A 123,686-nucleotide genomic window follows, 5' to 3' on the forward strand; every position below is an offset into this window, starting at 1 on the left:
TTATTGTTTCACAGAGACATTTCTTAGGTATGCGTTCTCCTTCTTACCACATCACATTTTCACTGAGGACTGACAAAGATGCCCTAGGACACCACTAACACTCCAACTACGCCTCTCCCCCAGAGCTCTACCCTTTTAGATACTCTTGATTTAACAACTCATGTCTTCAAAGAGCATGTAATATTTAAGCAAACAGAAACACAGGCTTCACAAGGCTCCTCAAGAAAAAAAAAATAACTAGCTTAATACACATTTAGAACTAAAAGTAACAATAAATGTCTATATATTATTTTATGTCTTGATTTTCTCAACATTTCTGCAGGTTTTGCAGGGTTTAAATAAGAGCTCTTTCAAACCCTATTCAAGAACCCTATATCCTCCTGTATATGGCTTCTCTTTTCCATCATAAAGTATCTGCGTTTGGGTCTATTCTTTCTGAGACTACAGTTTCTTTCTCCTTCAGCTGTCCCTGCATATTCCAACTTTGCTCTAGCTAATAGTCATTTATTTTCACTATTCCCTTGAACAATCGTAACCAGTTTCACCAGGTGTTTTTTCTTCTGCAATTTTGTTTTTCAGTAACCTGCCCCCTGTCTTTACAGCAGGGCAGTAGCCATCTGCGTGTGCAGTGGCACTTCACTTGGATATACGGACAACCACTTTTAACAGGCCTTAACCCCAGCAGGATCTAGTAATGCGTATTTTCACAACTAGTAGAGACACGGTATGTTTTCACACATAACAGAGTTCATATGCTGACACCAAGACACCTCTTGGCCAAACCAAATACCACTGCACTGACTCACAAGCCAGAGGTGGATTTCTAGTATTGAGACCATAGGCAGATCCACACGCCTGTAAGCTCATGTCCTAGGTATGCTTCTGTATGTACAGGTGAGGCAGGACCACCAGCATGGCAGGATGCGTGTCCTCCCAGAGGGCTCCTTTGAGCCAGGGGTCCTGCCAGGGTGCACAGCCTGGGCAGGGGTGCCCTGTTCACCACTCCAGCCCAGGACACTCAGCACCACCAGCAGCCAAGAAGATGCCACCAGGCACGGATGTTTGAGACACCTGTTGAGGAGGTGTTCAGCAGGGGCCACCTGACTGACAGCCAGCATGGGGGACAACACAAGGCTTGTCGCAGCCAAGCCACTGATGGGCAGCAGCCTGTTCCAGCATATCACGTATTCCCACTCTTTTTTAAAAAAAGTATTGAGGATTTATGTCTGCAAGCCCTGGTTTTTGCAATGCTGTCATTTAACTTACACCTCTGTTTTTCGTGATTCCCAGAAAGTTCTTCCTTGTACCTCTCTGGCCTTCTTCTCTTTCCCCCTCTGCATGTCTCTGACCCAGCAGGTTGATTCTCACCCTGTGCCCACTCCCACAGCACTTGGCCTCCCCGCTCTGCTCCCGGGCCATCCACCCACTCCTGCCTCTGGTTTGCATGCTCCCTCGTGCTGTTTGCCAACACCTCCACCTCCCGGACACAGCACACACGGCACATAAAAAAACCCACATTTTTTTTCCCTGCCTATAAACGTTATCGACATCTTCTGGTTTATCCATCAGCTTCAGGGAACTTTAGGCTGTGAGCTGAAGGCTTTTGGACAGAAGGCAGGACCTGTGGATTAAACTTTTAAGGGTTTTCACAAGGCTGCTGAAATAGCAGAGCCAGCATTTCTCTTAATAGGCTTATGCTTGCAATGCAGAGGTCCTCATCTGCACTGGGAACACTTTGCAAATCTGGAAATAAATTAAAAAAAAAAAAAAAGAAAAAAAACACTTTGATTTCTGGCCAGTGAAATTCTGAAATTTTCATTTGCCAGCAGACACACTCCTCTGTGCTCCCATCCTTCCATCTCTTTCCAGTTAAAGATTATTGAAGCTCGTTACTTCAAAGAAACCCAACATGCAGCCGAGCATTGCTGAGACTCATTCAACACATGACGATGGCAGAAATGAACTAGAAATAGGCAAGGCCAGTAGTTACAGTCTCCCTTCTCCTCACCTCTCCAGTCTCATCACTCTGAGATGCTTGATCTGCATCCCTCTCCCTACGCCATTCCTCCTCCACTCCACCTCCCTTCACATCCGTTGATTTCTGACTTTTTTTTGTCCTGCCTCAGTGCTGAACTAAGGACCAAAACCATGTGTTGGGATGTCTCAAAACCAGGGAGTTTGACACATGGCTGTAAAAAAGCTGCTAGCTCACAATACACACATTTCCAACCTTCTGCCTCAATATTCCCATTAGTTTCAACTGGATATTTTAGTCCTCTGTGTTATTCTGTAGCATGTCTGTTAACTGTTAAACACGTTTTGTGTGTCATCCAGGATGTTGCTCCACTTCACCTGTGAGTGAAGTAATCCCTGTGCAGAGACCCTACTGGTACGCTGGAGGTGGGGTGAAACCAATTGGGTGTCAGGCATTTCACTGAGGACAAATACCAAAACTCACCAACACAGAGGACTTCCCAGTTTCATGACCATTACTTGTAAATATTGAGCAACCTAGAGCATGCATGAAGAAACAGCCATATAATGGCTCCACAAGAAAGATAAGGCTTAGGTAGCAGCATGGTGATGTTGACACCTTGTCCAAAAAAGCGGAGGCATCAAGGGAGGGAGGCTATTTCCCAGTAAACACTGCCACACACAGGAGCACCAAGAACTGGTTATTCAAAGCAATGAAAGCACTCAGGCAACTCCTGAGGCACGACTTCTTTGCCTCAGTCTTCACTGGCAAGAGCTCTAGCGGCATGGCCCAAGTCACGGGAGGCAAAGGCAGGGACTGGGAGAATGAAAAACGCCCACTGTAGGAGAAGATCAGGTTCGAGACCACCTAAAGAACCTGAAGGTGGACAAGTCCATGGGACCTGATGAGGTGCATCCGCAGGTCCTGAGGGAACTGGCAGATGAAGTTGCTAAGCCACTATCCATCATTTTTCAGAAGTCGTGGCAATCTGGTGAAGTTCCCAATGACTGGAAAAGGGGAAAAATAGCCCCCATCTTTAAAAAGGGGAAAAAAGAAGACCTGGGGAACTACAGGCCAGTCAGTCTCACCTCTGTGCCTGGCAAGATCATGGAGCAGATCCTCCTGGTGACTATGCTAAGGCACATAGAAAATAAGGAGGTGATTGGTGACAGCCAACATGGCTTCACTAAGGGCAAATCCTGCCTGACTAATTTGGTGGCCTTCTATGATGAGGTTACAGCATTGATGGATAGGGGAAGAGCAACTGACATCATCTACCTGGACTTATCCAAAGCATTTGACACTGTCCCACATGACATCCTTATTTCTAAACTGGAAAGACGTGGTTTTGATGGATGGACCACTCGGTGGATAAGGAATTGGCTGGACGGTTGCACTCAAAGAGTTGTGGTCAAAGGTTCAATGGCCACGTGGAGGCCAGTGATGAGTGGCGTTCCTCAGGGGTCAGTACTGGGACCAGTGCTATTTAACATCTTTGTTGGCGACATGGACAGTGGGATCGAGGGCACCCTCAGCAAGTTTGCAGATGACAGCAAGTTGTGTGGTGTTGTGGACACGCTGGAGGGAAGGGATGCCATCCAGAGGGACCTTGACAGGCTGGAGAGATGGGCCTGTGAGAACCTCATGAAGCTCAACAACGCCAAGTGCAAGGTCCTGCACGTGGGTCGGGGCAATCCGTGCACAAGTACAGGCTGGGCAGAGAATGGATTGAGAGCAGCCCTGAGGAAAAGGACTTGGGAGTGCTGGTCGATGAGAAGCTTGACATGAGCCGGCAATGTGCGCTGGCAGCCCAGAAAGCCAACCGTATCCTGGGCTGCATCAAAAGGAGCGTGGCCAGCAGGTCGAGGGAGGTGATTCTGCCCCTCTACTCAGCTCTCGTGAGACCCCACCTGGAATGCTGCGTTCAGCTCTGGAGTCCCCAACACAAGAAGGACTTGGAGCTACTGGAACGAGTCCAGAGGAGGGCCACGAAGATGATCCGAGGGCTGAAGCACCTCTTCTATGAAGACAGGCTGAGAGAGTTGGGGCTGTTCAGCCTGGAGAAGAGAAGGCTACGGGATGATCTTATCGCAGCCTTCCAGTACCTAAAGGGGGCCTACAGGAAAGCTGGAGAAGGACTTTTTACAAGGACGTGTAGTGATAGGACAAGAAGCAATGGATTTAAACTGAAAGAGGGCAGATTTAGGTTAGATATAAGAAAGAAATTCTTTACATTGAGAGTGGTGAGGCACTGGAACAGGTTGCCCAGAGAAGTTGTGGATGCCCCATCCCTGGAGGTGTTCAAGGCCAGGTTGGATGAGGCTTTGGGCAACCTGGTGTAGTGGAGGATTTCCCTGCCCATGGCAGGGGGATTGGAACTAGATGATCTTTGAGGTCCCTTCCAACCCTAACCATTCTATGATTCTATGATTCTATATGCCAAGGTTTCTGGCTCATCCACTAAATCACGAGGCTGCTGGGGGCGGACTCCATTTCAGTTGATAGGTCTTAAACAAAAAATCTGATCCCTATAATCCATGTAATTAGAAATTCCAGGAAACACCAGCCTGCAAGGAAAAAAAGAAAATACTCAGTGAAGGATGTGCAGGCAATGGCCCTGAGAAAAACTTGAAGACTGCCTGTTTTGGTGGAAGCGCTTACAGGCTCGGAGCCGTCAGCAGGGAAATCCTCTCCTGCTGCTTGATCATGATGGTGGTCAGGAAAAGGCTTCGCACATAACAATACAGGACAATATAAAATAGACAGGCTTGCATAAAAACCAACACAATTCCACAATTCACCTCTACTTCTATTGGAAATAAGTTGCAAGGCTGTATATACTGACCAACTTCCTCAGATGAAAAGGGGTAACATAACACAGCGCCAACAATTTCTGCTACCTATTCCATCTGATTCCTGCCAGCAGTGTCCTTCAAAAGTGAAAGTTACTGGTATAGATCATTTTATTAGTGAGAACAGCTGCAGTATAATTCTGATGCCACGTGGTACAAGAAATCCACATTTTCAGGGCAGCGGGATCTCTTAATCCTGCTGAGCCCTAACGGAGCCCTACTCCACAGTACAGTGTATGAAACTATTGTAAGGCAGGCTGCATGTATCACGGCCAAGTTTTAAGGACAAACATGCTTCCTTTAAAGCACAGTAGAAGGAATGTAGAAAACCCGAGGACGGGTTGGAAAAGCAAGTCACAACAACATAAGAGGGAAATCCCTCTGCAGGACACATGCACCCTGTTGTATCGCTTCCAAAGGTCAGTTTCACTCCCAGCCTGTTGGCCCGCCCCCGGGCGATCCCCAGGTTCCCTCCCCGGTGCAACACGACGCCGCGTACAAAGAACCGCAGCTCACTCAGTGGGGGAAAACGGTTCTCCATGAAACACCACCGTGCAACGCCACAAAGCTGCTTCTTTTCACAGAATCACAGAATGTCGGGGATTGGAAGGGACCTCAAAGGATCATCTAGCCCAATCTCCCTGCCGGAGCAGGACCACGTAGATCAGATCACACAAGAACGCGTCCAGGTGGGTTTTGAACATCTCCAGAGAAGGAGACTCCACAACCTCTCTGGGCAGCCTGATCCAGTGTTCTGTTACCCTTACTGGGAAGAAGTTCTTCCTCATGTTTAAGCGGAACCTCCTATGTTCCAGCTTACATCCATTTCCCCTTGTCCCCTTATATGCATTATTTCCTCTTTTCGCATGGGACACGCAGGACAGGCACTACACGGGACCCACAGGGGACAGGCGCCACTCGGCGCCACTCGCCGCCGCGCACCGACCCCGCCAAACCCCGGCCCGGCCGACCGCAGCCCAGCGGAACCTCCGCCCCGAGGGGACAGCGACCGGCCCGCCGTCACCGCGCCGCTCCGGCGCTTCCGCCGCCCGCGGAGGTGACGTGCCCCGCTCCCCGCCGGGGCGCCTGCGCACTGCGCCCGGCATACCTCCCCTCCCCTCCCGTGCCCGTTCGGCGGCGGCGGCGGCCGGTTGCGGAGGATGAGGTGGCCTCGCAGCGGCGGAGGCGGGTCGCGCCTCAGCTGAGCGCTCGCACCCCTTCCCTTCCCTTCCTTCCCTCAGCGTGGGGGCGCACCCGCTGCCCCGCCCCGGCATGGAGGAGAAGTACAGCGGGCAGGCCTTGGCCGCCGGCGGCGTGCTGGGGCCCGTGGATGTGCCCAGTGCCCGGTAACGTCAGCGGGGGCGGGGAGCGGCCGCTCCGCTCCGTGAGGGGGGCGTCCCCGTCGCCGTCCCTTCCTTTGGGGAGCGGCGGGAATCGCCCTTCAGCCTTCAGGGGCGGTGGGAGCCGGCGGCCTCCTCCGTGCGAGGCGCAAGGCCGCCGGGGAGGAGGCGGGATCGGTGGCGGGGCGCGGATGGCGGTGGCGTGGCGGGTGGGTCGCAGGTCCAAACTGCTCTCTCTCCTTTTGCAGGCTGACTCGGTATATCGTGCTGCTGTGCTTCACCAAGTTTTTGAAAGCCGTGGGGCTATTCGAATCTTATGATCTTCTGAAAGCGGTCCACCTCGTGCAGTTTATCTTTATAGTGCAGCTGGGGTAAGTGTGCAGGGGGTGAAGCCTTGTCCACCGTCATTACAGTATGCTTTGTTTACAGTGTTACTTTGTCCATGTCAAGCTTGTACCCTGCATAGTGTCATTGAAGATAATTCGAAACGGAGAAGGCATAGCAGTGGATCCAGGAAATACTCTGTTCTTAGAGATGTGTTTCCTTCATATCTCTGCTCACTATAATTTCAGAGTCACGGAATATGTTGAGTTGGAAGGGACCCATAAGGATCATTGAGTCTTAACTCCCTGCTCCTTGCAGGACTACATAAAACAAAATCATATGACTGAGAGCATTGTCCAAGAGCACCTTGGACTCTGAGAGGCTTGGTGCCATGACCGCTTCCCTGGGGAGCCTTTTCCAGTGACAGGCCACCCTCTCTGTGAAAACATGTTTCCTAGTGCCCAATCTGAACTTCCCCTGATGCAGCTTCATTCCATTTACTCATGTCCTATCCCTGGTCACCAGAGAGAGGAGATAGCACCTCCCTCTCCGCTGCCCACCTTGAGGAAGTTGTAGGCTGCAGTGAGGTCACCCCTCAGCCTTCCTTCTCCAAGCTGAGCAAACCAAGTGACCTCAGCTGCTCCTCCTAAATCTTTCCGTTGAGACCTTTCACCATGTTGGTCACCCTCCTCTGCACACACTCTGTTTGATGTCCTTCCTATATTGAGGCACTCAAAACAGCACACAGTACTCAAGGTGGGACCACACCAGTGCAGTTTAGGGTGGGACAGTCATCTCCCTCGACCAGCTGGCTATCCTGTGCTTGATGCACCTCAGGACACCGTTGGCCCTTTTGGCTAACAGGGCACACTGTTGACTCATACTCAACTTGCCGTCAGCCCGAATCATAGAATCATTTAGGTTGGAAGAGACCTTGAAGATAATCAAGTTCAACCGTTAACCTAACACTGCCATATTGCCACTAAACTCTGTCCCTAAGCGCCACATGTACACATCTTTTAAATACCTCCAGAGATGATGACTCAACCACTTCCTTGTGCAGCCTGTTGCAGTTTTTGACAACCCTTTCATTGAATAAATTTTTTCCTAACATCCCATCTAAACCTCCTTTGGTGCAACTTGAGGCCATTTCCTCTTGTCCTATCACTTGTTACTTGGGAGAAGAGACTGACACCCACCTCACTACAACCTCCTTTCAGGTAGTCATAGAGAGCGATAGGGTCTCCCCTCAGCCTCCTTTTCTCCAGGCTAAACAACCCCAGTTCCCTCAGCCGCTCCTTATAAGACTTGTGCTCTAAACCTTTGACCAGCTTCGTTGCCCTCCTTTGGACATGCTCCGGCACCTCAGTGTCTTTCTTGTAGTGAGGGGCCCAGAAATGAACACACTGTTCAAGGTGCAGCCTCACCAGTGCTGAGCAGAAGGGGACATTACTTCCCCAGGTCTCTTTCTGCAGGGCTGCTCACCAGCTTCTCATCCCCCAATTTGTATGTATAACCAGGGCTACCCCATCCCAGATGGAGAATCCAGCACTTGCTCTTGTTAGATTTCCTGTGGTTGGAGATTACCTAGCTCTTTAGTCTATCTACATCTCCCTGTAAGGCCTCTCTACCCTCAAGAAACTTGAGTGGTTTTGCTACTTCGAAACTGATCATTTTGTGACAGTACTGATCGTAAGAAACTTGGGTATGTCCAGATTTTCTTAAGAAGGGTGTAGAAGACAAGCTTTCTTCCTTATGGTTTGAATTCTGTAATTCTTGTGAGCTTCAACTGCCATTTTTCCCTGTTTCGAGAGCTGAAGTAGAAACTGATTGCGAGTAGACAGAAACAACCTGTGCAGACACAATCCTGCTCCATGTTTACCTGATACTATGTGGAAGAGCATTTCTGTCATAAACTTGGCAGAGTTGGAACATTTGGAACCTCATCTTTTTTTCCTTCTATTTCAGATTTGTTTACATTTCTGGGCTTCTCATTTACATGTTCCTAAGCACCATAGTCTTTTTCAACCCATCACTTGATCCTGATTGAACAAGATGCATGCTGTTTCTTACCATTTCTAACAAGCTTGTGTATTCAGTATTCCATGTGCAAATAAGTATTTTGCTGTATGTATCTTGCTAATAAAAGATATAGTAATATTTCTTCTCAAAACTTCTGAAATCAGTTATTTTGATTTTTGTAAATCACAAGTAGACTTTTTGTTAGCCATTCCGTTAAGAATTTAAAGTTGACCAGAACTGAAGTTCACTTGTCATCACCTTTGTGCTGATATCTGATACATGTAATGTAAAAGGGAAAATAAAACCAGATAGTGTGGTCAATGTGGCCTTTCAATGGAAAATGTAGAGGAAGCTGTTTCATAAACTAAACCTGATATGAGAGACCTAGTTATTTAAAGCTGGTTTGAATAAAAAGCTGACTGCTAATACACTAATAGAGAAAACTTTCTCCTTTTAACAGGTCTGCATTTTTTATGGTTTTGTTTCAAAAACCATTTTCTTCCGGAAAAGTGATAACCAAGCGTCAGGTGAGTTCACATATGTAATAGTGATTCGCATCTTTGTGATATTCTTGACAACGTGGCTCTTGCCAAAAGCGAGAGCGGAACAAAGGTTACTCCACATGGAAGATGTGACTGCAATTTACGGAAGTGCATAACTAGCTTTGTGTCCAGGGCAATGTAAAAAACGATCAATGTTTTTGGCATTTCTCAGCTCCTTTTAAGAATATCATGAAAAGATTGGTCCTTGGCTCCATACAGGCATCTAGTTTGAGGATCAGATTTTCAAAAAGAGCTTGGTCTACTTGGCTGACTTCGACAGTCTATAAGGGCAATGTCTGGGCTGCCACAATGTCGAAGCGCTCCAGTCTTGGCCCTCACACCAAGAGTGCTTTCTGTGTGGCGTGGTGTGATGAGGGGCTAGTCTAACTGCTCTTCAGACCTGTGTTGAGTTCACAGTATCCCGAGAAGTTAAGATTAGGGCCAAGTTGGAACCTGCTGTTTTGTAAGAAAGAAATTTTCTTTACCTGCACCATATTCATCTTGGTTATATGTAATTGTATGCACAAAAACTTAGTCCAGGCATTGTTATCAGTGTATGTGCTATGTAGGGAGACTCTGAAGGATAGCCTCAGAAGTGTTCCATTTGTCAGCTGCTTTCCTGATAAGACACATATGACAGAATTTTAAAGTGTGAACAGGAATAAATCGCATCTTTGATTTATGTTCAGAAAAATCTGTCCATTTATGGTTTCACTATTGATAAAAATATTAAAATTCTGGATTTTAAAGATGTGATGTTTGTCATAGGTGCTTTGTGTTGTTTAATATATTTCCAAAATTAATCTTTTCTTCAAAAACTTGCATTTAAAGTTAATAATGTATTGACTTGCTGAATTATAACCTGCTTCCTGAAGAAAGAGTTTAACACATGCATAAATATTTGTAGGCTTAACCTCTTAGGGTCTTTATCTTGGATGTTTTATCTAGTTCTGTATATTTTTGTCAGGTATACATAATAGATTACAAAATGAACACTATTTTTAACAGGTAAATGGACTTGATTTTTTTTCAGCCTGTTTTCAGGCTTTTTGTTAAACAGATCTCAGCCTATACTGTAGAATCTAGTACTGTGGTAGAAAATAAATAAGTAATTCTGGTTCCATAATATGTCCAAACAAACCTCAGTTGTCTGATAAAGTAGGTAAGAAGATAATCATACTGTAAATGTTGCAGAACTTGCTGAGCATATGTTTTCCCCTATATTTCTATAGCTACTGTACTAAAGAATGCTGGTAATGGGATGTTTATTGTGAAATTGTGGAGAAAACGATACTGAAATATCTTTCTTTTGTAGTGGATCAAAATTTTTAAGCATGCTGTTGTGGGATGTATCATTTCACTCTTATGGTTTTTTGGCCTTACTCTTTGTGGACCACTGAGGTAAATACATATTTAAAGAATATTTTCTCTTTTTAAGATAATTTTTGTGTCTTGCTTGTTGTTTTTTTGTTTTCTGTCTGTCAGCCTGTCTTGCTTGTTGTTTTTTTGTTTTCTGTCTGTCAGCCCATGATGCTAGCCTCTTCTTTTAATTTTTGAAATTTTAAATGAGTCTTTATGCTTTTTCCTGTGACCTCTTTTGTGCTTGGGAAAAACTATGTATAATTTTCTGTAGAACTTGTAATTTTCTTCATTCATTCTTTGACAAGATGCCAGTGAAATTCTTAATAGTGCTTAAACTATGGATGTGAGTGATACAGCAAGACCACTGACTGTTTTACTTTTACTGTAGCTTTCATCGTTTCCCTGATTTCATTTGTGTAACCCCACTTGTCTATTTAGCTGTTTGAAGTCCGTGGCTTGACAGCGGGTGACAGCAGCTTGTATTGCTGTGCCAGGTGACTAGAATCAATGCTTGCATTTGCTGCAGGGCACTGCTTTATCTGGTCATATGCCTCTGCTGTGTTGGAATTGGGTAGCATTAGTGCATATACTCCAGGTAAAATTACTTGTGCTTTTTGTTAGGAGTGCTGAACAACTGCAAAAGAGTAGCACTAGACTTCCAAAAATGAAGGTTGATGTATTAGAAAGCATCTTCCATTACAGAGAGGAAGGTAAAACCTTCAATGATACATTTTATGAAGTTGAAGTTTTATCCTCTGCACAGGAGAGGCATACCTGAGACTAATAGGATTTCTTTAAGAAATACTGTAGTACCTTTCTAGATGTTAGCAGTCTTCCCAAACAGAACCAGTAACATGGGCCCCAGGAGCTTGTATTGCTATGCAGAGAATGGCAGAAGCATTTAGTAAACTTGACAGTATTTGTTAGTTTCATGTTCTGCTCTGGAAAGCTGTCAGTACAGCTCATTAATCAACCTTTGCTACCTGAAGGAGATAGTGTGCAAGTTAGAATTTCTTATTTCCAGCAATTACAAGGTTCCGAGGCTGCATAAACTACTAGACCATTAACACCTCAATAAACAGGATGCAATAGAACAGAACAGGACCTCTTTTTTCTGGGAGCCAGAAACTTTGGTTTAGAGGAGGTATTGTAATGGCAGTAATAATTCCATCTCAAGCAAGTTATTATTTTGTGTTACTAGAAGAAAGTACAATTTAAAGTTACCTATAAATAAATAATTTTATTCTGTTCCTTAGGTTAGGAAGTTGTTTTGTGTTATGTCTAGGTGTCTGCAGCTGGATCTGTTGCTAGCGAAGGCAAATAGATTTGCATTTATGCTTTTGAATTGTTTAAACCTGCTGTTGAAATCACAGGATAAATCTTTAACTGCTGTGTCATTGAATTTTGGCTGAAATAATATTTGTATGTGTTTATTTCACTTTTTTATAGGACATTGTTGCTGTTTGAGCACAGTGATGTGGTTGTGCTATCACTCCTTAGTGTCTTGTTCACAAGCTCAGGTGGAGGACCTGCAAAGGTATTTAAAAATTGATTTTACCACATGTAAAAGTACTGAATGCTGTAAATTCAAGTAGTTCTTTACCCGCAACAAACAGTGTTTCAGACTTATGTTCATAGAAACTGTCCTTTTTTCAGTTTAATTAGTGGTGAAGTAATAAGATGTACTACTTGAAATAATAAATGCAACATTGAGAGAAACAGTAGGTGAAGCTGTTGGAGGTCCGTAGCACATGTCTGAAAAGTTTTTGTGTTTGTAGACAGAAAGGAACCTTGAGAATGATTTTTGCACTTCAGCATTCTTTGTAATGGGATTTTGGGTTCAAACTGACAAAAGGACATACGTACATGTAGTGGTCCTGGCCTTTAGGCTTGGAAGTCCAGCAGTACAGTCTCCAGATCCCTGCCTAGCCTTGTCTATGTCTGTAGCTTTCCACATACTTTGTTTTTTCTGCCAAAAATTTCTCGAAGTACTTTAATGTCTGCATGAGCCTATGTGTGCTGAATAGTTGGGCCTAGTCTTTCACTTTGATTAAGTTCCATATTTGAAACATCCTTTGTCTGAGTCCCAGGACACACAATTTTGCAAGGTGTTCTATAACTGTGCCTAATCAGCCCTAAATGGAATGAGCTCATCCCAGCACCCAGCAGTCTTGGCCACTTTCCTTCAAAAACAGGGATAGTTGTGGGAAGATAGCTTATGATGTCGTATACCTGAGGCTAGAGTATTACTGTGTAAGAGAAAGTCTGGCTTTTGCCTCAGGCTGGGAGTTTTGAAATTCCTGTCTCATAACTGCTGCTGGAGTCCTCTATATACTGTTAGTCTGGCTTTAGAGTCAGTAGCAGCACAGGCATCGGCTCTGACACTCTACCCCTACCCGCCTCAAATTGAGATGCTTAGAGCATCCAGCATGAAGCTCTTCACCTAGAAGGCAACATTTTTTCTCCAGCCTCCACCAAGATGGTAAATGTGAAGCTTCAGAGACATCCTTTGTCAATTTGTATCTTAGTGGACCATGCTTGGCGGTGAAGCTGCATGTCTAAGGCAGCAGAAACGATGGAGCGATATCCCTGTCCTCTGAATATTTCAGGTTTACAGAGTGAACTGTGGCAAAGAGAACTTGGCTGACTTTCCGAAACAAGAACGTGATAGCTGTATTTGGCTTCAGAAGATGAATTGTAATAGTAGTTTTTAGCTGTAGAGCTTAGTGTTTTGCCAAGATGATGAATACTAAAATTGCAGTGGTTTAAGTCAAAGTGGTGAAAGCTCTGGGAGCTGGTATTTCATAGTTACCTCTGTCCCTTCCTCATGAAAGCACTGCAGAGCTCTGCTTTCTCAGAGCCTTTGGACAGTGTTCTAGCCTTCGCCTCCCATAAGACAAAATACTACAATTTGTCCACTAGATCTTGTTTATAGCTCTTTAATGCTACAAAATATTAAATCATCAGGCTTAAGTAGCTCTGCATTCTGGCAGGCAGAAACAAACCGTGAAGAAGGAAGCAATCACGCTCAAAGTTTGTTCATACGATACAGCCTTCTGGCTTGTTATGGTGGTGAATTGCCCTGAGTTACATGGTAAATCTGAAAAATGGAAAAAATATGAAATTCTATAGTCAAGATGTTTTTTTCCCATCATGTTTTTCTTACTGAACTAAAATATGTTTACACTGATGTGGGAGGGGGCTGATCTCCTGGATTTTTTTACATTAATCTGTTGCAGAGTATTATAAAAATATTTGGGTTTTTTGGTTTTGTTTTTTTTACAGACAAGAGGTGCTGCATTTTTCATAATAGCTGTCATCTGCTTACTACTTTTTGATAATGATGACCTCATGGCTAAAATAGCAGAACATCGTATCCTTTCTTGCTGTGTGTAAGAGCAAGTGCCTGTTGTTGCTGGAGCAGAGAGAATGTGAAGTTGAATGCACTGAATTAAATATGCTTGCATTATTTGTATAAGAATCTACTTTTCAGAAATATTAGAGCATAGGATTTTACTTTTACATCTAAATACTGTTATTTACAGCCGAATGCATGACGTTGCTTACTTTGTTGATAACTTAGAACACAGCTGTAGACCTTAAGTTGTAGCTGAAGGCTCCCTACCCATCTACACATATCAGACCACTTAGGATTGATCAGCTCTCACTTTTTTTAGAAATTCTAGACATAATGGCTGTAAGTGTGTGCAGTAAATGGTTGGCAGGCTGGCTGGCAGTCTTTTTGATATATCCAGAAAGATTGTTTTGTGCTTTGCAAATGTGGGAATCTCTGTGCATCTGCTAAGCTGAAAAGTGGTGTGAAATAGCCTGCAGTAACTCCAACAACAGTGGACTTTAAACTGCAAATGGAAGCTAGCTAACATGCTTTCAAAGCTGCTGTGTTGATTGGAAGTGACTCTGAAGTAAGTTTTCAACAGGTCTTATCATAGTGAGTTGTACTGACAAAAAGTGGCACATCTAAGGATGGGCAGTCAAAACAAAATGAAAGTAAGTGTTCTCAAAGAAGGATAAAAACGTGGAATTGTGGATGCAGATGGTATATTCAGGAATAGTATTAATTAATCCACTGAATTTTCAGTAAGTAAAATCATTGCTAAAGTGCCCTCTTAGTAGTTTTTCCAAAAGCTATCATTATTTTAATCATTGCTGGATTGGGCTTGTCAATTACTCTTTGTTTTCTAAAGTTTAAATATTTAGAAACTGGAAAGATACAGATCATATTTTAAACACTTCACTGTTTTAGTGCTTTTAGTGAAAATCAGCCTGATTTTTAATGCTGTTGAGTTTATTTTTCAAAGTCTGATTGCTGAAATGAACGTTAAGTCCTGTATCATGACTACTGTGTCATATGTATATATGCTGTGCAGTATATACTGTGCAGTCCCTGAACAGTGACCATGTTCTCACGTTTTACAATAGTCTCTTTTTTTTTCCCAAAATATTTTTAACTATTTATTTTCTGTGGAAATATTTTCATCTTTCCTAAGTTTTAAGGATCTGAGGAACCTTAAAGCTCAATTTTGCTTACTTATGCTTCCTCTGATCTTCTGCTACATCTGCCTGTTCTTTGGTTTAAAAAAAATTCATCAAATGAAACCCTTCCTTAATTTTTATTTTATTTAGCTGAGGGGCATCATGACAGTGCTCTTACCCACGTTCTGTATACAATCATTGCTTTCCTGGGTGTTGCAGATCACAAGGTAAAGGACTTGTATTTTAGTAGGTTAATATTTATTTAAGTTTTGTAGGTAAGAATTCCATCAGCACAGACCTAATCTGAGCCTAAATCAAAATAAAAAAGTTCAACATCCCTACCTCATGTTGGAACTGAACTAGTACTGTAAGTTTTACATCATGATTGAGTACTAGCAGCTTCAATACAGCAAGCCAAACCATACGATATTCAGCTTGTGTAGCTGATAAAAGACTTGGCTCTTATGCATGACCTAAAAGGTCTCATTAAATTATCATACAGTGCTCCATGTCATCAGTGTTCTGGATGTTCATAATGCTTTGCATACAATGCATTTCTTGATTCACTTTTGGCGTCTGTGTTGTGTTGTTGCTTCTTTCTTTCCCCAGTCTTTCCTTTACATTAGACACTTGTATTCGCAGACAGAAGTTCTGCTACTTCTCGGTAGTATAGTCCCATTATGAATAACTGGGTATCAAAATCTTACTGCATGGGATTGACCTGGCTGATTGAGTTGTTCCGTTAGCTTATTCTTGTTGCTAAAGTAGCTGCACTGAGGACTAGAACAGGGAAAAAAAAAGAGGAGCAGCTGAGAAAGTATTAATATAAAAATAAATCAAATGTTAGAGAGACCAGTTAACTGTGCACAAAGCAAGCGTGATCTAAGGGAGATAAGACGCTCTGTGTTGTGTATCTTGTGATTCATTTATAGAACAGTTTTGAAATAAAATATTGTGAAGAAATACGGTACGGTGCCATTAAAGGTAAGTGAATGAAAAGGTTATGAAAGGATTAGAAGCCAAGGTGACATAACGCTTTTGGGGTTTACCTATACATTTAACACTTTTTTAATAATGGAAGATAGGAAACCGAGTTTTGTGTGATTTTTCCTTTTCATAGGATGCTGTTTGCTACTGATTTACTGATGTTGTTTGCCAGTTAACACTATTGAGAGTTTTAAAATGCAAATCATATTAGCCTGTTGTGAATGAATGGTGCTGAAGTATAACCATGTATGCTGTATTACTGTTTTTTAACTAGAGTAACAATGAGAGGAAGTACCCTGCCTTTGGCTTTTGTTGATAAGGAAAGCATATTAATCTTTTTTCATGTAAGTGTCACTTTGTTTGGAGGGAGGTATTTGGCTCTCAAGAAATGTTAATGGGATCCCTCTATGTTTGCAGGGAGGAGTGCTGCTTCTCGTACTGGCATTGTGCTGCAAAGTTGGTTTTCACATGGCTTCCCGAAAACTATCTGTAGATGTAGGTGGAGCCAAGCGTCTTCAAGCTTTGTCTCATCTTGTTTCTGTCCTTTTGTTGTGCCCATGGGTCATTGTTCTCTCTCTGACAACAGAGGTAAGATAGGAAGAACAAAAATGAATCATTTTTGTGGAATGCTTCTGCTTGTGAAGTGTAATTTAAAGCTTTCCTTGCCATCTTTATTTTTCTAGTAAGCTCTGTTTGAAATATTGTCTGTATAATTTGATTTATATCTGCATAATACCTTAATTTCCTCTATTGTGTGATAACTTTATTTCATCTTTCTAGCTCAGATATTGTATCTTGGGTTCATGTACTAACATTGTACAAGTATTAATGACAGTATAAATACAGGACTCTTACTTCTGAGGAGTAGATTATTGTAATTTAAAGACATGTTCGTTATGCCTGCATGATGAGGGAGAGTAGGCCAAACATGGTGTTGCATATGGCATTGCTTTTAAACACATGAAACTATTTAAAAGAAGGTACTGTAGTCCATATTAGCTATGTCTGTCTTTCTATAGCTGGAATGTTGGTTTTATATGATAAATTGAAACTATGAAAGTATTTATGTTTTGATGGATTGCTGAAAACATTTGTCATAAAAGTGAACTAGATTTAATGCTGTGTATACCATCACATGTAATGCTGAAGAATCCTGTTTGAAATGTATTTTTTGTTGCAGAGTAAAGTAGAGTCTTGGTCTTCTCTCATCATGCCTTTCGTAACAGTCATCTTTTTTGTTGTGATCCTGGATTTCTACGTGGAGTCCATATGCTCTGTCAAGATGGAAGCTTCCACGTGTGCTCGATATGGATCCTTTCTTATTTTCATTAGTGCACTGCTTTTCGGCAACTTTTGGACACATCCGATAACAGACCAGCTTCGCGCTATGAACAAGCCACCACACCATGAAAGCACAGAGCACGTTCTTTCTGGAGGGGTGGTAGTGAGTGCTGTCTTCTTCATTTTATGTACGTATTCTTATTTATCTTTTAATAAGTGTGTTGTCTGTGTGTCGGAAGCCAATCAGAAGACAGATGTGTGCAGAATTCTTTTGGATGAGGTTTTATGGATTCTTTTGAATAAAAAGAGCCTGTAAGTTTTTGCTCTTTTACTGTCTGTCTACGAAAAAAAAGAATGTAATAGACCTGTTCCGTGGTGGAAGTGATGATCTAATCATGCATAGTCATGAAATCTAATGATAAACCTCAAGATGAAGTTGACAATAACTTTGCTGCCTGAAAATTTCATGAAGCTTTGATTGTTGATAGAACACATTATAAAATAGCTGTGAAGCTTAGAAACAGCAACAAAAACTTCAATACTTTCCTTGCAGCTGCCAATATCCTGTCCTCCCCCTCCAGGAAAGGGCAGAAGGGTACCCTTATTGGCTATTCCCCTGAAGGCACTCCTCTCTATAACTTCATGGGTGATGCATTACAGCAGAGCTCTCAGTCATTACCCCGGTTTATTAAGGAGTCCCTGAAACAAATCCTTGAGGAGTATGATTCTAGGCAGATCTTCTATTTCTTGTGCCTAAATCTGGTAAGTGCATTTTTTTTTCAAACTGAATCACAGTAGTATATACATAGTAGAGTAACAAGAGTTCTTCTTTAAAAGGTTCCCATGATTGATTGTTTTTAAAGTGACCCTTGATAGAGTAGTTTCATTAGATGGAATGTTAAAATAGAAGATTCTTATGGTAATCTTACAGTAAGTGGCTTTCTTGGCCAGAGGCAGGTCGGACTTGGATCCAGGAAAGCTTCTTGCAGCTCCTTACAGGGGCTATCTCTGTAGCCCCTCCTCCACTACCAAAACCCCGCCACATAGATCCAACACGGGCAATTATCCAAGAAAGTAAGGGGAGAAACTTGAAGAGTCCATGAGAACCTGAAGGAGTTCCATGGTGGTATATGAAAGACGGGAAATAAAGTTTATCAGCAGATCAATTAATAATAGTAAAACCTACAGGGAAAATGTATGTTCCTTCGTGTACCCTTCTCAAAACTAATTCACAAGATTTAAACAGTCAGCTACTTGGTGAAGAAAATTTTTACAGATGTATAGACAGCATTGCTTTTACACTAATAATAGATCAGATCAGAGTTGTTACATTATTTAAAGACAAAATGCTTAAAACTTGGTCTGCACAATGTTATTTTAAAATTCTAAATGAAAACTTAAGTCTGTTGTTTTCTTAGGTCTAAGGCTTTTGGGAAGGTAGGTTCAAAAATGCCTCTTCATAGGCTTGGAATGTATCCCTTATTTTTGTTGCGTTGGAGAAGAAAGTTGTCCTGAAATACTTAGAACAATGCCTTTGAAAATTGTCAAGTGTCCTATGAAAAGAGTTTCCTGCTAGCTACCGAGAAATTAAATTAATTTAATTTAATATTAAATTAGTATACTCTATTATTATATAATACATTAAATTAATTAAATTACAAATTAATGATCATGTGAAAATTCAAACTCTTTTGTTTTAGGCTTTCACTTTTGTGGAGCTTTTTTATGGAGTATGGACCAATAGCCTTGGTCTTATTTCTGATGGATTTCACATGCTTTTTGATTGTTCTGCATTAGTAATGGGGCTTTTTGCAGCTCTGATGACAAGATGGAAAGCAACTCGCATATTTTCCTATGGGTATGTATATTAGGTTCTTTAAGGACTATCTGAAAATTATTCTACCTGCTTCTTTTCAAGAAGCCCTGCTCTAAAGGTATGTTTGGGATGTTTTCATGGTGCATGGTTCTGTGGGTTTTTTGCTGTGTCTCTTCTGTTCCATTTGTGTTCATGCTGTTCCCCTCTTAGCCCTGTGAAAATGTGTCTGAACTGTAATTTTCATTTATCTCCACAAATAACTTTATCACTGTTAATATTCTTTAGAAATTGCCTCATTCCATGTGTGTGTGTATGTCAGACAAAAATATGTGTTGAAAGTCAGTGTTTATATGAGGATTTCAATTCTGCTGACATAATCAAAATTCGTATGGTTAAATGGCATAGCAGTTTAGCAGTTTGAAGCCCAGAATGTGCAGTATATATAAAAACTTACATTATTATAGCTCTACACTACTGATATTTGGACAGTTGCAAACTAGCTACCTCTTGGTCAGAAGTGAAAAAAAAAACAAAAATTAAGGCATGATCTCGTGGCACTGTGGAAAAAATCAAAGCAATCTTAACGCTGTCTTAAAAGTATTATAATTTAATTTATTATAACTTTGAAATTTGTTCAGAATACCCATTCTTCACTCTCAAAATTACATACTTTTGCTTTCAGGTATGGACGTGTAGAAATTCTCTCTGGGTTTATTAATGGCCTGTTTCTGATGGTAATTGCTTTCTTTGTCTTCATGGAATCAGTGGCCAGACTGGTGGATCCTCCAGATATAGATACAAATATGCTAACTGTAAGTTTTGTCATTCTGTTTGAATGTTGTTTGGCAGTTAATGGCTCATTTATGTTCTACTTAATTAAAAAAAAAAAAGAGGCTAAAGTTACATACTCAAGAAATCTAAACTATGCCTTGACTTTTTAACATATTCTAATTTTAAAATCCAAACTACATCTAGTTTCAAAATACGAAAATTTAGAGAGGTGAATATAATTTAATTATAACAGTTAAATTGAATTTTTTTCTAAGATGTTACAGCTCTGATATTTTTAGATATTTTTATATTTTTATTTTTTCTACAATAAAAGATGCTAAGGAAATAATCCATACAAGACTAAACTTGGTTCTGCTGTTATGTGTACCAATGTCAATTATTATAGAAAAGATTTTGTATTGGTCTCTGAGAAACCTCAAAAATCTGCCAGAATTCATAACATTATGTGGAGTGCATTACTATGGCATAAACAATCATGAAGCTCAGCATAGCTTATCGTAACTACACCTGTGTCTCTCTACCTTCCACAGCCTCTTCAGGGGCTCCTCACTGAAATTTTCAAGCTTCCATCACTTTCTTTCAAATGCAGTAGTTCATTTTTTTTCAAACTATGTTTATTTCATTATGGAATTCTGCAAATCGAAGCCTTCATTTATTACATTTATGGCTTCACTTGTTTTCTCACACACACACACATTTGTGCTCTCCTGCTCTTTTAAGTAACAGAGAAAGATTTTTATGTAGGCACAATTATAAATGTGCATTGCTGGAATCAAGGCCTGTTTTTTTAGTCTTCAATATTTTCTCCATATTCACTACTGATTTTGTTTCTTGGGGCGGAAGGGGTTACTCTCTCTTCACAAGCACAGTCTGCATAGCCAATGAAAGGTCCAATAACACCTAAGCAGGACTTGCTTAACTCCTTTATTAGGTGGAATTACTCTTACACTTTGCTAGTTTTTCAAGAGAAAAGTAGAAAAATAGACAGACAGGTAAAAAGCACAACTCAACCAATACAGCAGTAGTTGCTGTCTTCAGTTCAGTACAATTTTAGATGAGTGTGTGTGTGTCCTAGATACAATATACTTTTTTTTTTCCAATGAAGGCAAAGCAAAGCTTATATTCAAACCACTTTATCTCTTTTTGATAGTAAATAAAATCCTTTCTTGAAAAAGAACCCTTCCTAAAACTGAATTTGCTGTCTTGTCCTGATTTATGGATACTAGGTTTTTCATTTTGGTGGTGGCTCTTGGGTGGGTTTTTTGGGAAGGTTGAGGAGCATTGGATTTTTTTGAGAGAGGAAGAAAATTCCTTTGAACTCAGCCTGTATACTGAAAGGAATATGATGAGGAGTCCACATTAGAATAATCCCTCTGTTGATGTGAATGCTTCCACAGTTTAACTTTATTAGGTGTACAGTACTTCTGATTGACAACGTTCTGGAAAATAAACTTGAACACCTGGGAAGATGTTAAAGACTTTTCTCCCTCTCACAGCCAGTCTCTGTTGGAGGGCTGATCGTAAACCTTGTTGGTATCTGTGCCTTCAGCCACGCGCACTCCCATGGGGCTTCTCGGGGCGGCTGTCACTCACACGATCACAGCCATTCTCACCACGGGCACAGCCACAGCCATGGGCACGGCCATTCCCACAGTGACCATGGGCACAGCCATGGACATTCCCACGGGCCTTCTGGAGGTGGCATGAATACCAACATGAGAGGCAAGTACAGATTGTTGAATCATAAGTGATATGTGTGATTTCCAGCAGACTTGGAAGATTTTCAGAATCGGACGCAGTACTATGCTTCTTTCTTAAAATCTCTCTCCAGAAGTGATCTGACAGCCGTTTAATGTGGCATACATGAATTTCTCAAAGTGTTTCTTCATTTAACTTAAAGAAACTTGAAATGTTTCTCTGCATGGCTTTCTTAGATATGGATAATACCTCAGGACCACTAAAAAGCATTAATCTACAGGCTTCACTAACACTAATATACAGTTACTGTAAACAATATTGAAAAAACTTAAGGTCCTTGTTTGCAAGTTCCCTCTGGAAATCAAAGTGCAAGGTCTCTATCTATAAAGATATTACCATGCTTCTGGATATCATGTGACAGCTGGTTGTAAAAACACTGGGAGAGGGGATAAGAAGCAGAGGAACAAATACAGACCGGCAATCCAGAACATGTTTCTGTTTGATTCAGAAGATAAGGTGGCAAAGATGAAACTTTTTCAAATCTAAAATCAGAAGCTAACCAAGAAGGGCAATATATATAAAATTTCAGCATAGCTAGTTCTTAGAATTTTTTCCCTAGTAGTTGGAAAGTAGTTATTTATCAACTGCCTGGCTTATAAAAAAAATGTATAAAGGAATGAGTTTGTCAGAGCATAAGCACTTTCACAAATAGACCTATATTTGACTGGTTATTTTACATCCTAATTCAGTTGGCTGTTCTGTTGCGTCTGGGATTTTTGTGAAGTCTGCCCATACTCTTAGCTATTTCAGTATTCTTTCAAATCCTGACACTTAACTAGCACTAATCTTACAAATGGTTAGAGATTATTTTTCTGTTCCCCTTGAGTGTACATTGAGAATGCTACCCACCATTAAAGCAGTGTAAAGTATAAAATTCCTAGCAGTAGCAGATAGACAATCTTCTTACAAAATTGAAGCAGAGTTGGCATACAAAAAAAATGATGCATTAACATCTGTTCACATTATCAGGCCAATACATTCACTCTGATTGTTTTATCCTCTGTTAAGGATCAGTGAGTCCCTCTATACAGAGTTAAATGATTATGCTGTATAGTACAAATCCCACTAACAACGTAAAGATTATTCACATTTGGTTTAATCTTCAAAGGCCTGCCTAGATCATGGCACTGTAGAGTAAAAATGTTTTTTAACATTCATTTGTAATGAAACATTATAAAAGCTAAATGTTTTGTTTAATTGTGCACCAGGTTGTGCATATAGTTGCCTCAGTTTAGCTTGAGGGGTGTTTATTATGTTTAATCAAACCCTAGTGTGTTTCCACTGTTGAACATATACTTACATTTTAAACAAAGCTGTTCAACTTAATCACGCAGTTTACTTTCTTTTCAGGTGTGTTTCTGCATGTGTTAGCAGACACTCTTGGCAGTGTTGGTGTTATCGTGTCCACAATATTTATCCAACAATTTGGATGGCTCATAGCTGATCCGCTCTGCTCTCTTTTTATTGCTACACTGATTTTTCTTAGTGTTATCCCACTTTTGAAAGATGCCTGTCAAGTGCTTTTGTTGAGGATACCTCCAGAACAGGAGAAGGATCTGCATGCTGCTTTAGAAAAGGTCAGAACTACAATTTTAAATGTTCTCATATGCAAACATACAAAGCTATAACTGGTTTTAATAATTATTGAACTCAAGTAGTTCAGTCTGACAGCTTACGTTGACTTAGGTAGCTTCCTGTCTCAAGTTGTTTTAAATCTATTTCACAGAGATGTGAGAAGATTAGGAGTTCCACTGATTAAAGTTGTTTTGCAGGTAAAAAAAAACCACTTGTACTGTGCTTTGCCTTTATGGGAAGCTCATGATTTCAGACAAGTATGGTAACAGTGTGGGAAAGGTACTTAGTACTAAGAAAGTAACATACCAATTCCCAAAACCTTGTGGCCTTTTTAAACTTGATGTTTACAGTTCAGGCTACAGCATTATATCTTGAGCCTGTAATTGCAGGGTTCTTTATTTGCCCATATCATGAAGGGCATGCTGGTTCGCAGTAGGTGAGATGACAAAAGTATAGCTTTTTTTTTCCATTTACTTTTTCATTCTAGTCCATTCTCACCCTGTCTGCTGCAGTACAGTATCTACTTTGTACTTAGTCTTCACCGTTGGCTCATTCACTGTTCCTGCCCGTAATCGTAGTGTGGAGAACACCTCTCTGTCAAAAAAGTAGTTACATGTTCTTTGAGGATGCCGTCAACTAGAGGCAGCAAGGAAGTCTATCCTGATGGTGTCCTGTCAATTAGTAGCGGGGGAGATGTGTTCTTGTCTGCAAGAGAAATAACAGAATTTGTGGAAATTGGCTGGGAGAGACTTGTGTAGCGAAAGGAAGGCGAGGTGCAGAGTGGGGTATCACTTTTTGATGAGGAAACATAGCAATTCTGGGAGACTGAGGAAAAGAAAGTACTTTTTGAAAACAATCAAAAAGCAATCCATTAAAAGATAATAGGAAAAGCATTTTTAAAAATATATCACAGTAAAAAAATACACTTGCTGTAGGTTGACCCTAGCCAGCAGCAAAGCACCCACACAGCCACTTGCTTGCTCCCCGCTTTACCACCACCACTGCCAGTGGGACAGGGGAGAGAACAGGAAGAGCAAAAGCAAGAAAACTCTGGGAGCAGTAGAAAGGCAGTTTAACAGGTGAAGGAGAGAGAGGGGGTGGAGGGGGGGAAAGCTGTGCACCACCTCCCACAAGCAGACTGATGCCCAGCCAGTCTCCAAGCAATGGCCACTTTGGAAGCCAAAAAAACCCCTCTTCTTCCTCTACCCCGGTTTTTATTGCTGAGCATGATGCTCTATGGCATGCAATATCCCTCTGGCCAACCTGGATCAGCTGTGCCAGCCGTTTCCCCTCCCCACTTCTTGCCCATCCCAGCCTGCTCGCTGGGGTGAGGGCAGAGTGGGAAAATGAGAAGTCCTTGACAATGCCCAAGCACTGTTCGGCAGTAGCCATAGCACCATAGCACTGGCATGTTACCAAAACTGTTCTGGGCACAAATTCAAAACACAGCATCTTACCAGCTGTTGGGAATGAAGTTCAATCCATCCCAGCCAGGCCCCGTACGAACATCAATTTCAAAAAATGATAAATTATGGGATGATATTATGTCTCTGAATTAAGTCCAGCTATGGCAACTACATGGCTGCTTATCCTGGATAGTGAGGTAACAGATGCCTTAGACATGGTTAAATGCCCAGCCAGCTTTCTGGTTTGTCTGTCCATTGATGTCGTTGTGATCTGAACACTAAATCAGTTTTTTCTCATCCTGTTAGGCATTGCATTCTGCTGGGTTTTTCATTTAATTTGACTTGTATCTTCTAGTCTTTGACAGTGGTAGCAACGTGACCTTTCAGTACCATGTGTTTCTGTACACGGCTTAGCTGGAAAGCTGCTTTGCTCTCCAGCTTCGTTTTCCTGTGAAATATTTGCCACCAATATCCATGCACATACATACACAAGTTTAGAATATGTTATTATTAATTGTTGCTAATGTAATTTCTTGACAGATTCAAAAAATAGAGGGAGTCATATCCTACAGAGATCCTCATTTTTGGTGTCACTCTGCAAGTGTTGTGGCAGGTACAATACATGTCCAAGTGGTATCGGATGTGACAGAACAGCGAATTGTACAGCAGGTAAGGTGCAAGGGTTTTAGACCCTCATGTCTTAATTTCTTACTCTGTAGCCCTTTTTCAGTCATAGGCTGAAGTTCGAAGCTGCTCTTTGTGATTATTTTTGTAGCTATTAGTAAATGCCTCAGAGCTGGTCTCTAATGCTGGGCTTCCCCTTGCCTGCTAGCTTGGAATTAGTTGCATAACGAGTCGTTTGCTAAAACATCTGCCAAAACAACAACAACAAAGATTCTGAGTGTTTTTCTTCTCACTGTTGAAAGTGGCACTACATCTGCTCTGAGAAAAGGAGGAGGAGGTGGATTTCATGTAGCAAAACCGGCAGTAAACAAGTAGGGTACCTGGCTTCTAATCATGAGTTTATAACTGGCTCACTAGGATCTGTTGGCCGTGGGTTTTTGTTTTCCTTAAAAAGATACTTATTTCCTTATGCAAGACACTGAGAATTACCCGTTATGGAGAAGTTGCAAAGCCATACCCTCTGAAGCTACTCTGTGCTTTCCAGGAAGTTGAATTCTTTGTGATGATGGTTTTTTGTAATCAACAGTACTTCAGAGCCAGAATATTGCAAGTTACTGTGGGATGCATATAAAACATAGTACTGATTTTAACCGTACTGTTCTGCGCAGGTTACAGCGATTCTGAAAGATGCAGGTGTGAACAACCTTACTGTCCAAGTGGAGAAGGAAGCTTATTTTCAGCACATGTCCGGACTCAGTACAGGATTTCAGGATGTCCTTGCAATGACTCAGCAACTGGAATCCATGAAATACTACAAAGATGGTACTTACATCATGTGATACAAAGTTGCATTCGCCAAAGGGGATGTAAATGGTGAAGCTGTAGGATTCCCTGTTCCTATTACTTTTTGTCAGGACATCTTGCACATACATGTACAGAAACAAATGTACTATATATTTGAATTTTTTTAAGCATACTGTCTTTATTAAACTTGGATCAAGATGCTTTTATAAAGGAAATAAGATGGACTTGAATATTTGCTGTATATGTGAAATTAATGGAAATCTTAAAATACTGTACTTGGTGTTTATTAAACAGAAGTCTTGCAGCTTTTGGATGAGCACGGATATATTGCATACTTTCTTTTAAGTATGGAACGGCATAATTATAATTTCATGTTAGCAGTGGGAAATGGAAATAAGTTTATATTGGAATGCAAACAGAATCAACTGAAAAATGTTTTTCTTTCTTTCAAACATAGATTGAAGAGTCTTTGAATTAAAAGAAAACTTACATGTTTATTATGGGGAGTAAAAACCAACATGAAGTCATGGTTTTTGCACACTTTGTTAAATAATAGAAATACAGAAAGTTTATGTTTTGTCTCAGCATACAAATCTGATTTCTAAACTTAATTTTAATGCATCAGAGCAAATAGATGTTACCATTTAAAATTTATATAAAATTATTTTTTTTAAGGAGATAAATCCACAGGTTAACAGTGAGAAATTGGGAGGGGAAAAAATTGCAGACGGTTTTCTGTTTCCTGGGAAGACTCAGAATCAAAAAAACACCTGTAAAATATTTTTTTTGTACTTTTTGAATGAGTGACTGCAAATGCAATAGTTTAAAGGTTAAAGTAATTCAGCAGTGAGGATCCTAGCACTCAGCTAAACCTCACCTCTTCAAGACAGGTTATTCTGTCATTTACTTGATTTGTTTCATAATACCGTAATGCAGGTGCAGGTGTACTGTAGCCAGCTGTACCTTTGTGTATCACCCAAGCAAGCAGTCCTGGATTAGGATGCTGAACTGTGACAATAGTCTGGGACTTGCCAAGTTGCTGAAAGAAACTGTAAATTGAAACTCCTTGCTTTGGAAAGCGAAGAGTGTGCTTAAGAAAGGATTATGTGTGTTGGGCTCTTAAGACTACAAAGAAAACACATCTCTTATCTTTAAAAACCTGTCAACAGGGTAGTAATATAGGTCTTCAGAGGTAGTTATCCTTACACCTGTTTCCAGTCTTCCTGTGCCCCTTTTTCTTCTTGTCTGAAGCCCTGAAATATTTTCCTTGTAATTCAGCAAATCAATTTAGTGCTTAGCGAGAATGAGTACGTCTTTCATCATTCCATGTGTCAACGGCAGTCTTACTTGGTTACACTGTTTTCTTGTTCTGGTATTTAGGATCAGTAACAATATCACTACAAAGACCAGACTTGATGTTAGTGGAATTTAAGGATCGAGTGACGTAGGAATTACGTGATCAAAAGAGATTCACCAGCAACGCCATTTGAAAAGTCCTTGAGCAACTGCTGTTGTGATCGGACTGTTTATCAAACTGCATAGTTTCTTTTGTAACTGTTAAACGAGTTTGCATTCCATTCTCTTCCTCCCATGCTGTGTTAAAACACCTGCAGTACAGGACTGACCTGAGAAGCTGTGGACAGAAAGTCTCTATAAGTTGCACTGCTTTTACACAGAGTGATGAGGATTGAGTGCACAAATCACACTTCCTCATTTCTCAGGATAATGCTGCAGAACCAGCTGAGTTCCCAAAGCTTGATCTTCTTTTCTTCTGATTTATGCCTTTGGCAGTGGTTTTCTCACTTCGCCTCCCCCAGAAGGCACAGGTGGGTTGAGGAATAACGCTATAATTTCCCTCAGCCTGTAAGCAGGATGATCTTTTGGTTTTTAAAACCATTTTCAAACAAAAAGCTTCAGTTAATATTTACGCGTGCCGCTTGGACTTGAGGGGATTGTACTGGAGCTGGCAGCATTTCACCAAACCAATGACGAGCCCCATCATGATCGGTAGATGAAAGGCAGGGGTGATTCTTTTCAAATCAAATTAGCTTAATGTAACTGAAAAGCCTTTCTGCTTGCCACAACTCGCTCTGATCAAAGGCTCATTTCATACTTCAGCTGCTAGCAACAGGATCCGAAACGAATTAAGGTGGCTGGGACCACGTGAGATGATCACGGCAGTGGGGATCAGCTCCTACCTGGATGCTTCGCAGGCAAGTGCAGGCCTGCATCTTAACAGACGTGAAGCAGCTTTTTCTGTGTTACCCAACACACACACAGGGTGTTTTCCTGGCTACGCTGACAGGAAGGCAACGGCAGTAAAGGCCTATCCTAAATGTGTTTAACAAGAGCCTGTATCTGGCAAGAATCCTCCAAAGAAGGGTTCAGGCTTCTCCCGCTGTGAAATCTATTACAACTGTGCTGTAAGGGCAGGTTTTCAAATCACAGGGGTAGGCCGATTGATGTATATTTTAAAAAATACTATGGTGGGGGAGTTTTTAGTCACTTGATTTGTGTGCAGACAGTTGCAACAAACTTTCAAAGATGAAACACATTCAAAGTGCAGCTGTGTATCCTGCATCCAGCAGCAAGCAATACATGTGTCTATATTGAGGAAAAAATAAATGTGTATTGTAATAATGTTTTCCGTACTGCATCTTGACTTTACTGGTTAAAAAAAAAACTCAGCTGGGATGTAAACAGGAAAGTATGTTAAGAAAAACTCTGTAAAAATAGATAGCTCTGGTTTCATAGAATCATAGAATGGTTTGTGTCGGAAGTGACCTCAAAGATCTAGTTCCAACCCCCCTGCCATGGGCAGGGACACCCTCAACTATACCAGGTTGCCCAAAGCCTCATCCAGCCTGGCCCTGAACACTTCTAGGCATGGGGCAGCCACAACTTCTCTGGGCAACCTGTTCCAGTGCCTCACCACCCTGAGAGAGAAGAGTTTCTTCCTTAGATCTAATCTAAATCTGCCCTCTTTCAGTTTAAATCCATTGCCCCTTGTCCTATCACTACATGCCCTTGTAAAAAGTCCCTCTCCAGCTTTCCTGTAGGCCCCCTTTAAGTACTGGAAGGCTGCTATAAGATCACCCTGGAGCCTTCTCTTCTCCAGGCTGAACAGCCCCAACTCTCTCAGCCTGTCTTCATAGCAGAGGTGCTTCAGCCCTTGGATCATCTTCGTGGCCCTCCTCTGGACTCGCTCCAGCAGCTCCATGTCCTTCTTGTGTTGGAGACTCCAGAGCTGAACGCAGCATTCCAGGTGGGGTCTCACAAAAGCAGAGTAGAGGGGCTGAATCCCCTCTCTCAACCTGCTGGCCACACTTCTTTTGATGCAGCCCAGGATACGGTTGGCTTTCTGGGCTCTCAGCACACATTGCCGGCTCATGTTGAGCTTCTCATCCACCAGCACTCCCAAGTCCTTCTCCTCAGGGCTGCTCTCAATCCATTCTCCTCCCAGCCTGTACTTGTGCATGGGATTGCCCCAACCCACATGCAGGACCTTGCACTTGGCGTTGTTGAGCTTCATGAGGTTCACACAGGCCTGCCTCTCCACCCTGTCAAGGTCCCTCTCGATGGCATCCCTTCCCTCCAGCGTGTCCATAACACCACACAGCTTGGTGTTATCTGCAAACTTGCTGAGGGCACTCTCAATCTCACTGTCCGTGTCACCCATGAGGATGTTAAATAGCACCGGCCCGAGTACTGACCCCTGAGGAACGCCACTCATCACTGGTCTCCACTTGGACATTGAGCAACATTGACTGAAACACTTTGAGTGCGACCATCCAGACAATTCCTTATCCACCAAGTGGTGCATCCTTCAAATCCATGTCTGTCTAGTTTAGAGACAAGGATGTTGTGCAGGACAGTGTCAAATGCTTTGGACAAGTACAGGTAGATGACGATCCCCCAGGAAAGTATTCAGGCAGGAGTGCTGGCACAGGCTCTGCTAATGTTGTGGCAGAGATACTGCGTGCCAGATTCGTCAAATGAGAGTGCAACTTGTTAATAATTTATCTAATAACTATCAGTTCTACCTCTAGGAGAATACTGGTTGGAAAGCTGCACCAGTCTTCTCTCAGAAGTGGCAGTGGTTCTTTGCCTACCACTATCCCTTTTACTTTTGTTTCCTTTTGGTCTTTGTCCCAAACGTCTCACAGTACTCCTGCTTCCCTTCCGTTTATCTGAAAAACACCTGGCAGAAGGGGCTGCCCTGTTCCCTTCTCATGCCCGCCACAGAGGAAGAGTTTATTCCTGGGGGACAGTCGTGTGGGAGCCGTGAGAAACGAGCCCACATAAATAGTTTTCACGTAGTTTATTCGGGGACAAAGTCAGCGGAGCAAAGATCACAGCGCTGGGCGCAGGACCGTGGCCAGAGGCACGCCAACACAGTCCTCAGTGGGTGATTTATACTGGAATCCGTTACATACTCTTAAGTGTTTTTACATTTTCATTATTATCTCGGGGCACAGGGAGGAGCTATTACAATTATTATTATTTCAATTATTATTATTATTATTATTATTACAATTCTGTGATTCTCTGAATTTGTATTTACCTAACTCTGCCTTACTCCCCCCCCCCCCACCAATCATGCACAGTTTCTCCTGGCGGTCGTCCCGAGGGTCAGTGGGGATGAAGTCAGGAGTCTTCATCAGCGTGAACTTTTCACCATGGATGAAGTCAGGAGTCTTCCCCAGCGTGAACTCCTCCCCTCCTCCGGTTCCAGCTGGCTTCAGCCCATCAGTTTCTTACCTCGGGTAGGGAGCTCGCCGCGCTCAAAGATTTACAAAGGGGATTATGTACATATTTTTAACCGTAAGTGCCCCTGTTAACGCCTTCTTAATCAACTCTAGGCGAAAGCAAAATTTTTCTGTAACCGCCTCCTCACTGCTCACAGGGCTAAGCTCAGCGACTGAAGCGCTGACCTGAGGCGCCTCGTGCCAGCCGGGGGCGCTCGGTTCAGCCCCATCTCGCCACCCGCCGCCGTCCCGCCTCCCGTTCGGCGCGGAAACGGCCGCGCACAAAGAAGAAGCGGCCCCGCGCGTGGCCTTCTGGGAGCCCCGCCCCTCCGACCGGAAGTAGTTACCGGCCGCCCTGAGGAAGCGCGCGCGCGCGGGACGTTTGAAGGCGCGGCCATGGAGCCGCTGCAGCAGCAGGAGGCGGCGGCAGCGGCCGTGCCCGAGGCGAAGGTGGACGTCCTCACCCTGCTCCGGTCGGTGCTGGGGGGCGGGCGGGCGTGAGAGGCGGTTCGCTGTGGCGGGGCCCCCTCGGCGCCCGTGGCGGGGCCCCCTCGGCGCCCGTGGCGGGGCCCCCTCGGCGCCCGTGGCGGGGCCCCCTCGGCGCCCGTGGCGGGGCCCCCTCGGCGCCTGTGGCGGGGCCGGGGCGGCGGCGGTGGCGGGGCCGGGGCGGGATCTGACCGTGTCGCTTTCCTTCCGCGCCAGGCTGCGGGAACAGATGAAGCAGCAGCTGATGGAGTACCGCGCCGCAGTGCATGCCAGTAAGCTTACCCCTTCTCAGACTCCCTCCAGCAGCCCTCTGTGCTTCCCCTGAGCGGGGTGTCGCAGGCGCAAAGAATGTGGTGTCGCTAACAGATCTAGTTTTAAAAAATTAGATACTAAAGGTGCTTGCTGTAACAATGTTTTAATGAGAATAAGAAATACCTTGTTAACATAGCCGGCCGGCTGCTTATCCTTTATGCTCTGTAGGCTGTGTTAAAAAGTCTCTGTCGTGCGTTTTTTTAGTGATGTTCTTTCTTTACAGGTCAAGACTCTTACTTTGATCACGCCGTTGAAGAAAAGTTTGTCCAGAAGTACGTCATTAGATAATTTCAAACTTTTGATGTATTTTAAAATAGAGAGGAGAGGTGTTGAGAACCGAACTTGAAGCTTCTCTTCTAGTTACTCCTTCTTAGTAAATCTCTGGATTAACGATCAGTACCTTGCAGGAGTCTGGTGAAAATAAAGGAAATATTTTACTCAGTCTCCTAATATAGTTCTCTATCTGATGCGACTTCTAAATTTGCAGTCCTTCTAGTGATGGCTAGAATTCACTAATATAGTTCCACAGCGTAAAATATTCCCGGTCTTAATAATTTGTGACATACAGGGAAAAAAAATCTTATTTTAGACATGTAGAGAATGAGTTTAAAATGTGATATTGCTTTTAATTTTTTTGCTGTCTTCACATTGCTTGGGATTTTTTTTTTCCTTCAGTGCGAAGGCAGACTTGAAAAGAGAGGTGGAGAAAGCAACAGTTTCTTTCCAGAACAAGACCTTAGCCTTGCAAAGGTAGAATTTTCTTCCTATTTATTTGGAGGTTTTCTGTTTGTTTATGTGTGCCCGCATACATGCACATATACATCATTCTGGTTAAAAGAGGTTTTCAAAGTAATATGATGTGTTACAAACATGAGACATTTCAGTATCCTTGAACCAGCAGGATGCAGATGAAGGCAGCATAGAGACCAAAAAAAAAAAAAAAAAAAAAAACATTAGAAGTTGAAGCATTGAAACCCAAAGGTTTCTGCAAAATTGTGAAAGTCTGACTATATAAATCAGGAAACACATTTCTTGTCAGTATTTTACAAATGCATATGAAAAGGTGGAAGTTGATAGGTGTTGTACATCTCTGGTGTTATACGGCCGTTCTGTTCCCCTCCGCAGACTCTGGGATTAACGATGCCTGAGTACATTTGGCAAGAGAGGAGAATTTGTGTCACACTCAGAAAAAATCATTGATAGTCATTTCTTGTCCTGAGAGTGAAGCCCATTATTTAAGTGTGATATTTAAAAGGTATTGAGTATTTTATGTATATACAATTCCAATGTGAAAGAGGGCCTAAACGGAGCCTTCTAAATATCTCTTGCGCTATTGTTGTGGTTTAGCCCAGCTGGCACCACCACACAGCCGCTGGCTCACCCTCCCCCACCTCTGGAGAATGGGGAAGAGAGTTAACGGGGAAAAGGGAAGGAGATCTCTGAGTTGAGATAAGTACAATTTAATAATAACAATAATATGAAATTTAAAGTAATAATATAATAATAATAATATATTAATATATGTATGTTTATAAAAATATATACAAGCAAGTGATGCACATTGTAATTCCTTGCCACCCGGTGACCAAGACTAATGATCCCAAAACAGATAAGTCCCAACACTGCAATCCTAGATGAGTTAGAGGCCCAAAAAGAGCGTGAGAGAGAGATAGCACTCCAAGAGTCCTAGAGAGCCCTCGGAAGAGGATTTCTGGAAGAGCCAAAGCACTTCTTCCCAGTCAACCCTCTTCTATAAGTTGGACATGATGTTGCATGATATGAAATACTTCATTGGCCAATTTAGCACTCAGTCCTAAGTTCCAATCACAAGGGCAGTTGTGGACCCTTTGTGCTAGCTGTGCTCTTCCCCCAGCCTGTTGTGCTCCTGCACACTGGCAAAAACACAGCAAGCTGAAAGGTCCTTGATGTCTCAGTGCGAACTATAAATGTCAGTGTGCTGTCAACATTCTTCTCATAATGAATCCCAGACTAAATCCAAACCAGAGAGCTCTTCTACCTGCTAAAAACAAAAACTAACTCTTTCTCAGTCAAAACCAGGACAGGTATTTCTCTAAATCTACTTTTCTCAGTTTCTTATCAGTTCTCATCGGTTATATGTTTCTTCCCCACACTGTGCAGGATCCAACTTACGGTTGCCCTGAGAAACAAAATCAAGGAAAATGATAAAGACTCACGGTAAGGTATTCTTGGGGAAGGGATGGCTAGAAGGAATGGACTTTACATGATTTAATGTGACGCACCTCTACATTACTTCATTGTACATTTTTAAAAGCAAGCTTCCTTCTGGTTTTGACTGAATGATATACAATCCACCTGCTGGATAGAGTCAGCATTGATCATGAGACCGCTTATACCCAGGGTGTATTTAAGTTTGGGCTCTGAATTAACCAACCTTTGATTACAGAGATCATAATTTTTGATTCGTTACTGAGAACTGTTTGTAATGAACAGTTTTTTGTCTTTAATGCATGAGTTAGCTGCGTTTCTAATGGCTGAGCACATATTACAGGCTTGTAACAGACCCTTGCCTCAGCTTTGCTGCCTTCATTTATTAATCGTGTAGGAGGTTAATGTCTTAACTGAAAGTTTCAAACATGTTTAAAATTAGCTTTTAATTTCCTGCCCAATATTAACGGGTGCACGCATATAAAGTGTAGTAGGAGAAATATACCTTCTGTCAGGAATACAGCTGAAAGTATTGCATGTCTATGATGTCTTATGATACCTAACAAATTCAGGACTGGTCTCTCCGTCAAATCCATGTCTCTCCAATTCAGAGGCAAGGATGTGGTGTGGGACAGTGTCAAATGCTTTGCCCAGGTGCAGGCAGATGATGTCAGTTGCCCTTTCCTTATCCACCAATGCTGTAACCCTGTCACAGAAGGCCACCAAATTTGTCAGGCACAAATTGCTCTTAGTGAAGCCATGTTGACTGTCATCAATCACCTCCTTTTTTAACATATGCCTTAGCATAGTTACCAGGAAGATCTACTCCGTTATCTTGCCGGGCACAGAGGTGAGACTGGCTGGCCTATAGTTCCTCGGATCTTCCTTTTTTCCCTTTTTAAAGATAGGGGCTATTTTTCCCCTTTTCCAGTCGGTGGGAACTTCACCGGACTGCCACAACTTCTCAAATATGTTGGACAGTGACTTAGCAACTTCATCTGCCAGTTTCTTCAGGACCCATAGATGCATCTCATCAGGTCTCATGGACTTGTGCACCTTCAGGTTCCTTGGATACTCTCAAACCTGGTCTTCTCCTACAGTGGGTGTTTCTTTATTCTCCCAGTCCCTGCCTTTGCCTTCTGTGACTTGGGCAGTACAGCTGGAGTACTCATCAGTGAAAACTGAGGCAAAGAAGTCATTAAGTACCTCAGCCTTCTCCATATCCTGGGTAGCCATGTCTCCCATTTCCTTCCGGAGAGGGCCCACGTTTTCCCTAGTCCTACTTTTATCACTGGCATATCTATAGAAGTTTTTCCTGTTGCCCTTGATGTCCTTGGCCAGATTGAATTCTATCAAGGCTTTAGCTTTCCTAACCTGATCTCTAGTTGCTCAGACAATTTGTCTGTATTCCTCCCAGGCTACCTGTCCTTGCTTCCACCCTCTGTAGGCTTCTCTTTTGTGCTTGAATTTGTCCAAGAGCTCCTTGTTCATCCACACAGGCCTCCTGGCGTTTCTGCCCAACATCCTCTTTGTTAGGATACACCGCTCCTGAGCTTGGAGGAGGTGATCCTTGAATATTAACCAGTTTTCATGGGCCCCTCTTCCCTCCAGGGCTTTTTTCCATGATACTCTACCAAGCACATCCCTGAAGAGGTCAAAGTTTGCTCTTCTGAAATCCAGGGTAGTGAGCTTGCTATGTGCTCTCTTCACCACCCTAAGGATCTTTAACTCCACCATTTCATGGTCACTGTAGCCAAGGCTGCTTTTGAGCTCCACATTCCCCACCAGCTCGTCCTTGTTGGTGAGAACAAGGTCCAGCATAGCACCTCTCCTCGTTGGTTCCTGTATCACTTGGAGAAGGAAGTTACCATCCATGCATTCCAGGAAATTTCTGCATTGCTTCTGCCCTGCTGTGTTGTCCCTCCAAAAGATAGTAGGGTGGTTGAAGTCCCTCATGAGGACCAGGGCTTGTAAATGTGAGGCTGCTCTATCTGTCTATAGAGGGCCTTATCCTTTTGGTCATCCTGGTCCCACTATAATGTCACCTGTCTCCTCCCTTTCCCTTTAATCCTGACCTATAAGCTCTCGGTCAGCTCCTCTTCCATCCCCAGGTGGAGCTCCATGCACTCCAGCTGGTCTTTGACATAGAGGGTGACACCTCCTTCTCGTCTCCCTGCCTGTCCTTCTGAAACAGCCTGTATCCTTCCCTTCCAACACTCCAGTTATAAGATTCATCCCACCACGTCTCTGTGATGCCAAGAAGATAATATTCCTGCAGATGTACACACATGTTTAACTCCTCTTGCTTATCCCCCATACTACGTGTGTTGTCATAGAGTCATTTGAGTTGGGCCCCCAATGAATCTGACTTACTGGCTGGAGTGTCTGGAATTCCTTTCTGCTGCTCTTCAGGTGCTCTGTGCTTGTCTTGGGCAAACCTGATTATTATCCCACTTCCCTTTCAAGTCTAGTTCAAGCCCTGTCAACGAGCTTCACTGGCTGATGAGCGAAGACCCTCGTACCTCTTCGAGAGACGTAAATCCCGTCTGGTGCGAGCAAGTCTGATGCTGCAGAGGCCATTCCATTATCAAAACCACCAAAATCGTGGTAGTGACACCAGCCATGGAGCCATGTGTTGACAGACTGAGTGCATCTGTTTTTTCCTGTGTCACTGCCCGCAACTGGAAGGAGAGAAGAAAAAGTAATCTGTGCTTCAGATTCCTTTACCACCTGTCCCAGGGCCCTGACGTCTCTTGATTGCCCTTGGACTATGCGTTGTAACTTCATTGCCACCCACGTGGAAGAGCAGTAATAAGTAGTAGTCCAACGTTCATACCAGGCTGGGAAGTTTCCTAGCGATGTCCTTAACGCAGACCCCAGGGAGGCAGCAGACTTCCCTAAGAGGAGGGTCTGTCTGGCATATTGGACCCACATTTCCTTTCAAAAGGGAGTCACCTTCAACTCTAACCCATCTTTTCTTTCTCATGGAGGTGGTCATGATACAGGGGGGCAAGCCTTTCTCACCTTGGCCAACACGTCTGGTTTAGATGGACCATCATCCTCATTATCCATTGACTGGCCTTCCACATCCATTCCAAATACAGAGACTATTTGACCCCTAAAACAATACTTAGTATTATAACTGTAAAAAAGAAAGGCTGTAGTTTGTTAAAAAAAAAAAAAAGTTTTATTTTGGTGTTAGAGGAAATGGAGATTTTAAAATTCAAATAACCTTGATTAAAACATTTATGCAGTTGGCTCATATTAATGTTCTTAAGGTATGCAACTGTGTTTCCTTCCTTAGACTGATCATGGAAACTGTGAAACGTATAGTAATGCTCAGCAATGAAGTACTTGAGCACCAGCAGGTAAGTGACAGTTGTAGCTTCCGTTGCAGTTGTGCAGTTCTGCCAACATCAACGGGGACAGGTGCACAATTTGAAAGTAACAGGATTGCACAAGTCATTGGAAGGTAAATATGTGGCCCGAAGGGTGCGGTTTCTACTGGTGTTAAAATTTCTGAAATGATTACGTAAAGTGAATATGTAAGAAAGTCTGCTTCTAGAACTGCCCGTAACTGCCTTTATGGGTTGAAACAGCATCTTTCAATATCTTTTGAAGCCAAAAGTCTAGGAAATACTTTTTTTTTTCTTTCAGCGAGTGCGTGAGAAGGAACATAAATTGATTGACATTAAAATGAAAAGACTCTGTAAGTATGTTGGCTATATTTACTTTTGTTTATATTTGAATGTACAGTTCATATTTTAAAGTTCTTGTAGCGATATTAATTTACATCTGAAGTAGCTGCGAAACTCTCAACACAATTACAAAACTTCTGAAAAGAGCAGGAAGTACAGTAAAAACGAGAGCTGGTATGTTGTCTACTTTAACAATGTGACACAGACACATTAGAATGAGAGATGCAAGAAGATACTCAAAAGCAATGTGATGGCATTTTACTATTTAGTTTAAGCTCCCCAGAAAATTACACATCCATTTTACTAATTTAAATCAGTCCTACAACAGCTAAAGAATTTTTTTGTTGTCAGACTCCACCTTCATGAAATATTTGCAGTGTAGGGGAGAGGATTTACTTACAAAGAACTGTCATAACAGTTGATAGTCAGCAGGCTTGTTAAAGTGGGTCCAATTTAGATGCGAAGTCAATATTCAGAACTCAATAAGGTAAGTATGTTTTCTAAATGCTCTTACTGTCATATGGCCAAACAGTTGTCTGTTTGCCAACAGATTTAACAACTATTGCTTGTTTCATGCATAGGAAGTTTTGTATATGTTGATAGTAACAAACAAACAGAATGAAATATCTGTCTTCACAGGAAAAATGAACATCCCTAATATCTTTCAGTATGAGGGTGGTGAGACTTTGGAATAGATTGCCCAGAGAGGTTGTGGATGCCCCCTCCCTGGAGGTGTTCAAGGCCAGGTTGGACAGAGCCTTGAGTAGCCTGATCTAGTTGAGAGGCGTCCCTGCCCATGACAGGGAGGTTGGATTAGATGATGCCTGAGGTCTCTTCCAGCCTATGCCATTCTATGATCTTCAGAAATAAGGGAAGGAATGCTGTGTCAGCATTCTTTCAATGTATGAATTTATTCAGTTTAGGTTTTAGCCTGGTTTCCTATTAAAAAAAATAGTAATATTCACTGATGGTGTCCTGATGTTCCTTGTACAACATTGGAATTTGGTTTTGATCAGTTTTGAAAAAGGGGAAGGGGTCTTAAACACCTCTGACTGTAAAAGTTGTGACAACCAAAGACGGGGTGTAGGACAGATGTTCAAATTTTGGTCTGTGTCTGGTGGAAATGCAGACAGCAGCATACAAAGTACTTTCTGCTTTGCCAGCAGCCAAGGAACCAATTGATGTATTTTGATACCAAGTAGTCACAGCACATATTGCCTCTTGTGTGAAAGGAATATCCTGAGGTATATTGAAGGGAAGGGCTGGAGCGTGAAGTTAGGGTCATTGCAGTGGAAGTGTCTTAGATGTCTGTGAGGAAAAAAGCATTTCTTTAGCTCTGCTGCTCACCTAACTACTTCTTAACAATTCATTTTCCTAATAATTGAACAGCACTAAAAAAGGCCACAGGACAGAAGCTACTGCAAATTCGTACTATGTTGAAAGAACAGAAGGAGAAACAAAAAAATACAAGAGTGAGCAAAATGCTGGAGAAGATGCGTAATAACTTACGAAAAGAAAAAGACATTACTACAGTAATTCAAAACGTATTCCAGGTAATGTGCTTTAGCTTTTAGAAGCAAGTTTGCAGTTTTGCATTACAGTCAAGATAACTTCCTCTATGGTAAATGTAACTTCAAAGAAAATTGTGTTTTCTAAAAACTTTAAGTAACGATTGTGACACAAAAACTGCTGTATGAAAGAAAAACTTTATTGCTTTGAAAGCATGAAATTGTCATAAATTTATTTGGAATAATTATTTACAGAGTTTCGAGACAGTCTGTCATTCTATCTTTATGCCTTTGTTCCATTAAAATAATGCATTTTCTTGGAGAATGTCTGTCACAGCAGTGGCTGTATCTTCTTAAGCTGAGAGTCACCCTTATACCCCCCAGATCACTTCCCCCATCTCATGGTTAGGAGAAATAAGTAGGTCTTAGTCCTGTGATACCAGTGAGCCACACTGCAGCTCCTTAATCTGCCCCTTCTGACCACATGCGCTTCTCTGGTTGTGTCGCCCGCTGCAGCCTTGTGAAAGCTCTGTCCTGCAGCTATGGCCAGTCTCCAGATCCTTTCAGGGGTGAAGTCTCCAACCTTTTGGTTACCTATGTATCAGATGCTGCTGACTAGTCTGTATCCATGCAGCTGGCTGGCAGGTCATCTGGAGTGTGGAGTCACACACAATGAAGAAGAAAACCTCTTGATCTGGAATAGGGTGAAAGGGTCTCCTGCAGCATCCTGTGCTCAGAGACGCTCTACTAAAGGTCATGCACACTGTGCTGCAGTCTGGTAGCTGCATCTCGTGTGACTTGGCTTCCTTCGCCTGGCCTCATAGACCTGTGACTTAAGTACAAAGATGGGAAGCACAGTGAACGGTAAATTGCGGTTGCAGTGCTCTTGAGTTTATCTGCAAACAGGTTATGAAACCCAGTGCACAAGGTTTATTTAAAAAATTTAGTCTGAGGAAAAGGAAGAACGTATTAGAGGGCTTCAAGTAGAAGACAGGATATTACTGTGCTGTGAATTTGGATAATCAGAACAATTTCAAGGACAGAAAGAGAGCCACTAGTATTGCATGCTACGTCTACTACTAGTTTGCATTGACAACAATGTTCTGTCTCAAACTGAGAATGAAAATTAAACATTTTAGTACATTTTAGATTAGATTCCTAGAGTTATCTCCTGGTTTTGTGTTCCTGAAATCTTCTGAGCTGTAAGTAGGGCAAATTTTTCTGGGTTAAGTTTAATAATTCCCATTTTCAATCCAGAATGGCAGGGTAACTTGAGTTCACTGGGTTATCTTCTGTTTGATGCAAACTTTATTTCATATGGTGTTTTTTTCTAAAAAAAAAAAAAAAAAACCAAAACACAAATCTTCCAAGTTCCTCTGTTTACAATAGGGATGGTGTGCAAACATCTCTAGGAGGTTCAAAGCACTGCTGCTTTTTTTTGCCTGTGTATCGACAACAGGATCTAAAATACTTCCCTTTCTCCCCTGTTCCCCCATCCCACATACTTCAAACACTGCTGTGTATTTCAAGAGGTTCAAAAAAAATTAAACTTGACAGTTTTTGAGAGCTTTTACTAGGAATAATCCTTTCCAAAGGCTTTTTTTGACCAGTAATCTGTCTTTCTTATAGAATGTCATAATTGGAAGCAGAGTTAACTGGGCAGAAGATCCATCTCTAAAGGAAATTGTTCTACGGCTTGAAAAAAATGTCAATTTTCTGTGAGTCAGGGAAATGGTGTTCAGTTTTATACAGTGTATGTAATCAACGTACTAGATTTTATCAAATAATATGCACCATAGGAGCTGCTGTTCTCTTTAGAGCCTCTGAACGTGGCCAAGCAACTCTTTGAAGTGAAATTTAATTCCCAGTACACAACCAACATTTGAAGAGGTAGCACAGCTGGTGAAACTACCTGAAGAGCTACTTCATAGCTGTCCTGTCCCAAGTGCTCATCTCCGTCTGGAAGGCAGCAGTAACCCAAGAAAGAAGAATAATCCATGTGTTTCAAGCTTTTACGTAAAAGTAGGCTTAATCCAAGGCTCTGCCATTGCGGTCCTCTTGCCCTGGGCGCCAGCAGGCTAAAGAGCTCCGACAGGATGCATGACCCTGCTCTACCCCTGTGGAAAGGCCAAACTGGAAAACTTGGTTAAGTCAGTCTTTATTGTGGTTTTATTTCCTCTTTTCTTGTTAAAGCATTATATGTAATTTCGAACACTGAAAAGTTTATGCTTCTGTTGGTTAGCCACTTGTGACTGTGCTATACGCCGATTATTTAAACAGTGACGCAAACCGTGGATGCCATCCCACACAGCAAAACATGACAAACCTTGGGAAATTGCAGGCAAAGCGAAAGAAGTGACTTCACGCCGTCGGCTGCGCAGCTAAGCAATATTTTAAACGCATTTTTTCCGCCGGCAGTTGCGTTTTTGCCTTAGGTCGGAAGAAAATCAACCAAATCCTTGCACGTCGCGTGTTGAAATAACGTTACTTTGTATTTAGTTGAGTGAATATCAGTTTTTAAAAGGCGGACGGGACGCGTCTTGATCGAATGAAAATAAAACCCGGACTTAATTTAAGCGCGTTGGTTTGATTTTTTGGGGGGTTTTTGTGTTTTGGGGTTTTTTTTTTCCACTTTTAATGCGGTTTTTGCCGCGTCTTCTATTTACGGACAGCGGCACCGCCGGGCCACGCCCACCGCCAGCGAGGCACCGCCCGCAGCGGGCGTCGCCCGCTGCGGGCGGTGCCTCGCTGGCGGTGGGCGTGGCCCGGCGCTGCCCCTCAGGCGCGGGCGGCGGGGCGCGGCGGCGGAGGGTCACCATGGGCAGTAAGATGGCGGCCGCCACTAGGGTCGTTCAGGTAACGGCGCTCGCCGTGCGGCCGGGGGGAAGGGGCGGCTGGGATCGTGGAGGCCGTCTCGGGCGGCGGGTGTCGGCTCGCGGGCCGCCGCCGAGGCCTGAGGCGACGGGGGCCTGAGGCGCTGCTGAGGAGGCCGGTGTCCTTGGCGCGGGGAGGGAGGCGTGCGGTGGGGCCCGCCCGGTGTCGCCGGTGGTTTGATGCCGGTACTCGGTTTTCTGTTACCAGAGGATGCTGCGGGGCAGCCCGCACCCTTCTGTGCGCTGTTCGACGGGGGCCGGTGGCTCCCTTCTGAGCCGTCCCCCTTCAAGGTGAAGGTGAGGCGTGGGGTCTTCTTTAAAAGACGTGTTTCAAAAATAAGCAGTGTGGCTTCGGCTACCGAGCTTTCCACTTAGTAGCTTTTTCTTAACGGAACGAGTAAATCTCGCCCAGCGAGCTGAAGAAATACGTGCAGGCGGAGCACAGCTACAATTCCACGTTAAAAACTTCACAATTGCATTTATACAGCTGCGGTAGCTGTTTCTGTCCGCACACACTCCGATTGCTGGAAAGGAAAGGAAGAGAATGCTTGTTCCTGCTCTGGACATTAGGATGGAGGAACACCTTTAAAGATGAAATTTCTCCTGGTGTAAATGTAGAACTTTAATTAGTGGCCAGTTTATCAGATTGGTGGTGCAGAAAGCAGCAGTATAGAAGTGGTGGTTTAATATGTCTTATGTTCCATTTTATTATTGTGAAGGTAAAGCGTGTCTAGAAATATGTCTTACTCTCCTCGTTTCTCCTGCTACCTTGCCTTGTTCTAGGTAGTCAAGCCACATACTCCGTTAATTAAGTTCCCAGACAGAAAAAGTAGTCCCAGACCTAAAAGTAAGTATTTCATCTACATATACAACTTGTGCCACATTTCTTTGCATTAACTATTTTACGTAAGAGCCAGCACACGATTTATATAATAAGTCTCGTTTTTCCAAGTACTTGTATTTGCCTGAAATGATTGTCCCTAAGTCAGTTTGAAGCAGCTTTAGGTGACATTTGCAGAAATAATGTTGTGTTTTCCTCATCTCTTCTATTCTTAGTTGGAGCGTGCGATGTCTGTGTTTTTTAAAACCATGATTATAGCTGGGAGAGTCATCCCACTATACCTTTTAAGAAATATTTCCATGTACTATTAATTAATACTGAGGAAAAAAATAATTTCATTGCAATGTTTTATATTAATTTTTATACCTATATCTGTGTTGATATTTTACAGGATTCTCAATGCAGTTACATTTCAACATCAATGTTACATGAGTGATACGTTGTTTTAATACTCCTTTTGAGTCAACAAAGCATTTGAAACTACAGTAGCAGATATCTTAAGAAGCTCTGTTACGTTATTCTCACTTCTTTAGAAATCATACCATACCACCTTATTTGCCACAGCATTATCACATTTATGATTTAGCTTTAAGTTTAGTTTATCCATTAACATTACAAAGTATCTACAGTGCCCATCGGTGTGGCTTCTGACTTACCTGTGAACTCTTCAGGAACTATTTTCTGTGATAATTTTCTATCAGAATTCTGTATGTTGTGCACAGTTCACCCAAATGCACCACCTCTCATGCCAGTGATCTACTTTCTCAAAGGCTTGAAAATGTGTTACTCTCCTCTTGTTTATTTCTGCATCGGATTTTTGTGGCTCTGTCTTTTAAGTATGTTAGACTTTTCTATCTCAATCAGGTGCTGTCATCTCATTAGTAAATTGCAATCTACCTCATCTTGCTTGAACGCTGTAGCAATAACTGCATTTCACTACCAGACTGTTGCTTCTACGTGGCCAAACAGAGCTCTTGCGGATCACAACTAAGGGACGTCAGTGCTTGAAAGGCCAGCCAAATTCTTTCACCATATTACTACTGCAGCATGATGGTCTCAAACAGAGAAGGGACAAATGTAGTAGAGACTGTGTCTGAGCTAAAGCAACAGCAACATTAAGTCTGGTACTTTCGAGTCTTCTGATGCTTTTAATCGGCTAATGCATCTATTTCAACTATGCTTCAGTCCGAAACATACAATAGAGAAAAATCCTCGGCAAATCTCTAGATATTTTTGTGGTGTGTGAAACAAACTCGGAGAAACTGTTTCTTTCTTTTTCATATATAAGGAGTGTTACTTTGTGAATCAAAAATGCTTTTCCCCCTGTTCAGAATATGCTCCTTCAGATGGGCTCTCTTCCTCCTTGTTCTGTTTGGGATCATCCCATGTTCTTGAACCACCTGATAATTTGAGACTGTCAGATACTGATTGAGAACTTCTGATTGAGAACTTCTCAGTATCCCTCTCACTTCCCTCAGCCTGCTGGCCACACTTCTTTGGATGCAGCCCAGGATACAGTTGGCTTTCTGGGCTGCAAGCGCACGTTGCCGGCTCATGCTGAGCTTCTCATCCACCAGCACTCCCAAGTCCTTCTCCTCAGGGCTGCTCTCAATCTATTCTCCACCCAGCCTGTACTTGTGCTTGGGATTGCCCTGACCCACGTGCAGGACCTTGCACTTGGCCTTGTTGAACTTCATGAGGTTCTCACAGGCCCACCTCTCCAGCCTGTCAAGGTCCCTCTGGATGGCATCCTTTCCTTCCAGTGTGTCCACAGCACCACACAGCTTGGTGTCATCAGCAAACTTGCTGAGGGTGCACTCAACCCCACTGTCCATATTGCCGGCAAAGATCTTGCACAGCATCAGTCCCTCTACCGACCCCAAGTACAAGTAGTTGCATACTTCCATAGTGGAACAGACCTAATGTTCAGAATGCCGCCTTTGACAACACTGCCCTTTTGTCGTCTCTTCTGGTATCCTCAAACTTGAGGCAGCTTCTCTAATGTGAATTCTTTAAGCCTAGCTCCTGGCCCTCACCTGTAAAGTACTTTGTGTACTCCTTGGTCTCTGCATTTCATTAACATTGATTGCTGATGCCTGATATTTGGTGGTCATTCTGCACATCATTAGCAAAATTTGATATGATGTCATTTTGTAATATTAAAAATGGGTACAATACTGCCTTGCATGTTGTGGTATGTCATAGCTGTGAGCTTTATCTTTCTGTAAGCCTCTACTTCTTTTTCACTTGTTTGTCTTTACAGTCGCAGTAAATAAAAAGCATCATCTCAGTTGATCTTAGTTATTTATCTTAGTTAACTTTCTACATAATTGCCTCCACATGCACATTTATGGTACTTTATTCTTCTTCTGTAAGTACAGCTTCTGAGTGAAGAAGCCTGTGTTACGATATGTGCTGATTTACCTTCTGTTTCTACCTCAGTACTTCTGCCACCCAAACATGCTTTCTTTCACTGTCAGAATTTTTTCACTATGCTCTTGATATATTTAACAACAATAAAAACAGGTTGTGAGAGGTAGAGTGTCTTTTAAGTGTATCTTATAATGAATAATATTGTAAATAACTGGTAACTTTTATTGGCTGCTCATTAATTAATTTTACAGTCTTCTTGTATCTCTGTAAATTGTTTTGCAATCTGGGTTGCAGTACAGGAATCTCTACAAGCAAGCGTGCCATCTCTCCATGCTTCAAAAGCACAGGAGTCTTTAGGAGGCAGGTCACCAGCTTTTCAGAATATTTCACCTGTTAGTAGAGTACCGGGTACACCAGACACTTCTGAATTAGCAAGAACCTTACCTCAGAAATACAGAAGGAGACTTATGTCAGATGAAGAGATTGAGTATATTCAAGTAAGTTTCATTTGTTGGTGTGCATTGTCTGTATTTACCTAGGATTTAGCTTATTTCTACGCCTTCTTCGAAGTTTCAAATGTGGTATTGCGTTGTAATTCTTGGTAAGGGTGCGCTTGCAGCTTTTTAAGCTGTAGTGCACAATGGCCAGTCTACAAATTCTTAATACACAAGGGACCCAACCCTCTCTAATTGGCAACTCGTGATGTCACCGAGTAGAGAGATACAGACTTAAAACCAACGTGCAGGTAGCTCGCGATAGTCGTAGCCTGCGTTCATCACCATCGCTACCCATTTTGTAACAGCTGTTTAATGTGTAATTGGAATGTGCTGGACAGGAGCACAGTTCTTGGATTAGCCGAGGCTGTTACCAGATGATTGAAGTCCAAAACATTTCTCAAACTAGTTTTTTGTAAGTTACTTATTAGCAAGTTAACTCTTGTATCTCTAGTATTGGAAATATTTTGTTAAACTTGATAGAAGTCTTTTCTGTGGTATTTGCAAATAACGGCGTTGTACATGAAAGGCAAGAAAAACCTGCATTTGTTCTGTAACAGCTCTCAGTTGTAAACACTGATGCTTAAAAAAGGGAGAATGCACAAAATTTGAAGAACTTGGGAGATGGATATGAGTTTGAAACAAAAAGACGCTTGTATAGCTTTGTTAAATGATAAGGACACTACAGTGTAGTTCTGTTGGTAGAGGAAATAATTTTTCCTGCCTGTATATGGGTAAGGTATTGTAATTAGAAATAAAATGAGTTATTTCCCATAGTAATACACTTGTGACTACTAGTGTAAATTTTCTGACAGTGAGGTAAGTAGTAAAATAATTTTGTTGGCAAAATAATGAATTTAATACTTTTCTGATTTCTCATAAAGATTGTAATGGCTCACCTTGGCTTTGTTTTCACTTTGCACCATGGAATTTGGGCTGTGAAAATAATTCTGAAACTGGTGTTAACTACTGCTTTGTTTGCCAGACCTTTCCAAAGTAAGGGTCAGGAGAGGGAGAAGTGGAAGCAGCTGCAACTGTAGGTTGCAGGGGCTGATCTTTTTGTATTGTCCCCAGAAAAAAATGGAGCTGTTACTGGTAGATGCTGGTGTTTGACACTCTGTGCATGTTCTTATATAGATTACAAGTCTATGTATAAATCAGGAATTAAAACTAGAACTCAGTCTGTGACTCTAACAGTGCAAAAAAAGATTTGATCTCCGTTTCCTGTTCTTTTTAGGGGACTATATTTAACCGTCTGCTTTTCTTTTGCAGCGTGGCGGTCCAGAATAAGTATGGAAGATAGTTTGTTGGCCACTGTGGAAGAGTGAAGTACTATATTCACAACAAAGACATTTCGTTAATACTAAAAATGATCGTATACCAATGGCTTCAATAAAAACGCATGTGAAGGGTGAGAAGGTGACACAACAGCTGTATATTAATTTGTGATTGAGAAGGATTTTCTGTTGATGGCTAACTAGCAATTGAATGAATATATTTGATGTCCACACCACTTCAGTGTTTTTCTAGTTAGCCATTTGCAAACTTGACAATAGAACTGAGTAATTTTATTTTTCTACTCAACAAAGATTCGGATGTCTCATTGGGAATGATTTTACAGGCAGGAAAGGGACGCTGAAGTGTTCTCAGAGGTTACTGAGACTTTGTGGTCGTTCTTCACAGCTGGCACAGCTTTGGGCAGGCAGCGGAACCCAGCAGGCAGTGCCATAGCAGCTGTTTTCCCTGAATATCAGATCTGAGGGTAGAAGCGAAATAAAAACAGGTTCTTCTGCAGTAATTTTAATCGTTAACTCTTTCATCATGTTACCAAAAACCGTAACCAAGACAACTCTCCAAACTAAATTATAGCTTAGAAAGCCGACATTGGTTTATTGCAGCGCTGGGTGCATGGGGAATTTCTCCTCCTAACCTACACACAGGGCCCCAGGATAGAAACTTAGTTACGCATTTTAATCCTATCTATTGATAACATTTCCAATGTTATTCTCTTAAACAATTGGTAATTAATTTTCGGTCGCCTAGCATGTAAATTACTTCGCATTCTCAGTCCTTTGCCTCCACCCCTTTCTTTGGAGTCTGACGTATGTTTAGGATAGGTGGTGTGTCAGTCCGTGGTCTCGATCTCCACCTGCCGGAATTACTTTTCCCCCAGTTAGTGCTGCACATGCTGACAACCCAAACATGGTAAAGTTTATACATATTCTGGGATGTTTCCCCTTCAAGGATGGCAAACTCTTTATAGGAAGTTTTTCAGCTAATCTCTTTTTATACCTTCAAGGATGGTCATCCTGTTCTCAGACCTGTGCGCATAGAATCACAGAATGGTTCGGGTTGGAAGGGACCTCTTAAGATCATCTAGTTCCAACCCCCTTGCCATGGGCAGGGACACCCTCCACTACACCAGGTTGCTCAAAGCTTCATCCAACCTGGCCCTGAATACTTGCAGGGATGGGGCACCCACAGGTGCTCTGAGCAGCCTGTTCCAGTGCCTCACTACCCTCAGAGTGAAAACTTCTTCCTTAGAGTTAATCGAAATCTGTCCTCACATCTGTGTTTAGGTACGTGCCAACAGCCTACTAAACCCTTCCGTCATTCAGTTCTGTCACGGAACTGAACTCCCCCATCGTTGGACAGCGATCAGACACCCCCTTGGGTCCAACCTCTGTCCACAATGCACCGGATCTGAAGGCTCCGTTTTCAGTACCAGGGCAGCGCACGGGCCTTCGCTACGGCCCCTGACATCGGCGGGGAGGGGGCGTGGGCGGCCGGAGGGGCTGCGCCTCGGGCAGGAACCGCCACCGCGGGGAGCCTCCGCCGCGCTGCCTCCGTCCGAGGGGCCGCGCCCGCCCCTCACCGCCGCCCCGGGGGCGACGGCACCCGGCGCGTCCTCCGCCCCGCCCCGCCCCGCCTCGCGCGCCCTCCGCCCCGCCCCGCCGCCTCCGCTCACCCGGGGGAGGGCGGGGCTTCCGGCGGCTCTCGCGAGGCTCGCGCGGGGGGCGGGGCTGGCGAGCGGGCCGGAAGCGGCGCAGGAAGCGGCGTTGGAGGCTGGCGGGCGGCCCGGCTGTTCCTCCGCCAGCCCCGTCCCTTCCCACCCTCCCCGTCCCCCGGCGGCGATGGCGATGGATGCTCGGGCGCGCGCCAAGCGCTACGAGAAGCTCGACTTCCTGGGAGAGGGGCAGGTGAGCGGCCGCCGGGGGCGGGAGAAGGTGTCTGTGGGAGCTCCGCCCGGCCCGCCAGGCGCGGGAGTCGCCTCTGGAGGGGCCGGCCGGGCCCGGCCGCTCTGTGCGGGGCGGTCACGCAGCCCCGCTGAGGGCGCTCTGGTCGGGGGGCGGGGGAGGGTCTTTGCAGGCGGTCATGGCTTCCTCTCGCCTTCCGCAGGCGGCGGCGGGGCCGCGCTGCGCGGCGAGGGGCTGTGGTGGGGATAGGGCGAGGGGGGAGGGCGGCTGGGGGCAGCCCAGCAGCGCGCTGACAGCGGCGTTTCATGGCCTCCCCCTGAGGGAGGGCCCTGGCGCCGGCAGCTGTGCCGCCGGAGGAGCTGGGCTCGGCGGCCGCGTTGCCGCGGCAGCGGCCGGTCCCCGGAGAAGGCTGCGCTGGCGCCCGCCTCGCCGGTTCTCCGCCCCGGTAGGTACACGAGCCTCTCTGTCCCCCCTTAGTTCGCCACTGTCTATAAAGCAAGGGATAAGAACACCAACCGAATCGTCGCTATTAAAAAGGTGAGTGTCAGAATATTTTGCTGTTGTGTGGTTAGGCGTCTGGTTGGTCTTGACGTGCCTAAGGATTGGTGGGGTTTTTTTGACCGACTTAATGGGTATGATCTAGTTAACCTGTCTTTAATGCCTTCCCCTGCCCCCAAGAAGAGAGGCTAGCTCTAGTCTTACTACATTTCTGAGTTTCTGAAAGGTTATCTGACCTGTAACTGGGAATTTCGGTTATTTCTTCAACAAATTTATTTTTGAAAAAACTCACATGTTCCCAAACTTCAGACTTTATTAGTCCTTGATGGTGACTCTTTTTTTTTTTTTTAACTTTCCTCCTGCTGTGCCCGATTTCGTTCAGTTCAGGAATGTTACTCCTAATTAAGTTCATTACAATTAATGGTAGTTTTCTGGCAAAATTTGACGAAAGTGATCTTAGATCTGCAACTTGCCTATTTTGAATACAAATGTTGAAAATGTTTATGTTGTGATAAAGTGATTCACTTCACGCTATCTGAAGAGATTGCAGGAGATTTTTGTATTAAAAACAGATGATTAGCTGTGTTTTGTGAGGGATGAAAATGCACATTACAGTGCTTTGGTTAGTTAAAGGTCCTACTTTACTAGACGAGTTGAACAATAGTAAGTAATTGTGTTTGACGCACTATTCCCTTTTAGCATTACAATACTTTTCCTGTATGGTTTCTGCTAGTAGCAGCTGTTGTGAAAAGCGTTCTTGTTTGTGTCAGAATATTTTCTTAACTTTCGTCATGTGGAAGTATCAGTGGCGGGATTCTGGACCTGAATGTTTCAGGTCAGTGGATGATTGAGACAGAAGGCCGTTAAGGCAGCCCCAGTTTACAGAGTGTACTAGTTCTACTAGAATCATTCTGAGACGACTGTCAATTACTTTGCCCTCATTTCATCCTAGGGAGAAGCTCGTTAGTGGTATAATAAGGCTTTGTGGCTACAATGCGTTTTGTGCTGCCAGTTTGCATTATGTCTGTTTTCAGTGCTGTCATGACTATTTTTAAGCTTTTTTAAAAGCTAATGCTGTAGACGGAAAAAAACCCCAACCAACCAAAACCCAACCACCTCAACCCTAGCTGGTAAAGCACTTCATCGTAGTGAAACTCATTCTGTCTTAGAGGAGTAATAATAAAGAATGTATGTCCTACTGGTGGAGCAGATGGCTTAACTTTGTGTAATATGAAACATTTCTTTTCAGATTAAACTGGGACATAGATCAGAAGCTAAAGATGGTGAGTTTTAAAACAAATTCATGCTGCAGAAGCTGTGCTTTGTTTGCTTTGGTTTTGTAAATTGGTACCTTGATTTTCTACACCATAACTTGGCTGAGAAAAAATCAGCTCAGATCTTTTAGTGTAAGGCTTAGTAGAGGATTACTTCCCAAACTGCAGGGACAGAAAAAAGCAGTAGAGATATCTGCATGCATAGTATCTATCTAAATATGAGTGTGCAACCAGCTAGCTTCTCAGTTTAAGTGAAATACGAACATGAATATGGCATACAATAACAATATTTGCAGCTACCAGTTTGGAATACCTTTTTGTATTGATGCATCTCTGTGCCTTAAATATTTAAGACCAGTGAGAATATTTATCTTTGTTTTCAGGTATTTCCTTTGTTCTATTTTTGTGAGTTATGCTGAGACAAAACTTAATAAAAACAATATCTTAAAACTCTTGTCTGTGTGGGTTTGTTCTATGTTGAGAAATCAGGTCCATCGAGCACTGTCTTTTGATCATGTGCTCTGACCGGCCATATATGTGCCTTTAGGCACGGATGTTGCAAGCAAAAACCCAATAATCTTGGTCTTCTCTTACAGCCTGTGTAGTGCAGTAGAATTTTGTATGTGTGTAGGCTGCTATCCTTCAGGGATTCTGCCTCAGGTTACCGACTTTTCAGTGAAGAATCTTTGCTCTCAACTCTCTAAATCCGTTTTAAGGGAAGCATATTTAAAGAAACTGAGCAGTTTCCCCAAGTCTCACAGTTGAGCTGGCTGCCAGAGAGTTCTGATCCATCTGGCCTTCAGCAGATTAATGTCCCTTAAGGACAGTCATTACTTTTGGCCTATACAATGTCTAGCTATGGTTCAAAGATTTTGTTAAAACTAATGATCATGCCTGATTTCCCTGTGCTGTCTGATAACCTGTTGTACTTTTCTGAATCTAAGACTTTGCTCACCCAAAAGCAGCCGTTGTTGACTTGATTCTAAAATAGGCAAAGCAAGAGTATAAAGTAGTCCATGTAGCTTTACCCAAACCTTTGCTGGAGTGTTACATGTTGAATCATATCACAGGTTTTAGGAGAGCACTGTTTTTCAGCTCGTGCACAGCTGAAAATCCCCGCGCAACATATCACAGGAGCATTTGCTTGCCAGTCAGTTTTTGTGCAAGCCATACAGACCAGCATTTTTGAAGGAGAAATCGTTACCCTGCAGGAATCATGGTTTGATGCAGTGCAGTCAGTGTGGCTGCCAAAGGGCGGTATCCCACCTCCTCGGTTTTCCTCTGTAAAATCTGACTATTAAAGGTATCAGGCAAGGGTGAGCAGGTTTTGGTCACTGTACCTTTTATGCCACAGCATGAATATAGAAAAATGTATGTGCCTTGCCTTATTAAATAATGCTATGTCAAAAAGAATAGAGAGAGATTCATGAAGTTTGTCAGTGTACCTCTCCTGGAAGTGAGAATACATTGAAGAACTGATACTTGCAAGATGTAACTTTTCTTTAAAATAAAACCAAAGCTTACAATACCCTGAAAATGTGATTTTTTTTTTTCCCCTAGGCTTTTTCTAGAACTTTCCCTTTTTTCCAAAAGGGGTCCTGTTGCTTCATGATCTAAATGTCATTACTGTGGTGTAGAATTTATTTGCTGTAGAAGAAAGTGTATGTCCACTTTTATTCTGCAGCAATCTACTTATGTATGGCAATCTACTTGTTTAACATTGACTGGTGAGAAAGTAGTATCTAATTGGAAATTGTCAGTGAGTAACAGGATGAGATGTTTCTTTGGATCTTAATCTAAAGTTTTTAATTTTATTCTGTCTCTCATCTGTGTGTGGGTTGTGGGTTTTTTTTTGTTTTTCGATTTAGGAATCAACAGAACAGCTCTAAGGGAGATAAAGTTGTTACAGGAGCTCAGCCATCCAAATATTATTGGTGTAAGTAAAACAAATGCTACTTCTAGAATCAGTCTTCAAATACTTTTGGTACAGGTTCAAACTTAAATGTAGAATTAGTTGGTTTGTGGAGATGCTACTTAATTTTATTTGAGCTATTTTTTCGAGCCCAAAATGGGCAGTAAAACTACTGTTGCAGCAAAACACCTGTTTCAATAACAAAGTAGGTTTTTTTGAAATGCTTTTACTTTTTAGCCTGGGGCTATGTGGATATGAATGGTGAGGACAATTGTGGAAATTTAGATTACCTGATTTTGCATCTCTCTGATTGCAAATGAGTGCAGTGCTGAATTTATCTGATTGTTTGCTTCATGTGAAACTGGTGACCGCCAAAATCAGACTTTTGCAATGGTGAAGTGGGGGATTCGTGTGGTTTATTGGGTTTTAGCACTGATATCTAAAACCTCTGTTGGCAGAAGTAAAACTTACATCTTTTTGGTTGCAGTTAGGTTGACTTCCAGCTACAGATACGCAGCTGGAGCTAAAGATATTTTACAATTAGCCAATAGTGATAATTTAAAAGTCTGACATAAATATTAGACCAAATATTAATTTTCCAGATAATTTATTTAACTTTTTCTGAGTGGAAATATGGTTCTCATCTGGATTGTGAACTTACTTTCAAAGTGGTTGCTTTAGCTATCAAAGTTAGAGAATGTGCAGAGAAGGACAACTGAAATGGTGAAAGGATGGAGTATCTTTAAGAAATAAAGTCTGGGATTCCTTATTCTGGAGAGGAAAAGGCTGGGAATGGGGAGGTCTGCAAAACTGAGGTGGTAGGTGAAGTGCCTGCAGAACTGGTATTTGCAAAACCCCACAGTACTAGAAATAAGAGATATGTTTAAAACATATTTGTGTCAGGGTAAGGGGATGTGTGGAAATTGTACTACTTTGCACAGTGTGTAATGAATTTCTCAAATTTATTGCCACAAGCATTGTAGAAGCAAGCAGATAGCATTCAGCAGTTCAAAAAGGAATTGGACAAATTCATTATCAGCAGATCCATAAGCAGGTTGTACCCCTCTTAGCAGTCCTGGTAAAACTGTTGTGGGTGTTGGAAGTGTAAAGGGCATGAATTAAAAAAAGTGGCCAAGCCTGTAGGCCCACTTGTGTAGTATCTACTGTTGCCGTAGTTTCTACAGGGGAAGAGCATGAGCACAGTCACTGCTGTTACAAACTGTGCGAACAACTGTCTTGCAATTGCGTAATTCACAGGGTCATCACACTGAGGCTGTAAGGAATGAGCCACACCATGGAGAGCACACCTTCCTGATTATAGAGATAGTGATATATCATCAGTGCTAGATGATCTGTTCTTACTCAGCATCACAGTTGTGTTACCTCAAATTAAAAACTGATTCTGTCATTATACAGCTTCATCTTAAGAAAAGACTGTTTGGATATTCTCCAGAGAGTTTTATTTGGCCTAGAAGGCTTGGTACAAAGATGAACATGTGCCTAAGAATATAATTGAGAGGAAGTTACTAAGCCAACACTTAGAATTTTTAAATACTGCATGCATACAGGAGGCACAACACAGAGCTGAATCCATGGGAAAACTTGAGTCTGGTCTCAAGAAAGGGTAGGAGTTTTGTAGAACAGCAAAGTTTGGAGAGAGGACAAGGTGTGCATTAGATTATCTGTTGTAGCTAACATGGTAAACTTAATTTTTTTTTTTTCTCCCCCTAACTCCAGGAAGAGGGGGCAATAGTATAAAATGTTACTACCATGCTTAATAGGGAATTTTTTTTTTTTTATTGCAAGTCAAAAAACTTAAACCAGTTCAGCAAGCTGAAAATCTACATGCAGACTACAGTGGTGCAGAATTTTATAAAACTGGAAGTACAAGAGTAGACTTCATCATAATGTATTTTGTTTTACAGCTTCTAGATGCATTTGGACACAAGTCCAATATTAGTTTGGTGTTTGATTTTATGGAAACAGATCTTGAGGTAAGATTTATTGTTTTAAAAGACTTTTTTTATTTCCGTGTCTTCAAATGGTTTTTGAAAATACTACTCTAACAGGCTTACACTTGCCCATGTTAGAAAAGTGACTTTCATTGTATCAGTTGATTAAGATCCTGTCTTAAAAGCAGTTTAAATAATTCGACATTTTTAATGAGTTTTCAACTGATAATGGCTTTACTTTTAAATACTTGTCAGCACAATCTCCAAGAAGCAGATTGTTTGCCATATCAGTTTTCTGGAACTCCAGTCAGAGCGGAGAACCTCAGTCATAGATCAGCATCTCAGAGTACAATTGCTAAGCATAACATCACCAAACACGTTCAAGTTAGTGTGATACTGAAGTATGCCAAGTGATGAGCTGGTACTAAAATCACATGCACTTGAATCATTCTTTTAAACGTAACAATGCTAGATACTTGCAAATCAGCGTCTTACAGGTGCTTCCTTCTCCAAGAGTCATACTTTGATGCAACATGCTTCATTTTGGAAGACTGTCCTAGATGGCAATTCATATTGGATCTGTATATGCACACGTTATACCTACTCTGGACTGAAATTAATGTAGCTTTTAAGTTAGGTCATTACACAGATGCTGTTAGGAACTGGGGCTAGCATTTAAAATACTAAAAGAAAACATTGACAGACTTGCCGAAACTTGGGTGGATGCAAGGCTGAAAAGATTAGATCAGCTTTTTGCTAATGGAAGTTAAAGTAATGAGTAGACTTTATCTAAAGGATTCATTCTGTTTGTTTAGTAACTACGCAACCTTTAGAGCTGAAGATACAGTCTACAAAGAGGAATGAAATACTCTTGTGCTACATAATACTGTGGTATGCAGAGCATTTAACTGTATTGTGGTGTCACTCAGGCCACCGTTTGGGACTGCAGCCTGTTGTGATTGGACATGTGCTGCATACATGAAATTTTGTGTAGTCTTAGACAACTATTTTCTAAGTCTCAAACAACCTAAAGCTCAGGAAAGGCTGTCACTGAACTAGATGGTAATAATAACCATCAAGCAAGCTTTGGAAAGTAGTGTAGCAAATACTTCAAACAGGATATTTACGTAGAATTTTAATGCTAAAAAATCAAAGAATGTAGAAAACATAGTAGATTTGTTAAAATATAGTAAAGTGGCCGTACCTCCTGTTCTTCCTCTAAACGAGGAAGTAATTGCATTTACAACGATTAGATGCTTAGCTTGCACAGAGAAAGAAGGAATAAGCAGGAACATAATTTCAAGTTCAGTGACACATTTATCATTTTTACGTGTACATCTTTGTCTTGTAAGTTTGGGCATCAACCTGGAACTGAGATAAAATAATAAACTCATGTTTCCCACCCATTTTCTCATTTGCTGGTTATTCAAAGTTCATGTAGGCTATCTGGACTCCTCATTTCAATTTCTGATCTGCAGAACAGACCTGTTTTTCTGGAAAAAAGGTGAGAACGGTAGAGAATACGTGACTGCAAATTCAACCTTTGTCTTATTTGAGCTGAAAGAATTGAAGTAAGTTAATCTTGCATGGTAAGCTTTACTATCAATTTAACACTTTACAGGTTATTATAAAGGATACCAGTATTGTGTTGACACAATCTCACATCAAGGCATATATGCTGATGACACTTCAAGGATTAGAATATTTACATCAGCACTGGATTCTGCACAGGGTAAGCATGTGCTAAATTGACAACATTTATGCTGTAACAAAAGTCACATTTGATAGAATTTGAGTCTCAAGTCTAATGAACACAGTTTTGGAGTTCAGGCATTCTTAGTCTGTAAGCATTCATCCTAGCTGTTTGGGAGAATGTTAAGAATTACTGATGTGGTTATCATTTAGATATTTATATAAAAGTGTCTCAAGTTAAATGTGACTTCGATTAGCACTGTGAACCGTGTCTGGCTGGGATGGATTGAACTTTCTTCCCAGCAGCTGGTAAGATGCTGTGTTTTGAATTTGTGCCCAGAACGGTTTTGGTAACACACCAGTGCTATGGTGCTATGGCTACTGCTGAACAGCGCTTGGGCATTGTCAAGGACTTCTCTTTTTCCCACTCTGCCCTCACCCCAGCGAGCAGGCTGGGATGGGCAAGAAGTGGGGAGGGGAAACAGCTGTCACAGCTGATCCAGGTTGGCCAGACGGATATTGCATGCCATAGAGCATCATGCTCAGCAATAAAAACTAGGGTAGAGGAAGAAGAGGGGTTTTTTGGCTTTCAAGGCAGCTGTTGCTTGGAGACTGGCTGGGCATCAGTCTGCTTGTGGGAAGATGGTGAATGATCTCCATTGCATCGCTCAATTGGGTTTTTTCCTCTTTCCTTCACCTGTTAAACTGCCTTTCTACTGCTGCCAGAGTTTTCTTGCTTTTGCTGCTCTTGTTCTCTCCCCTGTCCTCCTGAGAGTGGTGGGTGGAATGAGAACAGAGTGAGCAAGTGGCTGTGTGGGTGCTTTGCCGCTGGCCAGAGGTCAATCCACAACACACTGTTACTGTATTAAAGTGTATTACTGCCATGATTTCTGCAGTTACTTGAAATGTTTCCAGGGTGGTCTTATTATTCATTTGGCAACTATGCAGTTAAGACAGAACTGTGGTTCCTGCAGCAAAGCTAAAACCTATCGAGGCATTTTTATTTTGTTTTATTTTTTTAAACTCTTTAACTTACAGATGATAGTATTCAAATGGGTGTATTTCACTGATTGACATGTATGGTGAAATGCTTGATTTCCTTTTTTTTTTTTTTTTTATTTTTTTTCCTCACAATGTAGATGTGTGATAGAACCAAAAGCTAGTATTTTAGAATAGTGTTATGACACACCTGCTAGGAGGCTTATTATATGTCTGTTTTTATCAACACTGACAAAATTCATTCTTTGTTCTCTATACTTGCAGGATCTTAAACCAAATAATTTGTTGTTAGATGAAAATGGAGTTTTAAAATTGGCTGACTTTGGCTTGGCAAAAGCTTTTGGAAGCCCAAATAGAGTTTATACACACCAGGTAGTAACAAGGTAAGACATTCTGTTTTATTTCTTCCCTAGTGATTGGGTAGCTGTTTTGCACTGTCTCTTGAAATAAGTCATGTCAAATCCACATGTTTGAAGTTTGACATCTAGCTTATGCGATATGGCTGTAGTGGCAAGAGTGTCATAAAGAAAACACAAGAAAGCATCGTTTCGCAAAGTCTCTGCAAGAACTGCTAGAATATGCATCCACAGGGATTGTTCTGGGGTATGATACTCTTTTCAAACACATGGAAATAATATGTATCTGCTTATAAGCCTGGCTTTCAAAGCAAGACAGCTGTTAGTTTATGTTAATCATGAGACCTACAATCTTTTTTTGTAGCTCATCACATTACCTATTATGAGACAAAAACTTGAACCAATTAAAATATATATGTATTAATGTTATGCTCTAAAAAGCAAGACTGCAAAATACGCCAAGTGTTTCCTTTTGCCTGCTGTAATGCTTAAACTATTCAGGCAAAACTGGTTCATTTTAACAGCTTTGTTCAAAAGGCAGAAATGATACAGTAGTTTCAAACGCAGTGTCTACCAGATCATTGCATTAAAATTGATTGTTCTTAGGCACTGGAAGCAGCTGTTTTAAACAACCGCTGTCAAGGTTAGTTTTGCATAAAACTAGTCTCTATACTGAGGTCTGTTGGTGTGGAGATATTTGGAAGCTGAAAAGAATTCTGTCTTTTCATTTCTTCAACATAAAGTTTAAAGAAAATTTTGGTTTATAACATGTAAACTTGCCTGTTAGATACTTTGTTCCTTTGCACATCAGCAGCTCTCTTGCTTGTTAATCAGCGCAGTTGTAACTCTAGTTAATTTGTTGTTATATGTGACCCCATGGTGAGTAATGCACGATTTTGTTCAGTCTTTGTTAAACTAAACACTTTGCAGAGTAGACTACAGCTCTTCAGTGCAGGAGCAGTATCCTCTTTGTAGTTCTTGCATTGCTAAATAAACAGCTTTGACATGAGCGAAGCCAGGTGATTTTCATAGAATCATAGAATCATAGAATGTTTAGGGCTGGAAGGGACCTTCAAAGGTCATCTAGTCCAACCCCCCTGCAAGGAACAGGGATATCTCCAACTAGATCAGGTTGCTCAGGGCCTCGTTCAACCTGGCCTTGAATGTCTCCAGGGATGGAGCATCCACCACCTCTCTGGGCAACCTGTTCCAGTGTTCTACCACTCTCATGGTAAAAAATTTTTTCCTAATATCCAATCTGAATCTACCTCCCTCTATTTTAAAACCATTACCCCTTGTCCTATCACAACTGGCCCTCCTGAACAGCCTCTCCCCATCTTTCTTGTAGGCCCCCTTGAGGTACTGGAAGACCGCTATAAGGTCACCCCGGAGCCTCCTCTTCTCCAGGCTGAACAGCCCCAACTCTTTCAGCCTGTTCTCATAGGAAAGGTGCTCCATCCCTCTTATCATCTTCGTGGCCCTCCTCTGGACCCTCTCCAACTGGTCCATGTCCTTCTTGTGTTGGGGGCTCCAGAACTGGACGCAATACTCCAGGTGAGGTCTCGCGAGGGCAGGTCTCACATTTTCCCAAAATGTGTTTTCTTTTCAGGTGGTACCGAGCCCCAGAACTATTGTTTGGTGCTAGAATGTATGGTGTTGGTGTCGATATGTGGGCTGTTGGTTGTATTTTAGCTGAATTGCTCCTCAGGGTAAGTATTCAAATGTAAGCATTTTGTATTTTCTGTTCAATGCATTACCACTTCATATGTGGGCTTCCTCTCTACTGCTATCAGCAGCAGGCAAAGGCAGTTAGACTGTTCAGGAAAGGAAGAAGTGGGTCAGGGAAAGGTGCCAAAAGTTAGCTAACAATAAGGAAAGTGAAGTTTTGGAATAGGCTAAGGTTCCATAAGCATCACAATCATTGAAAGTCTTTAAAAATAGCTGGGTAAAAAAATTGCAATGAACTGTCACAGTCTTGCCTTGGGGAAAGTCAAGTAGATCACATTCAGAGGACTGGAAGAGTTATGCTTTCACACAGCCTTCTATCAATTTTCGTTTGCTAACCTTCTAGAAATGTGACATCATAGATATGTGCATACTCTGTCCCTTACACATCGTTCCTCAATAACTTTAAATAACTATCACCAGTACCTTAACTGTGAGTTTATTTGTAGTAAGCAGAGGAGTGATGTCTTTCTAAGCTGTGGTTAGTTGACAATACTGGAATGAAGCTGAAGGCTAACATCAGGCTAATCCTATGCCACTCCTGAGCACAGTACACAAATGTAATGGTCCTTTATTATGCAGCTCTTTGGAGATGGCAGGCAAATGTGAGGTGGGGAGTGGAGGGTAGGGGCACAAACACAGCTGAAAGCATCAGGTAGCCTGCAGTACAATTTATCTTCCATGAGTAAGTGGCTTCTGCAGATTGGGGAACTGGTCTGTCTGAAAACACCTTGAAAGAAATCTTTCAGCTTGGTTTATCACATAAACAGGTGTGCTGGTACAATTTGGCTGGCAGTTCGGAAATGGAAATGTACAGTGGCTGTTTAAGCAGCACTAGTGCTGCACTACATAAATATGCAGTAGACCTGCTAAAGTTGGATAAATTCAAGGGAAGTCAGAAAGCAATAAGAGATTGTTGATTCTTTAATTTCTTACAAAGCAGAAAATGCGTTATGGTTCAGTTTTACCACTGTGATAGTTTTAAATGTAATCTCTGCTTTTTCTTCCTGAGTGTGCTGGGTTGAGGGACAATGCAATTTGTGGGACCTTTACAAAAACAGCTTATGTTCAAGGGGCTTTCATGACACCAAAATTTAGTACACTGCCTACTAGGTATGTTCATTACAGTCTTTCTCTCCTACTTACTTAAATATTGCCTCTAATTCTTCATAAATTTACTTTGGTCTTAAAGTCCCTGTTTTTTTGCATTGTGTGCCTGATGTGCAAGCTACAAGTAGAAAAGGGGATACTTGCCCAGTTCAATCTTCTGCTTAGTTTAAATGAGATGAGACACTGATTAGGCAGTTTTTGTCCTAGTGGGTCACTACTCTGCCTCATGCTGTGATCTCATTCCATCAGTCTAACTGCTGCTTGTGTAATCCAGTTACAATTCACTTTAAATGTTTTGAATATATATAAAACCTGACTTCTGAGAGCAGGTGATGGAAAGATCACTGTGACCAACTGACTTTAAACTGGAAACTGAGATGTAAAAATCTTTCCTCTCCGGTGTTTAGTTATTTTACGTTAATATGGTGGTTTAATTTTATGTTTAGCTGTCTCCTGTCAAGTAACTGATATCAAGCTTGGGTTGCAAGAAACCTTCAGAATCTATTTGGACGTCACTAGAGAGCCTCAAATATTCAGTGTACCTCTTTGTGGGCAGCTGGTATACAAAGATGTTTTGCCCTGCGATTATGAAGAATAGCTCAAAGCTACTCTCTAGAATTGAAGTTTAGAACTTAATTCAGTCAAACGCTGTTGCCTTCTTCCAGGTTCCTTTTTTGCCTGGAGACTCTGATCTTGACCAGCTGACAAGGATATTTGAGACACTGGGCACTCCAACAGAAGAACAATGGCCTGTGAGTCCTTTTTTTAAACAAACTGACATTAGTTTTACTTGGTATTCTCTATTATATCTTTTGAAATGAAATTAAAGGGTGTATCAGAATACTTGAGTGTGTTTTCAGAAAGCAGCTGCCTCATCTCACAAAACAGAGGATAAGCAGCTGAGATTTATTGTTTCTCTTGGCAAATCTCTGATCAATACAGCAGTGTTGTTAGCATTAAGCAACCGTAATGAAACTTCTTGGTTTCCTTTCTGTATGTATCTACAGTTTCCTGTGGCTATTGGTTGTTGCATAATGTTTTTGAGATGCTTGATTAATTAGTCTGCTTTAACCTGAAATACTTTCACTTTCAGAAGTAGGAACAATTTGTAGGGACTTAAGTTGGCCTGGATAAATTACAGTTTTAGGATACAGTAAGAAATACCAGACAACAGCTTTAGGGATAAACAATTTGTCTCTGAGTAACAGTACTGTAACAAATACAAATCGGTAGTACAGTTATCTCTGAGATAACAGTAAATTCGGTAATTCAGTAATATCAAGCCAAACTTAGTGTCAGGGCACACAATGACCTACCTAATCATGGTTATCAGGCAGACCGACAGGAGGCACAGCATAACTTCTGATGAGCGACTTGGACCAGCTGGTGGACACGGGGAGTCCTGAATCCCGTGATCAGACCGTCCTCTTTTGTAGTTGAGTTGCGGAAGCACTCTTTGGACTTGTTAACCAGTCATCACATCCCACCTCTGCTCTCCTGTGCCAGTTTTCCTTTGCGTGAACAGTGCTTGAATCCTGCCTCAAATGGTGCACAATCACCAAATATAGCTATAGCTATACAGGGAAATATGTATAAGGGAGTACTAGCACAGCACAATTCTGTTGTTCTGGGATTCTAAGTGAAATGTTTGAAGATTTTTGCAATGACATTTTGCTTTCTTTGGAGAGGAAGAGTTAAGAAAGGGAAGTTAAGGTGGGGAAAGGAGAGGAGATTTGCTATCGTGACAGAGATGATGCATTTCCAAATTAATTTGCAAGCCCATGCGTTTCAGGAATTGAAAGCTTTACTCTCAAGGTTATAACTGACTGAGCACATTTTTCACTTCAGTGTTAATATTTTGTTTTGCTTGGATAAACTTAAAGTGTGATGACTAGAGGTTTAAAATAGTATTAAAATACCGTGTTTGGGTAGTTGTCTGTAAAAAGATGGGTTTTATGACACAATTTTAATGAGATTGTTTTCATACCTACAGGAGAAAGAAGTACGCAATTCATCTGTTTAACTACTTGATACTTTCCTTCCACATTCCCCCCACCTAAATAAAATATATCTCAGTTGTGCATTTCAAAAGTAGCTCAAAACGCTCATGATGATCAGCTAACTTTGAGGAGGACAGCGTATTTATTAACTTGGAGAAAATGCACATTGCTTCTTTTTGAATCTTGTCTTTTCCACCATGTCAGTTTGGAAAAGAAAAAATTTTTCCTTCATCTGCAACACTATAAAGTTCTTTCATACGTTCTTTCTTCGTTAGCAGTTTTTCCTTTCGTACTGGTCATCACTAAAGCACAAGGGAAGGACAGGTTACTTGGAAGGGGAAAGTGTGAAATGACTGTAAGTTGTTTTGTGTTGTTTTTTTTTTTAAAAAGTCTTTGTGACCTACTATTCCTACATTTATTTCAGTAAGTATTAGCAGGGTCTTTTGTGAGATAATTTGCTGTTTCTGAAAGACAGCCATAAGAATTCAGTTCCCTTTCTGTGAAAAGCTGAACTCTTTCTAACTCAGAACACCTACATGCCATTTTTGTCTTTGTAGGGGATGACAAGTCTCCCAGATTATGTCACATTTAAGTCTTTCCCTGGAATGCCACTTCAACATATCTTCTGTGCAGCTGGTGATGATTTGCTCAATCTTCTGCAAGGCTTATTCACATTTAACCCTTGTACTAGGGTAACGGCTACTCAGGTATAATACACTTGCATTATGTGCTCATGTTCATTAACCTGCTGTTAATATCAGATAAATGTGCTGTGAGGCCAGTAAGCCAAGTTTGAAATGAAATGTCATATAGCTTTGTCTATGAAATACTAGAAACATGTTTCTGGTGTTTTATAGAGGGAATGCTGAAAGGCATGAACTATGCTGACTGATCCTCTCCATTCCCAATGTAGAGTAAAGGCAGACAGCTACCAGGTGTATGAGTCATGGCCGTCAGACAGTCATTATATTTGATATTCAAAATTCGGTCACCAAAAGCTTGAAACTTAACTTTTAACTTCTAACATAGTGTATCTCATTCCCTGGCTTTGAAAGGTTTTAATCCTTAATCAATCCAGGCTCTTCTTCAACTTCATTTAAACTTTTTCGATGCTTTTTTAACATGAAATTCTGTGGTGATTTTAAACCAGCATTCTGATCTGATAATCCTTTTCCATCATACTTGGGCAAAACTGATCTCAGTTTCACTACTTGTTGATGGGGAGAAATGAAAGACTTTGAATGAAAATCATAGAATCATAGAATGGTTAGAGTTGGAAGGGACCTCAAAGATCATCTAGTTCCAACCCCCCTGCCATAGGCAAGGAAACCCTCCACTACACCAGGTAGCCCAAAGCCTCATCCAACCTGGCCTTGAACACTTCCAGGGATGGGGAATCTACAATTTCTCTGGGCAACCTATTATTACTTGGTTGTTTTTCTTCCACTATCATTAAGGCTTTGAAACAGAAGTATTTCAGCAACCGACCAGGACCCACTCCGGGAAATCAACTGCCAAGACCCAACTGTCCTGCAGAAGCTGTAAAGGAGCAACAAAGTACACTTTTAAATCTTAAAAGGAAAAGAACAGAAGGAATAGATCAAGGTAAATTCTTGATGTTTCATCTGTTTTAAAACAGGAGCTACATGCTCAGAGAGAATGTGAGTACTTACAGTGTTTCAGAACAAAAACTCTCTGAATAGGCTACATCCCTGGGCACCAGCACAAACTGAAGCCCTTTAATGGTTTATGGTTTAGGATAAATGAATGACTTCGTTCTGTGTTCTAACAGAATTGGTACAAAAGAGGCTCTTTTATGACAATTACAAATCTATGTTTTAAAAGAAGTATCCTATTCCATTAAATTCTGTAATGGAGTGTGATACTACTCAACACATTAGAGGCTATTATGAGGCCCTTTATTTTCTGAGACATCTTACTGAGGTGGAGGTAACTTAACTTTACATCACTTAAAACAAACACAAAAAAAGGGGAGGTGAGAGAAAGAGAAACATAGCATGTCACCTTTCAAATGACAGACTCGAGAATGTCAATCAGGTTCAGAACAGAGGTTTCTGTTCTCTCTCTCTTGGACTAAGCAAGTTAACTGGTAAGACCGATCTGGGTAAGGAACATTAAGCACATTTCTGTGACACTTTTAAAAGGCAAGCCTATTCCCTAACACTTATTTCTATATGGAGTCTCGAGTCTTCCCCAGACAGTATCATGTACTTCGTATCTTCATGGCAAGAAAAGTTCTGAGGACTCAAGACCTGTACCTGACACTAAATTACTCAGCCCTTCTAGTAGAGAGGCAAATACTGGTTCTTAAACTTGAAGTTGGTGGTTTTAACAGCGGGAATATGCTAGATCACAGCTGTCAGGTTGGCATCAGATTTTCATTGTAGCCAGTATGAGACTGTGTTTTGATAGAAGAGTTATATCTTTTTTGGAATGGAGATGCCTCCATGAAAGTGCATTTCCTCTTTAAATCGGAGAGACAGCTACATCATTAGAGTTTAACTTCCTTTTTAGGCACTTAGACCTATTGCTCCTTAGTCCGTGTCGAATTAAATTATTTTAAGATTCTAATCTCAAAGAAAAATCTTATCAGTTGACTATTTGCATGCTCTCTGCTGACCACAGTACCATGGGTCAACTGACATTTGGGAATTTGTCAAGTTACCATATCTTGAGTAATTAATTTAAGCTTTTTAGCTCCTTTTGTAACACCAAGTGAGGGTCTGTGATTAGTGTTTTGGAGTACATGCCCTAAAATATTCTGTAACTAAAAGACAGGAAAAAGGAAGAAATGCTTCCTTGAGTTCTGCGACTTAACCATTTGAAGTCTTGTATTTGGCAATCAGCAGAGTTTCCAGAGCTGTATCAAGCTAGAACACTAATTGCTTTAACGTCTTTCCGAAAGTCTTGATCTTCAGCTAGAGGAAATCAGACTTGTGTGTTAAATGCCAGGACTTTTGAGATTGGCTATAACTAAGGCATTTGGGACGTCAGCATTACTTTTTGAGACACTTGAGTATCAATATAAAAAGCAGTGTTATTTCCATAGCACATCAGAAAATCTATTATGCTCTGTTACAGTCTTAGGTGAGCTGACAGAAGCTGAGGGTCTCACAGGGAGATCCTCTAGTGCTGACCAACATTAAAGGAAAGCACCAATGTTAGAGCTAGCAAATCTACTACCCTGGATTTCATTTGACATCCTTACATGGAGTTATCATCTAAAGTTAAAATCTGGATATTGATTTGGAAGAACAATCCTACAGTCTTCATGTAAATAAAATTTGAAGTACAGCATGTTTTTATTGCTATTGAGGGTGGAAGTGTGGAAAAGCAATTTCAAAGAAAAATAAGTTACATCCTCTGAAATTTGTAGGCTGGCCTGTGCTTGCATCTTGCGCAGTACATTCTCTTTCCCTCAGCCCTGTAGCAGAATGGACTGAGTGATTCCTGATGGGTAACCTCTTACAAAATGTTGGCACCAGGGGCTGGCTGCCAGGAGAAAGAATTTGTGCCATTACAGTAAGTGCTGCTTTTCCACAAGAACAAAACCCTGTAGCCTGTGGGGCATGTTCACCAAACTCAAAAGTGCAGCAGCTGTACTTCTCAAAAAACAGCTCCTTAATTGTCAGGGGAAAACTATCACTAGATGGATGACTGTCTGAAAAGTATTAAGCATAGATCAATCCTAGCTGTTGCTGTCAATTGTTTCTGATCAGTGAGGTATGTGGAGACACTGGGTATGATGACATCATTGTCCATCTTCTCCACTCTGGCAAACACTTAATCAAAAGCAGCACTCCTTTCCCAGGCCACCAATTTCTAGTCACATTAATCTGTGTTTCTGTGGAGCCATAAATTTGCAAAACAGAGTGTAACGGATATGGTACTAAACTTTTTCCTGAGTTAACACAGTTCAGGGAATCTAATTTCAGAACTGCTCTACATTGATTTAGAAAAAAAAAATACCATTCTGTTCATATCTGAGGTTAAGAATTTGTATTGTTTGGGCGTTTGTTTAAAGTTTGTGGGTGTGATTCAATGTCAGTGTATTTTAGAGGAGACCTCTACCTATAGAGCAGGTAAAAACAGTTGGATCCTTTCAGAGTAAGCTTCATATTCATCCCAGAAGGCAGCTATGGTTTTTACTACCTACATCATAAGGAAGTAGCTTATGAAGAAATCAATGGCAAGATCTGGAATAGAATGAGAAAAACACTGATGTCTTCATCATCTCTACAACTGATACTAACAAAGACATGGTTGAAGAATGAGGCGAAGACTAAAAAGTCTGTTACTTCCTGCAGACAGCTCATTGCTGGATAGAGACAGCATGTAAGAGAAATCATTAAGAGTGTTATGTGTGGTGGGGCAGTTAAGCCCTGAAAATAGCTTGCCTTTCTTAGGTTTAAAAGTAGAACTAACAGCCTAGCTTTTTGTACAAAAAGAGAAATACTTACATGTATCCCAAATGCGATTAACAATTATAGAATTTGGGACTCAGTACACATACGGATTCAAATGGGCTTTGATTCTAGCACTCTTTCACAGATTCATTAGAAAAGTGCTCGCTGCTGCAGCAAACAGCATTAACTATCTCAAAGTAGCTGTATCTCAAGTTTAGTATCAGACAAATACTAAAACCCTTAGGAGGCAGCCAGACAACTTTACTTTGGTAACAATGTGATTTACGCTTTTCAGGATTACCAAAAAAATTGGTTTTTTGATTGCTGTGGATGGTGGATGAAAGTGAGTGAAAACGGCCCGAGTCCCAACCATCGAAAAAAAAAAAAGCTGTAATAGTTACTGGATGGTTATTCTGTAATATTTTCTTCTGTAAAATGTGAATTTAATATTTCCTTACTGAAACAGGTTTCATTAACCCTACGTTTTTTTTTTTTCCGAATAAAAGTATTTTTAAACAGAACAAGAAGATTCCTTTCTCTGGTTTGCTGTCTCATGTCTCAACTGTCAAAACTGCTTGCTGGCTACCTATTTACACAGACTAATCTTGCAGAATTCAGAACAGATGCTGAATCACGTGCTATCCTGTACAGATGCACAAAGGGGAAGGAAAACTGCAAATATACCCTTCTCACCTAGGCTTAGGTGTACATACGATTGTCTGCCAGCTTTATAATAAAAGTTGGAAAAACTATCATTATAAGGGAAGGACAGGATGCTTTTTTGTTCCAGTTAATATTTCAGTGTAATAACAAATGAGTTTGCTTGTGCTCTCTCAGCGGTCATGCATTAAGACTTTCGAAGGACACATCCACTATATTGAAAACAATATGATGCGCAGATTGAAGTGCTGGGTTTTTTTGCAGATTCCAGTCTTCTGGGAGAAATTATTTGAGAGCATATAAATACTGCTTCCTTCACAGCCTTGAGATTGCAATAAGAGATAGAGGGAGATGCAGCTGGGAAATCTATACCAGCCCTCCTGTCAACCTGTGGCTGTTGAACAATTCATAGTGCAGATACTGGTCTCATCTCTGTTACCTGATTACCAGCATGGCTGTGTTGCAAAGTGGCTGATGGGTAACCAGACTCCTGCAGTGGAGAGAAGCAAGCCAGTAGATGCTGTTGATGCAGCTTTACCACATGCCTGTGTCTGTTGTGCAGTGGATCTCAGGGACATCTGGTGAGCCATTGTTGTTTTCCCACCCGTGAACAGCTTTCGGCATTCTAACATATGTTGCAAGTGTACTAGTGAAGCCTTTGAGGCTTGTAGAGGAAGAGCAACCATCATTTTGCTCCTGTGTTACTTCATTTTCCTCCTGCCTTGAGCCAATGTGAAGTATGCTGGCCTTGTAAGGGAGACTAGTCTCCCAATATCCTACTGTGTTCTATATTTGTTGTTGGCAGTTGGAAAATTAAACCTGAATTTCCTAAGATGTAATTGTCAGTGTAGAGTAAATGTTTATCAAATAACAATAGTTACAGCAGTGTTTTTTATAAACATCATCATCCTGAATGCAGGCTTGGGGATTAAAAGAACTGCAGTCCTACTTCTCACAGGCATATGTACAAAAGTATGTTAATCTGAATGGAGAAGAGAGGGTTAGGAGTACTGTAAACTTTTTTGCCTCGAAGTTATCTAAGGTAGCATTCTGACTGGACTTCAAAACTAGGAAACCTTCAGCCTCTAAAACAGGTACTGGATTTTTCAGTGAGTATCCTAACTATTGGGTATAAAAAATTGAGTTTGCAAAGGATCAGCACAATATTTTTTCTTAATCTCAGGCTTTTGGATAGTTTAAGTTTTGTGTCTTAGGTCAGAACTCGGACTCCAGGTGATTATAACTTAATATGCAGTCATATGCAATTAGTCATCCAAATACTGTTTGATTTGTGACTTGCTTACCTCAAGCTTTGTATCAGTCTAATCATGCTGCTTCTTTGAGGATGTCTTTTATCACACCAACTCATTGAATGTGCAGCTGCTACAATCTACTTGGCTTCTATTCAGAACCACAACAATAAAAGATGGTTTGTCTTGAGCCTGCAACATGCATGCTTGTGCAAAGGTCTAAATTGTACACTTGTGTGAATGGGAACATAATCTGAATACCTTCTCTTGGATTGAGACAGTTGTTCTGCCCTTACCACCTTTTTTTCTTGAGTTAACTGCTGTTTCTCCTTGAAAAGTTAGTCCTCCTCTTTGCAAACTCTATGGCTCTTACCTCAAGACTTAATGGAATTTGAGTAACTTCTATGCAGTATATAATTTAATTAAGACTTTGGTATTTTCCTTCCACTTTGCCACGATAAATGTAGCAAAACTCATTGTTAGAGCACACAGTATGGAAAGAGGAGGTGTTCTCTGTTTTGAACAAAACTGATTTAATTTTCTCACAGATTCCAGGATTACTTGTGGTGGCATGGAGAACAAGGACTGCTAGCTATCAAGTCCTCATCTTGTCTCCCTGGTTCTTGATTGGTGCCAACGCTGTGTGATGCCTGCAGCCTTTTTGTTTTGAGAAAGAAGGCTCAGAGCCAGGTTGAGTTGTAACATAACAGTTGTTACTTTGCATTTGTGGTATGCTCTGAGCCATGGCATAGCCTTGATGCTGTCAGCACTGCAGGCAGCGCTGCCAGTTCTTTGCTTTTACCTGTGTTTGTTCTTGGCTTTTGGGACAGTTCTTGTTGTCTTGGCTTGCTGCATGTACACTGTTCGCTGAACTCTACTCAGCCACTTCCGGTGCACAAACCTTTATGCTCCAGGTACTCCAACGTAATGATTCCTTTACAGAATAGGTTTCACCTGTGACCTCAATACTCATTTGCTTCTCAGAGAGAAGGGAGGGATTGTTACAAAAAAAGGCTATAGTTAGGCCTGCTTTTCTTTGACTTCCTCGGTTCCCCCTTGCATTTCTTACTCAACTCTGTCTCTGATGTGAGGTATTCACTCTCTCCACATGGCTGTAATAAAACTGCAGAATAAAACAGGAATAGGCCTGGGTTTAGCTTGTCAAGTTGAGATAGAGAAACTTCTCGGAGACCTAACGGAGTGCTCTGAAAACTTTTGGCAGGCCGTGTTTTGACATACACCTTGCTGATACCCAGTAGTGTGAGAGGCTGGGAAAAAGTCATGCATGGCTGCATTCTCTTTTTGGCTCCAAAACACAACACTGCCTAGGAAAACCTTCTGTTGATTCTTATCTTCCTGAAGACCTGCTGGGAATTAGATTCATTCATCCTTTAGCCCACCACCAGTACCAAGCAGTCTCAAGAAGCAGCTCTGGTTTTGATAGCTGGATAACTCTGGCCAAACTTTCTTCATCTTACACAATGCAAATTTCTCATTATCAAACTTCCCCAAGTAGAGCTGGAATAAAATCTCAGTTTTGATGCTATTGAACTAGCCTCATATCATCTGTGTTCAATTCTAGGTGGTTTTTTTTTTCTTCTATTTGTGAGAAACTTACTCAATTTCTACTTATTTCCTTTTAGAAACTCGTATTCTTGCAAATAAAGGATAGGGTTCACGCCCGCGCATGTGTGTGTACGCGTGTGCGTGCGTGTTTCTGTCTCTTCCTTCCAAGGAATCAAATCCACAGGCAGGCAGGTGCTGCATGAGGATTTTCAGAGAGGCTTGCTGTGTGGTCAGCACAGAGGCTGTCCATGTTGTGAGCGTTTCCTCTAATGCTGTCAGCTCAAGTTGTGCCCAGAAACCTTCATACTAACAGCATTCACTGCTGCGATAAGAACAGAACGGTATGCAGAGAAGGGAGGAGGAGAAGGGGACATTTCACTCTTAATTGGAAAGCATTAGTGGAATGTGGTTTATTGCCTACTACAAGAGATTTGTGCCACTTCAGCAGGGACACTAAGCTGACTTTGACAACAGATTGTGAGCTATGTGCTTTGGTTTTGGGAAACCTCCAGTTTGAGCCAGGCTGGTAGGCAGGTACCTTCAAAGAATACTTATGCTGTCCTGGTGGATGGATTTGCCATCTGTAAACAAACATGTCTCGTTTTGGGGTTTTTTTTTAAGGAAAAAGTTTGCTGACAAAGACAATTAACAAATAATTAACAAATTATTGCAATCTGGCAATTCTGAAGAAGTCTACTGCTTGCTGACAAATGTAAAACTCTTTTTTCTTGCTACTTCAAGCTTACCCAGAAGTTCAGGAGCTTCCTTTGGTTTTCTTACATCAGCATCCTCAGGAAATCAACAGTGCAGAAAGATGGTGCCACCATGTTTTATATCTTTGTATATGATGGTAGAAACCGATTTTTGTCTATCAGACTTAACTGCAGGAGTTGAAATGCTGATTTGCAAGCGGATGGAACCTTTTCCCTGCCACTAGAGGCCGTGTCTGAGCGAGAAATAAGGCAGATGGCCAGACGTCGTGGCAACTGTCTAATCTTAACCTGTTTCCGAGAATGATCAAAGAATGATCACGCTGCCAGCTTGAAGCTCCTTGTAAGGATGGTGAAGTGGTCTGTCTCTCAGCATGCAGCTTGAGCCTGCCTAACTTCATATTCTTGTAGAACTTCTTTAATAAGACCCTTGATATTAACCTTATCAGTAACTTGGAGGCATGCAGGCTTCTTTTCTTCCTTCTGTCACTCCTTAACTCCGGTGAGACTTGGTGCCTCAGAGCAGCACCAGACTTCTTGCTGCTGGCTGGTTACCTGAGTGTCAGAAATGTGTAAATGCGCTGGGGAATGCTGCTGTCTCGTTTTTTCCTAGCACAATGTTTCCATAGCGTCACCCAAGTTAAAATTTGTCTATGTCACTTACTTGTAAGGTAAAGGTATTAGCTGTGACTAAGAAACCTGAGACATCGTCTAATAAAAACCTCATTTAGGAATGAAAAGCTATACAGCATACAGTTGCTGAGAGGTTAGGAAGAATGACATTTATAATTGGCATTACATGGAATTGTGCTAAAAACGGTCAACAAAGCACGTGCGAATGCAGCACCTGGAGAGTTCAGTGCAAAGCTGTGCAGTATTACTTTTCTGTTCTTTGGTTACAAAAATTAACCTACTCAGAAAGGTTTAGTCTGTGCACTTCCTAAATAGACAATGCAAATTTTAATCCACTTTGAATTAACACCGGAGTGAAAAAACAACTAAGCAACCAGTTTTTTAAACTATCATTCTCAAAATAAAAGGGTTTTTTTTTAAGCAAATTCATCTGGAAATAGCAGCCTTGGGGGTTTTTAATACTAAAATCTTCAAATGCTATGATATGCTTTATTTCAAGTGATTTAAAACATTTCATTTGATCAGAATCTAACCAAATTTGACTACTTAAGTGCATGGATTTTTTTTTTTTTTAAATAACTACTACCAGCTAGAAAAGATTAACGCAAATTACAGAGCACTAACAAAGACATAGTGGAAGATAACACTGTTTAGCATTATAATCAACCTGATATTCTGGAAGGGCCAGTTACATGTGCATGTTTGAGCCCACGATGCCCTGACAATCTCTGTTCCGCCCCATCTCAGAGATTTAGTTGCAGGTTGCTCTTGCCTTGCGCTGGCAGATCGTTCAGGGCACTCTTTGCTGTTATAGTTACTCTGTGTGCTTCCCTGTACCTCCACACACAATGTTGAAGGTGATCATTCCATTATAGAAGTAAAAAATACCACAGTATGTAAGTCTGTTATAGATCCCAAGCCAACTGATGCTTTCCCAAAAGCTGCTGCTGGGAGATGTAGTCCCTAGCCCCTAGAGAAGCTGACGACAGCTTGAAAGCTTAGATCCTAAAAGCCCAAACATCAAAAGATGGCATAAAAGTTACTTTTTTTTCTAACCATCATTGGACTCTGCAGCCGTTATTGTAATGTGCTTGTTTATTTATTTACTTTTAAGCAGAGTAGCAACTGGAGTTGCAAATCAGTAAGGTGTAGGAGCCAAGAACTCTGTTCTTGTTGCTCTTGGCAAATGCTGGAATGGGCCCTGCCCTTGGGCTTCCTGCACTGAGCCAAGCATTAAAACACCTCTGAGATGCTGTGACTGCTAACGGTGCATCTTCGTGTCTAAGTGGGCTGTTCGCACTATACTGTGCTGTGGCAGCTGGTCCTGGCATGATTCTTACATACACTGACTTTTAGAAGATGTCCAAAGGTTCTGGAAGCCCTTGGCTACTTAGGAGGATTTGGGGAGAAGTGGTCCATAATCCAGGTGTTGATTTAGAAAAAAACCTGAGGTAGTCACGAGTTTATTATGGCCTGCAGCCACCTAGACTGTGAGCTGGAGATGGTCTTGCAGTCACACACACGTAAAACTCCTAAGCGGTAAATAAATTTTCGCTGTCTGATCATACCTTTGCATGGTGTTGCCCTTTACTGGAATACTTTTTCCACAGGAAACTATTCCAGCAGACGTCACAGCAGTTAGGTCATTAGCTGTGTAAGAGGTTCAGTTTGGATCTGAGTGGTGGTTTCCAGAACATGTGCATGCACGTGCACAGACATTTCCCCTCCTTCCCATAACCACATTTCTGACTGGTGTCTAATTGTTAGGGTCAAGCAAAACATAAATTTACCTAAAAAACAATTTCACATCTTTTGTATTTTAACAGACATAGGAAAGTCTAAATTTACACTATAAAAATGAACTAATTTTATGTAAGTGGCCACCATGATGTGTAACAATCTGGTTTTGTTTTCTTTGTGATTGCATTTACATTTGGAAAGATTTTCTGTATTTCATTTCACCTGAAAAACAGCCAAGTGGTGGATTTCTCCATCTCATTGGATAGAGAGTTTTTATGCTCTTCTCTTTGCCAGCTGGCATAAACTAAAATCCTTTAATTACCGAAAAATCTTGAAATTACAGAACATTGAAAGCAGCATTCCAAGTGGCAGCTTCACTTCAGAAGGTGTGAACGGCACAATTCCTGCTATTCTTACCCTAAAATACACTGAGGTCGTTCATACTATGCAAGTACTGAGGAAGCACAGAGTCCTTGAGCATTCCGGGTAAGTTATGATTTCCCTGTGTGATGCCAAAAAGCTTTCTGCTTCACCACTAAGATCTTTTGAGTTCTCTATAGAGGTAGTAATACTGCATTCTACTCACAGTGAAGTGGGGCAGTGAGAACTTCTGCTTCTGTTACAACAGTCCATGAAGAAATGAGAGGGAGTAAAGTGGATGAATGTAAAGGTCCAACATCTGCAAGTGAAACAGCAGCTGGGATCCAAGGGTAATGCCTTTCCTGGTGACCTGAGCAAAGCTGATGTGCCACAGAAGGTCACTGGTGTGTATGAAACCAGGCTGGATATCTTGAAGGCAGAGTTTTGTAGGCTGCCTGAAGGAAGTGGCTCAGTGACATGCTTCTGGGGCTTAGGTTCTGCTACTCTGCTTGCCTGCATGCTGAGTGAGGAAAGTGGCTCGCTCCCAGGGCACAAATGGCTTCTTGCCAGGGTTTTTTTTCTGGAAAGTACGACATGGTTACAACTTCTAACTGAGCGCTCTCCTCCATTCTCTCGCTCCCCAGCAGCAGAGTTTTAACTCCGTTCCTGGGTGCTCCTTGGCTGTCTTACTTCCTACGGGGCCACTTCTTGTCCCCCATTCTGCCTGACTCATTAAATCTCTGTAAATCTATTTTCCTAAAATTTCTTACACAAAGCAAGGCCAAAGCACATTGCTTTTCTCTACCAGTGCTATGGATTCCCTGTCACTTGAAAGCCCTAAATCAGAATTAGCATCTCTTCAAAGAGGCACTCTTCACCCTGCCAAAAGGGACAGTTTAAGGCAGGAATTACTGGTTGAAGATTCTGGCCAGTAAATCAGATTAGGGGAACACAACAGCCTTCTCTGATTTCAGAATATGTATTTGACGGGTAAACCTTATTCTAAATGCATGGATAGTTTCAGAGTGACAGTTCTTTTCATGCAGTAACATCTGGTCATTGCTTTGCTATTAGCCTGCTTAACGCTTGCCAGCAATGCAGCAGGAAATTTCAAGCCTTTCTGGTGACGAATTTTTCACTCGAAAAGCCAAGGCGCAAATCCCAGGGCTCTGGGGTGCTCTAACTGATTGGAAGGTCCATCACAGAGCTCTGCTGTTTTCTTCAGTGCAGAGGCTGGGTTTATTTGTGTCAGTGATAACAGTGCTGGCCGGCATTAACAGACCTGCACGGAGCAGTGAATTAATGGTGTTCCCCGCCCAGTGCGTGCTTGTTGCTACCACAGAGATGCCAACATGTGGTACAGCCACTTGTACTCTTCCACCATACCCATATGTTACCTTCGCCAGTCTCCCTTTGCAAGACAGTTTCATTTTTAAATTAAACCTCAGATTCTCCTTCATGTTTTGAGTTGATTTTGCAGATGTGGAAATTAAGCAAGGCCTGACCAGTCAGCTGCTTGTGATTGTAGAACAAGCCTGGAACAGAAAGAGAAGCCGAACGCCGTTTTGCTGAGTTCTTACTATGCTGTGATGCTTGCATTCCCGTGTCTTAACCACAGGCTTCAGAAAGCTGACTATGTTCTGAAGTTAAAAACACCAGTGGTTTTCCATTGCCTGTTTGCTGGCCACACTGCTTTCCTGTCTGTTGTTTGATTCTTGATTCCTTCTCTTCAGCCCTGCCTCTGCGGAGAGGAGCTGTAAATCAGAGGTGGTGTGCCGAGACTCCAATCCCCAGTCCTGACTTGATGAGTCCTCACCCGAGCTTGGGGCTTTTGCTGCTCCTGCAGAGCAGGAGCGTCAGCTGCCATCGGTGCCTGAACTGTGTTGGGATCCTCCGGGATGCCTGCAAGCTGGTGTCCTTTGCAGCTAAATAACCATTCGGTTGACAGAATTAATCTTACAACAGTGGTAAATACTCTGTCTCTAACTAAGCGTATGCAGACGTTGGAGGACCATTAAAAATAAAGCACATGTCTACTTTTTATAAACTGTGTGCACCCTTATGGTAACTCTGGTCTCTTCTGTCTCCAGTATAACGCCAAATTACATAATGCCGATTCATCATGGGATCCGCTTCCTGAAGCATCGAGTCTCTGTTTGCACACACGAGGAAAGAGGAAGGGGTTTTACGCCATACATCCTGCAACCCATACCAATTTCCTTTTTGGTAGGTGTAGCTACGTTATCAACATGCATGTACCTGTATGCAGTTTAGCAGCTTTTAGTTGCACTTAATTCCGAAAGCTAGGGCAGTTTAAGACTATAAATAAAGTTCCAAATAGTTATTTTAAGTATTATAACACACATACACAGAGGCAACAAAGCAGTCTTCTCACAGAGACCTTCATTGCTACTATTGGTGGCTTTGCCTGTGATAGCAAAGATATCCTATCATCACGGAGGAAAGAGCAAAGAAATGCTCAGGTACTGCCTAGTATACTACACTTGGATCCTAGCAACTGATGCTGGAGAAGGTATTTTGGAACACTGGGAAAGTTCTCAGCTCCTATTAGGAAAGCGCAGCCCTCGAGCTGTCCTTTGAACAAACATGACTTTTCCATGAAGGTGCAGGCAGTGCAATGGCCGCGGGATGTGGCAAAGCAGTTTGAACCCAGGGCTGGTGCACTGCAGTGTCAAACTTAATTTGATGCCTGGTCTTTTAAGATCCTCATTCAGTGAATTCCTTAAATCCCAGCTACTAAACTCCCAGGTGTTTCAGAGGGTATATGAGCAGGCGAGCGACCTTAGCGATGTCCATGAAAGCGGGACAGCCTGCGGACGACGGTCCTGCACAGATTCGCTCTGTCGCAGCCGCAGATGGAACTGCCGCTTGTGTAGGCTCGGCTAAAGTCCGAACGCGCCGCACTGACCGCTGTGCAAAACAAACGCGCCGGTGCCGCCTGCCGAGGTGCAGCCCCCCCGGGCCGGGCGGGCGGCTGCTCTGCCCACCGACGGCCGCGGGGCTGCCCGCTCGGAGGGTGCTCCCAGGCTCGGGGAAGGCGGTCCTCCGGCGGGGCAGCCCGGCTGGCGAGGCTCGCCGGAGGCAGCAGCGACAACCGCGGCACCGTGGCTGCGGTTCGCGGCGGTTCGGGCCGCGGAAACTGCGCGGAGCCCCCGCACCCAGGCCCGGACCCCCCCCGCCGCGCAGGCTGACGACAGCGGAAGCCGGGCGGCGGGGCCGGGCCGAGGGCGTCGCGGTCGGTCGCCGGGCGGAGGCGGTGCCGCTACACCCGCGGCGGCGGCTCCCCACGGGCTGACCTGCCGAGCCCAGCCCAGCGCAGCCCAGCCCAGCCCAGCCCATCCCTGCCCGTCTCCCGCATGCGAGAGGCAGCGAGGGAGCCAGGCCCCGCCGCGCCGCCGGCATGTCCGCGCTCTGCTGCGCCGGCCAGGTAGAGGAGCGGGGGGAGGCGGGGAGGCCGGCAGGTGTGCGCGGCGGGCGGCGCGGGCCCCGGAAGCCTCGGCTGGAGCGGGCGGAGGGGATTCTCTGGGAGGCGGCGCTGGCGACCCGCCCGGGGGCTCCGACGGTCGTCACGGAGAGCGGGGAGCGAGGTCCCGGGGGAGCGCGCCGCGGGGTCGCGGCGGTGACAGCCGCGCCGCTGGGCACGGAGAGGCCGGGCCGGGTCGGGTCGGAGGGGCCGCATCCCTGTCGCGCCCGGCGGTCAGCCTGCGCGGGCGGAGCCGGCCTCCCGGGGCGGTTACGGCGTTACAATCAGAGCAGCGCTGGCCGAGGGGGAGCGGGGTGCAGCGGGGGTGTCTGTCCGTAGAGCTTGGCTCTGTTGCGTGTTGATAGTGGTGTTTCGGCGGAGTTCGCTGGATGAATTCCCGTCGGGTTTGAGGAGGGCCGGCGGCTGGGCTCTGCCTGTCTCCCGGAGGTGTGGACAGGCAGCCGGGAGCCGCTCTGCTCGCGGGCGGCCGCAGCCGCGGGCTTTGAGAGGAGCCTTCTCAAAGAGCTGCGCTGCCAGGAGCCATTCCCAAAGGGGTGGCGGATCATTTAAAGCTGTGAGAGGTGGTTAAATAAGTGCCGCTGGTGCCTGGTGGTGAGGAGAGGAGACCCCGTGCTGTAAGAAGTGGAATGGTCTTAATTTCTCTCTTGGCTGCTGGCTGCGTGGCACTCCTCAGACCCTCTCACAGGTTCCTTTAAATTTGGCTTATGGAAAGATTCAGCAAGTGCAGGTGCTGGCGGAAAAAGGGAGAGATGAGAGCAGGTGATAGTGGAGAGTGGTGCAGGACCTATGCCCTTCAGCATCCATGGGGCGAGGAATCAGTGCTCCGCATCTTACTGCGGCGCTCCTATTTTCTTGACTGAACCCATTCTGGTAAGCAAAGGACTATGGAATTGGAGAAGGGTGGTCGTGAGGCCCTGTCCATATCTCCTCCTTAGCTGTGCTCAAGGGAATCTTGACAACTGTTCCTGCCAGTTGTCTCTCTAGCCTCGTGTTGGACCGCGTTTCCCCCAAGCACTTTATTTTGTGCTTCATTTTCCTAAATTTCCACTTCTGCAGTAGAAACCCATTACTATTTGTGCTGTCTGCAACAGACTAAGCCAGTGAGCTTATTCCTGTTGTTTTTCATGTTTAAACACTTTACAGTCCTAATTCTGTTGATATTTCTTCAGTGGTTACTCTGCCCACCGTCAGCATCTGATTATTCTCTTGCTTTTGTGTGAATCACCTGGAAAAAATCTCAGATCTTTCCTCAACGTCGAAATCCCAGGCTAGATTTCGTCTTCTGGCTGCAATGCTTTCAGTCTTCAGTGGGCCGGGAGGATTACTGAGCGTGCCTCCACGTGCCCGTGCTCCCCAAGCTCCCCTGCACCTCACCACACAGCCCTGGGTGGTCGTGGGGGACAGCAGTAACTGCATGTGCTAATACTCCTCTTAAAGCGGAGGGTCTCCCTGACTGCTGCTTTGTGTGCATTTTGGCAACGTGTCAAACAAGTTTTGGAGCAGCTCAGCAAAGTGCTGTTGGTAGGTGCTGTTGCTGCAGTGGTTCGTGGCTGTTTGCGTTTTTATTGCTTTTTTTTTTTTGGTGTAGCTGCTGGAGAAGTATCACCAAGAGGATGAAACCGTTGTGAGACTCGTATGGTGACTGGCATAGCTTTAATGTGACCAAACTTTGAGACATTCTCAAAGCCACTGCTCCTACCCAGTGTAGTAATAGTAACATGTGACTAAAATAAACTGCAAATAAACTCAGCTCCTTAGTGATGTTGGAGCTGAAGCAAAAGCCCTAAAGCGGATGCAGTCATGGCGCTGAAATTATGTAATACCCTGGGGATATGTATTCTGCTGACTCAACCACTATTTTTGATGTAAGACTTATCAGTGCTAAATATGGCATATTGTGAGAGTTATACCAGCAAACTTAGCGTGAATAACCTTTTTGTAGGCGAAGATGCTAAATGGCATAAACCGTGTTTCAATAGCATGTAGTGTAACTTTTTTAAAAGCAAAAATAGTTTTTGCCTTCATGACTTGATTTATTCCAGCCTTGATAAGGGGATGTTTGCCTAACATAATTAATACACAAGAAAAACAAAAGGGATAGAAATTCTTCTTTCTCTCTCAATCCAACTTCCTTGACCATTTTATGGGTAGTGTTAATCAAGCTGGAAAATCAAGAAGGAATTTGGCCTCTCCTTAAATGTTCTCCTGAAGATGAAGTTAACCTTGCCTCTAGAAACAGAGATGAAGTGCTTGAGAAAAGATGGAACTTTATACGAGTCCTGAAAAACAACACTCATGTCGGATCCCTCCTTTTTCCCTAAAATATACTACTTTGATATCCCATAGCATGTGTTGGTTTGTGTTGGTTGTTTTTTTGGGTTTTTTTTTATGTTTTTGTGTTTAGTTTAGAAGTGGTTTTGGCCTCTATATGTCTTATGTCTTCCTCTGTTTCTGTGGATCTCTTTTCCTAGAACTGACTGAGAACTTTGGTATCGTCCTTCTAAGCTGTGAAAGTTCAGTTACTGTGCATGGATATCTGTGGCCGATAGCAAAGGTTTATTATGAGTTAACACTACTTGACTATCTGTTTTTTCTCCACTCGTAAAGCCAGCGAATTTTCCTGGTGTGAAGTAGACAATTAGTGATTGGTACTTTTGGTTATGGGTCAAACCGTGCTAAACATCTAGTTGATGGTGCCTGTTGGAATAAATGCATTCAGGTTTCACAGCCCAGATTCCTGTCTTTAAAGGATACAGCAATAAGCTGCCAAACTTCAGTGTACTTTGGTTATGCTGATTTTACACTCAAAAATTATTTAAAATAATCTTAATTAACATAATCTTGTTGTGACCTGTATCCTTGCCAGTTAGACCCTGGGAACTTGCTTTCATGAAGCTTTGCTGTTAATAAACTTTAATGTTTGCAGTTGTTTTTTATTGGGTGGTGTACGACCTTGTTTTGAAAAGAATTGGCGATTTTTAGGTGTCGGATCTGTAACAAGCTTGCTAAATGTTTCTTTTTTTGGTAGTGTTTCATTGGTAGACCTATTTTGAGAATGCAGCGAGAATACAGTTTGGCTTGGGCCTCCACAATGCTTTTGATTACACAAAAACATCTGCTTAAATTGACAGGAAACGGGATTTTACATTTGGCTTTTCTTTAGTAGTTATTCTCAAGAGAATGAAGTTGAGATCATGGTTAAGAAAAGCAGCTGTTGTGGAAAATCTTTATTACAATGAATATGTTTTTTTCCAGAGTTAAATAAATGTAATTTAGATAGTTAACATTAATTTGAGAGGGGCAGTATATTGTAGCTGGGTTGTTCAAGAAGATGGATTTTTCAATTAGAGCTGGTAGTTATTAAAGGCTATAAAGCTATTTTTGTAGGTCTGTTAAATCTTTAGTGCTTTCTTCAATACTGTTCTGCACTTAGAAATCATATCATGTAGTAAATGCAGTAAGATGTGCCACTAGTTAGAGTATCGAATTTTCATTTTATACTCAGACCTCTAATTCTGAAGGATTTAAAAAAAAAAATAAAAATGCTATATTTATAAGATTGGCCTTGGCCAATCTTAGGACTTCTGGGGCTCATAGCTTTGGGGACAAGGGAAGGAAGCCTCCCGTGCGCTCTGGGGCTGCCTGCCTCTCTGGCACTGCCCGTTTGCATCTGCAGGTTGAGAAGGGGGCTTGCAGTCCTCTCTTTTCATTACGTGGAGAAATGGGTGGCTCTGTTGTCCTCGTCCAGGTTCGTGTCCTCTGAGGATGCAGGGGTGTCGCTTGGGCATGTGCGTGGTGTGATGCGCTGCAGTGCTATGAGATGGTGCCAGCGGCCTTCCTGGCTCTGCTCCACTTGGTGCTTCCCAAAACATGTCTCTCCCTCTGCAAATGGTCTTCCTGAGTGAGAGGGGTCTTACCCCCTTTCACAGCTGCCTTTCCACGCCACCGCACGGCTATTAAATGATGACTGAAGGTGAAACTAGCTGTCTGAGATCTGATGTGGGGTACTGTAGTGTACTCAAATACAGTTAGGAACAAGAGACCAGGGAAGAACTTTTTTCCTTTTTTGCAGAAACACGGCGTTTTTGTTTTAAACAAATGGTTGCCTGAACAACTGAATTAGCAAAGCTTGGTTTTCTGCAGTTTTGTCTGTCGAGGTTGGTATCTTATGTCTATTCCCTTTCTAATAAATACTGAACTTGTGTTGCAGCCTTTTTCTTGCTGAGGGTTGAGATATCGTTTTTCTCTGCTAAATGTTTTGCCTATTTTCAAGGAAATTCTAAGAATGCAATATCTTTGAGGCCCCCATCTGTCTGCTATAGTGAGATAAAATTTGCTGCTGGATTCAAAAGTGATTAGAAAGCGGGGAGGAGAAGCAACCAAAAGACAGTGAGTTCCTGTAAGTGTTGTATCATTTGACACTTGCATCGCTAGGTTGGAATCCTTTCCCTGGCATTACATAAGAGGCAGAAGATATTCTTTCTCATTCCAGGCAGAATATAGTCTTTCTCTTTGCTGCTTAATGTCCCATTGCTGCCACATTTTTTAGCCTTTTTCTCTCTCATCCCACAAGTTGGTTGCATTACGGGTTTAAAGAAACAGCTTAAATACCCGTGTCTCTACTGCTGTGGAGAGAAGGCAGCATAAGAGCAGGGCCTTCACTGTTAACGGCAAGGGGGTACTTTTCTGTGGAAGAACATAAATCCTACTCCTGCTTTTATTTTAATTTTCACAAGTGTAGGCATTCCAGGGTGTTTTTTCCATTACTGAGACTTTCATTACAACGGATGCACTTGTAGTTGTGAGTGCAAGACATACTTGTTCCAGGGGAGCAGCTGAATGAAAGCCTGAGCTATGACTACAGTATAAGCTGAAGGTCTGGTCTGGAGCTGGTGACTGCTGTCATCCCAAACACATGCTGAGGCTGGGTGGTGTCCTCAACTTAACCATGTGAAGACGCTTGGACCCTTAGGTTGCTTCCAAGGTCCTTCTCATACCTGAGTTAATGGCGCTTCCATTTCTTTCTCAACTGTGTGGGGCACTCATATGTTTTCCTATGTTAAATGCCTGGCCTCCTAGGTTTTTATGCTGTGATTGACCATTCTGCTGACTGAAGTTGACATACTGCGTTGTTCAGGTCACCCAAGAGATACGCTCCAACACTGGCAAGTGCTACAGCATGAGGCAGTGAGGGACCAAGCCAGCTAGAGCTGTGGGTACATGTTTACCCATGGCAGTAGCTGTGGGAAGGTGACTCTGTTGGTTTTGAAGGCAGCCCTGACACACCTAGCAATCTCATCGCCACTTTAATTAGTGATAACTATGCTAGGACTGGTGTTTGCGGTTTAGTGATTGGAACTCCCAGCAATTAGAGATGGCGTATGCTCAAGTAGTTTGTCATGGTTTAGCCCAGCTTAACTCTATCCCAGCCAAACCCAGGACATATTTGAACATATTCGAACATATAGATGTTCCAAAGATGGAAAGTTGTGCACTTCTTTCTGTCCAGACTGATCCAAAATGTGTCAACCTGTCATCTTTCACACTGAGTTTTAATAGGAACAGTTCTTAACGTTTTCTGAACAGATCTAGCTCATGTGTTTTTTTCCTTGGCTTTTTATATTACAGTCACTGGCAAAACAGTGGTTCAAGAAAACTATTCAAGATACTTCTTGAGCAGTGATTGTAATTGTATATGAAAATGCTTATCAAGAGGTAAGCAACAGGAAGACGTGAGCAGGCTCCGTTTTGAACCTGCCAGTCTAAAAATGTGTGAGAAGTTGGCTGTTGTGACACTGATCTAAACTGGAATGTCTTTATCAATGCTTTGAGCAGTTAGATGTTTATGTTTTTTAATATAATGTGGTGAGAAATGGTTAATGTTGGTACAAATTTATTGGCTTTTGTCACTTTGTACAAAGTGTTCATGTCTTTTTTCCCTGCCTTAAAGTCTGTTTGTACTCAGTATCAAAAGTACCTTTTAAAGACACAACGTCTTTGTGGAACAGCTCAGAGCTGTCAGTTTATTCAAATGTGAAGCAGCTGTTCCAGCTACATGCTTTTAAGTCAGTGCATACAGAAAATTCACTTCAACTGCTTCTTCACTCCTCTGGTGTATGGACTTAAGCAGTTGCTGCCCTGCATGGTGTTCTTGGTTCTCTCTGTCCCTGGTGATGCACCATGTTGCATCCATGTGTGCTGTTCTATGTCTAGAATCCTGATCTTGAACATCAGAGCTAACCTGTAGAAAATCTGCGCACCGTATGAAGTGATGGCCTCAAATTGTCAGATTTTGCCATTGCTGTCTTGTCTGTCGTCCTCCAGTTGCTCTGTTAGTAGCTTCTCTGCCTTGAAAGGCAGAGAAGTGGCTGCAGCATGAGCTGGAACAATCTGCAGATGAAAAAAACGTGAAATATTAAATTACAGGAAAGGATAGTTGAACCTGTCACCCAGCAGAGGTTGCTCTCAGTGAAGATGGTCGAGAGAACAATGCGAAGAAGCTTCAGGACCAGGTCACTGATGACTCACAGTTACCTGAGGGTACATTTGAAATTGCTCCCAAAAGCACATGGGCATGATGGAAGGACTGGTGGAATAGAGAGTGCTACTGAAGGCGGTGTAACCCAGATGGCACAACTCCAGTGCAAGTGAAATACGATTTTTAAGTACAGCTGGGAGGCTGCGTGTATGCGTGAGGTGCACGAAGGGCAGGCTGCTCCCGCGGCACGGGATGCTGCAGGGCAGTGTCTCGCCTGCTTTTTGGCTGCGCATGGGGGAGAGGAGTGAGGTGACTTGCTGGGCTGATGCTGCTGCTGTGGTTTTGTAGAGGAGCTGGAGAAATTTGAGGCGATGCAGGAAAAAAATCCAAACAGGTTGCTGGGAGGGAAAGTCTTAAAGCCTTCAAATAAGACTAAGGGTAAATGGTTTGGGTTGCTTCTTTGATGAGCAGGGAGAAAAGACCAGGTAATTAAAAGGCTCTTTCTCTCAGCTAGTGAAGAAAGCCTCACCAAGAACCAGGGCCTGAGAACTGTGGCAAACAGAGTAGAAGTTGGGGGTAGTTGCTGTTTTTAATGATAGATCTGAGTACCCAGAGAGACAGATAGCCCATCTCACACCACTGTCAAATCCAGATGGTCTAGATAATGGAAAATAGCTACATTACTGGCGAGCTGCATGGTGTGATACACTGCGAGGCTAAGGTCAGACTAAACAATTGTCTTGATTTTTCCAAAATCATCGGGATAAGAGCAGTTGGACAGTCTTTAATGTAGATGTTTTGCGGTGACGTTATTTTCTAATACTGAGCTGAGTCACCGGGTAGTAACGTTTGATCGTGGAGACAGAAGCTGATCATCCTCAGTTCAGCTCAACTTCAGCTCTGCGGGTGCCTGGCAGCAGCTTGCTTGTGCATCAGCTCTGGGCGTAGCTGTCCTAGACGCTGCTTTCTCACTTGGGTTTTGACCTGCCTGGTGCCGCGTGGCAGCTCTGCCCCGTGGTGCAGGGCACAAGCCCTTGGCTTTGGAAGCTCAGCTCAGGACAGGAGGGCCTTAGCAGAGAGCAGTGGTCAGGCAGTGTCTGGGCTGACATGACTTCCCTCTGAAGTCAGTTTTAATTTTGGACAGTTTGCAGTGGGGGGTGTCCTCCCAAAAATAGGTCATCAGTTGATTAACTGGTACGCTGGTCACAAAACCTTTTGGCTTAAGCCAGGTGGTTAGTCTGAGTATTAAACAAGAAGCAGTGAAAAGCCCCTTAAGTCAGACAAAGGACAAAATAAATCCTCTGTCAGACAAACCACTGTGTAATCACGTGGTCGGTTGAAGAAACCTTTGCAAAATGTGTACGTGCGACAGTGGGGGCTTTCAATGACAGTCTGAGCCCAGCTCCTAACACTTAGGACAGCTGGCATCAAGTGTCTCTTGTTTTCACAAACCAGTGCACTAACAAAATGGTTGGCTTCCTAGATGCTCTTTTCTGAAACTGAACGTCTACAGGCAGGCGTGTAGCTGCTTTGGGACATTATCCATGCAGGGCTGGCTGCCTTGCTCCTCCAGCCTGCTTGGATGCCGCATGTTGCTGTGAGAATAGGTATTTGGGTGGTTTTGATAGATGTTGCTGCTAACAGCTCAGTGACCGCATTATCTGCAAATCTTATGGCCTGGATAAATGCTGGTAGTCAAGTAATTAAGCAGTGCATGAAAAACTAAGCTGCTGTACGCCCCTGTGAAAAGAAGCTTCAGCAAGGCACATTCCTGCGCACCATGGACAGGCCAGAAGGCATGTGGTCTCCCAGCCACACTGGCCGGGCGGTCGGTTAGGAGGGAAAAGATGAAACACTGCGAAGTCTTTGTTTCATTTAAGTATGCACTTTATTTTTTTTAACATGCTCTTCTTCCCTTTGATTTTTACCATTGCCTTTTACCATCGCTGAAGTCTTGTGAAAGGAAGAGTGCTTTGTTGTGATAAGCTCCATACTTCCCAATGGTTTGTTTATTTTAAAAATGCCATAGGCTATTTTGGGCAGTGATGCTGAAACTCCTCACTTTGTTTTAATGGCTACGCCAAATATTTTCTACAACCTTTGAGATTTTTTTGGAAACATCTCTGGAAAACAGCTTCTAAAAATGTCACTGTCTCCACAAAAGCGGTCAGCAGGACACATTCGCTTTACTTCTTGGTCTTGTATGTAAACAGTTACATGTGTGCTTAACGTTACCATCATACCTCATTCCACTGATTTATCAGATTGTATCACAGCTTGCAAAAATCAAGACTTGAGTGTGTGGCAGACGTTAAGTCTATGTTGGTGGAGTATTTATTGTCAGGAGACGATAGCCGTGCGCAAGTTGGTATGAACCTGCTTTTACCCTGTTCTGTTAACGCGTCTAACTCTTGTTAACCGTAGGTGCTCCCTAGGCTGGCATAAGATGGGAGTGTGCAAATATGTCCAGGCCTGCCTGTGCTTGGAAAAGTGGTTTGCGCAGACTAGGGCTGCTATATAGTCTGTTTGCTTATGCTCCTTGCTGTGTAGGTGTGTTATTGACAGGAACCTACTACACTCATATTGAATGAGTTGGTAGGAGAACACCGCTGAACAGTCTGTTCAGAGAAGGGTCAAAGCATGCGGGACTGCATTCGCCTGGCTCTCCCTTCTTGCCCGCGCGCTGCGTGCACCCTCACTGGAAATGCTAAAACTGTTTCTGCCATTGCGTAACACACCAGCAACTGGGAAGGACCGATACGTCATTTTTCTCCCCTTTTCCTGCAGTTGGAGTGAGTGAGCGCCCAGCAGAGGAGAAAGGCTGGGGAAGCTGGTGGCTGTTAAGCCAGCCTGGCTACCAGAAGAAATGCCTGCGCAACTGCACTTTGAGTATTTTTGAACAGAAAAATTTCCCCCACAGCTTTGCACAGCTGCTGTTGTGAAACTAGTCAAGTCAGCCATCATCCCGGCCGTTCTTACCACGGCGCAGTCTGTTTTCAAGTATGTTAAGTTTTCAGGTTCGGGGATCTCAGGCAAGCCAGCACCGCACCCTCCCAGAGCTCCAAAAGAGCAGCACCGAGCAGAGCCGCTGGCCAGTCTGTCTTGTGGAGGGCTGGCGTCGCGCGGGTTAGCGTGAGGCCGACTGTAAGTGTTTGTGGAAAGAATAAATATTTGCGTAGTGCTTGTAATTGTTTTCAGGCTGTGGTGTTCGCCCGATGAGAAGATGTAAAGCCAGGGAGGGAGCCGGGGTGGCCGCACTTACTGCCTGACTTGCGGGAGCCTCTGGATGAGGAAGGCTTGAAGTCAGAACCTGCTGCAGCCTGGCAGACTCCTGCCAGAGCAGCCTGGCTCTGGATGCTGTTGCACTGGGCTCTTGGGAACCCAGGATATTGAAGGGTCACAGGACTTTCAGGGATCTCTGTAGGTACAGACTAGGATTTTGGAGACTTGCCTGGCGGCAGTGATCGCAGACCTTGGCTTGTCTGGCTTGTCTCTGTCCTGAAAACCACACAGCACCTTCCTTGTGCAGAAAACCCATCGTCCTTTGGAGGAGCTTTGTTTAATGTAAAAGATTTGTGATATTACTTGCTTTTTTCTTTTTCACAGCCCGGTTTTTTAACATGGGAAGAATTTGTTACCGGCTTGCACTGCTACACCAGTGAGTCCCGGGGATCCCCTGGGCAGACTCACTGCAAGCCAAAGGCAAAGGCGAGGCGAGATGAACCGTGCCCACGGTAAAGCGTGTGGCATCAGAGGGACTGCATAGTTCAGTTGCATGTTGACCACAACCTTTCTACAGAGAACTAGTTGTATATGTGGTCTTCGAAATCTGTCACCCAAAGATAACATCTTTGAAACCTCTTGGGTCTGTAGGTTGTGGCCAGCATCTTACTCTTTGGGACAGAGACTGTTTTCATTTATTTTTGGAAAACACCTATTTCGTCGTGGCCCACTCTGGAATGTAGTTAGTCATAACCAGAGTTTAAAAAAGAAAAAAAAAAAAACAACAAACCAAAAAAACCCCCAAACCACCAAATTTGGGCCTGTGGCTGAATAACTTAACCAGCTTTCTATGCTTTCCATGGCTATTCAGAGTGCTTAAAGGAGTGCATCTGAAAAAAGATGGAGACACTGGTATTTTTCACAAATATTGCCAATTTATAGGGTGTGTGCTTAGTATTAGAAACTATCATTAAAGTCTCTCTGAGTAATGTGGAACAATGCATAAATGAGCTATATATTCTATCTAAGTATTTGTTGCTTTAAATAGCAGCTTCAGGGACTCAGGACTGGAATAGCAGACATGTTGCTGGACATAGATGAAGTTTCACTGGCAGACCTCTCTAGCACCTGGCTTAGGAAAATGTTCCCCTCACAGATGCCAAAGCTGCATACCTTTTTACTTCTGTACTGTAGTTTTCAGCGTTATGGTGAGTATGGCCAGCAGTCGAAGCTCATCGTGGATACCTTGGATCTGGCTGATACAGATTGAAAGGGTCTTTAGTCTTAATCTTTTTATTTTTCTTCCATAATTCTGAAGTGGATGGATTATCTTTTTCTGGTGTGTTTTTGTTTTGAAATTTTACTGTTTTATTTGTTTGCTGAATTGATAACTTGCCATAGCTTCCTTATTTCTTCAACTTGTTGTAGTTGGTGCTGTAAAAGTTAATTTCACTACATATGAAAAATAAAACTGCCACTCAGACACCACTGCCTTCTATTCTGAAAGTGTACTTAGACAATGTGCTTATGCACGTAGTATTTTTAATTTCCAGCTTTGGTGCCAACATGAGCCCATTCTGTTTATTCCCCACAGTGGGAGCTTTGTGTGTTTTGGGGAGGATTTCTGTTTTGCAGCAGCAGCAGTTTTAGCAGCTGCGTGCTCTGAGGCCCTCATCTCTTCTGGCGTGAGATCCAGTGGTGAACAGAGAGAAGGGCAGAGTGGGAGCTGGATTGGACTGTCTGTGTTTTATGTCTTCTGCAAACCGAAGAGCCATCACTGAGTGAGGCAAAGTCCCATCTGCTGCCTCCTTTCTGCAGAGCTGAAGGCAGAAATCCTGAGCTTGAACGTTGCTGCAGATTGTCACGGCAAGGAAATGATAAGCTGGGAGTCTTTTTAAGACACTTCTTCAAAATAATTTTGGGCTGTTTGATCAACCAGTCTGGTTGTGAGACTCTGTGGAGTTGTATCAGATATGCGTGTCTGCAAACACACACATGAAACCCTCTTCTTGGGGTCAGATGGTCATCGATGCTGGAAGAGGAGGTGTCCTGGGAGGAAGATAACACGTGGTGGTTTGTGCCTGAAGGCACATACAAGCAAGTGAAGTTTGCCTGGACAAGTCAAATGTGGCACTTGTGCATTTGGAATCCCTTGGCAAGGGCTCAGAAAAGCCATCCATCTTGTACAACTGCTTGCTAGAAGGCAGGGGCAGTCCTCTGAACAGCCCCACAGCCCCTCCGAGGGCTGAGGGAACACCAGCAAAAAGCAGCCTCGGTGTGCTTGAGACCCTGGCACTGGCAACACGCTGCCCCTGGGCTGCACGCTTGCCACAGGAGCCCCTCGGAAGTGGGAGTGCGGAGGGGTGAGGTTGCTCTCGGTCAGCAGCAGTGAGACCAGAAGGAGAGGTTCCCAGCTCCTAGCTGCCTGCTGATGTCCAAAAATCCCTCCTGTGGTCGGGGCTGCTGGGTTAAGCACAGGAGCTGTAGAAAGCTGCTGCCGGTTGCAAGGAAGGGGCTGGCCAAGGACACTGCTGCCTTATGGATAAAAATAAGGCATATACTTATATTTTTATGTATGACTTTTCCAAAAGTAGAAGGCAGAGAAGGTGAATCCAGCCTCTTTGAAAATTAGGGATGCTGATGACAGCAAGGAAATACTGATCATCAGGCTAGATCTCTTTCAGGATTTATTCAGTTCTTTTCTCCCTGTTGAATAAGGCAATTATGTACTTTTTGCTGTGCTGCTTGGTTTATGTCTTGGTGGACCTCAGAGAGTTGCAGGTAGAAAAGAACTAAAATATGCAAGGAATTCTGTCTCTAATAACCCTTAAATGTTGGAGACAGTATCACCTAAAGTGTGGTTTAGTATTGTTTTCCGTGCAGCTATGGATTTTTTTCCTTGCCATCTTGCATGTGGAATCACCACTTTCACCTTTGCAAAATGTGTCTAAATAACTGTGAAGTTGCATTTCTTCGCCGGCTTTCTTCAGTACAAGATGGTGCCATTGTATTTGGGTCCTTCAAGCTCAGACATCTTTTGCTTTGTTTGCAGTAAGCCAAGTATTTCCAGATTCTTTCTCTACCACCCAAAATATTTAGACCTGTTAATGTAGTTTTTTGTTTGTTGGTTTGGATGGTTTTGTAGCTGTTTTTTGTTTATAAAGCCTTCAGTACAACTATCCCAAAGTGTGGCTTAAACAGTTTTCTCTCCCTGCTTTATTTGCTCAAAGTCTTCAGTTTGCATAAAAAGTGTTGTAGGAAAAAAAAAGTTTTTTGTCCGTGTTTGTACCAGAAAGAGCACTTTAAAAGGGACAGTATGGTTCTGGTGAAATGAAATAGATCAGTAAAAGATCAGTACAGCTTGTTTTGAAACAAAACTTCCAGCTTGTCTTAGAAACAAAATAGTTTTGTCTGTATGTTAAAAACTAGTTTTGGGGTCTGCGCCTTTCTTGTGCAGATTTGCGTTTTCACTAACAGAGCCTTACCGTTGCAATGCCTGTTCTGCTGGGTGAAACGTGTCAGGACCATGAGCTGCTCAGAGACAGCAAAGAGCAGGCTTAAGAAATCTGGACCTGTTCCTCCTGATCCTTTTCACCCTTATCCTTAGTGTGTGGGAAAGCTAGGAACTGATGTGCTTGAAACTAATGACTTTTGATAAACAAGACAGTCTGCTTCCACTTAAATGCTGCTCAGCTAGGAGGAGACGGCTTAAGAAATTCTGGAGTTTTATGGGAAGACTCCCAGCTTCCCTCTCTGAAAAAAGTAGTGATGGAATGACTTGGTTTTGTCTTATTTTCCAGTTGGCCTGCTGCTGCGGTACTGCTGGTTGTTCCTTGTGCTGCAGATGCTGCCCCAAGATAAAACAGTCAACCAGCACTCGCTTCATGTATGCGCTTTACTTCATCCTGGTGACTATCATCTGTTGTGTTATGATGTCAACAACAGTAGCTAACGAAATGAAGACGCACGTAAGTAAGAGAGATGAACCCACTGCTGCCCCTGGAAAGAAGTGGGCTCCTTCCACAGCTCTTCATGTAAAGGAGTCTGCCTCAGAAGGGGCTGTCAGTTGTCTCCACCCATCCACTTCCAAACCCAGACGGTATGTTTTTCCGTGCTCAGCCTCTTCCTGCCCAGGGCTCACCCATGAAGCGTGTTTCGTAACAGGAAGAGTCAAGGATCACAGGACTAGCAGCCTTCTTCCTCTTTTTTTTTGTGCAGAAGCCCGCTGCAGTGATCTCATCACAGGTTTGCTGTGCAGGTAGTGCCACTGGAGGCTGTTAGGGAACATGTTACCGTAGAACAAATCAGTTCAGCCTAACATTAAGTTCATATCTGGCAACTTGTTTAGTAGCAGCAGCAGCAAACTGTAAAATAACTCTTCAAGCATGTAGCATTTGTAATTTGGTGTTCTTGGTGCTGTGTGGCAGACTACCGCAATGTGCAATGCTGCGGATCCTTTGCAAGGGGTTTCCTTCAGTGTGCATTGAGTCATCGTGTTCACATGGCCTCTAACCACAGAAGATATTGTTCATCTCTAATTGTCTTTTTAATTAAAAAGCTTCAAAAGCATGAAAGTAGCTGTGGCTTAAACTAGATTTTAGAAGTTAATTTCCTTTAGAGTCTTAATATAACTTTTCTGAGATGAACGCTCACCAGCCTTCTTGTGGTCATGTACTAGACCTGTTGTACCACATCTTTGGTTTGGTTTCTTATGCCACCCAAGTTGCTTTTAGTAGCACGAATGGTCTCTCTTGTCCTCAACTAAGTGCAAGAAGAGCTGTCTGTTTTTAAGTTGAGGGAACAATGACTGGATTGCTTAATTCTCAAAAATTAAGTTTCTGCACCAAACTCTGCATGGGGCATGCTTCGAGGCTGTGAATGTGCTTGCCCTGGAGGTTCAGAAGGCTTCCCACTCTGCGGTCATCCAGTTGGTTTGTGTTACCCTCCCAAGAGGGGATGCCCGTGGGTGCACAGTTAAGGCTCTTTCCTTGTTTAACCAGTTGCTGGTGAAGTTGGTGCCCTGCTTACCTTCTGCACTTGACTTTCAGTTGTCTGTGAAACATTGACCTCCACAGCAGCCCAGATCCAGAGGCTGGTGGTAGTCCCTTGAGCCTGCAACACAGATGAACCAGCCACCTTCTGATAGGGCTAGTTGGAGAGTTTCTGTTCTCTGCTTTTAGTGACCTTTCTTTCTTCCCATTGTACCCTCTTTTTTTGTGTGTGTTCTGCCCTAGTTTTCTTTCATTTAATACCACTTTGCTTGAGTTATCCGAGTGCCACCTTCTTACCCCTGGCCACTAGAAGTTGCTGACAGGCCTTTTAAGAGCACCTAGTACAGACATGATACTTACCTATAAGCTGTTGACTTAAAAATTGTTCAACATGTGTGTGCTGAAATTGCTTGCCAGGAGTTACTTTGACTTACCAGATGCTTAGCTTGGCAATAACGTGAATAACCCAAGGAAGTCGAGCGTGTGGGAGACAAATGATGTGCCCATATCCAAATTTCATAAAGTTGTTTTCCATCAGTATTGTGGTTTTAGTGCAGCTTGTATCCCTAACAAAAAATACTCGCTCTTTATCCAACAAAAAAGTGATTGAAAAAGCCTTCAACAACATGCTTTTCAGTATTGCCAAATTTCTTTTCCAGTTCATAGTCTTGAAAGCTCAGTGTGGGAAGAAATGGCACAAAGACTAGCTGTTAGTGTGAAGTGGAAGGATAATCACCCTCTTAATTTACAGCATTTGATGTCTTTGAATGGGAAATAGACCATCTGAAAGTAGGCTTTCATTATCTGCTCGATAATTGAATAACTATGCTCCAGGCTGTTAAAAGTTCAAAGACTCCTGAAGCTAATTCAGCCCAGTTGTAATAGAGTGCACCTTGAAAATATTTATTCAGATTTACCAGTCTCAGCTCCCCAGTGATGAACTGTGTTTTGAAAGTTCTGGGCACTTACTGATTCCTTTGCGTTTGGCTGGATCGTGGAGCGCTCCTAGCTCCTGAAGCCAGACTGTAAGCAAACACTTTGCACGATGTTTTTTAGAACCTCATCCCCTCTTTCTTCAGAGGAGACAGAATTTTAATTAATTTTAATTAGATTTTTAAAATCTTCATATTAAAATAAAAATCTAAAATTTTAGTGCAGTCCTTTATTGGAGCCATAATCTTGGCAGGGAACTGTGTGGCTGCTTTACCACTTTGGAGTTCAAATACTCATGCTGATCTTACATGAAAGGAATCTCCCCCTTGTCAGTGAGAGGTTTTATTGGTTGACTGGCTATAAATTCCCAAGTCTAAAGTAGTTTTTAAAGTATTTATGGTAGCACTTGGTCCTTTGGCATTATTTGAGAGGAAGCAACAGCAAATGTACATCTCTTACGGACACCTTAAACAAAGACTTGTAAAAAATGCTTGTATTTGTTTTGAAGTATCTGTCTACCCCCATGGTCCTGCATTCTGTCTATTAAAACACATTTGGGACAGTTTTCCAGTTTTGAGGTGCCAGACTCTGCAGATGCCAGCCCAGAGCTGAGGACTTGCTCTGTGCCCTGCAACACTGCTGGAAAAATGAGGCACTGTCCCAGGGAGCTCAACTTCTACATCCTCACCAAAGTTGGCAGGTAGATGAGACCATGTGTCAGTGGCAGGACATGGTACCTGTGGAGTATTTAGTTTCAAAACCTTGGTTTGAAATCTAACCAACAGCATTTTGAGCACATTGTATTCTGTGGTGAGCCTTAAGGATTGAACAGTGTCTTTGGAGGGGGGAGTTTTTTCTCTGTCGTTTTCACTCTTCTTCCCCATCTCCTGAGCTGTTCCTGTGCCTGTGGGACATCAAGGGAGAGAGGCCCAAAGGGTTAAATTCTGAAAAATGTGCAGAGAAGTCAAAGCATTTGTGTTTGATCTCTGAGGAAGAAGTAAGAGACAGTGGAAAGGTAGGGAAGGAGTTGATGGTTTTGACCAGGAAAATATTTTTAATAGTAGCATGTAGAATAGATTTCAGAGAAGCAACATTGTGTATCAAGGCAAAAGATGGGGTAGAGCATCAGTCAAGACACGAGAGCCTCAGTGATGGGGACAGAAAGACAGAAAAGATCAATATGCAGTTACACAGGATGCTTTACAGACTTGACTCTGCTCCAAAATGAAGCCAAGCAGGACTCAACTTGAAGAAGGGCTTCTGTGCCTTGATCCATATACTACTCCTTTTTTCCAGTTATTGATTTTTTTGAAAAACAGGTACAGCTTTACTCAGGCTAATTGAGAGAAGAAAAGTGAGGTAATTGTTTTAGTCTATTGAAATAGCGTTTTGATTTATTTTTTGATAAATTTTTAATGTTAAAGTTGTTTCAAAACTAGTGGTTTCACCCTGAAAATATCCATGTCCTACTTAAATAATAAAAGGAAAAGTAAGAAAGATGTTTTCAGGAAAACAACCATCAGTGAAAACCAGTTCAGTTGTGTCAAAGCATTTACGTTCTAGACGGTTACATGTTCTGGCAGAGCATGGTTACAGGCTGGTTTCCCCAGCCAAGATTATATCTTGGCCATTAACTGCATTATAGTATGCTAAACCCCAAATTTGCTACCAAAAATGAATCTTTTAAGTGCAGATGCCCATTGCCTATGTCTGATAAGAATTTAGCTATAGATGCAAGATGGCACGTGTTGTGGTCTAATTGTTTTTTGTTTTCCTATTCCATTTCTCAGCTGGTCAAGACAGGCAGTTCTACCTGTTTTTTTTTTTCCCTTGTCTCCCCATCTACATAGATTTTCTTTCATACTTCCTCTGTTTCCATAACAAATTTTGTCTGCCATGTTCGCCCTCAGTTGGATGAGGACATCCAGACGGAAGCAGTCTCCTTCGGGCTCTTCAGGCCCATTTCTACACACTTCTTCCTTTCTATTCCCCCTCTGATGCCATTTCCCGTGCTCCTGTGCTCATGTGTTTGGGTGCAGACAGATGAGGGCTCAAAGCTGGCCAAGCCCCAGCAGATGGTAGCCTGGACGCAGTGTGGCCGTGTTGGCTTGCTTCTTGCACTGCACTTATTTCAGGCACCAGCAGCTCACAGTGAGGAGAAAGAAAGTTCAGGGCAGCCCGTCCCTGTTTCTGTAGATGTTGCTATCATCTGAAAGGATTTCATTCCACTCGGAAAATTGCCAACTTTGCTGTGATAACATCATTGCTTGCACAGCAACCGAGCTGTTTACGTTATCTGGGCGGATATGAGTTTTTGCAGCACAAATGCTTTGTGCCCTACTCAGAAGCCAAACAATTTAGCTTATGTTGCTTTTAAAGGTATAAAAGTAGATATTTCACTATATCAAACTTGGCAAGTAACTAATCTGTGACTTTAACAGCTGGTGAAACTACCCAGCAAATGGAAAGCCTGGTAAATCACATAGGCTGGGCAGTCTACTCAGCAGCTGAACATGTTCAGCATACAAAAAAAACAGTAAATTAGTCTTTTTTTAACTTTCAGTGAAGAAGTCACATAAGCCGTGATAAACTGTTCCCAGCAGTAGACCATCCTCTCATGAAAACATGCCTTTTTCATTTCATCAGCCCTTTTGTCCCCAGCATTGTGCTCATGTTTATTATCTGCCAGGGTCCTCAAGAGTTTGATTTTGTTCTTGTTTTGTTCCTTCAGGATCACGGGTCTCCAAAAAGGGCGCTCAATCCTGCAGGACTATTCCTGTGATCATCACTTTTACTCTGTAGTGTTGTGTGTACTACATGATGGCTGAGCTCTTTGTTGCTTGTGTAGGCACAAACTGAGCTATTGTTCTTGTGAATCCACCCATTTTCTCTCAGCCAGATCTGTAAGGAAATTACTTCTAAATGGAGAAAAGAACATATAGGGTCAAAAACCCCATGAAGATCTCTGTAGAAACCTATGCAGTTAAAGAGGATGCCCATTTACAGTTATCCAGAGCTCTGTTTTTAATTAGCCAGTTGATTAATCAAGTTCTATCGTTATTTTTTTGTTTTGTTCTGTCAGTCTCGTAAGTAAAATGCTGCTTCGAACCAAGTACAGATGTACAGAAATCTCTTTCCTTGGTCAGTACTATTGTCTATATCAAACAAACATCTAATTTTCTCAGAAATATCATTAGTTCAATATTATGCATCTCTTTAATCTCTGCTGACTGATGGTTATTATAAGCAAAGAGCTGGAAGGCATTAATTGATAGCCCATTTGCTTTCCCTGGCATTGCTGTGGCCCCTTGGCTTGCTCTGGCGTCATTGAGGCATCAATAGGTCTCTTAATTACTCCAGTCAATCCATTTGCTTGTTCTGAATGCTGGCATGTTTGTCCAGTCTGACATTTCATTGCCTTTCAAGACTTGGGAAAGGCATCACTGATGGTCCAGATAGTTTTTCAGGAGCTCTCTAAAAACTCTTGGATGTGAGTTAGCCACAGCTACTTGTTTACTGTACAGCTTCTTATGCAGTGGCTACTCATCTCTCAGTTACTTCTGAAAGAGCATCTCAGAGTGGCTCAGCTCGAATCCATTCTTGTAACACCATGGAGCTGCATTGAGACCTGCTTTTTATCTGCTCGACTGGTTCTAGCCCACCTAGGATCAGCTCGTTACCATAGTAAGGTTTCCCACCCATAGCCCTGTGGAGTCCTGATGGGTTTGGGTTGCTGGCATGGGATGGGACCCTGCATACCTTGCTGAGGGAAGCAGACTTTTGAAGCCTGGTGGCTGGAAGCTGACAGTTTACATGTTTATCCCATGTTTCCTATGTATTATTGTATGGACACAGCTGGGAATGCTGCCTGATCGCTTGCTCTCAGATCCTGTTTGGTCTTTCCCTGTCCTGGTTTTGTGTACCGACCTGCCTGCTGAAGGAAGGAGAGACTCCTGTCTTTGCTAATTTCTTGGAAATGTTCAAGGATGGTGTTGCCTACAATCTGTGTATGATATTTCCTAAGCAAAATCTGGCCTGACTGAAAGCTTTCTCAAGCCCTGGCCACACAGACCCTCTGTTTCAGCGCCCAGCATCGTGTCCAGCTGGTAAAACTGAGGCTCAAATGTGCCACTGTTTGCTTTCCCCTCGTGGAGACAGCAAGGCCTCAAAGGCAAATATTTAATCAGTCAAGAGAAAGGTGGAATTTTCCTGCCTCTCTGTGAATTTAAAACAAAATTGAGGCAACTGGCAGAACTCCTGTTGGCAGGCTGGGATGGAGGGGAGGGGGCTTGCTGCTGCCATGCTGCTTGGGCGTGCTTCAGCCTGCGTTTCCACTGAGGGCAGCACCAGCCAGAGATTCCTGCCCCGCACCTACTTCGTGTCCCTCCAGTTGGTAAAACCGCCGGTATGGCTCATGTGAGCCAGATTACTGAAGCAATCAAAGTCTTTTGCTGTAAAGCATGGGAAGAAGGGAGAGCGTCCCTGGCGTGAGGGGATAAGCAGTAAGAGGAAGGGATGACTTAAGACAACAGAGCTGAAGGAAAGGTACATGGACTTGTACCCCAAAGCATCTGGAAGGAGTTGAGAGTGGAGGCTCTGGAAGACTCCAGTCCCGTGTGGCTGACATTTCTTTATGTATGTCTCTCGAACCCTTAAATAGAGGCTGAGGGGTATCAAGAGTGAAATGTGTTAAATGGAGCCAGTGAAAAGTTGGTGGTGCACAGATGTAGACGTGCTTGATTACGAGAAGCCCTGTGTCCTGCCTAACGGCTTCTGTTGTGCTTTTCAGATTCCCTTCTACAAGCAGATGTGCAAGGGCATTCAGGCTGGTGAAATGTGCGAGAAGCTGGTGGGATACTCTGCAGTGTACAAAGTCTGTTTTGGAATGGCCTGTTTCTTCTTTTTGTTCTTCTTGTTCACCATCAAAATTAACAGCAGCAAAAGCTGCCGAGCATACGTTCACAATGGGTGAGTATTTATTTGATTGCTTAATTTACACTTGTCTTTACAGATTTGTTCTGCCTGCTGTCCAGTTGGGTGTATTACTAGGCAAAACCAAAACAAAACAAAAGTCAATTTTACTGCTTTTGTCAGAAATAATGCAGTCGAGTGAAAACAAACTAAAGTGACAATCAGTCATCAAAAGCTGTTTTTTCTCTTGTTGGGCTTTAAATAGAGATTTTTCATTATACTTGAGTTGAAGACCTCTAATTCCTGTTACAACCGGGTGATTATTTTTTTTTCTTTTCATCTCCTCTTGTCCAGATTCTGGCTCATTAAACTTATACTTCTGGCAGCAATGTGCTCAGGAGCCTTCTTCATTCCCGATCAAGACGCTTTCCTCAATGGTGTGTCCTTCTTGGTTTTTTGTTAATGTTGCTTCATTCTGTGTTACCTTGTGAGTGGTTATAAATCCTAAAAGTATGATCAAAGTGAATATTGCCATATTTCTTCAAGTAAAGGCAGTATAGTCTAGGTGCAAAAGGAATATTTGGAGCTGTTTGGGGGGAACTCTGTGTGCACAGAATACGTGGTCTTCATGTGAAAGTGCAGTAAAGAGCATGTTTTTTTGTCTGACAAAGAGCAGGCCAAATGGGAGGTAAAAATACCACTGCAGTGCTGTCTCGCAAATTTTTGGGGAATCAGGAAGCTGTAATGGTGCACAAGAGATTATTCACTCAAGAACGCAGAGCCACATGTTAGTTTGGCTTGTGCAGGTAGCTCTGCTGTAGCATAGCAGCCGTGGACGGTGGTGTGTGGTGGAGAGGTGCCAGTGGTCAAGGGGCCACAATGACCTGCCAGGTGCTAGTGTTGGCTGCCTGGAAACCTGCAGGGCCACAAAAGAATTTGGGATATGGTTAACTTTCAGGCCGGTGGCATAAATGCAGTAAGGTAATATTACACTTCTTGGAGCGTGTTGCGAGTGCTCTGCTGAGGATGCTGTGCCTGAAGCATTTCCAGTTTTGGAAGATGCCCTGGCACTGCGCAGGCGTGCTGGTACTGGCCCAGTGCTTAAATGCCAGCTCTGGGGAGGCTTCTCACAGGGCTCTTGTGGGCTAGGAGCAAGCATCCCAGTGATACCGAGATGAGTTTGTCCACTTCACCAGGTACTTGTAAGCCCTTAAGCTGCTGAGCCTGGGCAGGTGGAACAGGATGGGATAAGTAATGCAAAGGAGTGATGGTGCCTGCTTCCACTAAGGCTTGCTTGGTACTCATAAGCAAGCGAGGCTGCCTGTCATCTTTGCAGGTGATCCTTTTCATGGTGAAAAATCGTCAAGAAATTAAGCATTTGGGGAAAAGGAGAAACAGAACTTTTTGTTCTGATCAGAGTGCTGTTTCTCAACAGCAGTCCAACTAGTATGGAGATAAAGCATAACAAGCTTTCTTCCCCAAATTGGCTCTTGGCTTTCCTGTCTAAAGCTGTTTTCTGTACATCCTGCGAAACTGTCCACCAGTCAGCTCCTGCATTTGAGATTTACAGGTGATTTGGTTAATGCGTGGTTTTGTTTTCCCTTTTTTCCCCTCCCATCAAGAAACTTACACTTTCTTTTTTTTTTATCTTGAACGCTCTCCCAGTTCGCTTATTTTTTCTTAAGGAAAAAAAAAAAAAAAAAAGAGAAAGCTCTTGCCATGCTTCCCATGCAGTTTGTTAATCATGGAAGAGGAGTGTTACGTGCAAGCACTAGATTTGTATGTGATGTAGTGTTAAGTCTACTCTGGCCAGGCTAACCTTATCTATGATAGATCTATAAAACATCCCACAGTGTCTTGCTTGTGGCAGTGCGAGATCCTGAGAGTCTGGCTATTTAATTACTCACCCCATTGATGGTCTGAGTTTTCCTACTCTACCTCTCCCAAACACATGTGCACACCTTGTTCCCCGCCTATTTTTATGTACTTTTTTGCATGCTAGCTTCTTCCATTTTTTGTTTTGTTTGTTTGAGGAACAGCACACTTATTGAGTCCATGCAATGGGTTTAGCCAAACCAGACAAATGACGTTTTTTCTTGCTTTCAAATAATGAGCTTATGGTACGGTAAAAAAAAAGTAAAAAAAACCTCTACATCATCTTCTAAGGGTAACATGCTCTGACTGTTCTGGTCTTCCACTTCACTTGCACAAGCTTTTTTCAAAAGAAAACACAATGGAAGGATATGGCTGAACTTTGCTAATGCACTTCCTTCATCTTCACTGAAATCAGCTGCACACCTGGAGTCATTTATAGGCTGTGCACTGCACAGCAGCACAAGCTGTATATGCAACTAAACATTTAAATAGGTATCTGTATTTCCTCAGAGATTTCTGATGTTGCACATAAGAGATCTGTTGTCTGAAGTATCCAAACAGTTACCCAAATACAGCATATGTAGGTTGATGGTTAAGTAGTCAAATAACTCGTCTTAAAACTGGTCGGTGAATACCAAGAATTCCCGTCTCTCTGGGAGTGGCTCTTTGGGAGTGGCTCGGGACAGGATTTGTAAATAGATAAGCTCCACCTCTGTTTTTCTGCGGTACTGGAATCTGGAAGGGGAGAAATTACCCTTTTTAGTACTGGGTTCCAGTACCTTGCAATTTCAGGGTGAAATGCCTTCGCACCACCTCCCTCCTGTTAGTCACAAATAAAGGTTTCAGTATTTTCTGACTGAATATAGTAGCTCCTAGTCTCCACAAAAATTCTCTAGGTTAGGCAAAGTCAGTAAATGTTCTAACAGGCTTATTTTGAAAGTGCAGCAGGTTGCAAGCTGAATTCATCAGGAATCTAATCTTGAGTTAGCTGAGCTGGCCTTTCTGTTGAAATCTCTTGTCTCCTGCTACATCTCTGGGCTTGGGTTATTCAAACCGTGTAACGGCCTCACTGCATAGACAATAATTTCATTTTAGCTGAAGGGAAAAGCAACTGCAGTTTGACCTATTTTCTGCCTCTGCTTTGCAGCCTGGCGCTACGTAGGAGCAGGAGGAGGCTTCCTTTTCATTGCCATTCAGCTCATCCTGCTTGTTGAGTTTGCACACAAGTGGAATAAAAATTGGTATGTGTTGGGCAAGTCGTTATTTGCATAAAATTCTGGTGGATTCCCAAACAGTACATTTCTTGTAACAAAGAATTTAGAGGTAGCATGGATGTAATTTCTGAAAGAAGACAATCTAATGTCAATATTTAGAACTGTTCATCCACTTTCTCCTTCCTCAGTGGAGATGTTTCCTCCTTATTCACTTCTACTCTGCTGATTTATTCTTAACTTGAAGTGCTTGGCTTCCAGTAAGCAGTAGCATGTTAGGATGCAAAAACCTCTTGCTTTAAGTTGTTTTATGTGAAAGTATGCCTGCTAGAGAATAGTGGTGGAAGAGAATAAAACTGGATTTGCAAAATGTAGCAGTGAAACCGTGTGTGGTGATGTAAACTGGTAAATCCTGCTTTTTTGGTCAGCTTAATGCATATCAATTTGTATTTTTCTTCCTCAACATGTAGGCTGCTACTTTCTCTTCAACTTCTTTGCTTTCATCTGAATATGAAAGATTCCATTATCAACCCACATATACCCCATTTTGGCATTGACTTCATTTCTGGTTTAAGCATATTTGCTATTACCTTCCTAGCCCTTAGCCTCTCATTAATTTAAAGTATTTAAATTGTCCTCCCACATATATGCAGGAACTCCACCTCCACCCTTTCTGTCTCTCATTTCTTCCTATACAAACCTTTGCAGTCCTCTTTTGTTCTCATTAGCATACTAAGAAGGAGTTTTTAGCAAACCTTTGGGCTTTGTTAGATACCTGTTTTCAGGGAGGAAGAGGTGAGATCTCCTTATACTGCAGATAGTTTTGCTGCTAATTACTGTAGCTGCTTTTCTGTGGATGAAAGATTTCCAGCAGCAGCATTTAACTTTAGCACTCTCTGTGTTAGATATTCTTTTAAAATAAGTCATGTTTCCACAAGTAGAACAACACTACAAAGAAACCTTCCATGCACCAAAAAGCCCTTTATGTCAAAATAACTGTTTGAGTTGCTACTCCTAAAAAATCCTAGTGATCTTTGCAAGAGGTGCTTACAAGGTGAAGAGAGGAAAACAAGATGGACCACGCTTTAGCTGAGGGAGACTGGTGGGATAGACCCAGATGGAAAGGAAGCTTTTTCAGCAAAAGGGTGGTAAAACTGTCAAGATAGTACAAGGGGCAGAGGCAAGGCCATGCCAAACAAGATGCCTTTGTTGTCCTTGTCTGAAGAGCTCACTAGCTGAGCCTGGGGCACTTCAAGTTCCCACTGAGGAAATCCCTGAAGTATTGAGCTGAGATGAGCCGATGAAGCTGATCCCAGAGTTCTAGGAGTCACGCTGGGCTATAATTACAGAATCAACTGGGCAAGATAATACAGAAGATAAACACTAATGCTAAGGAATGTTTCCCTCTGTTTCATGAGAGGAATCTTGCAAGAGCCTGTGTGGGTGTAATGATTTACACATGCTTCAGGAAAGTAAGCCTGTTTTTTGTGTTTAAGAATATGAACTATTCCACTATTAGAATTTTCTTTTTATTTTTGAAAAAAAAGATGAGGTGCTTGTCTCTTTCCCGACAGGACTGCAGGGGCAAACCACAAGCAGATGTGGAACGGTCTGCTAGCCCTGGTCACTCTCATCTTGTACTCCGTTGCTGTGGCAGCCCTGGTCCTCATGGCTCTTTTCTACACGCGCTCAGAGGGCTGCATGTACAACAAGGTCCTGATCGGTGTTAATGGTGGCCTGTGCCTCTTTGTGTCGCTGGTGGCCATATCGCCCTGTGTCCAGAATCGTGAGTCCGCTGACCTCTTCTCCTGGGTTTCTGGTGCTGCCACAGTTATGTGCCTGGAGGCATGAGCCGTGTCCTGGGCAGAAAGTCTCATGATAGTTTAGAGTTGCTGCTGCGCTTGCCCCTGTCCCTTTGTCTGCACTATGAAGTGCTGTTGCTAGCTATCAGCTCAGCTGCTAAAACTATAGAGGTGTGAGACGTTTTGGGTGTGCCATAAGGCAGTCACACTGTAAAGAAGGCTCACGTGCTGATGGTGTACTGTGGAGCTTATGCAACTCTTGCAGTGGTAGCAGTTGAGGTAATAGCTGCCAAACTCATTCACCACTGTTTTACCATTTACTTTTGACTGCTTGTGATATACCATCTGTAAAGTTTGGGTCTGGAGGAGATGACAGCGGTACTTCATGCTTCGGTATATTTTATGTGTGCTGTTAGTGTCTCACGTACATTGGACCTGGAAATAGTAGTGTGAGTGACTGCAACACAGATTTTATGGGCAAATAAAACTATCGTGGCAGCTCGTCAGTAACTTTTGGAAAGCTGGTACTTTTGGCGAGAGCAGAGGGGTGATTCTTTTCTTACGTGGGAATCTTTAATGCCTTTCTAAAATAGCCAGCAGAACTAAAAGACGGACTCTTTTCTCTTTACATGCTAGTGGAAATGCATCTAAACTACCTCGAAGACTGATGAACTGCTTTTCATAAAACATAAAAGATATTCTTCTCTTCTGAAAGATACTAGTGTGCTGTTCTCTAAAGGATATGAATTTCTTTCTCAGTTTGTTAAAATCACTTGTTTTCCTTTTTCTTGTAAAGGCCAACCTCATTCTGGTTTGCTGCAGTCTGGAATTATCAGCTGCTACGTTATGTACCTCACTTTCTCAGCACTATCCAGCAAGCCACCAGAAACTAGTAAGTTATCTAATGCTTTATGTAAATTCTTTTAGACGTGCCATGTATTAAAAGCAAGAACTTAGTAAACCTGAGTTTACAAATTCAGGGATATAGGAATGCTGGGTTTGGTCTGTTCTGGTCTACGCAGAAGAAATTGCAAAGATTAAAAATAAATCTGTGCATCAGAGATACCATGCAATTGGCATTCTCCATACACCTTAAATGCTTTGGTCTAGGGGAACTTATCATCAGTGAGTTGAATCTGTTGCATCAGAGCAGTTACAGCCTGTTTCCTACATACAAATTTCCCAGAGTCTTGTAGCCTGTACTTCATGTGGCAAGTTCATGTTCTTGTACGACAGCACATAACTAAATGTGTAACATGTTTGGTCACATGATGGGAAAGGAGTTGGAACAAATGACTCTTAGATGCCTATGGAAGAAGTTATGTGATCAGCTCCATCTACTAAGTCCACCACCAGTTAGTAAGTGCAGGCCATCAGAGTGGATACTAAACTTTTTTTTTGCCCTAGAATTGGTATGCTAGATAGCCTTAGCTTTGGACTCTTAAGGGAGCAAAAACTTGAGTAGCACTTGTCTTTTGTTTGAGAGGAAACATTCTGAAAAAGGACTTGGAGTTACGTTGCAATTGATTGAGTTAATGCTCTTCTTCAGCGGAGTTCTTGTACTCCACTTGCCTTCTAACCACTGTCTTTATAAGCCAGGAGTAGGGAACTCCCTAGACTTTTAAGTTCTTCATGCTATAAAAACACAACAAGAATTTACAAGCATGACTCAAACTGTTTCCTTTTCCCATGTAACGATCAGATTCACCTAGTTGGACAGGGAGCATTCTTTTAACTTACAGAAGACTTCTGGTTCAAATTAATAATGCTAAAACGCCTTCTTTATTATTGCTCAAATTTCAATGTTGAATAGCTGAAAAAACAATAACTAGAGGAAAATAAATCTGTTGGCAAGAAGGAGAAGTTTTTACAGACACCTCCCAAGAAGAAAGAGGAGAGACAAGGGACAGAATGTCACACTTGTGTAGGCACAGGCACACATACACAAGCATGTTCTAGAACTAAGAAGGAAAAAGACAGTATTTACATTGAAGATCTACTTATGGAGCTTAAGCAGTGCTTCTGAATGAATATACAAGTTAATTTAGAAGGCATCTGAATCACTCTTAAGACTTAACACACTGTAAAAAAAGAAAAGAAAAAAGGAGAAGAAAGTGATGTATGGTATTAAATCATTGGCCTTGTGTTATTTCATGCTTGTGACAGTCAAACCCTTCAGCAGTCAAATGAATGCTCTGATTCTTCTTGTACATAATTGCCAGTGTGGTTATTACATTTGTCAGAGTATGTATACATCAAGCACACTCTCTCAGACCTCCTGAATCAGATATTCCTCCTTGTCTTCCCAGGCCAGAGAACTCTCTTGGTTGTCATCTGCTCTCAGAGATGCTCCTTTCTCCCCTGTCTATGTGATAAAGGACTCTTATACCAGCCTGTGCAGCTTTTACAGTGGCATGTGCTGGAGAATGTATAGGGTGCTGGCACTTACTAGGGTGTCCCATGCCGTGTCCCTCAGATTTGCCTTGAATTTACCTAACATTGACTCATTCGTAAAGGAGGGACTTCCAAATTGACCATCTTGCAAATCAGCCACCTTGCAAATCAGGCCTGAATAAAATGCAAGCTACAAGTATTTACTTCCAACACCCAAAAAGCAGAGTTGCAAGTGTCTTTAGAAGGAGCGGGCAAACAAAAGGTAACGTCTGTTGAACCTGTGCTTATCACAGTGTGCCTCAGCTTTTTGGTTCCAGACTTGGCTAAAAGGCCTGCCAAACAGTGAATCTGCCTTGCTGCAGATGTGTCCCTGATGGATGCAGGTGGGAGATTTTGCACGTCTCTGGCTGAGTTGTTTGTTCATCCAAAGAAGAGCAACGAAGCTGGTGAAGAGTCTAGAGCACAAGTCTTATGAGGAGCAGCTGAGGGAACTGGAGTTGTTTAGCCTGGAGAAAAGGAGGGTGAGGGGAGACCTTATCGCCCTCTACAACTACCTGAAAGGAGGTTGTAGTGAAGTGGGTGTTGGTCTCTTCTCCCAAGTAACAAACAATAGGACAAGAGGAAACAGTCTCAAGTTGCCCCAGGGGATGCTTAGATTGGATATTAGGAAAAATGTATTTACCAAAAGGATCATCAAGCATTGGAACAGGCTGCCCGGGGAATTGGTTGAGTCGCCATCCCTGGAAGGATATAAAAGATGTGTACGTGTGATGCTTAGGGACATAGTTTAGTGGTGGACTTGGCAGTGCTAGGTTAATAGTTGGGCTTTATGATCTTAAATGATTCTATGAATCTATGATTCTATAAAGGCTTGTCGTCCCTTCTTTTGCTCCCGCCTTCGCGCTGTCCCTGCTGTGTGCCAATAAAGCTGTTTGTGCATCCTTGTAGGGCCACACAAAGTCCTTCCTCACCAGGTCAGGGGACTGACTTTGAGTTTATTTTTAACCTGGGTGCAGCCTTTGCCACGTTTTGCCCTCTGCCCCTACAGACAGTTGTGCTGTCCCAGTGGAGATGCAAAATGGCTGCTGGAAGGAAAGAGGAGATGGGAACACAGTTTGTTTTAAAAAGCATTGGCTCAAAAAGCTCTTTATTTGAGATAATGTGCAAGTGTAATCTCTTGCTTTGGAGTGATGCTACAGGCTACTGCTGTGCTGTGCTTTGACACTAAGCAGATACTAAAAAGCCAGATGCATCTTGGAACATTGAGGACTGAATTGGTTTCATTTCAGGGACCTAGAAGTAGTATTTACATGGTTGTTAAGATAAAATCTTGCCTGGGGCCTAACAGTAGTATTTGCTTAGATGTTTAGGTAAAATCTTGCCTTTAACTCATGCATCTCCTTTTGTTTGGTCGTCTATATATCAGTCTTTGAACAGAACAGCTACACATCACCTTTTTTCAACAATTATGTGTTTCCTAGTTGTCATCAAGGCACTCCTGCTGTCGAAGAAATTTATGGTCTCAGGTCTGTACTATCTTAGTGTTATATGGCTCCATAGTCTTGGGTGAACTGTTGATAAACTTCCAACTTCTTATTTCAGCAAACAGTCTTTTTCCTTGTTTGTCACCTCTGGTCAAACAAGAAGTTTTAGTCCTCTACTAAGTTGCATTTTTGTTTTGCCCAAAATGTAGAATCTGCCAGGTCAGATTTACAGATTTTTTTTTTTCTGTATCATCTTTTTAAAAGATAGATAGAAACCGCTGACCAGTATCTGAAGTAATAAAAATATTTCACCGAAAACCTTCAGTCTGAAGACTACTTTGAAATGCAGTGAAATGAGCTTTGCTGACTGTTCTCTTTGTTTCTTTTGTTTTGTGAAGTCCTGGATGAAAACAATCAGAACATCACAATCTGTGTACCTGAATTTAGCCAAGGCCTGCACAGAGATGAAAACCTGGTTACTGGCCTGGGTACTACCATTTTGTTTGGCTGCATTTTATATTCTTGGTAAGTCTGGGGCTTTGCAGTTACCTCAATGTAAATGCAATGTTGTGGTCTAACTAGCGAAGGCTCATGGAACCAGTCCTCATGCAGGCAAAGTGACGGGGAGAAGTAGAGCAGAAATGAGCTGGAAGGTTCGTTGTCTCCTTATTTTCAGAATGGTTAGATGTTTTGTCAGAAACGTTCAACAAGATAATAGAGCTTTTGAAACAAATGTGTTTCATTAAAACCAAATAGAGCAATTTACATCTAGAGGTGGAGGGAAAAAATTTCCAGCTATCCATGATCTCAAACAGTCTCAGGGTGCTTGGATTCAATATTTACTCTTTCTATAAGAAAAAACTCAGTGCAGTTATGTCCATCTAAAAAGGCTATCTGAAATTTCTGTAGCTTCCTGTCAGAAGCTATGACTGTTCCTTGAGGGTCTCTAAAACAAAAAAAAATGGTTTGGAAGGGTTTAGGACTTCCTTTGAAAAAAATGATGAGCACAGTACTGCCGTCAGGATTTGCCAGCGATCTCCTTCTCTAAAAAAAATCTGTTTACTCCCGTATAGTTGTGATGCTCACCTTGTGATATTGCAGCTCACATCGATAAATTAAGTCATGCTCTGGGACGGGGAGCAAGGGAGTTGCTGATGATTGGAAGGTGATGTATCATTCGTTTTGGCTGTGCGGGTTGCCAGAAGACGGCACAGCCTGTCTGATGCAGGTGTTTGAGCAGGCTCTGCTTCTGAATCAGTCCACTTCAAGATTCACATACTGAAACTTCGTAATTTTGAAGTGAAAACAAAAGACTTTCTGAAGAGGTAGCACAGCTAGTCTTCTGCTATCAAATATGCATGTGTGTTCCATTTAAATCTGATATCACATCTATGGATATCATGTATCATGGCTCTAGTTCACATTAGAACAGTATTCCCAGTGCCTCAGAAAGGTGTTTCGGGAATGCAGACAACCCTCACTAGCCTGCAAAGGAAGTGCACCTTGTAGCTGGGGAGATAAGGCAGCCTGGAAGGGGAATGTTTTAAAGTGTTGCTTGCTAAGGCTCAGTGTGTACAGCAAAGCATTAACTCCCTGAGGGTAATGGGAACTTTACATTACACATCTTGAAAGGGGGAGAGTGGGCAAAAAGTGTTTCTAATCAGAAGAAACTAGAAAGGATTCCTCCCCAGGCAACTACAATCATGCAAGGAAGTGATTTCCAGCAGCTGGTACACTGACAATAGCGGTTGGTAGTTTACTTTTGAAAACTGACTGCTGCCAGTGACCTGTTACTTCACTGGCAAAGCCTTTGCAAAAAAGCTGAGCCAAAGTTATGGCTGTGAAGTTAATATAAAAGCATTGATTCTGCACAGCAGGGGAGATGTCTTCTGAATTGCAAATTGGAGCGTTTAGCTGTTTGCTCTTGTTTGATGGTAATGAATTCACCACTTTTCAGGAGTGACCTACTTTGAAGCTGGTGATTCAGGCTGAGTTGGCCAGTGGCCGGTTGTCAGACTGGCTTATGCTTGTGCAGAACAAACTTTTCACATGCTTAGTGCTTGATGCAGTATCCGGGCAAATGCTTACCTAAGACATGGGAGTAGATAATGTTTGCTGTGGTGTCGAAAAAATCTCCTGTTGGGCCTATACTTGTGCTGAGGATTTTGATGCTGTCTTCTTTTGCTCCTAGTTTGACCTCAACAACACGTGCAAGCTCAGAGGCACTGAGGGGAATATATGCAGCACCTGAAACTGAAGTGAGTTCTTGCTTCCTTCCACAGGATTTCTGTGCAGACTTCCTCTTGTGCTTTTCTTGCGTTGTTTTCATGGCTAAGTAGTCCGTAATTAGGTGAAAACAAAAGCTTGTTTGTAGCACATATGCTGCTTCCTTTTGAGTCAGAACACTTGTCCACATTGGCCCTTCGGCAGCCCTTGCTTGTCCCATGGAGGTGCCTTTACGTGCTGAAATAATTTGCTACTCTTGCAGTTTATTTAACATCCTGCAGACTTCCTGTAAATCTGTACACAAGAACATGTCTTCTTATTTAAAGGAGAAGTCTCTTCTGGGAAGCTATCAGATAAAGAAGCGGAGGCATTCTCAAATGTTTTCAGTCCGGTTGCCTTTGTTCTCATAGCAACCGACTATGATCCCGAGTTCCTACCTCTTGTTTTTATTTCCACTCATAAATAGTTCCTTGCTTTTTGTCTATAGTTTCATCTCAGATTATATTTCTTGTCCCTGTTTTGGCAGTGTGTGTTTCTTCATTCCATCTGCCTGTTTCTTTGGCCACCTTATCCAGGGAACACTCAGAAACAGTGGGAAATGAGTGGGTTTTTGCTACGTAATGGTTAATCCTTACTTAGGCTTACTAGTGTCACTCTTCAAATGTACGTATACGTGTGTGTATGTGTTCAGAGGATGAATCTCCATCCCCGGCGCTTGCTGTCTGCCGCGGGCAGATCCAGTGAGGACCTGTGCCTTCCCACCCTGTGCTGAGGAGGGGCAGGCCAGAGGCGGGGGAACCAGCGGGAAAACAGCTGCTCTTCAAGCCCAGCTGCCTTCCTCTGCCAGCGCTATGCCGTCGGAGGTCTTGTCCGAAGGGCCGGGGGCTGCGGCGCACCCTGTGGCACGAGGAGCGGGTGGGCAGGGGGCAGCTGACGCAGTGCAGGCGCTGGATACGGCTCGATGGCCGCAGTGCTTGCCAATGGGGGTGTTTCCGGACTGTTTGGTTTTAAGAGCGATACAAGAGCTGCTGAACGTAAATATAAAGAAATGATTGGTGGAAGGGCAACTGATTGAGCTGTGAGTGCTTTCCCTGTGGCAAAGGGCCGTTGTCTCTTGGCCAGGAGTGTGACCGTAGCTCTGCAGTTGTGTGAAGACAGCAGTGTTACCAGGGGCTAGTGGTATGTGTACCAGCATTGCTAATTGCGTGGCTCTGTGTGCTCGCAGACTTAATTGCAACTGATTAAAAAGTTTGAGGGAATCCAGCACTTGCTTCAGAAGGCAGGTGTGGCCCCCAGGGAGCTCCGGCTGGTGCTGTAGGTGAGGCTTGGCACAGTGGTAGAGAGACAGACTAAGGGGTTTTATTTAAACTCTCAGCCAGTCTCTTCAAAAACAATTAGATTTTTGGCTTTTCATGAGTGTATGAACCCAGTGAGTACATGTGATCGTGGATACACAGGGTAGAAACTGTTATTTTGATGGTGCTGTTGGACGCTTTACCTTAAAGGCTTACTGTCTGATTTTTGGGGGTGTTAGAAAAGTTTGCAACTGGCCCATGCCAACCAAGGAGAGAGGCTAGAACACAAACAACAGAATTACAAGGGTAAATATTCACTTGCATGAGGTATCCCAGCCAAATTGAGGCACTCCAAATGTGGTTTTACTCAGGGTCCTTACACCCCTAAGCATTCAGATACAGCATGATTCGACTAATCGCCAACACCCACACCACTGATTACTCATCATAGTAAAAACTTTGCAAAGCAAATGTATTTCTGCAGCATTCTTGCCTCTTGTCTGTTGATCTAGACATCTCTGGAGTGGGTCTTGCAATAGTTATCTATGATGCTGGGAGGGTTTTGAAGGTGCATTAGAGAGGCTAGGATTTTGGCATTATCTTGGTAGTCCAGGAGTATCTTTTGTCCTTCATGAACAGCTCTAAGCTTCCAAGAAGCAAAGTCCTTATTGCCAGGGCTGGACGGTCCTTTAGTTTGTTTTACTTAAGCATGAACAATACCAAAGTCTCCAGTAAAATTCCACTACCTCATTGCATTGCAGTATATGTTGTGAACAGCGAGTTAATACACTTTCATACTATAAAGACTGATTGATACAATAGTTAGGGAGGGGAATTTTCCTAACAGGGTTAATTGTCTCCATCAGACCACAACCAAAATAAATCCTAGAGTAGGATTTTATGCAAACAAATAATGTTGGTGATACACTGCAGAAAGTGCTGACTTGCACTGTGGTCTGGTGCAGAAAATGTGCTTACTGGTATGTTTGTTGGATGATCAGCACCCTTTTCCCATTTACATTACCACTCAATACAAGAAGACTCAATTTCTACTTTCCTTTTTCTGTCACTTAAAAAAAGGGAAAATCTTCATTTAAATAAAACAGTAAAACCAGCTTTTTGCTTTTAGTCATTCTGCTAGTACTCATTCTGGCTCCATTTCAGGAAATCCTTGCAAAGATAAGTACATTTCTGACTGAAGCTTGTGCAGTCGTGATTTCCAGCCCATGCAGCACGGTTTTAAAAGTTCCTTATACTTTCATTTCAGTAGAAAAATGTTTTATCTAAAAAACTGTTAGATGCCAGTCTGAAGAGGTAAGCTCCCTCTGAACGACTAATGTGCAACCACTTTACTGTAGCTTTTCCACCATTTTGTCATAGTTATTTGCACCAGTGTTTGACCTTGAGTTATTTAAAATGGATAGAGTAATTCTTAAAGAATGGTTAATTTGCTCTAAATCTTACTGAGTAGATTTTTCTGAAGCTTAGAAACTGCTTTTATGAACTACTTGGCAAATCCTAATTTCAGTTTTTTGCTGGTTGGAAATACAAACCAGACTTTTCTAAATTAGCATCTGTAACACAGACATAACAGACCTTCTTTCACCAACCGTTCTGCTGTGTTGTGTAGCACAGACTCTTATTCTTCCTGTTGTCTGTTCCACAGGTAGCTCGTTGCTGCTTTTGCTGCATGCCTGACGGAGACGGTAATTACGTTTTCACTCCATAATTTACCTCGCTTGTGGCTTGCAGGCCAAAGCCAAGAGAGTAAGGACCCAGCTGTGGGTGGAGAGCTGCTTCTATCCTCGTTCTAAGGCATATCAAACCGAAGCAGCTGAAGAGCTCAAAGTTAGGCTAGGGAAGGAAGCAAGAGATGTAACAACACTGTTTTAAAACAACGGGCTAGTTAATAATTCCTTAAAGGACATTTCTTTACTGCATCATACGAAGGGTAATCTCTGCTGGCAAACCTTCTGGGTTTTTGGCTCAGCAGCTCTGCAGGGACTGCAGTTCAGGAGTGTCCTGTCTGCAGACCTGGTACAGTCGGTGTTATCATCTTTGACTTGCCCGAAGAATATCATACAGGCAGAGCAATTCAAATGGCCCAAATGCTCAAAAACTAGCCAGTAGGCCAGGAAGCTGATACAAGGCTGGGTTTCAGTGTCAATCTAGTTTCTTTTGTTAAAGTCTTAGGACTGTGCCCTGAGGGCGAGGAAATTTTCAAGTGTTGCTCTGCATCAGACTTTCCAAATCACACCATAGATGTTTTGCTATGTTCTTTGTGAAGCCGGCTGCTCTCTTCAGTTCTCATTAAATTTGCGAAAGCTTTCTTGTTTCCTGTCTCTTACAGCTGATGCTGAAGATCATGTTGAAAAAAGGGGAGGCCAGACCGTGATTTACGATGAGAAGAAAGGCACAGTGTACAGTTATGCCTACTTCCACTTTGTTTTCTTCTTGGCTTCACTCTACGTGATGATGACAGTAACTCATTGGTTCCAGTAAGTATATTTCTTTAAAGCTCAGAAATTAGTGTCTCTCTGCATTGAGACAAGGAAATATGGACAGGAACTTTTGCTGTTAGTGTATCTCTTCTCCTTAAGTAAGAAGCTGGAAGAGACATTGCAAGTCTTTCCCAGGTGATTCTTTAGCAACATCTGGCTCTATAAAGGGCTGCTCTCCCCTGCTTCTTGTCTCGGTTAACCTACTTGAAGTCTGTCACCCACTGTGAAAAACGGGATACTGCAGTCTGAGATATGAATAAAGAGTTTATTACTTTTTTCTTTTTTTCCTTAACAGTTATGAAAGTGCTCAGATTGAAAAGTTCTTCACTGGAACCTGGTCCATCTTCTGGATTAAGATGGCCTCCTGTTGGTTTTGTGTCTGTCTGTACTTATGGACTCTTATTGCTCCACTCTGTTGCCCAACCAGAGATTTCTCTGTGTGAACGCTCAGAAGGCCCTTCTGTGGTTTTCTTTTTTCTTCCCACCCCCCCTACCCTTTACAAATAAAATACAACAGTCATTTTGTAATGAGGAAACACCTATTGCCCACTTACTGTAATATACCAGTTAGTAACTTTTTAATCAGACTAAACAAATGATTGAAGACTTTTTTACCTTTTTTAATTGTCATGAACAAGTATTGGCCAAGGGAACAAATCTGTTCCAAAACTTTGTAATGGTCATGTGTGGAGTGTGGGAAACACAGTTGTTGCATAAACTGAAATAAGTGAAATGCTTCTGAAATAACTGACAATCTTCCTCTGGCTTCATCGGCAAGAAAAGAAAAAATGGTAGTGCAGATGTATCTTCTTCCTTCCTGTGAATGCTGGGTATCTTCTAGCAAATATGCATTCCTTTTTATACTCTTTTATTAACTGTGTCTTTTACAGTTTGCAGTGATGATTTGGGCTGCTGTTTTGTACAGCATATAATTCTTGTAAGTAGTTTCCAGATAATTTTTTTCTGAAAACATAGCTAAATACTTCTGTAGAAATAGAGAATATGTAAGAATTTGACTGCCAAAGTGTCTACTAAAAATTGTTTATCTAAATATGAAATATATTAAGTTATTGTATACCTAGATTGAGAAAGGAATGTACCAATAATAATAGAGTATTTATTCTATTATAACTTCAAAAGGCACCTGAATATTTCATGCAATTCGGATCTGGTCCAGTCCTTGTTAGAAAGGGAGTTCTACACAAAAATTCCTGAACTCTGAATTTTGTCCAACATTACTTTACCAGCTTACTTAAACTGAAAGTTGTGTGTACTACATGGGGATTTAAGATAACGGTACACCTCTATTCAGAATGTTTGCTGTTGAGAAAACGCTAATTACAGGAGCACTGCCAGTTGCTGTTAAATCTAAAAGTGGAGTGCTCAATTACTTTTCTACCCTGCTGTTTCAACTTGTGTCTAAAGATCTCCCAGGATCTTCAGTTCTGTTTCCATTACTAATTTTGTAGTATTTTAAATGCAGTGATGGTCAGAAAAGTACTTCAGTGCGTCATCTTCCTTTTCTGCCTGTGTGTTGGTTGGAAAGTATCCTTTCTAACTGCTATATTTTTATACTCTTCTGTTGATGTTAGTTTTGCTGTTGGGATGGGTGTTAGGCAACCAATCTATTACTGGAGACTAGTCTTCTTTTGGAGAACTCCTATTCCAAGCAGTGGGGTAAGCAACAAGAAAGAACCAAAAACAAAACCAGAAGACACAAATGTAACAGCAGCTGCCTTAGTACAAACAACTGACTTGACAATATTAAACCTTACCATGTCACTTTTATTTGCTTTAAGCAGTTGGTTTGGTGGTAGAAAAACTGCTCAGATGCCCTAAATGCTGAAGAAGGTTGAACTCACTGTAGTTACCTACATTTGGTGGGATGAATTTATGACTTGTGCTAGTCCCAGAGGTCCTCTCTCTCTAAATATATACATATATGTATATACACACACATGCAATGTGAAATATGCAGGATATAAACAAAATCAACTGATTTAGCAGTTTGGTTTTTTTTTTAAATATGATTGAGCCTTAAATCTTCACCCAATACTTTCTGCAAAACAAAGACAAGCACAACATTGACGCCAATAAGATGGCCGTAATATTTTCATGCCTTATTTGTTCTGTTGCAATAACTGATGGCTAATGCACACCTGGTGAGTAATGCTGATGTAACAGATCTCAGTTCTACTCTTGTTTTCATTACCATTTTTAGCTGCCTTGTTGCTATGGTATCCTAGGGCTTCTGTCCTGCTTGAGCTTGATAGAAATGCGATGTTCCCAACCCCATGCACTCTTCCATCAAACACAGCCTACAGGTCGGCAGTCTTGTGTATACTTACACCACCTACCCCAGTGATTAGGAGCGTCAGAATACATCTGTCATGAGATCTGAGGGAAGGAGTCATCTGTCCAGAGGTGACATACTGGTGACTTGCTGCTCTTCTGCTTATTTGCGGCTAGGGTAAAAAAAAAAAAGTGATTGAAGCTTAGCTTTGACAACAAGTGAGAAAAGCAGCAAATAGCTCTGGAGAGGGAGGCAAGTTTTTTTCTTTCCTTTTGCTTCTGCTGGAAGAAGAGCAGTTCTTCTGCTCACCAAGAGCAGTTCTAGCATGGAGGCCCGTCAGTATATCTCTGCCTGCATCTGGAGTCCAGCCACGCAAATAATTCCGCAGCACAAGAGGGCCTTTGTTAATGCACTGCAATCTAGAAGCCTTTATCTCTCCTATCTCTAAGATAAGAGCATATGGGCTGTGCAATGATGACTAGCAATTGTCCCACTTAACTCATAGCAGCTATTCTGACAGACAATCTTGATCCAGTGCTAAAGCTGTGAGCTGCAGCTGAGATGGTCCAGGCTCTTGCTCCTCCCTTGGTGAATACTCTCAGGAGTTGCCTTCTAGTGCCGTATATTTGTACTATGAGAAACCACGCATGTTTTGGTTTTTTTTTAAATTAACAATGTTTTTTATAGCAGAACAATCTGGGCAAGGACCTCTACAGGAGGCGGCATGCACTATGTCAAGTTGTAAGGCAGCGAATGGTAACTGTTCTCTGGTTCATCCCAGTCACAAATGTGTAGGATCTTAATACATATCTTGGCCAATGGATGTTCTTATTTGTTTACGAAAACACGTCTTTTGTGTAGGCAGTATCTGCCTGCATAAGGACTTCCTGCACCTCCTTGTGCTCATTTTTTTGTAGTTTGTATTTAAGGAAATAGTTTTTGCACAGCAGAAACAGGGTTGTAAGAGGAAAGTCCACAGTGAGGCATGAGTCCATTCTTCTCACACAACACTCGCCTCACTGAGCTGCTTCATCCTTCCCTTCCACCAACTATTGACCTTAAGCATCTAGATCAGCGGGTATACATAGGGTGGGAATGGAGCAGTGCCTGACTACGCTGCTGCTTTGTCTGCCTCTGAGCAAATGTTGTGGGAAAAGACCCTGAAAATAACTTTGAGGACCTGTGTGTCCATACTGTGGCCTCAGATCCGGCTATGGATCTCCAGGGCTTCCTTAGGAACTAGTAACTGTTGGCGCCTGGGTGCGCAAAGCCTGTAGCTCCTCAGTGAGGCTTGGCTTCCTGCTGGCCAGGTGAATGTTAACGGCCTTAGCATTTGCTGCAAAATCTGTACTGTGAACTTCCACGTGCAACCACGTAACAAAGGCCTTGGCTAGAGTCTAGGGTTCAAATGCCCAGTTCATGGATTCCAAACAGTTCACGCATATGGGCTTTTAAAACCTTTTTAAGAAGTGCCTTCATGCCTACTGCTGTGATAGCTAGTAATTCAGGTGGCACTGGAACTGGCAAAATCTGAACTAAGCCCGTGACTGGTCGGTGCTGCCTTGCACGTTACACCGGTGTGTACGAGACACAGTCAGACCCCTGGTGTGTGTGGAAGACCAAATAATCTGTGCTTGACAAACTTCTGGGGATAAGACTGATTCAGATCTTACTGTGCAATGGAAGATGAACTGGGAAAACTCACAAATAGCCTGATGCTTTTGTAAAGAAATGAGTAATTATTGCTTATATTTACACTTAAACTGTAAACAGTTGACTTTCTCTCTCCACACCTGAAAGTGCAGGTAGCTGCTCTGCTTGAGGCGTTTAGCTGTGCCGTGTCTGTCCTGCCTTGTGACACGATTGTTCATTGAATTTGTTCCCGGATGTGACTGAGCAGTGCAGCATTTCAGGTTCTTGGTATTTCAGGGCTGTGTGAAGTGAGGAAGCTGTTGTTACAAAGACAGGAAGACTAGAGAACATGGCCTGTAGAAAATTTCCTCTAGTTAAACTTGAATTCGAACTAATGCTGTTGTTTAATGGATTCTTGAAGGAGCAGACCATGTTAGCAGAATTCAGTTCTGCTGGGAAGGTGAAACAATTTTATTGGCGTTTTCCTACTTTTTTCAAATTTGCTGTCGTAAGAAAGGTTATTTGGAACCTCACTGCTGCACTGCTGTCTGAGGCTGGAACAATTTTAGTTTTTCTCATGAAAGCAACCAAGAGCCGCAATCATGACTGGTTCTTGTTTGGGGTAAAATCAATACGATGGGCTCAGAGAGCAAGTCTCTGAATCCAAACAGCTGGACTAACGAATGAGGTTGTAAAACCTTACAAAGAATGTGTGGAAAGCAGACGGATATGCTTATTTGTTGTTTACCACCTAGTTCCTCAAAGTGTCCAGGCAGCCCTTGCAGCTGGATGCCAACTAAGGAACTCCACTGTGATCACACGTAAGAGTTACCACCTGTTTGTGATACGCTTAGCTTTGTTCTTCAAGCATTTCCATGAGGTTCGAAAAGCTCGTACTTGCCCAGCTAGTTGGGTAAATCCTGGCTGGGTTGGGCCACTTTCGTCTGAAACGGGTAATTCAGGGTTGCTAATGTACGCGTAGTCCAGAGAGAGGGCTTATCCCCTCACAGAATCATAAACACTACATGTCTATTTATTTATTTATTTTGTGTTTTAGCACCTTTTTACACATCTAGAAGCGCTTTGAAATTATAAGCTATGCAGGTGTAACTGCCTCATCAGCCACTGGTGCAGCCATTGCTTGGCTAGGACGTTGCTATTAAAGAAGCAACCGTTGCACGTGTGAAAAAGCTGTTTTTTAGCAGTTCTCTGGTTTTGACCGATGCATCAGGAAAATTTGGGAACTCAAGTTAGTGCTGCTCGAACTTTGGTTAGCAGCCCACGGTGTCATGCGCGTCTCTGAACAGATTAATGACAAAATAATCCATTAACTGCTTTTAAAACATGCTATAAAAAAATTGTGCTATAAACTGTTAGGCTTTTTGCCTAAAGAGGTTGATGAAGCAAAATACCACGAGATTGTACCTGTGTGGCTAGATGAGCAAGGCATCTAAAATTTTGCTCTTGTCTTTCCTTCTGGGCTTTAGAAGCAATATCTTTTTCTTGCAGGCTGTATCTCCTCGTTTTGTTTTCCTTTTTCTCCTTAGATTTGTTTTTTAAAGGCGGCGTAAACCTGCTTCGTTCCCATTCTGCTTCATGTCAAGTGGGGATGTCTTTGGTGCTAGACTTCTTTTCTGGGTCTTGTCGATCCTTTCCTTTTTATAGCAGGACAACCTGCAGCGTTGAAGCAAAGTAAAGGATCGTAATTTCTTATATGGATCAGTTTTCCTCAGTGAAAACTGCTTCTTTGTTTTCTGAAGTGGCCTACAAGTTCTTGTGGGAGGAAAACACATAATCAGCGCCGTGACATTTCACTTTGTGTTTTCAATTTTGTAAACAGTAGTTTGAAGTGAGTGTTTCACATGACTGTACAAGGGAACACCAGGGGTCAAGCGCTTAGAAAGCTTTGGCTTTTTGTACTTGTAACAGGACACGTCTCTTGGGAGATGGTATGTCTCTGCATTTTCAGCATCCTGATGGCAGAATAGCCGAGTGCCCGAGGATGAGGATGCAGACACATTCTGCAGGATTTGAAGTAGAAACTTTGGGAGACTGGCATGACGGCTGCTTTCTAATGCCCAAAGAAACTCAGTAGGTTTCACATAGGACGTAAATCCAATTTTATTTTGGTGTTTGTTTTTTTTTTCTCAAACTTGGTTTCGACTCATTCCACACCTGTTCAATTATGATATTTTTAAAAAGTTGGAATTTGTTGCAGATATAAGCCACGTTGGCTTCCCCCAGTTTGCCGGTCTTCAATAGCTCCCAGTGCCGTAGTGTACGCCGTTTGCACAAACCTCTTCAGAGCCACAGTCGTCAGCTTTGAAACTGCTCCAGCAGCTTAAAGCTTCCAGGGCTTTTGCTCGCCAGAGCTGCGGGGTGCAGCACAGCAGCCGTGCTTTTGCCAAAGAAACCTCAGTGCAAAGCCAAGAAGAATTTTGGAAAGCTATGGGGAAACAATGTCTCGTTACTCATACCATAGCTTTATTTTTCCTCTTACTGATAAACGTCCAGGTGCTTAGGTGTCATTGGACATCCATGCAAACTTAAAGCGAGGAGAATTAACCTTCAGAGAAAATTGTTCAACTTGTCATATACAAGCTGAGAAAATACTTACTAGGAGCATGGGGGTTCACTGTCTTCTTTTTGTTTACCACCAGTGAGTGGTGTTCAGTCTCATATATGCCATGCTAGAAAACTGGAGAAAAAGTAGTCAAAATGTAAACACTTTTTCTTAATGGTGAGGGTTTTTTAATTAATCTTTTTCAAGGTTCTTAATATCTCAAGGGAACTTTTTGGTGTGTATGTGTGATTTTATTTTATTAAGCTGTAGCCCAGTGAAGCGGAGATTTGCTAGTTTATTTAAAATAAAGTTTTTTGTGAGTGTTGTGATCTGTAGTAACTGTAACGCTTTGACTTTTAATGGTTGGTCAGGATTTCAGAATTTTAAGATCTTAATTGTAAAGTAGTCAACAGCTTCGCCTTTTAAAGCATGTTAATGGTTTTTATGGACACTTCCTTTTGTATACTGAGTGAATGTATCGTTATAGATTTAATGTTTAATGGACCAATAAAGTTTTTCTTACATTTGAAATGAATTGTTGTGGTATATAAAAGTTGAAAAGCCAACTCATTCTAGAAGAAACTTTAAAAAATATATAAATGTATAAGCTAAGCTGTTACTGAGCCAGTAAAAATTATTGGTTGATCTTTTTTGTTCACTACATTTGGATGTTGTTTAACTAAAGGAATGTTGGCCTGTGGAATACTACACAGCTTCACTGTCCATGTTATTTTTGCACTCTCTGGAGTGTGATCTTGGAAGACGGCAGCTTGCACAGATTTGTCTGTGGCGTCCTGCTCTGTACAATCTGACTCTGTTGAGATGTGTCAGATGCCTCTGACAGTGCAAACAAAATGTTTTCCAGGCCAAGTATAGCCCTGAAGCCCATGCAGTTGCTTGAAACATGGATCTCTATATTTTTTTTTTTTTCCTCATTTGCCCAGACGGTAGAGTAGGCAGCTGCTGAATTTGACACCAGGGAAGGTGCTGTGTCTCCATGAGTCCCGGTCCCTTGCTTCTCACTCTCCACATTTGGGCTGTCGTAGAGTCCTGTTTCAGCATGTGCCAGCTGCAGCCTGCCTGCTGGTACTGGTTGCACTTGTGCTGTAGAGCTGACCAGACCCACAGCAGGACACAGGTTCCCTGTGGTTAGGAGAAACTGCTGACCAAGTTTCAAAGGATTGAATGGCGACTGCTGTTCTCATGCATGAGACTCTAGTGCGCATAGCTGGGAGGCTGTGCGTTTTGACTGAGGTGCAAGGAAGAGAGCTGTTCCCGAGTGTCATCGAGAGCTGACCCCCTTCGCTCAGCAGCCTCCTGCTGATCTGCTCACCCCTGCCTTCACCCCACCTTGCAGTGCAGCATCCTGGCTGGATGTTTGCTTCTGGTGTGTCAAACTGGAAATCGTCAAACCAGGACATGAGCGGGTTCACGGTCAGCTGGGTGAAGAACTGGCTGAAGGGCAGAGCTCAAAGGCTTGTAGTGGATGGGACTACATCTGGCTGGTGACCGGTCACCAGTGCCGCTCTTGCAGGGTTCATTTCTAGGGCCGGGTGTGTTCAACATATTTATCAATGATCTGGATGCAGGAGCTGAATGCACCATTAGCAAGTGTGCTGATGATACCAGACTGGGAGGTGGTGTTGACTCTCTTGAGGGACAAGAGGCCTTGCTGAGGGATCTAGGTAGACTGGAGCATTGGCTTATGATTGATGAGATGAAGTTTAAGAAGTCCAAATGTTGGATCCTGCACCCAGAACAGAGTAACAGCGGGCACAAAATAAATATATATATAATATATATAAAAATTATAAATTAATTAATTATAATAATAGTTTATAATAATAAATTGGGAGAAAAGTGGCTGGAGAGGAGCCCTGCAGAAAGGAGTCTGAGGGTGTAGGTCGGCAGCAGGCTGTGTGAGTCAGCAGGGTGCCCTGGCAGCCAAGAGGGCAAAGCACATCCTGGGCTGCATCAAGCACTGCATAACCAGCCAGTCAAGAGAGGTGACTGTCCCACTGTATTCAGTGTTGGTGTGGCCTCACCCTGAGTACTGTGTGCAGTTCTGGGCCCCACAATCTAAGAGGGATGTTGAGGGGCTTGAATATATCCAGAGGAGCACAACAAAGCTGGTGAAAAGGCTGGAAGGCATGTCCTGTGAGGAGTGGCTGAGGACTCTGGGTTTGTCTGATTTGGAGAGAAGGAGGCTGAGGGGCAACCTTATTGCTCTCTACAGCTTCCTGAGGAAGGGAAGTGGAAATGGAGGTGCCGATCTCTTCTCCCTGGGACCTAGTCATAGGACACATGGGAATGGTTCAAAGCTGCACCGGAGGAGGTTTAGACAGGACACTAGGAAGCATTTCTTTACCAAGAGGGTGGTCAAACACTGCAACAGGCTTCCTAGAGAGGTGGTCAATGCCCCAAGCCTGTCGCTGTTTAAGAGGCCTTTGAACAATGCCTTCAATAATATGTGTTAACTTTTGGTCAGCCCTGAAGTGATCAGGCAGTTGGACTAGACGGTCATTGTAGGACTATTCCAACCGACATTGTTCTGTTCTGTTCTATTCTATTCTATTCTATTCTATTCTATTCTATTCTATTCTATTCTATTCTATTCTATTCTATTCTATTCTATTCTATTCTATTCTATTCTATTCTATTCTACAGAAGCATTCGACCTGTCATGGTGCTTGCAGCACTCGGGAAAGAGCTGACCTTTGGTGAGACATTAGAACCTGGTGCACAGTAGCCCCAAGGCTCTGAACTTCAAAAGAGCTGCAGCTGCTGCTCCAGCTGAGTGCAGCCCAGCTGCTCAGGCGGTGGGGGCTAGACAGAACTACACGCTCAGTTTTAAAGATACGGGATTGCAGTGTCTTTGCTTGCCAAAGGCCACACATGGAGCTATGTCTGCATTGCACAATAGTCCAGAAAGAGGTGGTGGTGCAAGAGGAGCTTGTTTAAATGCTTATATACAGGAACTGGACAGTCTCTGCTAGAAACATGAGGGGTAGGAGGTTTCCCAAGCCTGAACTATGACCCTGGGGCAAATCTTTGTCTGCAACAGCCAGAGTTTGTGATTGCTGACCTTGCAGACTACCCAGCAGATGGTGTGTCAACATGACAGGTGTAGTGAGCTCCAGCATCTCATTGTAAGGTCCCAACAGCACTTTTTGAAGCAAAAGAAAAGTTCTGGATGGCTGAGCTGTGACTGGTTTCTGTGGCTACCAGTTGAGCAAGCCGGTATGTTTTCTGTAGGGGGAAGTTACGACCTCACAGCTTCATGCAATTACCTTTGACAGCACAAGAACCAGAGCCTGTATCTCATCTTCCAGCCTCCAGTGGCCAACGGCTGTGGCGTAGGCTGGAAGAGAGCCTGAAAACTGGCAAGCTCAAAGGAGACAGAGGTGTGCAAATGGCTAGTGCAAATGCTGCGGTAGCAGGAATAGAGCCTCTGGTCACAGGCGGGACGGCTGGGCAGAGGATTAGGGGCTGGCTGTGGTCATCTTGTTTTCTGATGGAGCTGATGTGTGCTGTCGTGCTCTGACCAGCACATGCTGCAGGCAGGTCAGAGTGGGCCAGGTCTGTTGCTTCCACTGTGAGGAGACCGCTTGTGCGAAATGTATGCACTTCAGGCCAGGTGTGACCCGGCTGGGGTGCACTCATGGTGTGCACAAGTGGTACCACTTCTGCCTGGATTGCACCCAAACTATTCAGAGACAATTTCTGCCTGGAGGACAGGCTCCGTCCAGTGAAATGCAAATACATGATAAGGAAGACATAAATTTTCTTTATGGTCTGTGTCTGCGTTCATAAATAAACGATGCTGCAGTTACAGCCTATGTTCAGCTAGAAAAAGATGTTTTTTCTCACTTTTTATGCATAATTTGACAATACCCTCTGTGTTGCTCCGAAGTAACTTGGAGCCTTTCAATCTCCTCTTGCAAACCTGATGAGTGAAGTCGGGTTTGGAGAGGCCAAGGGGAAAGGACAACTGAAACTGAAGGATTTATCATGATGAAGTGCTGTACCAGAGGAATGCTCCTGCATCATGCTCTTTGCTGTGGGACTCTGGGATCACTTGTGGGACAGGTCCCAGGGCTGCACCACTCCCAGAAGCCTTGGCAATGGTGGACAAGCCCATGGTGAAAACTCTTCTTGTAATCCAAACCTTTGACAGTGCCATAAACCTTAAGGGTATTTTTATTGAACTGAGAACAGGAAACTTCTTTTTGTTTTGATATTCTCACCTGATAACTTAACCCAACATTTCCTCTGTATTCTTGTGCAGGAAAAGAGCTATGGCCAGGGCTACTTCTGATTTTTAAAACCCTCACTGTATCTCCCCGCTGTGTACTTCCTCCCTCTCTCTTCTCCCAGGCTGAAGTACTGTTTTCCATTGTCCTTTTTTTAAAAAAATTATCTTGTAGCCTGCAATACCCTTCTTTTCAGCTGTCCCTGGAGCTTGTCCTCCCTTCCTATCCTAGCTCCATTTTGGAAAAGAATGTAGTAGAAATGTACACAGCATCCAACACCTTTCTATGCTTCAAGTTACAGAGTGTATTGTGATAAATTTTTTTTTTTTCCTAGTCCTTTCCTAATGGTTACTAGCACTTAGTTCAGTATTGTGGGTTTTTAACTTGGTGACTTATTTTTGTAAGAAAGATGGCAGTACCTGCTGAGAGAGCTCAGCTCTGCGTGAGGACAGCAGAGCAAAGCCTGGCTTTGTGTATGTGAAAGGTAGGATTATGTTCTCTCTGTAGGTGATTCTGCATTTATCTCCCTATGTCTTTTTTTGGTTTTAGTCCCATGCAAGTCATAAGATGTGACTACAATGC

At 42.8% G+C, this 123,686-nt stretch overlaps 5 protein-coding genes across 10 annotated transcripts; all 5 read left to right on the top strand.

Moving 5' to 3' along the window:
- The first annotated feature begins 6,099 nt into the window (after window positions 1-6,099).
- Window positions 6,100-26,417, top strand: SLC30A5 (solute carrier family 30 member 5). 2 transcript variants are annotated; one of them, XM_086629500.1, is made up of 16 exons: window positions 6,100-6,173; window positions 6,416-6,538; window positions 8,974-9,040; window positions 10,371-10,456; window positions 11,867-11,954; window positions 13,703-13,790; window positions 15,062-15,138; window positions 16,316-16,486; window positions 17,079-17,367; window positions 17,733-17,941; window positions 18,880-19,037; window positions 19,678-19,807; window positions 21,284-21,509; window positions 22,896-23,122; window positions 25,067-25,195; window positions 25,819-26,417. In XM_086629500.1, exons 1-16 carry the CDS (start codon window positions 6,100-6,102, stop codon window positions 25,987-25,989), a joined length of 2,313 nt encoding a protein of 770 aa, XP_086485626.1. In that variant the 3' UTR covers window positions 25,990-26,417. The 2 variants fall into 2 exon arrangements, with proteins under 2 accessions (XP_086485626.1, XP_086485627.1); XM_086629501.1 differs by lacking the exons at window positions 13,703-13,790; window positions 15,062-15,138.
- Window positions 26,418-31,098: 4,681 nt separating this feature from the next.
- Window positions 31,099-41,428, top strand: CENPH (centromere protein H). Its single transcript, XM_086629307.1, has 8 exons — window positions 31,099-31,189; window positions 31,724-31,772; window positions 32,176-32,250; window positions 33,640-33,696; window positions 36,992-37,055; window positions 37,345-37,396; window positions 38,775-38,938; window positions 40,523-41,428. The coding sequence occupies exons 1-8, from the start codon at window positions 31,099-31,101 to the stop codon at window positions 40,613-40,615; spliced, it is 645 nt and encodes a 214-aa protein (XP_086485433.1). The 3' UTR covers window positions 40,616-41,428.
- A 269-nt stretch (window positions 41,429-41,697) lies between these two features.
- KGD4 (alpha-ketoglutarate dehydrogenase subunit 4) lies at window positions 41,698-47,248 on the top strand. The gene is made up of 4 exons (XM_086629427.1): window positions 41,698-41,749; window positions 42,550-42,613; window positions 45,275-45,477; window positions 46,747-47,248. Exons 1-4 carry the CDS (start codon window positions 41,711-41,713, stop codon window positions 46,762-46,764), a joined length of 324 nt encoding a protein of 107 aa, XP_086485553.1. The 5' UTR covers window positions 41,698-41,710; the 3' UTR covers window positions 46,765-47,248.
- A 1,333-nt stretch (window positions 47,249-48,581) lies between these two features.
- Window positions 48,582-73,655, top strand: CDK7 (cyclin dependent kinase 7). Of its 5 annotated transcripts, none has more exons than XM_086628975.1 (12): window positions 48,582-48,674; window positions 49,149-49,208; window positions 50,419-50,452; window positions 52,312-52,379; window positions 54,281-54,349; window positions 55,929-56,039; window positions 57,263-57,381; window positions 58,964-59,063; window positions 60,855-60,941; window positions 62,747-62,896; window positions 63,647-63,794; window positions 73,519-73,655. In XM_086628975.1, exons 1-12 carry the CDS (start codon window positions 48,609-48,611, stop codon window positions 73,524-73,526), a joined length of 1,020 nt encoding a protein of 339 aa, XP_086485101.1. In that variant the 5' UTR covers window positions 48,582-48,608; the 3' UTR covers window positions 73,527-73,655. The 5 variants fall into 5 exon arrangements, with proteins under 5 accessions (XP_086485101.1, XP_086485100.1, XP_086485099.1 ...); XM_086628974.1 differs by lacking the exon at window positions 73,519-73,655 and adding an exon at window positions 66,912-67,140; XM_086628973.1 differs by lacking the exon at window positions 73,519-73,655 and having other exon boundaries at window positions 63,647-64,758.
- Window positions 73,656-76,932: 3,277 nt separating this feature from the next.
- SERINC5 (serine incorporator 5) lies at window positions 76,933-114,382 on the top strand. The gene is made up of 12 exons (XM_086629810.1): window positions 76,933-76,983; window positions 90,541-90,708; window positions 97,454-97,632; window positions 97,930-98,012; window positions 100,598-100,691; window positions 102,236-102,447; window positions 103,260-103,355; window positions 106,740-106,866; window positions 108,533-108,599; window positions 111,529-111,568; window positions 112,213-112,360; window positions 112,659-114,382. Exons 1-12 carry the CDS (start codon window positions 76,957-76,959, stop codon window positions 112,804-112,806), a joined length of 1,389 nt encoding a protein of 462 aa, XP_086485936.1. The 5' UTR covers window positions 76,933-76,956; the 3' UTR covers window positions 112,807-114,382.
- Window positions 114,383-123,686: the final 9,304 nt, after the last annotated feature.

The sequence above is a fragment of the Tauraco erythrolophus genome, chromosome Z, assembly GCF_009769465.1.
Source record: "Tauraco erythrolophus isolate bTauEry1 chromosome Z, bTauEry1.pri, whole genome shotgun sequence".
Taxonomy (NCBI): domain Eukaryota; kingdom Metazoa; phylum Chordata; class Aves; order Musophagiformes; family Musophagidae; genus Tauraco; species Tauraco erythrolophus.

Coding starts and splice junctions, on each gene's coding strand:
- KGD4 (XM_086629427.1), top strand. CDS start 41,711: ATGGGCAGTAAGATGGCGGCCGCCACTAGGGTCGTTCAG. Junction 41,750..42,549: donor CCGCCACTAGGGTCGTTCAG/GTAACGGCGCTC, acceptor GCCTTGTTCTAG/GTAGTCAAGCCACATACTCC. Junction 42,614..45,274: donor AAGTAGTCCCAGACCTAAAA/GTAAGTATTTCA, acceptor TCTGGGTTGCAG/TACAGGAATCTCTACAAGCA.
- SLC30A5 (XM_086629500.1), top strand. CDS start 6,100: ATGGAGGAGAAGTACAGCGGGCAGGCCTTGGCCGCCGGCGGCGTGCTG. Junction 6,539..8,973: donor ATCTTTATAGTGCAGCTGGG/GTAAGTGTGCAG, acceptor TCCTTTTAACAG/GTCTGCATTTTTTATGGTTT. Junction 17,368..17,732: donor TGCTGTCTTCTTCATTTTAT/GTACGTATTCTT, acceptor CTTTCCTTGCAG/CTGCCAATATCCTGTCCTCC.
- CENPH (XM_086629307.1), top strand. CDS start 31,099: ATGGAGCCGCTGCAGCAGCAGGAGGCGGCGGCAGCGGCCGTGCCCGAG. Junction 31,773..32,175: donor GAAGAAAAGTTTGTCCAGAA/GTACGTCATTAG, acceptor TTTTTCCTTCAG/TGCGAAGGCAGACTTGAAAA. Junction 33,697..36,991: donor GAAAATGATAAAGACTCACG/GTAAGGTATTCT, acceptor TTCCTTCCTTAG/ACTGATCATGGAAACTGTGA.
- SERINC5 (XM_086629810.1), top strand. CDS start 76,957: ATGTCCGCGCTCTGCTGCGCCGGCCAG. Junction 98,013..100,597: donor TCAAGACGCTTTCCTCAATG/GTGTGTCCTTCT, acceptor TCTGCTTTGCAG/CCTGGCGCTACGTAGGAGCA. Junction 106,867..108,532: donor GGCTGCATTTTATATTCTTG/GTAAGTCTGGGG, acceptor TTTTGCTCCTAG/TTTGACCTCAACAACACGTG.
- CDK7 (XM_086628973.1), top strand. CDS start 48,609: ATGGCGATGGATGCTCGGGCGCGCGCCAAGCGCTACGAGAAGCTCGAC. Junction 48,675..49,148: donor ACTTCCTGGGAGAGGGGCAG/GTGAGCGGCCGC, acceptor GTCCCCCCTTAG/TTCGCCACTGTCTATAAAGC. Junction 54,350..55,928: donor TTATGGAAACAGATCTTGAG/GTAAGATTTATT, acceptor AACACTTTACAG/GTTATTATAAAGGATACCAG.